This window comes from Dipodomys merriami, unplaced genomic scaffold, assembly GCF_024711535.1.
Source record: "Dipodomys merriami isolate MVZ:Mamm:240054 unplaced genomic scaffold, mDipMer1.0.p SCAF_1, whole genome shotgun sequence".
Classification (NCBI taxonomy): Eukaryota; Metazoa; Chordata; class Mammalia; order Rodentia; family Heteromyidae; genus Dipodomys; species Dipodomys merriami.
In genome coordinates this window covers 92,251,469-92,388,207 of record NW_027202270.1, presented here as the reverse complement: position 1 = coordinate 92,388,207, position 136,739 = coordinate 92,251,469, and the positions used below count along the sequence as shown (strand labels likewise).

Here is a 136,739-nt window from a genome sequence, read left to right as displayed (position 1 = left end):
TGGCTGACCTATTTAGGCCTAGACCAGCCTAGCCAGGGAACTCCATGCCACGTGTGTCTCCGTGATCATGTCCTGTGTCCTGTCTCCTGGCTCATCTTCAGTCATCATGGAGTCTCAATTCAGCTCAGAGCTGAATTGGCTTGTTGGTATTGTTCTTGTTATTTCTTTCCTCTTTAGCATGTTTCTTAGCTTGGTTGTGTGTATTTGTGTGCTGCAGGCCTTTGTAACAACTGGCAGCCTGCAGCCTGTTAACTGTATAATAAAGACTCCAGTATTCTATATTTTAAAGTGTGGCTTCTGGAATGATTTACCTTACAATACTGAGCAAAAGAAGTGCCGGGGGGGGGGGGGGGGAGGCCTGGGAAGGTGGCTCAGTGGTAGAGCGCTTGCCTTGCATGCATGAGGCCCTGGGTTCGATTCCTCAGCACCACATAAGCAAAAAGAAAAAAGCCGGAAGTTGCACTGTGGCTCCAGTGGTAGAGGGCTAGCCTTGAGCTGAAGAGCTGAGGGACAGTGCCCAGGCCCAGAGTTCAGGCCCCATGACCAGACCCCCCCCAAAAAAAAAATAAATAAATAAAAAGAAGTGCCCAGACTCCAGAACTGGCAAAAAAAAAAAAAAAAGAAAAAAGAAAGAAAGAAAGAAAGAAAGAAAAAAAGAAAAAGAAGAAAGGAAGGAAGGAAAAAACAGAAAATGAACTATCCAACTTCTGGTTGGAACAGAAAGAAACACTGGGAGAGAGTGAGGGAAAGGGTGACATTGTACAAAAAGAAATGTACTCATTACTTGAGTTAAGTAATTATAACCCCTCTATAATAACAATAGCATTTATAGTACTATAACTATGAGAGAATTTTTGTATAGATGTTCTTTAATCTAAAATAGAATCATAACCCAATAAACCCGTGGTTACACTGAAAATACCATGTCAATTTATTTTTATTTTTTTTTTGCCAGCCCTGGGGCTTGAACTCGGCCTGGGTGCTGTCCTTGAGCCTCTTTGTGCTCAAGGCTAGCATTCTACCACTTGAGCCACAGTGCCATTTTCAGCTTTTTCTGAGTAGTTTATTGGAGATAAGAGTCTCATGGACTTTCCTGACTGAGCTGGCTTCGAACTGCACTCCTTATATATCTCAACCACCTGAGTAGCTAGGATTACAAATGTGAACCACCAGCACCTATCAGTGCTTGAACAAAAGGGCTCTAGGACAGTGTCCAGGCACTGAGTTAAAGCCCCATGCCCAACAAACCAAAAAAAAGTATTTAATTCACTAATCATGATTTATAAGGACATGGAAGATAACTAGTTATTTTTTCTAGGGATCTTGGCTCATTGTTTCTGTCCAGTACCACAAGAAGGTATCATATCAGACATGTCATTAATCAAGGAAAAATCAAAGTTTAAAATATTAGCCAGGCACTGATGATTCATGCTTGTAATCCTAGCTAATCAGGATGCTGAAATCTGAGGATCACTGTTCAAAACTAGACTAGGCAGGAAAGTCTATGAGACTTAGCTCCAGTGAACCACTGTGTCCCAAAGTGGTAGAGCACCAGCCTAGAGTAATAAAGATAAGGGACGTAGTCAGGCCCTAATTCTAGATTCAGTACACACACACACACACACACACACACACACACACACACACACACACACACCTCTCTCACACACACACGCACACCACACACACACAGACACACAAATAGAATGACAGCACATTAAAAGCCACTACAAATTATCAAATATATTCATTTATGTAAATTTAGAATTCTTTCCATGACAATACAAATTCCATAAATGGGCATTTCATTTGTCAGTAGACAAATGAAAAACTGTAAAAACACCTTTGGAAATCATGTCATAGAGCAAGGTCTGGTTTCTTTAATTAATTTAAACAGCAAAAAAAAAAAATCTAACCCAACAGAAAGATGGACAAAGCATATAAAAAGTTCGCTTATACACACACACACACACACACACACACACACACACACACACACAGAAAGGAAATATTACTGTCTCTTCAAATATGAAAGCATTACGAGGTATTGGTTGTTTACACCCCTAATCCTATCTACTGAGGATGCTAAGATCTTGTTTTTGAAGGTAGCCTAGGCAGACAAATCTTATTAACCAGCAAAAAGCTGGAACTGGAGTAGTGGCTCAAGTAGTAGAGTACCAGCACTGAATGGAAAAAGCCAAGCAAAGTGCGAGGCCCAGTGTTCCTGCATCAGTACCAGTTCTAAATGTTAAGGCTGCTTAGTCACAGTGCCTCCATCTTGAGACCCCAGACAAAGATTTTGCTTGACATCAACTCAAACACCAAAAAATTCTCCACCTCACCACTCTCTTAGGCTATCAGACAGTCCAAACTTAGCCCAACCACAAGCAACATCCTCTGCCCTAATCAACCACAAACTACACCCTAAGATATCCTTGGTAGCAACTCTGTCTCTGAGCATACCTTTCCCTAATTTCCATTGCCCATAGGCAAGCCAGCCCCTGTCCTTCATGCCCCTCCAGCAACCCACTTGCCTTCCCCTTTAAAACCTACTATAAACATCTGTGGACTCTAGCTTTTAGCTTGAGACCCTGTTCTTCAGGCTTTTATCCCAAATTAACCTGTGCTGGCATTGAGCCATCTCTTTGCCTATTTTGAGAGTCTAACCATAGATAGATAGATAGATAGATAGATAGATAGATAGATAGATAGATAGATAGATAGATAGACAGATAGACAGACAGACAGACAGACAGACAGACAGACAGACAGACAGACAGATAGACAGATAGACAGATAGACAGATAGATAGATAGATAGATAGATAGATAGATAGATAGATAGATAGATAGATAGATAGATAGATAGATTTTTTTGACATTGTTATGAAAATTATCTAAATATGGATGGTCTTACAATAGAATTGTACCATTAGAAAAGGTAGAACTTGGTGTTGCTAGCTCATGCCTATACTCAGGAGACTGAGAGCTGAGGATCATGGTTCAAAGCCAGCCCAAGCAAGGAAGTCCATGAGCCTCTTTTCTCCAATTAACCACCAAAAAGCCAGAAGTGGAGGTGGGCTCAAGTGGCAGAGTGCTAGCCTTGACTGAAAAAGCTAAGGGAACAGAGCCCAGGCCCTGAGTTCAAGCTCCAGTACTGGCACAAGAAAAAAAAGAGTAGAATTAGGCATTTTTCTTTGCCCTAACATGGAACTATATCCAAGACATAGAAATGTGAACTTGATAAAGCCAAGAGCACAATTGTTAGCTGCCTGTGCCAATGACTCAGCACCCAACCAACTCACTAGCAACACTGTGGTGTCACTGAGAAGCTGAAACTTCAGGGCCCTTCTTTTTTTTCTTTTTTTTCTTTTTCTTTGTTGGTCGTGGGGCCTGAACTCTGGGCCTAGGCACTGTCCCTCAGCTCTTCAGCTCAAGGCTAGCCCTCTACCACTTGAGCCACAGCGCCACTTCTGGCTTTTTTCTTTTTGCTTATGTGGTGCTGAGGAATCGAACCCAGGGCCTCATGCATGCAAGGCAAGCGCTCTACCACTGAGCCACCTTCCCACCCCGGGACCCTTCTTTTCACAGGCCCCTGCCACGGCCCTGGGAAAGCTCCAGACATGTGTTCACATTTTGCTTTTGGTTTTTGGTGCATTTTAATGGATTTTTGCCATGACATTTTCATAGATGTATATGATATACTTTGAACATATTCATTCTATTACTGTTTCTGGTATACCATCCCCCTCCTCCCAAATAGTCCTCCTACTTCTTTCATGCCTTTTAAAAATAATCTAGATTCAAGCCGGGCACTGGTGGCTCACTCCTGTAATCCTAGCTACTCAGGAGGCTGAGATCTGAGGATCACGGTTCAAAGCCAGCCCACGCAGGAGAGACCGTGAGACTCCTATCTCCAATAAATCACCAGAAAACCGGAAGTGGTGCTGTAGCTCAAGTGGTAGAGCGCTCGCCTTGAGCTGAAGAGCTGAGGGACAGCGCCCAGACCCAGAGTTCAAGCCCCACGACCAACAAAAAAAAGAAAAAAATCTAGATTCAATTATGAAAATAAATGTGATCTTTAGCTTTCTGATTACAGCTTTTTTTTTTTTGGGTCCGGTCATGGGGCCTGAACTCTGGGCCTGAGTGCTGTCCCTCAGTTCTTCAGCTCAAGGCTAGCGCTCTAACACTTGAGCCACAGCGCCACTTCCGGCTTTTTTCTTTTTGCTTATGTGGTGCTGAGGAATCGAACCCAGGGCCTCAGGCATGCAAGGCAAGCGCTCTACAACTGAGCCACCTTCCCAGCCTCGACAGCTTATTTTGTTTAATACAATAATCTCCAGTTCCATGTTTCCCTAAAACTAATATCATTTTGTTCTTTAGGGCTAAATAATACTCCATTTTGTGCATATACCACATTTTCTTTATCCATTCATCTTTTATGGACACCAGGCTGATTCTATGACTTGGCTATTACAAATAGTACTGTAATGACGAATGTGCAGGTATCTCTAGTGTATACTGACTCAACGCTTCTTCAGGTACACACTCAAGAGTGTTATCCTATAGTAGTTCTATGTTTTTCATTTTTAAATTGATATTGATAAAGGTAATATACAGAGGGGTTACAGTTATATAAGCCAGGTAAAGAGTACACTTCTTCTTGGACCATGTCATCCCTTCCCTTGCTCTCTCCCCGTTTTTCCCTCCTGATAGTTCTATTTTTAGTGGTGTTTTTTCCGCTTTGTATGTATGCATTTATTTTTGTGCTGGTCCTGCTTGAACTCCCTTAGCATTTTCTCTTAAGACTTACCCTCTACTACTTGAGCCACACCTCCACTTCCATGAACTTTTCTGCTCCAGCTGGCTTTGAACAGTGACTTCAGATCTCAGCCTCCTGGGTAGCGAAGGTTACAGGCATGCTGCTGGAACACAGCTTTATTTTTAGTTTTCTTAAGGTACCTATGTACTGGTTTCCACAGTGATTGCATTAATTTACATTCTCTTTTGTAATGTATAGTGTTCTTACCCCTGTCCCCTCCTCCATCCTTACTAACATTTGTCATTTATTTTTTGATGATGTCCATTCTAGCTGGGATAAGACAGAATTTCAGTTTTAGCTTTGATTTACATTTCCCTGATGGCTAACAACGTTGAATTTTTTTTCATGTATTTATTGTGATCTTGTGTTTTGTAAAATGTGTCAAAAATATTTCAGCCAGAATTTTTGTGGTACTTGGCCATGGTGCCTCCATCTTTAGGGCCTTGACAAGTATTTGTTTGACATTTGCTACAGGTATCAAAATGCCTGACTTTACTCCCTATTTTGAATGTGTCCCATTTAACATAACCCCTTACCCAACCAAGTGTGGTATCCAGTGCTCCAACTGCAAGCTACATCCTTAGTTATTCCCATAGCAATCCTGCTTCAGACCAGACTCCAACCCATTTCCTTCCACATGTGGATACATACCTCTTCCCCCTCCATGCCTTCCCAGTGACCCACTTGCCCTGCCCTATAAAACCCTACAGGAGATGGGTGCTGGTGGCTCACGCCCATAATCCTAGCTACTCAGGAGGCTGATATCTGAGGATTGGGATTCAAAGCCAGCTCAGGCAGAAAAGTCCAAGAGACTCTTATCTCCAACAAACCACCAGGAAAAAAAAAAAAACAAACAAACCGGAAGTGGCACTGTGGCTCAAGTTGTAGAGCACTTGTTTTGAACTGAAGAGCTCAAGACCCATGACCAACTGAAAAAAGAAGAAGAAGAAAAAACCCTACAGGTAAGCCAGGCTTAAAAGTGGGAGCATATGCCCCACTACTGGCACAAAAAAAGCAAAAACAAAATACAAAACCTCTGCAGGTTCTAAGTGGTTGTTGATTCTAGCTTTTGGCTGGAAATCACCTCTACAGGTATTTCTTCCAAATAAATCTTTACTGAGAGGAAACCCCATCTTTGCCTATTTCCTGAGGATTTTTGCTTTGTTTTGTCCTTTGTTTGGGGGTGTTTTTTTGGAGGGGGGGGCAGTACTAGAGCTTGAACTCAAGGACTTATGCTCTCCCTTGGTTTTTCCCTCAAAGCTGGTGTTCAACCACTTGAGTCATACCTCCAGTTCTGGCTTTTTACTAGTTAATGTAAGGAGAAAATGCTGAACTCTGAGCAAATTTTTTTTTTTACTATCATTGATGCAAATGATAATCTCTTATAGAAACATCCTCAAGAATGCACCCAGAAATAATGTGTTAAAGCTATCTGAGCATCTAGTTGACACATAAAATCAACCACCCAAAATCCTCACCAAGCCATGTATCAGTAGCTCATACCTGCAATCCTACCTAGTCAAGGAGGCTGAAATCTGAGGATCAAGGTTTAAAGCCAGCCAAGGCAGGAAACTCCCTAAGACTCTCATCTCCAGTTAACCACAAGAAAACCAGAAGTGGCTCAAATGGTAGAGTGTTAGTCTTGAAGAAAAGGAGCTCAGGGACAGCACCCAGACCTGGAGTTCAAGCCCCAGGATCAGAAAAATAAATCACAAAAAGAAAGTTTGTTCATGAATCAGCGGTGCAAATCGAATAGCAAAATGGAATTTGGGGTAGCTAATAAACAATCAAATGAAATTTTTGGAGATAGTATGATACATTGTGGGAGAAAAAAAAAGGTCACCTTGACCAAATGCAACCTCAATACTAGATCCTTAATGAAGTATCTACTAGAGTCTTAATGAAGATGTGGAGTGAAATGTATCCAGAGCCACTCCAAATAGGGAAACCCCCCAAATCAAGCAAGAAAATGAAATGTACCTCCTCTATCTTGACAAACCTTAAATATAGGGTTGGAGTCAAGTCTCAAATGGTAGAGCACTTGCCTAGTAAGCAAAAAGCCCATAGTACAGCCAAAAAGGAAAGAGAGAGAAGGAAGGAGGAAAGGAAAGAAGCAAGGAAGGAAGAGAAAGAGGGAGGAAAAAAGGGAAAGAAAAGGAAAGAAAGAAGAGAAAGAGAAGGAAGGAAGGAAAGAAAAAAGAAAGAAAACATTGTGTGTTGTATTCATCACTTGCGTTAGAAGTAGTAAGATGTTTCAATACCTGGTTGAATCTAAGTAGTGTGGCTTTATCCATATCTAGGGGATAAAGAGTAGCCTGGCACCAGCATGGTATATGGTCTTGACCTTTCTCTTCTCCCCTACCCCTTGTCCCCAAAGAAGACAATGTACAGAAAAGACTTCTTTCTGAATCTGAGTAATACCCTTAACAATTCTGAAGAGCCTATAGTTCTAACTACTCAAGAGGCTGAGATCTAAGGATCACAGTTTGAATCCAACCTGTACAGGAAAGTCAGTAAGACTTTATTTCCATGAAACTTATTTCCAATTAACCACCAAAAAAGCCAGTAGAGCTGTGATTCCAATGGTAGAGTTCTAACCTTAAGCAAAAAAGCTAAGGGACAAAGCCCAGGCAGGCCCTGAGTTCAAGCCCCAGTATGGCATGCATGTGTCACACACACACACACACACACACACACACACACACACACACACACACACACACACACACATACACACACACACGCATTCCACAGAAGTCCAATCCATATTCCCCTTCCCTGTCTGCCATCAGTGCTGGCTGATGGGACTTGGCCATCTTGTATTATATATAGCAATTCTTTGAGGAAAATAAACAATATCAAATAAGAGCTGAATCCTCGGATCTTTGCTTGGTAGTATTAAGTCTGTTCTCTGGACTGCCAGGCTGCCTTGTTGGAAGGCTCCCCGGTGTTTACTTTTTTTTTTTTTTTTTTTTTTTTGTCGGTCGTGGGGCTTGAACTCTGGGCCTGAGCGCTGTCCCTCAGCTCTTCAGCTCAAGGCGAGCGCTCTACCACTTGAGCTACAGCACCACTTCCGGTTTTCTGGTGGTTTATTGGAGATAGGAGTCTCACGGTCTCTCCTGCCCGGGCTGGCTTTGAACCGCGATCCTCAGATCTCAGCCTCCTGAGTAGCTAGGATTACAGGCGTGAGCCACCAGCGCCCGGCTCTCCCCGGTGTTTACTTTTATTCCAGTTTCTCTCATTTGATAAGGTTTTGGCTGCAAAGATCACTCTGTCTTGACCATACCTGGCTCTAACACACTCAGTGCCTCAGTTTCCTTGTCTGAGAGGATCAACTTGACAGTTTCTTTGGGAGATGATTGAATAAGATGAGCTGTGGATGAAAAGGGCTTGTTGAGGTATCTGGGTGAGGTGAGCTCTCTCTCTCTCTCTCTCTCTCTCTCTCTCTCTCTCTCTCTCTCTCTCTCTCTCTCGCTCGCTCGCTCCAAGGTCTCACTATATAGCCCAGACCAGCCTGAGAATGAGGAGCCTCTTGCCTGCACTAAATGCTGAGATTATAGATGGACCACCACACCCAGCTGATACTAGTCTTAGTTTTTTGTATCACAAAACTTGTAAAATCTTTTTCTTTTTTAGGTCTGAGACTGAGATTCAAACTCAGTACCTGCCACTTTCGCTCACTGGTTAGCATTCTCTCAACTGAGCCAGGCCTCCAACCCCATGTAAAACACTTCTCTACTGCACATCACAATGTCGTCTTTATGACTCACTGCACAAGGAAGTACAAAGAGTCAGAAACATTGTCTCTTGCTCCTCAGTCTATTAAAGGAGAAAGAGAATTCTCCTAAAAAATAGTTAATATTGGGGCTGGGGGTTTAGCCCAGAGGAAGGGCGCCTACCAGGCACGTGCAAGGCCCTGGGTTTGGTCCTCAGCCCTGGAAGAGAAAAAAAAAGAAAAAAAATAGTTAATATTAACCGGGCATCGTGGTGGCTCACACCTGTATCCTAGCTACTCAGGAAGCTGAGATCTGAGGACTGCGATTCAAAGCCAGCCCAGGCAGGAAAGTCTGTGAGACTCTTTTTTTTTTTTAATTGTGAAAATACTGCACAGAGGGGTTACAATTACATGGGCAAGATAATGAGTACATTTCTTATCAAGCATTGTAGCCTCCTCCTTTGTTTCCCCTTCCCATCCCTTCTCATCCTCCCCGCCCCCTAGACCAGGAGACTCTTATCTTCAGTAAACCACCAGGAAACCAGAAGTGGCGCTGTGGCTCAAGTGGTAGAGTGCTGGCCTTGAGCTGAAGAGCTGAGGGACAGCACCCAGGCCCAGAGTTCAAGCACCATGACCGACAAAAAAAAAGAAAAAAGAAAAAAAAGTTAATGTTAGCTGGGCACTGGTGGCTCATGCCTGTAAACCTAGCTAATCAGGAAGCTGAGATCTGAGGATCGTGGTTCAAAGCCAGTCTGGGCAGGAAAGCCCATGATACTCTTATCTCCAATTAACCACCAAAAAGAGGGGGGGATTCATGCTGTAAATCTGTGATTATGAAGGACTAAATGAGGGCTGGGCAGGTGGCTCAGTGGTAGACTGTTTGTCTTGCATGCATGAGGCCCTGGGTTCAATTCCTCAGCACCACATAAGCAGAAAAAGCCGGAAGTGGTGCTGTGGCTCAAGTGGTAGAGCGCTAGCCTTGAGCTGAAGAGCTGAGGGACAGCGCCAGAATTCAGGCCCCACGACCAGCAAAAAAAAAAAAAAAAAAAAAGGACTAAACGACTAGTGACTCTGAGGGAAAGAAAAACAATGTGTGGGGGCTGGGAATGTGGATTAGTGGTAGAGTGTTTGCCTAACATGCATGAAGCCCTGGGTTCAATTCCTCAGTACCACATAAACAGAAAAGACCAAAAGTAGCATTGTGGCTCAAGTGGTAGAGGACTAGCCTTGAGCACAGACAGGCTCAGGGACAGAGCCCAGGCCCTGAGTTCAAGCCCTAGGACTGGCCAAAAAAGAAAAGAAAAGAAAAACAATCTGTGACAGGTGGTTTGAGAAAACACAGAGCAGTATGTGGGGTGGGACAATTTTTTCTCTAACCTTTCTCAGATGCTCCTTTCCCTTCGTCCTGCCTCCTTACACCTCCTCCACCTTGTCACTGCTGCCGCCTGGTGTTAGTCACCTGCCTAGCACCTCTGAGTGATACCCTCTAGGGCAAAGAGCAACACCCACTCAGGGGCATCACCATGACTGAAGGCAAAGCTGAGCCAGACCCTACTGGGAAGGAAGGAGTGTCTCTTCTCCATATTTATCAGCCTGAATAAGTTACTGCCTGGCCACAGGGAAGGAAAGCAAGAAAAAGGAATTACTATCAGGTGGAAACAATGTCCAAGGTAGAAAGCCTGTGACTTTTATGACTCACTGCACAAGGAAGTACAGCCAGAAACATTGTCTCTGCTCCTTAGTCCAATATATTCAAGACCACATGTCCCTCAGCCCTGAGCTTGTGTGCCACATGTACAGGGATATATCCTGAAAAACTACAGGTCAGAGGTTCTAGAATGAATTGTCCTCCCCCTACCATAGCTTCTTCAGGACCAGCTTTTGACCCTGAAGAAGCTATATGTCTTATCATCGAAGAAGATACATATTTTCCATATAACAGGAGCTAAAACCTCAATATGTGTGCATGGTGTGTGTGTGTGTGTGTGTGTGTGTGTGTGTGTGTGTGTGTGTGTGTGTGTGTGTGTGTGTGTGTGTGTGTGTGTGTACTGGGGCTTGAACTCGTGGCCAGAACACTCTCCTTTAACTTTTTTTTTTTTTTTGCCATCATGAGGCCTGAACTCTGGGCCTGGGTGCTGTCCCTCAGCTCTTCAGCTCAAGGCTAGCGCTCTACCACTTGAGCCACAGTACCACTTCTGGCTTTTTCTGCTTATGTGGACTGAGGAATCGAACCTAGGGCTTCATGCATGCAAGACAAGCACTCTACCACTGAGCCACCTTCCTAGCCCCTTCTTTAACTTTTTTGCTCAAGGCTGGTACTCTACCATTTGAGCTACATTTCAACGTTTGGCTTTTTGCTAGTTAATTGGAGCTAAGAATCGTTCAAAATGTACCTGCCAGGACTGGCTTCAAACCTTGATTCTCAGATTTCAGCCTTCTGAGTCACCAGTGTCTGGAAGGGCTTCAACTACATTAAGGATCCCTCAAGAATCCCTATCTTCTTTTATGGTTGCTATGCTTCCATAGTAAGTAAACACCTCCAAGAGAAAATAAACCCAAAATTATCCAAACGTATCAGGGAATGGGAGACACGTACTTGTAATCCCACCTACTTTGCAATCCCAGCTACTCTGGAAACAGAGGCAGGAAGATGGCAAATTTGAGACCAGCCTGGTAAAAAATACCAAGATCTTATCCAAAAGCAAAGTAAAGTATTAGGGATGGAGTTCAGTGCTAGAGCATTGTTTGCCTAGCATGTTCAAGGCCCCAGGTTTGATCAACAACATAAACAATCAAACAAGCAAATAGGGGTTGGGGACATAGCTCAAGTGCTAGGCAAGTACAAAGCCCTGGATTCAATTCCTAGTGTCATAAAAAGAAGAGGAAAAGGATGAGGAAGAGGGGGAGAAAAATAGGAAAAAATAACGTCCTAATCTTCCCTCATTTGAAGTCACTTTTCCCACCCATAAAGTTAAAGGACAATGCTCTCCCCTTCACTATTTGAATCCCAGGATAGGCATTTTTATTTGACTTGCGTCTTGTCATACACAACTGAGAGCAGAATGACTGACATAACTTTGCAAGAAACTCAATGTTGTGAATTGAAGTGAGTCCCAAAAGATTTATGTTTAAGAACAAATCTCCAGTACCTGTGAGTGTGAGCTCATTTAGAAACAGGGTCTTTGTAGATGTATTGCTATTATGATGAGGTCATGCTGGGTTAGAACAGCCCTAAATCCAATGACTGGGGTCTTTGTAACAGAAATTTGGATACAGAGGAGACATATGGGAAAGGTGACAACAGAGGCAAAGATTGGAATGAGGCTTTTTTATTTTTTAGGACTAGGGTTTAAACTCAGGGCCTTGTGCTAGGCAGGAGCTCTACTACCTTAGTTATGCTCACAGCCCTTTTTGCTTTTCTGGTTTTTGAAATGGGTAAAATAAGGTCTTTCATTAATGCTCAGGTCACCCTGAGCCATAATTCTATATATGCTTCCCATGTACCTGGGATGGGGAGCACATGCCATTATACTAGTTTGTTTTTTAGGTGGAGGTTGTTTGTTTGCTTTTTGTTTCTTGTTTTGTATGTGTGTGGATTGAAATAGGGTCTCATGATTTTTTTGGGCCTGGACTGGCCTTAAACCTTTATCATCACTCCTGATTTCCACCTCTCTAGTAGCCACTGTACTCAGATTAAGGTGGTTTGATTTTTTTTTTTTGTTTTTAGATACTTCTTATAACTTAAGTGCTGGTGGGGTACACCTGTAATCCTAGCTAATCAGGAATTTGAGATCTGAGGATTATGGTTTGATGCCAGCCAGGGCAGAAAAGACTGTGAGATTCTTATCTGTAGTTAACCAGTAAAAAGAAAGAAGTAGAGTTGTAGCTCAAGTGATAGAACACTAGCCCTGAGTGAAAAAGCTAAGAGACAGTGCCCAGGCTCAGAGTTCAAGCTCCACTACCAGGAGAAAGAGTGGGGAGAGGAAGGAAAGAAGGGAGAGAGGGATGAGGAGGGAGGGAAGAGGGAGAATTAGGGAGGGAGAAAAAGAAATGTATAGCATATAATAGTTGTAAAAGAGGGTTTTCAGAATATTCTATACATGCATACAGCATGTATGTTCTAGCAGCGAACCTTTTTATGTGAGGGGCGGGGCAGGGTGGAGGGTCCTGGGGCTTGAACTCAGGGCCTGGGTGCCATTGCTGAGCTTCTTTTGCTGAAAGCTAGCAGTCTAGCACTTGAACCACAGCTGCTGCTCCTCCTCCTCCTCCTCTTCTTCTTCTTCCTCCTCCTCCTGCTTGTTCTTCTCCTTCTCCTTCTCCTTCTCCTCCTTCTCCTCCTTCTCCTTCTCCTCCTTCCCTTCCTTTCTTCCTTCCCTTCCCTTCCTTCCTTCCTGCCTTCCTTCCTTCCTGGTTAATTGGAGATAACAGTCTCTTGTACTTTGTTGCCAAGACTGGTTTCTAACTACAATCCTCAGATCTCAGCCTCCTGAATAAGCTAGGATTACAAGCATGAGCCACCAGCACCCAGCTAGCAATGCTTTAAAAAACCAAAGAACACCAAAAATTGCCATCAGCATAGAATAAATCAAATTTTCTTTTAAAGTCTCCAGAGGAAACACATCCATACAAAAGAAATGGATACTTTCAGAAAGGACAAAAAGAGATAACTTAAAGGAACACAGAAGTAGAGAGCCAAGCCAGGTGCCAGTGGCTCACACCCATAATTCTAGCTACTTGGGAGGCTAAGATCTGATGATGGGATTCCAAGCCAATCCAGGCAGAAAAGTCTTATCTCCAATTAACCACCAAAAAAACAGAAAAAAATATGTGGCTCAAGTTGTAGAACACCAGCCTTGAGCAAAAAAAGCTATGGGTCAATACCCAGACCGTGAGTTCAAGCCCCAGTATAGGCACAAAAAAATAATAAAAGGAAAGAAAAAAAGCATCCACGGTTAGGAGTATAGATTTGTTACTCGGGCCATTAGTAGAGTTGGAAGGAGCAGCTCTCTCCTTATTTATCTTAAACAAGAACTTTGGAAATCTAATTAGGTGTGAATGCATCCAAGCAGCCTCTACCACAGTGAGTCAGGATCCTGGCAGGGCTAGAAGCCAGGAGCTAAGGTTGGCAAGCTGACAGTTTTGTGGCTGGGAAGCACTCCTCTTTTGTGTGTGTGTGTACATGGCTTCCACGAATGCTTTAAACTCAAGATACCAACATTAGGAGTATCTATTCATTTGAGAGAAAACTTGTCCTATCCTGCCAAACCGACCACCTCAAAGAGATGTGTCCAACCATCTAATCTAGCCATATATCATCATTACACACCGCAGCAGGAGACAGATTTCCTCTGAAATCTCAAAGCCTCTAGTACTGACCTGATATTACACAGAGTTCTGGAAGTACTTGATATAAAAATCATGTTTACTTGATCCATGGCTTTATCCCCCATGCCAATCACAGAATTTGGTACAGAGCAAGAGCTCAGTAAATATTACAGACTAGGCAGTGAGTGTTCCATTAGGTCTGGTGATGGGCTAAAGGTCACTGGGGTAGTTGACAGCTCTCAACTTCTGCCCAGGACTTTGCTATTCTCTATTCCCTATTTTAGTTCATATAGCTGAGGTAAGCATTAGATAGTGCCCAGACTTTCCTTGCCTTCACTACTAAAAACCTCTTCTTTGCAATTTCCAGTGGAACCTTTGCATAGATTTCATAACCTTTGTGTGGGGCGTGTGTGTGTGTGTGTGTCTGTGTGTCTGTGTTTGTGTGTGTCTGTGTGTCTGTGTCTGTGTGTGGAGAGTTTTTTTTTTTTTTGAGAACATACTGTACAGAGGGGTTACAATTACATGGGTAGGATAATGCATACATTTCTTACCAAGCATTGCAGCCTCCTCCTTTGTTTACCCTTCACCTCCCTTCCCAGCCTCCCCCCTCCCCCCCACCCAATCATACCCCCCCTCCCCCACACACACCGACATTGTAAAGCTGGTTTTGACATGACATTTTGTACTTCTCATTGTTGCAACAGGTCCACCTGAATCCTTAAACGACTTGTTTGTCCCCATCTCCTCCACATGTTATACTGACAGCAAATATAGTGAAAGCGGGGGTTACACTGTGGGGGAGGGACATACAAAGCAACAAAGAAATAATCTTATAAATGCGTTAGAAACACATGCATGAAAGAAACGAAAACATTAAAATACATATTTAAGGGTTCATTTTCCTAACATCACATTATCTGACCTTTTCCGCTTGACTCATACCTATACTAGATATTGCAAATAAGGGAAACCATGGGACCTATGTTTCTTTGGGCCTGGCTTACTTCACTTAATATAATTTTTTCCAAGCCTTTCCATTTCCTAACAAATGGGGAAATGTCATTCTTTCTGATGGAGGCATAGAATTCCATTGTGTATATATACCACATTTTTTTGATCCATTCATCTACTGAGGGGCATCTGGGTTGGTTCCATATCTTAGCTATGGTAAATAATGCTGCAATAAACATAGTTGTGCTGGTAGCTTTAGAGTGGTCTTTTTTGTAAACATTAGGGTAAAAGCCCAAAAGTGGGATTGCTGGGTCATAGGGGAGTTCTATGTGAAGTCTTTTGAGGAACCTCCATACTGCTTTTGTGTGGAGAGTTTTATCCCTTAGCTTTTTCACTCAAGGCTGGCACTCTAATACTTGAGCCAGAACTCTACTCCTGGCTTGTTTGGTTTTTTTTTAAATGGTTAATGGGAGATTAACTGGATTTGTCTTGGATTCATCTGCCCAGTCTGGCTTTGAACTGAAATTTTTGCATCTTAGCCTCGGGAATAGGTAGGATTACAGGTTTGAGGAACACCAGCACCAAGCAGGTTCTATATTTTAAATCACACACACACACACACACACACCTAGATATATCCTATGACTAATGAATAGTTGAATATTATTATAGTATGTGTGCTGCACACCTTAATCTGGCCATGTAATGTAGCCCACATCAATTTCTCTTCCTTTTGTCTGATTGACATCATATACTTTAACCCCCAGATACAACCCTCTTTCATTATCTCTATTATCTTTAACTAGAATCTTATAAGAGGATAGGCTAGAGGTGTGGTTCAAGTGGTAGAGGTCCTGCTGAGTAAGCATGAGGCCTAGAGTTTAAACTCTAGTCCTGGTTCAAAAAAAAATAGAAATATTTTCAGAGGTTAATTGGAGACTCATCTACTCCACTTAGCCACCAAAAATCAGAAGTAGAGTTATGGCTCTAGTGGTAGAGTGCTAGCCTTGAGCAAAAAAAAGCTCAGGGACAGCACCAAGGCCCTGAGTTCAATCCCCCAGGACAGACAGACAGACAGACAGACAGACACACACACACACACACACACACACACACACACACACACACACCACACACTTATGATGAATAAGTTATAATATAAACATTGTATATGACAGAGGACCTCCACTAGGTCAGCACAGATATGAAATGTGAAGGGAAACAACCCTCAGCCTGACAATTGGCTGACAATTCTAGTCTCAAAATTTCCTGTGCTGTTAGAAAGCTGATGGTGTGGTAAATAAAGGAATGATCAGAATGAACACAGAATGAGCCGACCACATAAACTGCTGAACAGCAAAACAAAGCAAAGTTTCAAGTCTGATGATCCACATTGGAACATATATAGATAGATACATATACATATACATACATACATGAAAAATTAAATCTCCAGTAGAATATAGAGAAACAAGTATTAAACTATATCGAACTGGTTGCAGGAAAGGTACAGTAAAATATCAATAGTTTAGCATAGATTTTACATAGATTTTGTAAAGGATGAAAATTCTTCCTTCATTATATACTTTACAAATATCCTTAGTATGTATTAGGTTTTTTTTATTGTGAAAATACCGTACAGAGGGGTTACAATTACATGGGCAAGGTAATGAATACATTTCTTATCAAGCATTGTTACCTCCTCCGTTGTTTCCCCTTCCCATCCCTTCCCATCTCTCTCTCCTGACCCTCCCCACCACTCTGAGTCAAAGTTGTAAATTTCATTTTCTATGTAACATCTTGTACATCTCATTGTTGCAATGGGTCCACCTATATCCCTATTTAAACAATCAGGTTTTTCCCTTCCCCTCCACAACTTATACCAACATCAAATACAGTGAAAAGAGGGTTAAGTTGTTTTATATTGTAGTAGGAGCATCTATACAATGCTGAAAATTGGAATTACACAAAATTTGCAACATGGCTAGGCACTGGTGGTTCAAGGATGTAATCTTAGCTAGTTAAGAGGCTGAGATCTGAAGATCATAGTTCAAAGCCAACCTGAGTAGGAAAGTTCATTAGATTCTTATCTCCAATTAACCACCAGGGCAAATGGAGTTCCAGTTCAGATTGTATGTAGAGCACTGGCTAAAACAAAAACACCATCCAGGCCCTGAGTTTAAGCCCTGGGATCAACAGAAACAGAAACAAAAACAAAAAATAAAACATGGAGTTAGATATTTCAGAATGAAGCACATTTTAATATACTCTACATTGTTAGAAAGACTAGACTTCTGTGTTAGCTTTAAAACCTACCATAATAAGTGATAATGTCCATTTATTAAACAGAAAGGCTTACTCAGATTTACAAGTTAGAAGGTTTCAGTGTATGTTCAGTTGGTTTTATTGCTTTGGGAGCCTGTGACAAGACAATGCCAAGGTGTCGAGTATGTCAAAGAGAAAATTTTTTGACCTAGAATGATTAAAAGATAAAAGAAGAAAGTAGATGAGAGTCTATGTTCTCATAGGTTTCATGCTAAAGAACTTAATCTCCAGACGAACTATTCAGGTATTCTCCGCAGTCTGGGAGGAAAGTCATTTTCCACAGTCTGTGGAAAGTCATTTTTCTTTAACACATAGGTCTTTCTGGGGCATTCTAAATTCAAATGGCAACATCGTCACCAATGACAATGACTTGTCCAGGGGTCGAAGCAGCTAGATATTTCTATAAATTCTAATCAGATCTCAGCAGACTAAAAATTTTCTGGAATTCCTATTAAAATATTTTCTTGCAGAGGGAGTGGGTCTTTATACTACAAATGTGTATGTCTGTGTATTTGTATGTGTGTGTTTGAATAAACTAATATAACAATGTAGCAGATAAAAGTAAAAAAAAATTGCTGTCCTGAAGAATCCCCTAGGGTGCTCTTTAAAATGAAGACCTGGGCCCCACCCCTCAAGAATAGAACTGAGTGGATCAGGGGTTACCTAGGAGTCTAAGTAGAAAAAAATACAAAACAAATGAAATGCCAAAACCTTTCTGGTGAATCCAAGTAGTCCTCAGACCACACTTTTGAGAAATCATCTTGAATATGGTGTTTTCTGGCTCCAGCTAACGTTCTACCTCCTTGTTTCTCTCCCAACTACAGCCTCAGGAAGTAAATGTCTATAGCTAAATGTCTCTTCTTGAGAAGAAACAATTATACTAGAGTTTCAGAATAACAGTTTTTTAAAAGCTTTTTTTATTATTAAGTAGTTGTACAAAGGAGTAACCATTCAACAAAGCAGCTTATGATACAATGTCTTGATCAATGTCAGTCAGACCTCTCAACATCCTCACCCACCCCTCCCCACCCACCCCTTCCCTCACTGTACTTAAATTTTGTAGGATATATATTGGACTTTTACTGCATTCTCATCCTTCTTTTCATTTGTGTATCATCCCTCCCTTTGACCTCCCCCAACCCTTTCAAGTATCCATTTCCTAGTGTTTGTTTTGTTGAACTATGTTTATTTATTTTATTATTTATTTATGTAATGCTGGTAGTGGGGCTTGAACTCCCAGCCTGGGCACTTTTTCTCTCAAGGTTGTTGTTCTACTATTTGAACCACAGTTTTACTTTCAGCTCTTTAGCTAATTGAAGACAAGTCTCATGGTCTTTCTTCAGACTGGCTTCAAACTTTCATCCTCAGATCTCAGCCTTTTGAGTAACTAGGATTACAAGCTTGAGCCACCTATACCTGACAATGACAGTTTCTAAGCCCCTCCTCCCCACATCAGGATTCTAAGTGAAGTGGTCCGGGTAGACCCTGAAGGCAGATCAAGGAAATACATATGAACTCAGTAGGAGGAAGAATTGCAGAACTGCATGGTAAATGGTCTCCATCTCTACCAGCCTGCAGTGTATGGGCTAACCAGAGAATACCCACCACTCCAAGATAACTAAACTCTCTAGCAGACCACAAGGTCCTTCAGAATCTAGCTCTGCTTTCTCTCTATCCCTCCTTCCAGGCTCCCACTCCCAGAATTTAATCTGCTGTCCTTGGCCTCTTCTCTCCAAGATGGACCTCTCTTAACTCCCCAAACATGCCAGGTTCTGAAGATGTTTTAGCCTTCTGCATTTGCCTCTCCCCTTCAGATCACAGTCTGGCCTGTTTTTCCCTACTCTTAGCCTGATCAATTCCCAGTTATTTTTCTTTTTTTTTTTTTTTGTTGGTCATGGGGCTTGAACTCTGGGCCTGGGCTCTGTCCCTCAGCTCTTCAGCTCAAGGCAAGTGCTCTACCACTTGAGCTTCTGGTTTTCTAGTGGTTTACTGGAGTTAAGAGTCTCACGGAGTTTCCTGCCCAGGCTGGCTTTGAACCGTGATCCTCAGATCTCAGCCTCCTGAGTAGCTAGGATTACAGGCGTGAGCCACCAGCGCCTGGCTGTCCCAGTTATTCTTCAGGTCACTGTTTAGAAGTCAACCCTAAAGTTCCCTCTAACCTCCACAACTGAATGAAGTGCTTGTTTACTCTTCCTTCTCTACCCCATATGGAAATTCCTCCCTAGCTATCCCCCCTAAGATTTGATGATATACTTTCTGTTTGTAAGTACTAAGTTGAGTTCTTGAGTTATAATGAGCTTCTTCCTTGCTGTTGTCCCATGACACTAGGAAGTCCTCCATGACCCACAGGCTGGCACTTAGTGGTTGCTCAATTAGTGTCTGGCAATGAATGAATAGCAATGCCCTGGCAGGAAATGAAACAGTTAGTCTCAGGAGGCAGTGAGTCTCAGTCATGACAACTTTTCCTTCACATGGAGACTAATTCACGCTACAGAGAAAATGGCGGGGGGGGGGGGGGAGGGGAGGAAAGTGGCATGGGTGAGTACTGAAGCTTGAACTCAGGGCCTGAGCATTATCCCCCTATTGTGCCTGGGTTGGCCTCAAATTTTGATCCTCAGATCTCAGCCTCCTAAGTAGCTAGGATTATAGATGTGAGCAAGCAGCAGCTTTCTCACCTCCAGAGATCTTGAAGGTAGAACTGAAGAGTGTGGGATGTGATGCATGACACCATATCTCTTCTGATATAAAGATAATAGGGGCCATGACTGGCTAGGAACTAGAGAGGATCCTTGATAGAGCTGATCACAGTTGTTTGTAGCAGCTTTTGTTCAGGGAGGTAAAGGATATTCAATACAAAGAAGCAACAGGCAGGAGGGAGGAAGGAGACTGAATCTCAGGTGCCTTCAAATCCACAGTCCACTTCTGTGATACTAGCTACTGCACTCCCAGGACTTGCCAGGACTGTCTTCAAAGGTGAAGCAAGTTTCCAAAGTTCTAGCTCTCCAAATATTTTGTGGGTACAACCCTTACCACCAAATTGAGCCAATCAAGCTGGTTGCATTCAATGCTTGTATATACTTCAGGATCCAGGGGAGCAGAGCAGTTAGTTTAGTCTGATTTTTCTCAGCTCTCTGGGACTTGGCCATGTCCAAGGCTCTCTGGCCATTGTTTTCTTGTTTGTTGGTTGGTTGGTTGGGTTTGTTATTTTGTTTTGTTTTTGTGCAGTACTGAGGCTTGAATTCATGGTCTTATATTCTCACTTGTGTGTGTGTGTGTGTGTGTGTGTGTGTGTGTGTGTGTGTGTGTGTGCAAGCACTCACTCATGCCAGTCCTGGGGCTTCAACTCAGGTCATGAGCACTTGCCCCTGCACTTTTTTGCTCAAGGCTAGCACTCTACCACTTGAGTTATAGCTCTATCTCTGGCTTTTTGCTGATTAATTAGAGGTAAGACTGTCATGGATTCTTCTGCCTAAGCTGGCTGGCTTGCCCATGGTGATAGATAGACTGGCAAAAGGCCAGTATGTATATTTCTACAAGATAAGCCAGGAGCTGGTACAGTGCTCTAAACTCCAGGATAGATTGCCTTCAGAGATGCCTAGGAGGTTGCTTGGCTTTCTACAGTCTACATTTCCAAAATGTTTTCATAGTGTTCAAAGACAGAATTCAAAGTGTGACTAGACCACTTTAGCTCCTCAGAGTGTGGGCTTCCTGGGTCAGAGAGACCCAGTATGTACTGGGCAAGTCCAGGAAAGCTGTGCTGCTGTTAGCTGGGTGGATTTAGGAAAACCCTTTCTCCTCTCTGAACCTCAGATTCCTCCTGTAGAAATGAAGGAGTGACTCCAGGTGTGAGTGGCTTGTGCAGGTCATTCTAGCTACTCAGGCATAGAAGATCTGAGGAATGTTTTTCCAAGTGAGCCCAGGAAGGTAAGTTCATGAGACTCTCTCTCTTTTTTCTGGTCAGTTGTGGAATTTGAATTCAGCACCTGGGCACTGTCCCTGAGCTTTTTCGCTCAAGGCTAGTGCTCTACCACTTTGAGCCACAGCACCACTTCTGGTTTTCTGGTGGTTAACTAGAAATGTAAGTATCACAGACTTTCCTGCCTGAGCTGGCTTTGAATCTCAATCCTCAGATGTCAGCCTCCTGAGTAGCTAGGATTACAGGTGTGAGCCACCGGCGCCCGGCCCATGAGACTCATCTCCACCAAAAAGCTGGAGTTGGAGCTATGACATAAATAGTTGAAAACTCTGGCACCTTAAGCAATAAAAGCTAAGGGACAGCTCCCAGGCCCTAAGTTCAAATCTCCTTACTGGTACCAAAACATAAAAGGAGTAACTAGAACAGTGTTTTCTCATCTTCCTATGAATCAGGATCATCTAGATAGGGGCAAGGCAATGAAACTTGAAAAACTAAGGATTCCTATTCTAAAGCTAAAGTACCTGAACCCCCAGGAAGTAGAGAGTGGAGAAGCCTGTTCTCAAGCCCTGGCTCCTAAGCTTCAGTCCCAATCTAGGAGCCTCTAAAGCCTCCCTGGCCTCCCCCAACAAGGAACTCCTTAAAATACAATGCAATAGCCAGGCTCTGGTGGCTCACACCTGTAATCCTGTAATCAGGAGGCTGAGATCTGAGAATCATGGTTCCAAGCCAGCCTAGGCAGGAAAGTCCGTGAGACTCTTATCTCCAATTAACCACCAGAAAACTCCAAGTAGCACTGTGGCTCAAGTGGTAGATCACTCACCTTGAGCTAAAGAGCTAAAGGAGGGGCTGGGAAGTTGGCTCAGTGGTAGAGCTCTTGCCTTGTATGCTTGAGGCCCTGGGTTCGATTCCTCAGCACCACATAAGCAAAGAGAAAAAGGCCGGAAGTGGCGCTGTGGTTCAAGTGGCAGAGCGCTAGCCTTGAGCTGAAGAGCTGAGGGACATTGCCCAAGCCCAGAGTTCAAGCCCCACGACCGGACCCAAAAAAAAAAAAAAAAAAAAAAAAAAAGAGCTAAAGGAAAGTGTCCAGGCCCAGAGTTCAAGCCCCACAACCAAAAAAAAAAAAAAAAAAAAAAGATACAATGCAATGACCCATCCCTTCTCTCTTTCCAACTTCTCAGCTCTCTTGGATGAGGGCTGGAGTAAGCTAAACCACCACTTCTTCTCTCCAAAGAGATCTGGAGCACCTGAAGCACTAGTCAGTGAGCAGTTTATTACCCATCAGTCTGTCCCCAGCATCCCAGCATTGGAACCTGCACACAATCTGGACATCATCTTCACCCCCAGTCAGGTCTGGCACTCAGCTTCAGTCTCTGCCCCATCTCTTCTCCATCTTCCACTTTCTCCCTTCCCTATCCCTTCAAGGCAGCACCAGACAGGCCTAGAGTCTCAAACCTCAGCTGACAGAGGGAGGCAGAAGCTGGGGAAAGAGAAAACAGAGTTGGCCCAAGATTCCGGAGCCAGTGTGCCAGGAAGGAGGGCACGAGGCAGGGTTGAGGCCAGGGCTACGGTGGCCAGATGTGGTTCACGCAGGAGGCTCTTCTCCAGAAGGAGCAGGAAAACCACTCAGGTCTCGGCCAATGATCTCGCTCACTGCAAATAAAGGGCAGTTGAGAGACTGGGCTAAGGGTAGGTCCTTTCATTTTCTAGAGACCCCAATCTATTCCAGGAAGTCCTCAGTCTAGGACACCTCTGGGCTCCTCTTCCACTAGGCCTCAGTTTTTCCCCTAACTCAGTTTTCCATCGGTGTGGGCTCCTATGCTACCACCCCAGCTGGTTTCTGGTGGCTTGGCAATATCAGAGAAGTGAGTGACAGCAGAGTCAGATGTAGAAAGGGAGAAAACAGGAAGGTCCTGACCACAGTGACCATGTGGAGGGGAAAGGTAAGACAAGGGAAAATAAACCTCTCTGGGATCTCAGCAAACCCTACCCCTCTACAAGGTGTAGTTCTTGACTCTACAAACTCAGGACACTAGATGCATTGACACTGAAAGTACTTCTAGCTCTGAGATTTAGTGGTTTGGGGCATAGGGCAGAGCTGGGAAAGGCACTCCATGAGCTCTTCCAAATTAACTTACTGGCTTCAGGTGGCCACACACACCAAGAACTTGTTCCTGGGCCCCTATAACTGGCTTGAGGACTAAGGATGCCCAATCTGAGAAGTTAAGCTCCACCACCAGCAAACAGGCTGAGCAAGCTCACACCCACTCACACAGGCCCCCAGTCCCACACCCACCTTCCTCCAGCGTGATACCCTGGATAGGGACACTGTCTCGGAAGCTGCTGCTGCTGCTGTAGCCACCTCTGGATTTCTCCCGCTCTGGAGCCTCCTCTCCAGGGCCATAGCCTGGCCCAACCTCATTGTACCCCTCAGCAGGTAGAGGATGAACACTACTTTGGGGAGGGAAGGGGACTTCAATTGGTGGGGAAGAAGGTAGTGGCGGTCGGAAGGGGGCTGGAGGAGGGAATGGGAGCCCCATGGGAAAAGAGGAGCCCCGTCCTCCATATAAATCATTAGGGAAGGGGCGGGGAAGGAAGGAGATGGGAGGTGGGCGGCCACGGCCTCCCGTCTCAGGGAACATCCGCAGGCCTGGTCTGTAAGATGGTGGGGGTCCTGTTTGGGGATACAGAGGGGGTGTGCCATAGCCGAAGCCATCTGACAGGTAAGGAGTCTCATAAGCAGGGTCTTCATGGGGATAGGAGGGGTACGGGGGCCTCGGTGGTGAGAAGTCCATATCAGAGCCAAATTGGGGGCCAGGTGCTGAAGGGAAACCCGGAAGAGTTGAGACTGGTAGGGGCTCTTCCTTGAAGATCACTAGGAAGTAGGAGAACAGCACAATGGTTAGAATCTAGCAACACCCCATAACTCTATACACATACATCTCCAACCATCAACATCCCTCATCTCTCACAATGGGCTCCCATATCCTTTCACCCCATAATGGGCTGTCATAAAGCGCACCAGGCAGAAACTTGAAACTCTGGGTAGGACTGCGCTTCCTCCGCCCATTGGAAACATAAAAGTAGACCTGGACTGGTCGGGATACCCGTTTGTTGCTGTACTCAGGGACAGTCAGAGTCAGAGTCACCTGGGGAAGAACAGAGGGTAAGACAAGAAGTCCTCAGGGATCAGAAGCTGGAAGTCCAACCTTTCCAAAGACCCAAAACTTACCTTCTTCTTTGTTTTTTTTTTTTTTTCATTTGCTAAAGAGCAAAGTTTATTCCCTAAAGATGAACCTTGCCTCCAGAGCAGCCAGACCCTTCTAAGAAAGAGGAATCTACTCCCATAGGCAAGGAGATTTGTTTGTGAATCTTCTGACATCCCACCCTTTACCCGCTTTCCTATGCATGGGCTCCTCAGTGACATTGGTACCTCGTTGCTCTGCAGTCGGTTCACTGTGGCCTCCTCCTCCCATTGCAGCTTTCCATCTATACAGAGGGAAGAGAGAGTTCCAGCCCTGTCTCCTGCCCTGGTCCCTGGCTACTTTTCCCTCCTCCTAGAGTCAGCATCAGATTTTTTTTAAGGGGGGCAGTCAGTCATGGGGCTTGAACTCTGGGCCTGGGCCCTGTCCCCCAGCAATTCAGCTCAAGGCTAGTGCTCTACCACTTAAGCCACAGAGCCACTTCTGGTTTTCTGATGGTTTATTGGAGATAAGAGTCTCACGGACTTTTCCTGCCTGGGCTGCCTTTGAACCTCGATCCTCAGATCTCAGCCTCCTGAGTAACTAGGATTACAGGCGTGAGCCACCAGTGCCCAGCCAGCATCAGATTGTAAAAGTCCTTGGCAGGTCTGGCACAGAGTCTACTGTGTGTTTACCCAATCATATGGAAGAGGTAGGTTGGTTTGTTTGTTTATTGTGCTAGTGCTGGAGCTCAAACTCAGGATCTGGGAGCTTTTCCTTAGCTATTTCACTTAGGGCTGACATTCTACCACATGAGCTACAGCTCCATTTCTGGCTTTTTGGTGGTTCATTGGAGACAAGAGTTTCACTGACATTTCTGCTATCTTGGTTTTGAATAGTGATCCTCAGATCTCATTCATACTACAAAGTAGCTGGAATTACAGCGTGAGCCACCCTGGCCCAGTAAGGAAGTCTAATGACTTGGAACCTCTGGAGATGTGCAGACAGGGTGCCAGGGTGCTGCCAAATGTGGGTCTAAGGACTGGGGCTCTGGTGAGAGGACTGAGGGAGGAAAAAGGCCATAGTTGGGCTACCTGGGATCCTCAAGTCCTTCTTTCCTTAACCTCTATAACTCTATCTTAGGAACCTCGCAAGATCCCTCTCTCTTTCTCCCCCCCTCCCCAGACTGAGGACCGAACTCAGGGCCTTGCGCTTGGCAGGCAGGTGCTCTTCCGCAGAGCTAAACCCCCAGCCCCCCCGCCCCCCGCAGGATGTCATAATCATACCTGTGCTGCTTATGTCCCACAACCGAGGAAAGGTCCAGGCAAAGCTGCCAGGATGGGAATCACCCCCTTCTTCATATACTTCATTTATCAACATGGGGGTGAGTTCTCTCAAAACCAACTCCTCCTTAATAAACAAGTTGTATATTTCTTACAATTCTTCTGCATGGTCAGTGTTCAAGATAAGGAAACTCCTTACCCATGTAATTGTAACCCCTCTGTACACTATTTTTATAATATGGGCCTGGGAAGGTGGCTCAGTGGTAGAGTGCTTGCCTCACATGCATGAGGCCCTGGGTTTGATTCCTCAGCACTACACAGGCAGAAAAAAACCAGACATGGCTCTGTGGCTCAAGTAGTAGAGCATTAGCCTTGAGCTGAAGAGCTGAGGGACAGCGCCCAGGCCCAGAGTTCAGGCCCCATGACCGACAAAAAAAAAAAAAAACATATAAAAAAGATAAGGAAACTGAGGCTCAACTGAACAGTTCAGTGGCCTGCAAGTTCCAAGCTGTCTCTGCCTGTCCTCCTCTCCCTAGGGCCTACTCACCAGGTCCTCTCTCAATGAACACCACCTTGGAGTCTGGCAGGAAGTTGGAGCCGGTCAGCACCAGTTCTTCCCCTCCTCTCACAGAGCAGGCACTAGGGCTGTAAGTCTCCACCTGAGGCAGCTCCTGGGCTGAGCGCTGGGCTGCAGAGCAGGGCAAGAAAGAGGCCTGGCTGAGCTGGGTATGAAGGGGACAACCTCCTCTGCCCCCTGCCCTCCTCAGGATAACTGCCATAGCCCCAGGGGAGACCTCTGGAGAAGCATACACACAGCGAGCCCAGAGTATACCTGAGATCCCTCACACCACTCTCTCTTCTGTGTATGCGTGCCCGTACTAGGGCTTGAATTCCGGCCTGGGCACTGTCTCTTAAGCTTTTTGATCAAGACTGGTCCTCTGCCACTTGAGCCACAGCTCTATTTCTGGCATTTTGGTGGTTCATTGGAGATAAGCGTCTCTTGGATATTCCTGCCCAGGCTGACTTTTTTGTATGTTTGTTTTTTGTTTTTTTCTTTCTTTCTTTCTTTTTTCCAGAGCTGAGGACCAAACTCAGGGCCTTGCTCTCGCCAGGCAGGTGTTCTTGCACTGAGCTAAACCTCCAGCCCCTCCAGGCTGGCTTTAAACAGCAATCCTCAGATCTCAGCCTCCTGAGTTGCTAGGAGCCACTGGCAACCTGCACAGGACTACTCTTGAAGCATGAATAAACAAGGCAGCCCAGAAAGTTACCCAAACAAGTACACAGGCCACCCCTGTGCAGCTATGACACACAGTCACTCTGGGCTAGCCCAGGGACAAAGTCTGAGGTAGATATCACCCTTACCACTCCCACATCCATGGTAGAAACAAGGGCTGAGTCCTCTCTGGGCGTACTCAGGATAGACAGGGCATGAGAGGGATACTATGTAAAGGAAACGGGTAACAGAGAAACAGACAAGGGAGTTGCAAGCGATAGAAAGATGGTCAGAGCCTCTTTGCTCACAGCACTCGATGGGCACGGATGCAGCCTGCACAGAAACGACCTTCCCGCCGCCCTGAGGCACATGTACTCGGAACACCAGCCGCACTCGTGTGTTCTTACGCCCGATGTCTGTCTCACCCTTCCGCAGCTCAATGTCTGAATTCCGAAGCTTCAGGATTCCAGCACAGTCAATGCTGAGGGTATAAAAGGGTGGACAAGCTTCTCTAGGGGAAGCCAGAACAGTAATGCATCCCTAAAGAGGGACGTTCATGCCCTCTATCCAAAGCCCTGAGACCATCTAAGGGCACCAAAGAAGACTATTTTCTAATCCAGAGATAGTCTCTCCAAAGTGCTCCTCAACCATAAAAAGGCCTTTCCAGGATGGCAAGAAGGCTAGAAATTGGTTCTTGGTGATCATGTCCAGTTCTTCTGGGAAGAGAAAGAAGTAGGCCTCATTGGTCCTAAATCCTACGTATTGAGGGAATGTTGAACAGAGACTTACTTGGCAGCCATGTTGTTCTCAGGGAGCAAGGTCATCTCCAACACTTTGGTACCACTGACTACAGCTTCATAGCTGGCTGTGGCCACCATCTTGCCTGTGATACGATGTACTTGATAGAAGGCATGAGGCCTCAGGTTCCTTTCATCTGCAGTGCCGATGAACATCTGTAGAGTCAGTGGCTTCTCACTATAACCTAGGAGCTGGCAGAGAGAGACAGAGACCACCTAATTGAAAGCTTCACTGTCTTATCCTTTATTCACACCTGGATTTTTGGTCCATCAGGAGGTAGGAATGGTAAAAAATAAAAGATATCCTAGAAGGGATGGGGAGGAGTAAGGGAACTGGGTACCAGTTGTGGAGAAAATGTGGCCTGGAATTCAAAGTGTTGTTCTTGGAATAAAGCCTAAATAGGCTGGGCAAAAGAGGAAGAGCTTCCAAGAGACTAAACTAGCCCAACTCAATATAGAGAAAAACCTAACTCCCAATGACCTTTGATCTCAGCTAAACCCTTCCCCCATATCTGGCAGGCTACCATTTCCAAAGTAGACTGGAGGCTGCTGTCCCATGGGATGAGTTGAGAGGGGGTGGAAGGACAAAAGAGTAAAAAGTATATCCGGGTCCTTGAAGTGCATCCCCCCCCTGCCCCCACGGGCCCCAGCTCCAGTCCCTCCCCTCCCCAAGGCTGCCTGCAGGGTCAGAGCTGAGAAGGAGTGTGGGAAAGGGCAGTGCCATGGGTCTGTACAGTGAGAGTCCATCTGCAGGGATCTGGGATGGAAGAGGAGAATGAACATCTGGCCTGCCTTCCATCCCTTACCTTGACCACGGGGTGACCACCAGGAGCAGCTTTGACAGCCCCTCGGCTGCCTTCTGTCTCATAATGGGCCCTGTGGTGGGCTCTAGGCTGCACTTCAATCCTCAGCTCCAGCTGCTCATACTGACTAGGCAGAGGCCAGTCCAGTGGGGGGAGGGCAGAGGTCCTGGGAAGGAGAGAACCAAAATGATCAGCCACAGCTCAGATCCCAGTCAAGACCACATTGAATATATGAGGGAAAGAGGAGGGTGCAGGGTGGGAGGAAAGAATAAAACCACAGCAAATCCCCAAAACCCTATGTGTGGGGGATATAGGGGACAGGACTCCTTAGAGATAGGATGGAGGATGACAACAGCCCTGAGATTCCCTGCTTCCCTAAGCACAAGGTTTGGGGTTTGCATAGGGATGCTTCACTTGAGTACAGAAGAACCCAAAGCCCCTTAGGTCTGAATGAACGTAAGTCAGGACCTCAGATATGAACTCTTTTGTTTTACAAATAAAGAAATGGGTCCAGCAGCCACTGACAGAAGCTAAAACAAGACACTTTCTGCCCCCCAGACAGTTCTTTTTCTACTAGCTAGGGATAGAGAGGTAGAGTTCTAGGAGTTAAGGGGTTTTAAATGAGGTGATCTTTCCGAATTATGCTCCTAGATTCCCTCTGCCTGGGATCTTAACTGATAATTATCCCTCACATATTTGGCATTGTCTAGAAACATTTTTGGTTGTCACACTAGTGTAAAGGATCCTACAGCATATACAGGATCCCCTAATAGTAGAGGCCAGGGGGGCTGTTAAACCATCCTACAATGTCCAGCTTAGTCCCCCATAATGAATTATTTAGCTCTACAGATCTGTACTGCTCAAGTTGAGAAGCTACAAACTCTAGAGGATACAATAGTTAGGTTTCTTCCTTCTAGAAATTTTTCTGGATGTGGCCAACCAGCCCAGTCTGACATCTCAAGATTTAGAAATATTAAAATGGGGGGCTGGGCCGGGCACTGGTGGCTCATGCCTGTAATCTTACCTACTCAGGAGGCTGAGATGTGAGGATCGCGGTTCAAAGCCAGCCAGGGCAGGAGAGACCGTGAGACTCTTATCTCCAATAAACCACCAGAAAACTGGAAGTGGCGCTGTAGCTCAAGTGGTAGAGCGCTGGCCTTGAGCTGAAGAGCTGAGGGACAGCGCCCAGGCCCAGAGTCAAGCCCCACAACCGACCAAAAAAAAAAATGGGGGGCTGGGAAGGTGGCTCAGTGGTACAGTGCTTGCCTTGCATGCATGAGGCCCTGGGTTCGATTCCTCAGCACCACATAAGCAAAAAAAGCCGGAAGTGGTGCTATGGCTCAAGTGGTAGAGTGCTAGCCTTGAGCTGAAGAGCTGAGGGACAGCACCCAGGCCCAGAGTTCAGGCCCCACAACCGGGAAAAAAAAAAAAAGAAGAAGAAATACTAAAATGGGCAGAATAAGGCTGGGAATATAGCTTAGTGGTAGAGTGAATGCCTTGCATGCATGAAGCACTGAGTTCCATTCCTCAGTACCACATAAACAGAAAAAGCTGGAAGTGGAGCTGTGGCTCAAGTGGTAGAGTGTTAGCCCTGAGCAAAAGAAGCTCAGGGACAGTACCCAGGCCCTGAGTTCAAGCCCCAAGATGGCAAAAAATAAAATAGAAGGGGTAGAAATGCAGGTTTAAATATAAATTTGTGTGTGCGTGTGTGTGGTACTGGGGCTTTGAGGGCCTGGGCTTTGTCCCTGCGTTCTTCAGCTCAAGGCTGGCCCTCTACCACTTGAGCCACAGCACCACTTCCAGTTTTCTGGTGGTTAATTGGAGTTAAGAGTAGCTAGGATTACAGGTGTAAGCCCCCAGCACCTGGCTTCACTTCCAGCTTTTAAGCTGATAACTGGTTTTGAGTCTCATGGACTTTTCCTCAGGCTGGCTTTGAACAGCAATCCTCAGATCTCAGCCTCCAGAGTTGCTAGGATTCCAGATGTTAACTGCCAGTGCCTAGCTAATGAGTTCTTTGACTTGAAAATATATGCTACGTTATTCAAATCAACAAGTATGATCTCAAACCACTAGGTTAAGTCCTAGAAAGTAAAGGGGGAAAATTTCATGTAACAGAATGTAGGGTTAGCATCCGTCTAAAGGATCAGATCCGAAGGCTGAAATTCAGCCCAAATTCTGCACCTACCAACCAACCAACCTACCAAACCTGCCAGTGTGAGGAAACCTAGAAGAATTCTGACGTTACCTAAACTGTAGCTGTTGCTCTTCAAATTGCCAGTCTAGAAACGCACCCCCTCTTTTTTTCCCCTCAATGTCCTTAAAATCAGGTAGATGGCAGGGGCACTGTGGTTGCACATGCTTTTTTGAAGCATGGAACTCACCCTTTGACCCTCCCACTCCCTCGGTGGGATGGTTGGCAAGAGAGGGAATGCAACCCTCACCTAAAGATGGGGCTGTGTCCCCCAATCCGAGCCTTGGACCAAGCCAGGGGAGAAGGCACCGCCAGGTAGTCCATGCCGGCCACTTCCTTCCGGGGACCCCCAGGAGGAGCCCCCGTCTCCTCGGCTCCTGAGGGCAGCTTCCCATTGCATGGGGCAGGCTCCTCGGACCGAGGCAGGGCCACTGCTTGCTCGCTGGAAGTCCGCCGGGTCTTCTGGGGGATGCTCTCAGCCGGTGGGGCTCCCACGTAATCAAAGGGGCCAGGGGAGACAGGGTCCCGGGCCAGAGGCAACGGCGGTGGTGGTGGTGGCTCTGATCCCTCTTCCCCCAGGCTGCCACGCCGGGACAGGGCTGGGGAGGCCGAAGATGGGGTTCCGGAGCTGGAATAGCGCCGCTTGCCACAGGGAGAGGCTGGCCGCGGAGAGGCTGGGGTGGGCCCAGGAGCGCTGAGGAGTAGCCAGCTCTCCTCTGGCCCCCGACCTCCGGGGCTGGGGCCGTACAGGCTCCAGGGATCCTCTGGGGTCCATGGCCTGGGGGAAGCCCGGGGGGAGGGCAGCGGGGAGCCCAGGCCGAAGCGGGAGGCCGCCTCGTTCAGCTCAGACTCCACCTCATCACAGGCGGCGTACAGAGCCGCCTCGTCGGAGGCGTCGGAGAAGAGACTCCACGAGGACAGGCTGCTGCTGCCCGGGCTCGGGCTGAAGAAGGCTCCTCCGCCCTGGCCACCTGCCTCTCGGTAGCCCCCAAAGCCTTCTACTGGGGGGTAGTCTCTAGGCGAGCCGTCCCCCCAGGCGTCAGCGTTGTCCTCCAGCGGGGCCGGAGGGTCAGGCGTGGGAGAGATGGAGGTGATTCGGATGCTGGGACACTCAAGGACTCGGCCGCCCCCAGCGCCCCCAGCACTCTCTCCGGGTCCCCCCAGCCTCACCGACCGGGCAGGCTGGCTCTCCCAGGTGCCCGGCGAGGGCGCGGGGCGGGGCGGTGGAGAGTGCATGCCAGGCCGAGGCGGGGGAGGTCGAGGGATGCCAATAGGGGTAGCACCGTAGGGAGGGGGCTCCCCCAGGGCCAGACGGCAGCATGGCGGGGCATCCTCGGAGTCCAGTTCTGTCGAAAAGGGAAGGAGGAAAGAGAGACCCGGTGAGAGGTATAGGTTCTCCCCAAGTTCTGCCAGATGCAGCTAGAAGGGGTCTCTGAGAAGCCCTTCAAACAGACAGACACACATACACACACATACGCGCGCGCGCGCGCACGCACAGCCAAGTTGGACGGCAGAGGATGGAAAAGAGAGGAGTTGGCGTGCCCAGCCTTTCTCGGCGGGCAGACCCTCACACTCTGAGCCCCTGGCCCAGAGACCCAGGGTACAGAAGAGGCGGGTCCCTAGATGAGGGAGGTGGGTAGGAAGGGCTGGAGCCAGGCCTGCAGGCGTGTTTGGCGAGGCTCTGGGCTGGGCTGGGGGCGACTCACACACATGAACCCAATTAGTAGCGGTTCTCAAACCCCCAAATGGAGCTGGCAGGAACCCCGGTCACCATCGCAACCGTGGCGGGGTGGGGTGCCAGGGAAGGGGGAAGGGGAAGGAGGCATGGCTGTGGTGACGAGGGGAATTGGCTCCTCCCTCGCTCCCCCAATCTGGGGGCGGAGGTGCAGCCAAGGGGGGTGATGCGTGCAGGGCCCAGCGTGGGAGGGGGGCAGCGGGCAGCACGGATTCCGTGCGAGAGGCAGCCGCCGCCCCCGGCTCGATCCCCGCCATCTGCCTCTCATTGTGGCCAGACGGGGGAGGGGGAGGGGCGCCCCAGCGCGGCCTGTGAGCACCCCCCAGCACCGGGAGTCCCGTCGGCTAGACCAGGACTCCATCCGCCAGGGAGCCGTTCCAGAGTCAAACTACCCCCCTCCCCTGGCGGCACCCCGGCTCTTGGGGCCACGGTTCCCACCCCCAACACACACCCCACCGCCCATCCCAGTGATAGGCGGCCGTGCCGGAGGCGGCGCGCGGCCAACGGCACCCCCACCCCCACCCGAGTCACGACCTAAAAAGGAAAAAGCGGTGCCACGGCCCCCGCCTCACTTCTGTAGACTAGCTCCTGCCCCGACACCCCTCAACGTCTGCTCCCCCCACCCCTCTTCCCCTGACGAGCTGTCCTGAATTCTCTAGACTCTGCATCCCCACTGACCACCGGACCCCTTCCCAGTCCCGCACTAACCTTCCCCAGACCCCCCGGCGCCCAGTGGGGGGGCCTCCTTTTCCTCCCCGAACACCAGCTTAAATTCCAGCTCCTCATCCTCGCAGCTCGCTGCCCCCATGGATCCGGCCAGACCCCCAGGTCGCGCCCTGGGTGGGAGGGGGGCGCTCAGGAGGCTGCTGTGTCTTCACGCACACGGCTCCCTCCCTCCCCTTTTCTCAGAGCCCCCTCCTCCGTCGCTGCCGCCTCCTTCCGGATGCCCCTCGTTATTATAGAAACTTTTCCAAACTTTTTCCCCCTAAACTTCTTCAAAGCGGGCCCCCCCCAGCTACCCCCTGATTGGCTACCCAGGATGCTCCGGCCCCTCCTCCGGGGATGAGATGGGAAAACCACGCGCCCCCAGTCCTCCCCCACCCTCCCGCCCTCAATCCTCTCTCCAGTTCCTCCTCCCTCTCAAAAAAAAAAAACTGAATTGAAAAATGGTCCCTTCCAGCGTGCTCCGACCCCACGGAGGCCTACGGGCCCGCAGTGGTGACACGCTTCCCACCGGGAGCCCAGCCCCCCACCTCCCTCAATCTCGGTCGGGGGGCTTTGGGTCCTGGCGCCTTAAAGAGGCCATAGTCTGGGCACTCCGTGTAGAAGGTCCTCGGAAAACCTAAGGCTTTTGTCGCCAGCATCTGGCAAGGAAGGACCACCTCTCCACCCCCTTTTTCTCCAAGCCTGCAGCCAGACGGGCTCTGGGGGTACAGAGGCTCTAGGCTGCTGAGGGCACGCTGCCAGAAGACCCTTCTGGAAGCCTTTGCCCTCTCCAGTCAGCAGCTCCACACACCATCCCTCCGCATCCCCAGAAGATGAAGCACTTTTAGCAGGCCTAAGAGCCTCTCGCAATGGTCAGTGACTTGTCAGGAGAGTCCAGCAGGCTTTGGGAACCATTCAAAGGCCCACAACCCGGATACGTGAAGATCCAGGCCGGGATTTGTCGATACCCTTGTCCCAGCCACCCAGAGAGGCCATTAATTAGCCTCCCAGAGAAGTCGGCTCCCTCCTCCTCCTCCCTGGAACTGTAGTTTGGAACGAATCTCGGGTCCGCTGGCCTCTGGCTCTGTTTCTCCGAAAACTCCTGGCCAGGTTGAGTGGGGGGGTGGGGGCCTGGGCCTCCAAACCTGGTGGGCCCTAGAACTAGACACCTGTCACCTGGGCAGGGAGGGAAAGACCCGGACTGGAGTTTCCAGGAAGACCAGGCCGGGGGGGGGGGGGTGCGAGGGGGGCGTTCCGGTTGTGTGAGAGGGCGTGGCGTGAGAATTCGGTGTCTCCAGACTGTCGATGATAATGATGATGATGATGATGATGATGATGATGATGATGATGATGATGGGGGGGGGGCGAGGCTACCATTCTCCTCCCTCCACGCTTGCACCCCCAAGCTTTAGACTTCTCTAGGAGGCCGCACCAAGCTTGAGTTTCCAAATCCTGGTAGTCTGGGGCCGCCCCCCCCCCCACAGACACACACACACAGACACACACACACCTCCCAGCACCCACAGCCCCGCACCAGAAGGGTTAATCGGCCGCCCTCGGGTCAGACGTTTACAAACACTCGGGAGCAGGGCGGGGACCGCGCCCGGTGCTCTAATGAGAAACAGGCTGTGAGGGGCAGAGGGAAGGGGGGGGGAGGCTGGCCCCGGCCCGTGCTCCTCCGCGACTGAGGCGGCTCCCCTCCTTCTCGTTCGTCCTGCCCCAGGCCCGCCCAGGGGACAACCCCCCCCCCAGCCCCCGGGGACCCCAATGACGCGCAGAGCAGCGGCCCTCGCGGGAGGGGGGACGGGGAGAGGGGGAAGGCGGGCCTGCGGCTCGGGAAGAACGTTCCGCACCCGTCTGGATGGATTTTTTTTTTCCCCTCCTAGGTTGGTCTCAGGTTACATTTCCCTTCCAGCTTCATCTCGGAAATAAAGGAGAGACCTCGAGACCGTCTACCAGCCCGCCCCTCCGAAAGGGGCTCGAGAAGGGCAGTGGAGAGCGCTCCGGAAACTCAGACCCAGCCCCGCTCCCCCCCTCCCCGTCCCCCCCCCGCCGCCCCCCCCCCCCGCCGCCCCCCCCCCGCCCAGCTCAGGCGGACGCGCGCATTCCTTTCAAATGTCATATTCCCTTTGATCCTGGGCAGCGTTGCTTCAGTGTGGGGTTCGGCTTCTGCCCAGTACCCCCACCCCCGTCCCGCCCCCTCCCCTTTGTTTTCCTGAAGAGCCCCCCCGCCCCCCCCCAGCATCTGGAAGGCCCTGAGGGCTGGCGTCGGCCCTTCTTCACCAGCCGACTCTGGCTTCTCCTCCTGGTGACTCAATTTCCACTCTGCGGTGTTGGGGCGGGCGGAGGGGGAGAGTTGTTTAGCCCAAGTGTGGTACGACAGAGTCCAGAGACAGCGCGGAACTGGGGCGGGGGGCGTGCAATCACTCCAGCCGGTCTGGGCTTCTGCGCAGGGTGGAACGTACGACTCCGGACAGGTCTGTCCCTGCGCCGGAGCCCGGGGAGAGCCGGTCGTTGGGGGACCCGGTTGCCCAGCATGCTGCCCCCTAGTGACCACGCGGGTCCAGCCACCGTTCCTTCCCAGTTCCCGGTCCCTCCCGCGCCCACCCTCCCGGTCCTAGCTCTGCTGCCCCCCCTAGCGCACACCTGGCCTTGTGGCATGCTTGCCTTCCGGTCTGTATTTTTACCGAAATGATTCAACAGTCTTGGGAATGAATCCAATTGCTAATTACACAAGATGCATTCTCTTTACACATAATCACACAAAAATTTGTGGTTGACAAATTGTTGTTTTGGTTTGGTTTGATTTTTGTTTTTTTGTGGGTTGGTTTTTTTTTTTTGACGGTTGTGGGGCTTGAACTCTGGTCCTGGACACTGTCCCTGAGCTCTTCAGCTCAAGGCTAGCTCTCTACCACTTGAGCCACAGCACCACTTCCAGTTTTCTGGTGGTTTATTGAAGAGTCTCACAGACTTTCCCACCCGGGCTGGCTTTGAACCGTAATCCTCAGATCTGAGCCTCCTGAGTAGCTAGGATTACAGGCCACCAGTGCCCAGCCAGTTAAACGCTTATGTATTTATTAACGTATGTACACACAGGTTTTGTGTGTGTGTGTGTGTGTGTGTGTGTGTGTGTGTGTGTGTGCCAGTACTGGGCCTTGAACACAGGACCTAGCCACTGTCCCTTAGCTTATTTGCTTAAGACTGATGTTTTCCATTTCAGCGACACACAAAAGTCAGTCAGGCTTTTTGGTGGCTAGTTGGAGATAAGAGGCTCGTGGACTTTCCTGTCCCCATTGGCTTTGAACCTCAACCTTAAGATCTCAGCCTCCTGAGTAGCTAGATTACAGGCATGAGCCACTGGCACCATTCACATACATTCCTGACAGCCCCTCTTCTTCCAGTCAATAAATGGCAATGTGGCATTTTTTTCCCCACCTCTGTAATCCTAGCACTCAGGAGGCTGAGGCAGGAGGATGGAGCTGACTTGGTCTACACAGAAAAATCCTGTCTCCGGGATGGGAATGTGGCTCAGTGGTAGAGCACTTGTCTTGCATGCATGAGGCCCTGGGTTCGATTCCTCAGAGCCAAAGTGGCTCTGTGGCTCAAGTGGTAATGCGCTAGCCTTCAGCTGAAGAGCTGAGGGACAGTGCCCAGGCCCAGAGTTCAAACCCCACGACTGACAAAAAAAAAAAAAGAAAGAAAAATCCGGTCTCAAAAATAAAGCTTCATGCAAGTAACTCACATATGTCATGTCAGCTACATGGTGTTCCAAGCCAGCCTAGTTCCAAGGCAGCCTGGGCAGAACAAGTTCTGGAAGCTGCATCTCAATGAAAGATGCTGTTCATGCTGGTATTCACTCATCATCCCAGCTACTGAGCAAAGGGGGAAAAAATGGAAGTATCAGGGTTCAGGAATGCTGGGACAGGAAGCAAGACTCTTCCAGAAATAACCAGTGCAAAAGAAAACAATGGAGAGGTGCCTCCATAGTAGAGTGCATGTCAACTGTCATGCCCTGAGTTCAAATCCCAGTATTTTCTACAATAAATAAATAAATAAATCGCTTGAGACTTTGTGTAATGTAAGTACCTGTGCATCTGGAATTGTTAATCAAAGTGCCTACCTTTTCCATTGATTAAAAAACAAAGTTCGCTCAGTAATGTTTAGTTCTAGCACCCAAGCCTCCTGAGACCTTGCCTTTATTAACTCACCATATTACATTTTCACCAGGAGTATGTCTTAGGCTGGCTTTCCTAAAAAGCTAAGCCTATGACAAGGGTAAGATGCAATTTGGTCTGTGAAAAAGTTTGGTGATTTTTGTTTTGTTTGTTGTTGTTTGGGGTTTATTGTTTTGTTTTTCTTTGCTTTGTTTTGTGGTAGCTAGAACTCTACCACTTGAGCCTCACTTCTACTTCTGGCTTTTTGGTGATTAATTGAATATAAGAATCTCATGAACTTTTCTTCCTAGTCTGGCTTCAACCTGTGATTCTCAGATCTCAGTCTCCTAAATAGCTAGGATTACAGGAATAAGGCATTAGCCCCTGGCTCCTAATCTTTTTTTGATTTACCATTTCAGTAACATTATGTAACATCACTGGCATACCTTACATGTTTGACCATAGAGGATATCACTTTTAAAGTTCTTCTCTATAACAAACTTACCAATCAAGCTTGAGGTCTTCAATTCAAACTCCAGTATTGCCAAAAGAAAGCCAGATATAATCCTAGCTACTCAGGAGGCCATGATCTGAAAATAGTACGGAGCTAGCCCAAGTACACAAATTAGAGACTCTATCTCCATCAAAAAGCTGAAACTAGACATGTGACTCAAGTGGAAGAATGCCATCCATGGTAAAAATGCCAAGGGAAAGTTTGAGGCCCCAATATTGGCACAAAATTAGAGAAGAAATATAATGGTGATATCCATTCAAGAAATGAAGAATGTAAAACCTTCCTCTTACTAAATTTATATGTATAATAATGCCAAAAGCATATATGTATAAATAAATGCATATATATAAGAATACATATACATCTATATACATGCATATAAATAAATATACAGTGTATATAAACATAAGTAGATATGGTTAAATAGATCGACTGCTGTAATTATATTAATATACTTTTTAGGTTTTTAAAATACAATATTATTTTTTTCTTTTTTTGATGATTGTCTTTTTTTTGGGGGGGGGTCCAGTTGTGGGGCCTGAACTCTGGGCCTGGGCACTGTCCCTCAGCTCTTCAGCTCAAGGCTAGCACTCTACCACTTGAGCCACAGTGCCACTTCCAGCTTTTATTTTCTGCTTATGTGGTGCTGAGGAATCGAACCCAGGGCCTCAGACATGCAAGGCAAGCGCTCTACCACTGAGCCACCTTCCCAGCCCTACAATATTATTTTTAAGGTCTTGTAAAGAGGGGTTACCATTTCATAAGTTAGGTAGTGAGTACAGTTCTTTTTTTTGGACAATGTCATCCCTTCCTTCCCTTATACTTTTTAGTTAAAAAAAAACTACCTCTCATATTGCCTACCACAAAGATGAATAATAGTATTACAATATCTTCATGTCTTAACCTTCTTTGAAATTTGCCAGTACCAGTATTGATTTTCACATATGTATCTTTAGTAGACAATATAGATACATTGTTCTATCTCACTTCTAGTTAATAAAAGAAAATTGTGTGTGTGTGTGTGTGTGTGTGTGTGTGTGAACTTAGGGCCTTGTGCTCTCACTTAGTTTTTTCACTCATAGCTGACATACTGCCACTTAAGCCATAGCTCCATTCTGGCTTTCTGCTGGTTAAGTTGAGCTAAACATCTTTTAGATTTGTCCACCTGGGCTGGATTTGAACCTCAATCCTCCGATTTCAGATTTCAGCTTCCTGAATAGCAAAAATTACAGGCATGAGACACCAGGGCCAAACTGATAAAAGAAATCTTAAAGTTAATTATTGATATATTATTTACATTACCTCTATACAAGGTAAATCCTACCTATGCTTCTAAATCCTACCTATGCTTCTAAATCTTACCTATGCCAATTGTCTCACTGAGTCCTCATTTCCTCTTTTTTTTTTTTAAATAAATGCATTGGGGGCGGGGAAGGTAGTTCATTGGTAGAGTGCTTGCCTTGCATGCATGAGGCCGTGGGTTCAATTCCTCAGCACCACATAAGCAAAAAGAAAAAAGCTGGAAGTGGCTCTGTGGCTCAAGTGGTAGAGCGCTAGCCTTGAGCTGAAGAGCTGAGGGACAGCGCCCAGGCCCAGAGTTCAGGCCCCACGACCGGACCCAAAAATAAATAAATAAATAAAATAAAATAAATGCATTTTCCTTGTTATTATAAAGGTGATATACAGAGAGATTACAGTTATACAAGTCAGATAAAGAATATATTTCTTTTGAACAATGTCACCCCTTCCCTCACTCTCTCCCAGTTTTTCCCTCCCATCCTACCCACAAGTTGTATAGTTCATTTTTTTTTTACCAGTCCTGGGACTTGAACTCAGGACCTGGGCACTGACCCTGAGCTTCTTTTGTTCAAGGCTAGCACTCTACCACTTGAACCACAACACCACTTCAGGCTTTTTCTGTTTATGTGGTACTGAGGAATCGAACCCAGGGATTCATGCATGCTAGGCAAGCTCTCTACCACTAAGCCACATTCCCAGTCCCTGTATAGTTCATTTTTAACATAGTGTCTAGTGAGTACCACTGCTTCATTTGTTCACTCTTTGTCCCACAATTTCTGTGCCCTCCTCCCCAAAACAGAAAAATGAACAAACAAGGCAAAAGGTAAAGAAAACAAAAACAGTAACAAAGAAAAACTCTTATTTTTATATCCTGGAGTTCATTTTGATAAATATTATTTTATATGATCTGATGCACATAGGTATTATGCCTTTGTTGTGTTCCTCTCCTAAGAATATCATCTTTTGGTCTCACTGCTTAGAGACCTGTATAATTTATCATGTCCCAGTGTATTTTTTTAAACCATTCAGTATGCTTGCTTGTAGATTTATAGGCACATTCCAACTAGCACAAATGAAAGAAACCATGCAACCTATGTTTCTTTGGGTCTGGCTTACTTCACTTAATATAATTTTTTCCAAGTTCTTTCCATTTCTTTATGAATGGTACAATATCATTCTTTCTGATGGATGAGTAGAATTCCATTGTGCATATACACAACATTTTCTTGATCCATTCATCCACGGAGAGGCATCTGAGTTGATTCCATATCTTAGCTATGGTAAACAATACTGCAATGAGCATGGTTGTGTTGGAGGCTTTAGAATGACCATGTTGTGTTCTATTGGATAAATGCCCAGTAGTGGAACTGCTGGCTCATAGGGAAGCTCTATGTTTAGTCTTTTGAGGAACCTATACTGTTTTCCAGAGCCTCACTTCCTCTTGTAACCCTCTGATATGTCTCTATTTCCACTTCTTCCCAGCCTCAAGTTATCCCAAGAGAGAGAGAGAGAGAGAGAGAGAGAGAGAGAGAGAGAGAGAGAGAGAGAGAGAGAGAGAGAGAGAGAGAGAGAGAGAGAGAGAGAGAGAGAGAGAGAAAGCTAGTGCTAGTGGATCACAACTGTAGTCCTAGCTACTCAGAAGGTGAAATCTAAGGATCAGATTTCAAAGCCAGCTTGGGCAAAAATGTCCATGACTTATCTTCAATAAACCACTAAAATATAAAACACTAAAAAAAATACCAGAAGTGGAAGTATAGGTCAAACTTTGAGCAAAAATGCCAAATGAGAGCATGAAGCCCTGAATTCAAGCTAAATACTAACACAAAAGAAAAAAAAATATCTTCTGATTTTTCTTGCACTTAATTTATTATCCCCTCTCTTTCTCTCCCTTAATTAACAACCTTAAGAACAGCCCTGCATCTGCTTTCTCAGATCTACCCACTCACTCACTCACAATAATATGTACAGCTTCTTTCTCAAAGACGTTGTCTTTACTACAAACCCTGCAGACTGTGGAAGTCCATATCCACTTTTCATCTTTAGCAGATGTCCCTTCCACACATTTCTGAGTCCAGTCACAGCTGGAGTAGACAATTCTGTGTGAGCTCAGACTCCCTTGTACAGCTGGCTTACTATCTCAAGTCTGCCCCTTGACCTACACATTTTGTCCCAGGTCTTTATCTCTCAGATTTATCAGAAGAACAGAACCAGGGGCTGGGAAGGTAGCTCAGTGGTAGAGCGCTTGCCTTGCTTGCATGAAGCCCTGGATTCAATTCCTCAGCACCACATAAGCAAAAAGAAAAAAGCCGGAAGTAGCGCTGTGGCTCAAGTGGTAGAGCACTAGTCTTGAGCTGAGGGACAGCGCCCAGGCCCAGAGTTCAGGCCTCATGACCGGACCCTCCCCCCCCCAAAAAAAGAACAGAACCAATAAAGTATACAAGCCAACCACTGGTGGTTAATGCCTATAATCTTAGCTAGTCTAAAGGCTGAGAACTGAGGATTGTGGTTCAAAGCTAGCCCTGGAAGAAAAAATCCATGAGATGCCAACAAGCCCACCAGAAAACCAGAAATGAAGTTGTGGCTCAAAGTGATACAGTACTGACCTTGAGTGAAAAAACTCAAAGACAGCTGGGCACTGGTGGCTCACACCTGTAATCCTAGCTACTCAGGAGGCTGAGATCTGAGGATCATGATTCAAAGCCAGCCTGGGCAGGAAAGTCCGTGCGTCAGCTCTTATTTCCAATTAACCAACAGAAAACTAGAAGTGGTGCTGTGGCTCAAGTGCTCATCTTGAGCTGAAGACAACAGGGACAGTGCCCAAGCCCAGAGTTCAAGCCCCACGACCAACATCCTCTCCCCCAATAAAAAAAGGTGTATACCAAGAGATTTGCACAAAGCAATAGGTTTACAGGATTAGGGATGGTGGCAAGCACAGAATCTATAGAGTGTTTTGGCTGGTGGGCTCAAAACCCAAGAGAGCAAAAGGTACAGATGAAACCCAAAGTCTGGCAGGTAGAGAATTTCCTCTTGCAAGAAGAAAGCTATTTTTTTTCTCTTTCATTCACACCTTCAATTGATCATGTGAGGCCCACCTACATTATGGAGGATAGCTGCTTTATTTTTTTAATATATCTATTTTTTATTGTAAAGATAATGTGCAGGGGTTACAGTTACATGAGCAAGGTAATGAGTCCATTTCCTATAGAACATTGTTACCCCCTCCTTTGTTTTTCCCCCTACCATCCCTTTGCTCCCCACCGCCTCAATTCCTCCCCTTCCCTTTTCCCCCCTCCCCACAAAGTTGTAACATTCATTTTCAACATAGTCTCGTCCATCTCATTGTTACAATGGGTCATTTTATATCCTTATTCCAGCTGTTTGTTATTTCCCAATCTGCTTTATTTAAAGCCCATCTATTTAACTCTTAATCTTATCCCAAATACCTTTAAGTTCATATGTAAAATTAACCACTACCAATATCTTTCTCCTACACTAAGGGAGCTTGCTTACCTCCTCACTTACTCTGACGCATATGCAGCTAGGAAGTGCAAGGGAAGTTAATGCCCTCAACCATTAAGTGTATATATGGAAGCCCACCTCTTGTGTGGACAGAGGGAGTCTGAATTACCCACATCAACAACCTCAGTGAAACACTCTTCTATCAGCTTTTCCTCCTCCTGTTCTCTGTTCCTTTATTTTGTTGATATCAAGGGTTTGAACTCAGGGCCTCAAGCCTGCTCGCTGTTTGTTTGTTCATTGGGCTGGTGCTTTACCACTTGAGCATGTCTCCAGCCTAGCTTTTTGCTGGTTATTTTGGAATGGAGTCTCATCAACTTTTCTGTCCTGACTGACTTTGTCAAACCACAATCCTCTAGGTCCCAGCCCCCTGAGTAGCTAGGGTTATAGGCATGAGCCACAAGTACTAAGTAAATATTTGTAAATACTATTATTATTAATTTTTTGGAAGTAATTTTTTGGCTTGAACTCTACTTTTCATGCTTGTTAGGCATGTGCTCTAACTACTAGCTCATACCTCCAGCTATTCTCAGTTTTGCCTCCTGAGATTCCCTTCCAAAATGCTATCTGTAGCTAAATCCTTGTTCAAGCTCTTCTTTGGAATACAAGTAAGTACTTAGAAACTGCTTTTGCTATAAAGCCCTGAATCCTTCTTTGTGCCTTCAAAAGCAAGATAAAAACATGACATCCCTTGCCCTCATTTTGTCTGTCTTTGTTCTGAGCCATTTCTCTGCAGTTGCATTTTAGCCATCCTGGATTCCAAGGACAAGACTGATGAATAACATCTTCTGACAAGAGTTGAAGCTGCCAGGAAGGCAATAATTACTTTCTTATTGTCAGCAGTGCTCCCTCCCCCCTACGCTAACCAATCCTGAAATGATCAATTGGATCACACTTCTGATCACAGGACTGGGATTGCTTAATAAGTATGCATACCTCTCATCCTCTGCCCCAATGTCTGAACCCTGAAGCTGGGCTGAGATGCTTACTTTGGCTCTTCTTACAGCTTGCTTCTGCCCTATAGTAAATCTCCTTTCTCTGCCTTCATCACTACTTGGCTCTTCATTTGGTTGGTGTATTATTAGAGTGAGTAGCTGTAGAGCCCTTGGAGTTGGGCCTCTGGCTCCAAACCCCCAATTATGTAGACAAAGCCAAATTATTTTTCATATATGAAAGAATTTCTCTCTTATTTTATTTTATTTTTCTTATTTTATTTTTTTTAGGATTTTTTTTTTTTTTTGCGAGGGGAGGGGGGGGTGGTTCCAGTCATGGGCCTGAACTCTGGGCCTGGGCGCTGTCCCTCAGCTCTTCAGCTCAAGGCTAGCGCTCTACCACTTGAGCTATAGAGCCACTCCTGGCTTTTTATTTTTCTGTTTATCTGGTGCTGAGGAATCGAACCCAGGGCCTCATGCATGCAAGGCAAGCGCTCTACCACTGAGCCACCTTCCCAGCCCTAGGATTTTTTTTGTAGGGTGCTAGTCTTGGGGCTTAAACTCAGGGTCTAGATACTCGTCCCTGAGCTTTTGTGCTTGAGGCTAGTTCTCTACCATTTGAGTCACAGCTCCACTTCTGGCTTTTTTGTTGTTGGTGGTGGTGTTAATTGGAAACAAGAGTCTCTTGGACTTTCCTGCCCCAGCTGACTTGAACCACAATCCTCAGATCTCAGCCTCCTGAGTGGCTAGGATTACAGATGTGAGTCACCAATGACTAGCTTCTTTTTTTTAAAAAAAAAAATATGTATTAATTGTACCAAGGGATGAAAAACTCAAGTTTAGATGCTTTCCCGGTGGTAGCTAACTGATTCTCCCTTGGCTATACTACTTTTTCTGTCTTCAATTTCTCCCACTGTTTTCTGTTGTTGTTTTGTTTTTGTTTTGGTCAGTCATGGGGCTTGACCCTCAGCTCTTCAGCTCAAGGCCAGCTCTCTACCACTTGAGCCACAGGGCCACTTCCGGTTTTCTGGAGGTTTATTGGAGATAAGAGTCTCACAAAGGGCTGGGAAGGTGGCTCAGTGGGTTCGATTCCTCAGCACCACATAAGCAAAAAGGAAAAAGCAGGAAGTGGCGCTGTGGCTCAAGTGGTAGAGTGCTAGCCTTGAGCTGAAGAGCTAAGAGACAGCGCCCAGGCCCAGAGTTCAAGGCCCCACGACTGGACCCTCCCCCCCCCAAAAAAAAAGAGTCTCACAAAGTGGATGAACAAGCTTACACTCCCACCAACAATGCAGTAAGGTTCCCTTCTGTCCACATCCCCTCCAGCATCTGTTGTTATTAGAGTGCTTGATTATAGCCTTTCTAACTGGGGTGAGGTGGTATCTCAATGTTGCTTTGATTTGCATTTCTTTTATGGCTAGAGAGGTTGAGCATTTCTTCATGTGTCTATTGGCCATCCTTCTTTCCTTTTCAGAAAAGTTTCTCTTTAAGTCTTTAGCCCACTTATTTATTGGGCTGATATGTCTGAGACAAGCAGAAAAGGTTAGATAAGTTGATGTTAGGTGAAATGAACCCCAAGATAAGTATTCAAATGTTTTTGCTTTCATGCAATTGTTTCTAACATATTTATAAGATGATTTCTTTGTTGCTTTGTGTGTCCCTCCCCACGGTATAACCCCTGCTTTCACTGTATTTGATGTTGGTATAATTTGTGGAGGGGAAGGGCAAAAACAAATTGTTTAAATAGGGATACAGGTGGACCCATTGCAACAATGAGATGTACGAATCGTTATGTCGAAAAATGAACTTTACAACTTTGGGGGGGGGGATGGGAAGGGATGGGAAGGGATGGGAAGGGGAAACAAAGGAGGAGGCTACAATGCTTGATAAGAAGAAATGTACTCATTATCTTGCCCATGTAATTGTAACCCCTCTGAATGGTATTTTCACAATTAAGAGAGAGAGAGAGAGAGAGAGAGAGAGAGAGAGAGAGAGAGAGAGAGAGAGAGAGAGAGAGAGAGAGAGAGAATCTCACAGTCTTTCCAGCCCTGGCTTGCTTAGATCCACAATCCTTGGATCTCAGCCTCCTGAGCGGCTAGGATTACAGGCATGAGCCACCAGAGCTCAGCTGGGGGTTTGTTTTTGTAGTACTAGGGCTAAAAGTTGGGGTCTCCCACTTGCCAGGCTAAGTGCTCTACAAATGAGCTACATCCCCAGCAAATCCCCTCCCATTTTCCCTAAATTCTGAGGCAAGGCTGGTGTTGCTGTGTTACTATTTCATTATCCAGGCTGGCCTCAAATTCATGATCTTCTTGCTCAGCTACCTGAATAGCTGGAATTATAGATATGTACCACTATCCTGGTCCAATGTCATTACTTTTAGTTTAGTTCTCACTATTCCTTTTGCTCTGGTCTAATGTTTTCTTCTGCCTATAGGGACCCCTTGGAAGCCATCAGCACATAGCTGTAATTCAAATGTGTCCACATCCATTAGTTATATCCTCCTCCACAATCTGAAGCTTCTATACTCCATATCTTAGCTCATGCATTACCATTCTCTCAAGTTCCCCAAATAGAAACTTCAACTATTTCTTCTTTCTGGCTTCTTCTCCCTATCCCTCCCCCTTACCTCCTTCTCAAACCTTAGATCATCCTATGAATACCTCAAAACATCTCTAAACCGGTGCTGGGAAGGTGGCTCAGTGGTAGAGCACTTGCCTTGCATGCCTGAGGCCCTGGGTTCGATTCCTCAGCACCACATAAGCAAAAAGAAAAAAGCAGAAGTGGCACTGTGGCTCAAGTGGTAGAGCGCTAGCCTTGAGCTGAAGAGCTGAGGGACAGCACCCAGGCCTAGAGTCCAGGCCCCATGACCGGACCCCCCCAAAAAAAATCTCTAAACCAAGTTTCTCCTCCATCCCCCTAAGCATCAAGTCAGTTTAAATTGTCACCATTCTCACTTGATTTGCTCTCAGTGTGCTCTCTGACTTTCCCTGGTTTCCATCTCTCCATCTAATATATCCTGCAAACAGCCACTGGTGTGGTCTCTTTTGTTTTTTGGCCAGTCCTGGGCCTTGAACTGTACCTGAATTTCCTTTGCTCTATGAGCCACAGCACCCCTTCTGACTTTTTCTGTTTATGTGGTACTGAGGAATCGAACCAGGGCTTCATGCATGCTAGGCAAGCACTCTACCACTAAGCCATATTCCCAGCCATGGAGTGGTCTCTTAAATCACAGATCTGATCATTGAAAGGAATCCTTCATCTGTCCCAGGGAACCACCTGGGGACAAGCAGGCACACAAGATTATCATTAGAGGAGCCGTATTTCCCTGAAGAGGGAGCACATGGCATCCGTCCCTATCCAGATAGCAGGAGGGTCTGGGGGTCAGGAAGTCAGGTAGGTGGGTGCTCAGGTGGGTCTGGGTAAAGGGAGTGGCCAGCTGTAGGGCGGGAACTCCAGGGCAGGAAGGAGCTCAAGTATGGGTGGAGCTGAGGACCAAAGGTGGGCATAATGCTAATAATCATCATGCTACATAACTCTACACCTTTCCACAGTGTTGGGGTTTTTTGTTTTGTTTTGTTTTGGTCGGTCCTGGGGCTTGAACTCTGGGCCTGTGCACTATGCCTCAACTCTTCAGCTCAAGGCAAGCGCTCTACCACTTGAGTCACAGTGCCACTTCTGGTTTTCTGATGGTTTATTGGAGATAAGAGTCTCACAGACTTTCCTGCCCCAGCTGGCTTTGAACTGCAATCCTCAGATCTCAGCCTCCTGAGTAGCTAGGATAACAGGAGTGAGCCACTGGTGTCCGGTTTTCTTTCTTTCTTTCTTTCTTTCTTTCTTTCTTTCTTTCTTTCTTTCTTTCTTTCTTTCTTTCTTTCTTTCTTTCTTTCTTTCTTTCTTTCTTTCTTTCTTTTTTGGGTCCAGTTGTGGGGTCTGAACTCTGGGCCTGGGCACTGTCCCTCAGCTCTTCAGCTCAAGGCTAGCGCTCTACCACTTGAGCCACAGCACCACTTCTGGCTTTTTTCTTTTCGCTTATGTGGTGCTGAGGAATGGAACCCAGGGCCTCAAGCATGCAAGGCAAGTGCTCTACCACTGAGCCACCTTCCCAGCCCCTCCGGTTTTCTTTATTAAAACAAAATCAGACTGGAGGCCTGGCTCAAGTGATAAAGCACCAGCAGTGAGGTGAGCAAGAAAGTCAAGTGAGGATGGGTGCCCCTGACTCATATCTACGGCCCTAGCTACTCAGGATGCTAAGATATGAGGATTACAGTTCAAAGCCAGCCAGGGCAGAAAGGTCTGTGAAATTATTATCTCCAATTAACTAGCAAAAAGCCCCTGAGGTGGAGGTGTGGTTCAAGTGGCAAAGTGCCAGCCTACAGTGGAAAAAAACAAGAGAAAGAGAGAGACCTTAAGTTCAAGGTCTAGTACCAGCATAGAAGAGGAAGAAGGAAGAAGAAAGAAGGAGGAAGAGGAGATGAAGAAGGAGGAGGAGGAAGAAAGGAAGAGAAGGAAGAGGAGAAATAGGAGGAGGAGGAGGAGGAGATAGGGGCTTATATCCAAAACACATAAATGACTCAAAAACTCAACAATAAGGAAACCATGTTTCAAAAAAGTTTCAGTCATAGGACAACAAACAATCCAATACAGTATGGACAATATTTTTAACAGAGACTTTGTTAAGGAGGAGTCAAACTGACCCCATCTTTAATGGCTTCCTTCATCCCTGAGATTTACAATACCGGTTTCCCACAAATACCTCAAGGTTAGGAAATACACTTTGCCCGCCAAAATGTAAACCCCACCTTTTGCCTGCCAAATTCATGCACCAATTCAAACTAAAATGATAGATCAGTTTAAACAGCTACTGTAAGGCAGATTGTAACTCCATTGGTCACTTGCGTGTGACCTGATGTGACTTTACAGTCTTTTGTGTATGTTGCAAACCCATTGGTCACCTGCATGTGGTCAGGCTTGACCGCATGGATTTTGCCTTTAAAACTAACTTGTGGGCTGTTCAGGGTCACAGTTTAAGCTCCTAAGTCTGTGCTGCATCCCTGGTCGGTCAGCTATCCACTTCCCCAATAAATTCATCTTTTTACAAGAGGCTGTCTCTGAGAGATGGACTCTTGCTAACTTACTATTCATGAGGCCTTGCTTTGGATCTGCTAGCAAAGAAAGGAGAGAGAGAGAGAGAGAGAGAGAGAGAGAGAGAGAGAGAGAGAGAGAGAGAGAGAGAGAGAGAGAGAAGGAAGGAAGGAAGGAAGGAAGGGAGGGAGAGAGGAAGGAAAAGGGAAGGAAGTAGGGAAGGATGGAAGGAAGAGAGAGAGAGAGAGAGAGAGAGAGAGAGAGAGAGAGAGGAAAAAGGAAGGAAGGTGTTAGTATAAGGTCTGCCCTAGGCCATGCAGGCCCTGTGCAGATACCTCCCTACCTCTGGGCTTAGTTTCTACTGTTATCTAGTAACTGGCACACCTGGAAGCAGTCACCTCCCCCTTCTGCTAGCTCACATCCGGGGCTGTCCCTTGTCATGCCTGCCTTCTGACTATAGGAGGGTCCCAGACTCTGAGGTCACATCTGGATCCAGTGTGGCCACACCTCATCCTGTCCTGGCCTGGGGGTGGGCCCCCCTTTCAGCCATTCCTCTCCACCAAGCACAGAAGGTGCAGCAGTTTGGTAAATAAACTTCTTTTCCTGCCTGAATACCAGCCCCTCCCACTTCTTCTTCACCTGCCTAAACCCAGTAATTACTTGATTGTCAATCACGTGAGTGTGGGTCAGGCTAAGGCTCCCAGGCTGTGAGTTCACTTCCTCATCCACTGAGGTCATTTCCTGAACCGCCCTGGTCACGCCTCCCTTGGACTGTGAGAGGTTCCTTAGACTGAGATTACTTCCACATCTGCTGTGGTCTCACCTACCGTAGTTCCCTATATATTCCAGCTCAACTTGAGTTCCCTCTCTTTTCCTCCCCCTCTGTCTCTGCTGGCCTCCACCTCACGTGGCAGGCAGTTTGCTCTCTTCCTCACCCCCAAGTGAACTCTTTGCTGCCTCAACGGTGTGGCAGTTTCCTTTCCAGCAAACCTTATAAAGGGAACAAAGAAAGAAGGAAAGAAGAAAAAGAAGGAAGAGGGAAAGAGAAAAAAGGAACAAAGGAAGGGAGAGAGAAAGGAAGGAAGGAAGGAAGAAAGAAAGGAAGGAAGGAAGGAAGGAAAGAAGGAGCCAGGCACTGGTAGCTCATGCCTGTAATCAATCCTAGCTACTCAGGAGACTGAGGATCTGAGGTTCAAAGCAAGCCCAGGCAGGAAAGTCCATGAGACTCTTAGCTCCAGTAAACCACTCAAAAAATGGGAAATGGCTCAAGTGGTAGAGTGCTAGCCTTGAGCTGAAGAGCAGAGGGACAGTGCCCAGGCCCAAAGTTTAAGCCCCACAACTGACCAAAAAAAGAAAGAAAGGAAGACAGAAAGAAGCTGGGAAATAGTGGCTCTGATATGGTGGAGGAAGTAAGGATAGAATACAATATTTGACTTGCATTGTATAACGAATGATTTTAAGATATGAATGTAACTGTGCTTTCTGTGAATAGACTTCCCTGATACCTAACTAGCTATTTTAGCTTCTGTAACTCTGCTTCTGCTGTTTTCTGAACAATGTGTCCAACCCAACTAGCATCACCACCCTTTGTTCTATTCCCCAGCCTCCCATCTGCAAAACCTTGGTGGGAAATTTAAGGTGCAAATTTCTTGTAACAATCATTGGCTAAAACCAACACCCAACCTCCCCCTTAGCCAAAAATGTTTAGAAGCCTGTGTGAACTGGCACTCTGGGCCATTCCCTGGGATCCCTACTTCAGGTACACTTCTGGCATGTTAGTACTTTTTGCTCAGTAAAATCTTTTTTTTTTTTGGGGGGGGGGGGTCCGGTCATGGGGCCTGAACTCTGGGCCTGGGCACTGTCCCTCAGCTCTTCAGCTCAAGGCTAGCGCTCTACCACTTGAGCCACAGTGCCACTTGCAGCTTTTTTCTTTTTGCTTATGTGGTGCGGAGGAATCGAACCCAGGGCCTCATGAATGCAAGGCAAGCGCTCTACCATGAGCCACCTTCCCAGCCCCTCAGTAAAATCTTATACATTTTCACTGTGGACTAAGTGGTCTCACTGCACATCCACCCTAGAACAGCTCACACCTGTAATCATAGCTACTAAGGAAGCTGAGATATGAGAATCACAGTTCAAAGCCAGCCCAGAGAAAGAAAGTCCATTAGACTCTTATCTCCAATTAACCACCATAAAACTGGAAGTGGCACAGTGACTTGAAGTGGTAGAGCTCTAGCCTTAAGCTGAAGATCTGGGGGACCAGATCTTCAGAGTTCAAGAGTTCAGGTCCAGAGTTCAAGCCCCACAACCTACAGAGATGGGGGTGGGGGGAAAGAAAAGGAAAGGAAAGGAAGAGAAAAGAAAAAAAATAAGAAGGAAGAGAAAGAAAAGATAAAAGAGAAGAGAAAGGAAAGAAAAGACCTATAGTTAATATTCAACTGGGCTTGATGTCTTCCAGTGATCCCAGCTAAGAAGGAGACATAACAGTACTGAATCCCTAGGAGAGAAAAAAAAATGCAAGACTCAGCTGGCACCAGGCTCATACCTATAATCTGGCTGAGATCTGAGGACTGTGATTCAAAGCCAGCCCAGGCAGGAAAGTACAAGAGACTCATCTCCAATTAACCACCAGAAAAAAAACGAGTGGCGCTGTGGCTTGAGCAGTAGAGCACTCGCCTTATCACCTTAAGCTGAAGAGTACCGGGAATGTGACTAGACCCAGAGTTCAAACCCCATTACCAACCAAAAAACAAAACAAAACAACCCCCCACTCCACAAGACTATCTGAACCTTAGCTAAAGCAAAACAAACAAAAAACCCCAAAACAACAACAACAACAAAAAACCCAGGATGTGTGGGTAAGGGTGTAGTTCAAGTGGTAGAGCATCTGTCTTGCTAGAGTGCCTGAGTTTAATCACTAGTACTGCAAAGTTAATATTAAAAGGACTTGAGTGTGAGAAATGTCCCTGGGCTGGGAAGGTGGCTCAGTGGTAGAGCGCTCGCCTTGCATGAATGAGACCCTGGGTTTGATTCCTCAGCACCACATAAGCAGGAAAAAAAAAAAAGCCGGAAGTGGTGCTGTAGCTCAAGTGGTAGAGTGCTAGTCTGAGCTGAAGAGCTGAGGGACAGCACCCAGGCTTAGAGTTCAGGCCCCACTACCGGACCAAAAAAAAATGTCCCTGAGCTCTTTTGCTCAAAGCTAGCACTCTACCTGTTTGAGACACAGCTCCATTTTTAGGTTTTGGTGGTTTATTGGAATTAAGAGTTTCACAGGGACTTATTTTTGCCCGGACTGGCTTCAAATCTTTTTTTTTTTTTTTTTTTTTTTTTTTTGGTCGATTGTGGGGCTTGAACTCTGGGCTTGGGCGCTATCCCTCAGCTCTTCAGCTCAGGCTAGCGCTCTACCGCTTGAGCCACAGTGCCACTTCCAGTTTTCTAGTAGTTTATTGGAGATAAGAGTCTTATGGACTTTCCTTGTCCAGGCTGGCTTTGAACCATGATCCTCAGATCTCAGCCTCCTGAGTATCTGGGATTACAGGCGTGAGCCACCGGTGCCCGACTCATGGCTTCAAATCTTGATCCTCAGATCTCAGCCTCCTGAGTAGCTAGGATTATAGGCATGAGACTTTGGTGCCTAGCTGTTCACTATCTTAATTATGATGATTTCATCTATATTATATGCACACACATACACACACACACACACACACACATATATATATGGATACATATGGATATATATAAGGTGATCAAATTGTACACTTTAAATAGATTCAAGCTGAGTGGCTACTTCAATAAATCTTAAATTATTTAATTAAAAAAACAATAATTTTGCCAGGTGCTGGTGGCTCATGGCTGTAATCCTAGCTACTCAGGAGACTGAGATCTGAGGATCATAGATCAAAGCCAGCCCGGGCAAGAAAGACTCTTATCTCCAGTAAACCACCAGAAAACCAGAAGTGGCACTGTGGCTCAAGAGGTAGAGTGCTCATCTTGAGCTGAAGAGCTGAGAGACATCTCCCAGGCCCAGAATTCAAGTCCCATGAATGACAGAAAAAGAAACAGTCATTATTTGAAAGTTCCTTTTCAGGAAGCATTATAGGACCTCACCCAAGCCAGGCTCCATTCACTCAGGCCTCTAATCCTAGTTACTCTGGAAGCTAAGATCTAAGGATAAGGGTTCAAAGTCAGCCCAAGCAGGAAAGTCAGTGTAACTCTTATCTACAATAACTACCAAAAAGCCAGAAGTGGAGCTGGGCTCAATTGGTAGAGTGCCAACCTTGACTGAAAAAGATAAAAAAACAATGCCCAGGCCCTGAGTTCTAAGTGCCAGTACTAGTGTGTGTGTGTGCGCCTGTGCGTGCACATGCATACACACACACACACACACACACACACACACACACACACACACACACAGGACTTCACTCAAAAAGCTGTAAGAGCACAGATGTACATCTAAAACTCACACATTCCAGAGTCTATGTGTGCACTTTGCAAGCTCCTTACCCTCACACTTCCTTCATCTCTAAATCCATACAATGGGGTTGATCAAATTCTGCCTCACAAATTCACACTTATAATTTGAATGAAAGGAATGGGGCAGATGTATATTAGGTCCCATCTTTGAGGTGAGTAAATTACATCTGTGTGCTTTCTTTCTTCCTCCTTTCCTCTTGCCCTGAAAATAGAGACCCTCGTCACAGATATTTAAGGGTGAAACAATGAGCAGGACACAGCAGAGGCTACATCTTGGCTTGTATTCTAATGAAAACTGCCTGAGAGCTACATTGGAGAGACTTGAGGATTGGGGAATATGAAGTGGAGGGGTCCAAGGGATCAGGAGGAAGGAGCAAAACCTATGTGTCCGAGAAGGAGAAAATGCCAGTCAAAAAATGCGTACCTGCCTGGAGCCGGTCGCTCACACCTGTAATCCTAGCTACTCAGGAGGATGAGATCTGAGGATTGTGGCTCAAAGCCAGCCTGGGCAGTAAAGTCCGTGAAACTCTTATCTCCAATAAACTATTAGAACACCAGAAGTGGTGCTGTGGCTTTAGTGATAGAGCACTTGCCTTGAGCAGAAGAGCTGAGGGACAGTGCCCAGGCCCAGAGTTCAAGCCCCATGACCAACAACAACAACAAAAAGTGTACCCTTAACCACTAAACAACACTCAACTTCCTGAAAAAAAAAGTAACACACCGATTTGAGAGGATCTATATGAAGTATCTGGGATGAAAGGAGCAAGAAATTAGATCTTTGACATTAACTAGACATAAATGTGTTAATTGCTAATGCAGGGCTCAATCCTAGCAAAAGCTGTGTGTGTGTGTGTGTGTGTGTGTGTGTGTGTGTGTGTGTGTGTGTGTGTGTGTGTGTGTGTGTGTGTGTGTGTGTGTGTGTGTGTGTGTGTGTGTGTACTGGAGCCACACCTCCACTTTTTTTTCTGGTTAATTGGAAATGAGTCTTTTGGATTTGTCTGTATTGAATGGTGATTTTCAGATCTCAGACTCCTAAGTGGCTAGAATTACAGGTGTATGCCACCAACACCTAAAAATCTAATCCAGATCCTCTGAAGGACACTTCAGAAGGCCAGCCATTGGGCCATGTCCCCTGCGACTGAGGGCTGCCCTCAGAATTAACTCTCTTCCCTTCTCCTCACTATCTGTCAGATGAAGAGTTAAAACAGTTCTGAGGCCTCTTGCATAAGACTGCACAGACAGGGACAGGGGGCCACAACCACAGCTGCAGCTCAAATCAGAGACCCCCTTAAGGCAGTGTAGCACAGGACACCCTAACAGGCTGCCTCAGGTCCAGTATGCCCAGCAGTACAAGCCTCTAAATCCTGACAGCACCATTGTGCCACTCTGGTAAACATCAAGTGCCTTTCACAGTGATGCCCCCCAGCTAAAGGTCTTCCTCCTAAGTGAAGAACGGGGACTGAGTCACTCACCCCCCACAGTGCTTGGTCAGGGAAGGTGGTGAGTCATTAGGCCCTGAGAGGAAAGGGTGGGGCTGAGAAATTATCAGAAGGAAGAGTTAGCCATTTCAGGAGTTAAAACAAGTTTCTTTGCTCTACAAATAAATTGCCAACTCAAAATGTTCCTCACATTGGCTGGGCACTGGCAGCTCACACTTGAAGTCCTCGCTACTCAGAGAGCTGAGATTTGAGGATAGAAGTTCAATGACAGCCAGAGCAGAAAAGTCCATGAGACTATCTCCTGTTAACCAGCAAAAGGCCCTGCTGGGCCAGGCATAGATGGCTCATGCCTGTAATCCTGTCGATTCAGGAGGCTGGTATCTGAGAGCTGAGGTTTGAAGTCAGGCTGAGTAGGAAAGTCTGGGAGACTCATCTCCAATTAACCTGCAAAAAGCCAGAAGTAGAGCTGTTGGTTCAATGGTAGAGTGTTAGCCTTGAGCACAAAAGTTCAGGTATAGCACCCAACCCTGAATTTAAGCCATAGGACTGGCGCCAAAAAAAAAAAAAAGCCATACTGGAAGTATAGCTCAAGTGGTAGAGTGCCAACTTTAAGTGGCAAAAATGTCTTCAAGCCCAGTACTGTTGACATCAAAAAAAGTTCTTCACATTTGAGATACAATAATATTTATTGTAATAATGTTCACAACTTTATTGAGCATGTAATATGTGCTAGTATGAAAGGGGCTGAGAAAACACAGCAATTAAATCTTTGACATTAATTAGACACAGTAAGCAAATAGGGAATGACTCATACTGGCAGAAGTCACATTATGAGTGAGTGTGTGTGTGTGTGTGTGTGTGTGTGTGTGTGTGTGTGTGTGTGTGTGTGTGTGTGTGTGTGTGTGTGTGTGTGTGTGTGTGTGTAGGCCTAGAGGTTTGAATGTTCAAAATCCTTTTAGTCTTTCAAGAATCCAAGGAAGCTCCCCTTCCCAGCTGTCCTTGCCTGGAAGATGCAGACAAGTGACTTAAATTCTGCCAGTGGTATGCTTTGGGAGACAACTCAGTAATGACACACAGGGTTTGATTTTTATTGGCATAGAAGAGCAGAGTGGGGATAGTTGAGCTAGCCCCTGGCTGGCACCTTGTGAAGGTATCTCAGTGTTGCTACACAAACACCAGGACTTTTGACCTGTTTGTGGTCCTTCAGGAAAATATGTCCAGGGCACTGGAGGATACCCCAAAAGAAAAAACTCCAATGGGAGGATGAGAGGACAAAATCCTTTCCACACGCTGTGGCTCAAGTGGTAGAGCGCTAGCCTTGAGCTGAAGAGCTGAGGGACAGCGCCCAGGCCCAGAGTTCAGGCCCTACAACTGAACCCCCCCCCCAAAAAAAAATCCTTTCCACATAGAAAGTTTATCCCATAACTCTTCTCAAACCCTAGGGCTTGTGATTTTTTTTTTTCAAGTTGAACAGAGCCCAGTCCCCAAAAGTGCCACTTTGTTTGCCCCCAGTGACACTTCTCTTGTGAAGGTTTGTTCAGTATTTTCTCAGCAGCTGGGGGCAATAACAAGAGTTCCCACATGAGCTAGAGCAGCTTGTACCTCCAGGAAAGGACATCTACTGCTACTGTAAACGAGTTCATTACCAGCTGCGCATCAGTGGCTCACACCTATAATCCTACCTATTTAGGAGGCTGAGATTTGAGGATCACAGTTCAAAGCCAACCAGGCAGGAAAGTCTGTGAGACCTCCAATAAACCAGCAAAAAGGGGGGGGGGGGAGAAGCTGTGACTCAAGTGGTAAAGTACTAGCCTTGAACCAAACAGTGCCTGATTTCAAGCCATAGAGCCTGCACTCCACTCCACAAAAGAGTCCCTTACCATTCATTCCGTGCGTATACACAGGAAACAACATTAAGACTTTATTTCTTCATCTGTAGTAAGTCCAGCTTTACAGGTATGTGACAGTTTACTGTGAAAGTGCCTTATAGAAAGAGAAGAGGTGACATTGTCCAAAAAGAAATGTATTCGTAAGCAGGTGCCGGTGCCGCCATCACATTTCCCTAGCTATCAAACTTGTACTTAGAGTCGGCTCCAAACTTCTTCCAGTTTGGGGGCACCCTGCACTCAATGCACTGGGTCTGCATGCCTCCCAATTCCCACCCCTCACCTGTGAGTACGCACCCAAGGAAAATAAAAATTGCAGCTAATTTTGATGAGAATGATGTAATGATACTTAGGAGCCAAAGCCCAAACAGTCTACAAAGTTCACAGGGTGAACTTTATCCTAGGCTTCTGATATCCTAACTGGAGCTACCTGTCCCAGAGGATTTTTAAGAGGGTTACTTTACAGGAACTCTAAGAGCTAATTACTTTAATCAAGTGTCAAAGGTAAGCAGCAAAGAGATTTCTGAGTGGGTGTGGCAGCAGGTTAGAAAAGGAAGCTTCAATAGCTCTGGACATTGTCCTAGGGAAAAAGAGGAATTTGGGCTGGGAAGGTGGCTCAGTGGTAGAGTGCTTGCCTTGCATGCATGAGGCCCTGGGTTCGATTCCTCAGCACCACATACGTAGAAAAAGCCAGAAGTGGTGCTGTGGCTCAAGGGGTAGAGAGAGTGCTAGCTTTGAGCTGAAGAGCTGAGGGACAGTGCCCAGGCCCAGAGTTCAGGCCCCATGACCAACAAAAAAGAAGAAGAAGAAGAAAAAAAAGGGGATTCTAAACGGACAGTACTGAACACATCTTATGAATTTTAGAAAAAAAAAACAGATAAGAATATAGAACAAAAAATGAAAAAAATGTAAAGCCTAAGAAAAATCTATAATCCACTTGTAAATCCAGCCAGGAATAACTACTTCAAACATTTTCTACTTGTATGTTCAGATATTTTTCTAGACACACGGACAATATGTTGGTTTTCTCTCAGTGAAATGTAAGGTTTATAAATAGCTAAATGTTTATTAATATAAATCTCCATCTCTTCCCTCTTTTTTTCTTTTTTCTTTTTTTTGGTATGCCGGTCCAGGCACTTGAACTCAAGGCCTAGAAGCTGGTCCTGAGCTTTTTTGCTCAAGGCTAGTGCTCTACCACTTGAACTACTGTTCCACTTCCAGTTTTTTGATGTTTAATTGGAGATAAGAGGCTCACAGACTTTTCTACTGGGCTGGCTTCAAACCCTGATGCTCAGATCTCAGCCTCCTGAGTAGCCAGGATTACAGGCATGAGTCACTCAGCATCTGGAAGTTTCCCCTCTTAATACACAGAATTTTATGTTATCAGACCTTTCACATATGTAAAATATAACATAAAATTTACCAATTTAACAATCTTAAACTAGGCACTAGTGGCTCATGCCTATAATCTTAATAACTCACAGCCTAATATCTGAGGATTGCCAGATTTGGCAGACAAATCTGAGATACTCTTATCTCCAGTTAACTAGTGAAAAAAAAACTAAAAGTGTGTGGCTCGAGTGGTACAACACCAGCTTTGATCACAGAGGTCAAACAAGATTGTGAGGTCATGAGTTCAAGTCCCACTGCTGGCACAAAAAATAAAATAAAAAAATAAGTGTGTAGATCAGTGACAAGTGCATTCACATCATTGCATAACCATCACCATCATCCGTCTGTATTTTATCTTTGCAAATGAAATCTATGTAGCCAATAAACAGTCATTCCCCACTACCTCCTCCTAGCCAATGGAAACCACCAGGGGACTTTCTGTCTCTGTGAATTTGATTATTTTGGGCATCTAATATAAGAGGAATCATCTACTATTTGTTCTAATTTCACTTAGCAAACTATCTTCAAAATTCTTCTATGTTACAGCATGTTTCAGGATTTTATTAATGCTGAGTAGCATTTTTAAAAGATGAAAAATGTTCCTTTGGCCATGCAACAGTATCTCACACCTGGAATCCTAGCTACTCATGAGGCTGAGATCTGAGGACGGAGATTCAAAGCCAGCCCAGGTAGACAAAATCACAAGAGTCATCAGAGTTGTTTATACCCTTAGCTGCTCTAAACATTGCCATACAAATGTCTGTTTGGCCTCCTGTTGCTGTACTTCTAGGCATATGTCCAGAAATGGAATTTCTGGTAGCAGATCCTTCCCTGATCAGAGGACCCCCCTTCCTGTCTTATGTCTAAGCAACTCATATTATGCTCATTAGCTTGGATATTCCACTGGGAAGTGTCATTTTTTTTCTTGCATTTCACATATTCTTTCCAGAATGAGTTTCTTTCTCTTCTTGGTGCACATCTATTTGAATTTTTTTTCTTTAGGGAAGAATCTATTGGAGTAAACTCAGTTTTCATTTATTTGAAAATATCTTCTCCTAACCTTATTCTTGAAAAAAGTTTTTTTTTTTTTTTTTTTTTTTTTTTTTTGTGGGATTTGAACTCTGGGCCTGGGCTCTGTCCCTCAGCTCTTCAGCTCAAGGTGAGCATTCTACCTCTTAAGCCACAGCGCCACTTCCAGTTTTCTAGTGGTTTATTGGAGATCAGAGTCTCATGGACTAGAAAAGCCTGGGCTAGCTTTGAACCATGATCCTCAGATCTCAGCCTCCTGAGTAGCTAGGATTACAGGCATGAGCCACCAGCGCCTGGCTGAAAAAGATAATTTTTCATGTGTGAAATAGTTCTCCAATCATTCCAGTGTGTTTTGATTTGTCCTGTGGCCATTGAGAAGGTGCTATCAGTTTAGTTGCTGCTTCTTTTTTATTGATTTATTTTGTGGGGGGGGAGGGTTAGGCACTGGTATTTGAACTTAAGAGCTGTGTACTTGCTAGATAGGTGCTCCTCCTCTCAGCCACGCCTCCAGCTACTGTTGCTTCCTTTTAGACAATCTATGCTTATTCAAGATTGTTTCCTTGATTGTTTCCTTGTCTTCATTGCTCTGCCATTTCAGTGAGATGTATATAGGTGTGGATTTGTTTATATTTACTCCTCCCAGTACACATTTTGCTTCTGTACTTGTGTCTTCCATCAATTCTCTTTTTGGGGGGGAGGGGATTAAATGTTTATTAGAAACTTCAAATTTTTCAAAATTCTCATCAATTCTTGAAAACTGTCAGTTATATTCTTGTTCAGTATTGTCTTGTTCCCATTTCTTTTCCCTCCTTGTGGAATTCCAATTTTACATAGCTTAGACCTTGTTCATATTGACTTTCTTTCTGTACATGTACACAGTATATTTTGATATTGTTCACTCTATCATTCTTCCCTTTCCATTGCTCAGTGCACTGAATTTTTTTTTGGGGGGGGGGTCCAGTCGTGGGGCCTGAACTCTGGGCCTGGGCGCTGTCCCTCAGCTCTTCAGCTCAAGGCTAGCGCTCTACCATTTGAGCCACAGCACCACTTCCAGCTTTTTTCTTTTTGCTTATGTGGTGCTGAGGAATCGAACCCAGGGCCTCAGGCATGCAAGGCAAGCGCTCTACCACTGAGCCACCTTCCCAGCCCAGTGCACTGAATTTTCTATGTGCTTGTCCTTCTTTTCTGCATGATGGAATCTTTTAGATTCATCTTTTAGTACATAAGCTTTCTGGTTAACCAAGCATTATGAGATTAATTTTATAGTTTTATGCCTCCTTTCTTCTTTCTTCCTTTTTTGCTTTCTTCCTCTTTCTTTCTTCCCAGTACTGATACTGGGGCTTAAACTCAGGGCCTGGGCACTCCTTTAGTGATGCTCTACCACTTGAGCCACAGCTCTACTTCCAGCTTTTTGCTGGTTAATTGGAGATGAGCATATTACAGACTTTGCTGCCCTGTCTGGCTTTGAACTATAATCCTCACATCTTAGCCTGAGTAGTTAGGATTACAGGCATGAGCTACTAGCTCCCAGCTGTTGTTTTCTTGATATTCTATTTTTCCCCCTAAATATCTCTGGGCATGTGTGTGCAGTACCATGGTTTGATTCAGGGCTCTATGTTCTTGCGTAGTTTTCTTACCCACACCTGGTGCTCTACCACTTGAGCCATGCCTCCAACTTTGCCTACTTTTTGTTGGTTAATTGGAGATGGAGTCTCATGAACTTTTCTGCCTAGGCTGGCTTTGAACTTACTGAGCCCTTAACACCCAGCTACGTGAACATTTTTGTAATCTCTTATTCCTTGCTTATTTTCTTTCTTTAAACATTTCATAAGAGGGCCAGATGTCTGTGGCTCGTATCTGTAATTCTAGTTACTGAGGAGGCTTAAACCTGGAAGATCACAGCTCTAAGCCAGTCCAAGCAGAAAAGTCCCAGAGCACCAGCAGTGAGCAAGAAACAGTACCTGAGCCCCTGAGTTCAAACCTCATACCACTGGAGGGGGGCGGGGGAAGCTTCTTTGAGTTATTGCTCTGACGATTCCAAGTTCTGAAGTCCTTAAAAGTTTAAACCTGAGTTCTGGCCATGGCAGAAGGAGGCACAGGGTGGGCTTTCTTCTCCCCCCTCCTGTGCCTTGGAAGCAGGGCAGCTCTCTAGGCCCCTGAGCGACCCCCTTGGCCCAGAGGAGACCTCACCCCGGACAAGGGCAGAGAAGGCCCTAAGGGTCCTGGCGGGAGCGGAGCCCGCACGAGGGCCCGGTGACGGTTGTCTCCGTCCGTTGGTGGGTGCTGGTGGGGGAGGGAACGGTGGGGTGACCCACTGGTACCCACCGGAAGCCCCAAAGACTTGTGTCTAAATGTAAAAGGCGGCTCTCAACTTCCCCCAAACTCCTAAAAGACGACTTTTGGTCCATCTGGACATTGCAGATGAGAAGGGGATGCCCACATATGACCCAGTAGAAGGAGAAAATCCACACCTGTCAGTGCCATTTGTTTATGAAAGCCATGGAAATGTCTTCTGCAAGTGACTGAGTGGGGATGTTACACCGCCCTGGGCGGGACAGTGGGAGCGATGCTTGCCCTGACCGGGCTGGAGGACACGGACCAGAAGACCCATGAGACACGAGTGGCCATGAAGACGTTTGTCCATGACAACCGTCCATCTGTGTGCATCTCATCCCCAGTGCTGTATACACAGTCCACTGTGCTTCGATGTTCTCAAGTGCCTGATGCATTTTTAAAGCTGGAGTAGGAAAATAATACATTTCCTAAATGTTTTTTGTTAAAACCCATATGGAATGTATTTTAGGGGGAATGGTCAACCTCTTGAGTGTTTGTGCCCTGGTTACCAGGAGAAAGAAATGTAAAGTAGGCCACATCAGAATAACATTGTGCCATTTTGTTCTGCTTTACTGTGTACATAGTGTATGTAAAGGACAAAGTATATAACTGACATCTAGAGAATTTGCAGACTAATAAACTTCTTTGTGTTAAAATTCCTAGAAAAGGGGCTGGGAAGGTGGCTCAGTGGTAGAGTGCTTGCTTTGCATGCATGAGGCCCTGGGTTCGATTCCTCAGCACCACATAAGCAGAAAAGACCAGAAGTGGCAGTGTGGCTCAAGTGGTAGAGCGCTAACCTTGAGCTGAAGAGCTGAGGGACAGTACTTATGTGTACCCATGTCAAGTATGATACTGGGTTGGTAGAAATGGGAAGGTTTTTAAGCTATAATCTTCCTTTCAAAGTAGAGTTTTGTGAAGTGTGTGGGGGTGTGTAGCTTATCTGGCACTACTTGTATGTATGGTGGGAAACTTAAGTCCTTGTTGGAAGCATCTAGTCTTTCTAGATATCTAAATATTCATAACCTTGTAAAAGTAGAGGGCTAGTATAGTGCCTTTGAAGTCTTTTTGTAGTTGAATTGTGGAATGAATGGTTAATGTTTTGGAAGCCATGCTGTTTACTGGGTGGCAGCAGGGGTGGGGCTGGGGGATGAAGTGTGAAAAGAGCAGGCACACCTGTTCTACTGGTTCCAGTTGTCTAGACTTTGTTCTATATGCGTATTTTAGTTAATATTGCTAAGTATTCAGGGATAAGTCCTAATGTCAAAAGTAAGTAGAATAATACCTACATAAATGTCCTTTTTTGTTCTTAGAAAAAAACTGTCTTCTTGGAATGATCTTAATATGAAATCCTTATCTTGGAGTTAGTACTTGGAATGATGGAGAGGAAGAAGAGGAGAGTGAGGGAAGGGCTCTTTGCTTGTATCTCCACAGATAGAAGACAGATTTTAGTTAGAATCATAAGTCGATATGTGCATTTTTGGTACCATAGTTGCATTTGTGCTCGAAGTTCACTGTTTTACAACATCTAATCTTTATAGATGTCTGAAGGTGACAGACTATGGTAAAAAGTAGAACTAGTAGAGCAAGAAATGTACTCTTTATCTGACTTATATAACTGTAATCCTTTGTGCATTAGCTTTATAATGACAATAAAATTGAAGTAGAACTAGTGAACTTGCTTACTTGTAAGTATCTGTTATAATCAGCAGAAGATGCATCTCGGATGTAGAATTGTTCCAGCTCTGGGCAATGGAGTCATGACTTATTTAGAGGGTGGAAGCAGAGGGGAGGAAGAGGAAGCTATAGGAAGAGATGTGTGTAGGTGTGCTCAGATTTACACCTTGATTAAATCCACTGATGTATGTGGTTCTGGCTGTACCATAGGGATACGTACACTTAATAGAACCATACTTTCTTGCTAATATTTTAAGAGTATATCACAGACCTACTAATGAGCTTAGAAACTGCTTAGTATATCTTGCTTTGTATCTCATTTTTATTTGAGCATAAAGGAAATGTAACACTGCCAATACATCTGTCTAGAAGGCTATTGCCATTTTTGTCTTCAGTGAAATTTTTATCCCCAAGAAGGATTGCAATATTTTCCCAAACAGATTGAGTTGGTATAGTTTATTCTTGGTTATCAAAATATTCATGTAGATTTGGGATTTTGAATTGGTGAATTCATAACATTTGGAAAAGCCTGACACATATTATATGATCTTAGTTACTTAAAGCAATTAATGACTGTACATGGAGGACCTAGACAGTCATGTCCAACTGAACTGCTTCTGGCTGTGATGACTCCATTATTGCTTCTTACATCTGCAATGCACATGTTAAATAAAGGTTATTTTAAAAAGCTAAACCTATTTGCATTTGTTCCTGCAGAGTCTCTCTCTTGGTATATACCCATATCTACTTAGTAAATTGTGTGTGCTTATATTTGACTGAATTTAACTCAACAGGTTACATTAAGAGTTTGCCTCCAAGGAGGATTTGATTTGCCTCTGTTGGGGCCATTTTTTGCAAGATATATTAATGTGGGTCACTTTATTTGTTCAGTTTATGGCTTAATTTGTCAAAGGGAAAGTATAACTTCTAATTATAGATCTTTGTGAGACCAAGTTTCACATGGAAACTATTTTTATTTTAATATAGGGCAAACAAGTTTCCCCTATAAGCAAACCCATGGACTTTTCCCTATTGACTAGGAATATTGCCACTTCAAAGGTTCCAGCCTCATGAGATGTTATGGTTTGAATATAGTTCATCCTACCAAGCTCATGCTGAGCCTTGATTCTCAATGCAATCATGTTGGGTGACTTTAAGAAATGATTAGGTCTTGAGGATGAATCAGTGTAGGACTGTGGGACTGGATTGGGTTGAACCTGGGGGTTGAACTTGGGTTTTATGCTTGGGCACTGTCCTTGGGCTTTTTTTGCTCAAGGCTGGTGCTCTACCACTTGAGCCACAGCTCCACTAACAGGGTTTTGCTGGTTAATTGGAAAAAAGAGTCTCACAGACTTTCATGCCTGAGCTGGCTTCAAACTATGATCCTCAGATCTCAACATCTTGAGTGAGCCACCAACACCTAGCTTGGAGTTTTTTATTTCAAATGTTTTTTTAATTGATTGATACACAGTCCAGGGCTTGATCTCAGGGCCTTGAACATTTCTTTGACTTTTTCACTCAAGGCCAGTGTTCACCACTAGAGCCATAGCTCTGCTCCCATGGGTTTGTAACTGTGCTGTGTTTTACCTCTGCCTGTGCCTGCATCCTCTACTTTATGTCATTAGTTGAAGGCCTTCATCACGTCAAGCAGATACTTCTGCCCAGCATTGGATTTGCCAGCCTCCAGAAGTGTAAGCCCAAATAAAACAGTTCTTTTTATAAATAACACAGTCTCAGGTATTGTAAAGCAATAAGGCAACTAAGACAAGGGAGCAGGAAATTGCATATTCAGCTCTGCTCTCTTCTTAGCCGCCAAACTTACTCTCTGGTTCTCCTTCCACCCCACGCCCTTTATCCCATGGTCATAGCTCTAGAATTTAGCTACTTGACCTCTCAGTTTACTTTTTGTATTGCTTTATCTCCTTGGTTTTAGGGGGATGCCCTGAGAGGATTCTTCCCTGCCTCCCAGGAGCTCATTAATGCACTTTAAAATATGTTTGCTGTGTTTTACATAGCATTCAAGTGTTCTTCCAGGTGACTTTTTTTGTTTGTTTGTTTTTTTGGTCCAGTCCTGGGGCCTGGACACTGTCCCTCAGCTCTTCAGCTCAAGGCTAGCGCTCTACCACTTGAGCCACAGCACCACTTCCGTTTTTTTTTTTCTTTTTTGCTTATGTGGTGCTGAGGAATCAAACCCATGGCCTCACTCATGCAAGGCAAGCACTCTACCACTGAGCCACCTTCCCAGCCCCCAGGTGACTTTTGAAAACATCAAGTCAATCATAGTACTGGAAGAGGCTACTTTGGGGTTTTTTTGATTTATACTTTTATTATCCTTCAGTACTTGTTTCAAAAATAAAAATGGCAATTATATGGTATATATTTTTCTATAGCCTACTTTTTCACTTAATATAAGATCAATTCCTGTCATGTTAATAAATATAGGTCTATGATACATTGACATCAGTTCTTTATTGATATCAATTAGTTGTACAAGGAGATTTCATTTTAACTATGGTATGTTTTATTTACTTTTAATTTTTTATTGTTATTATAAAGGTGATGTATAGAATGGCTACAGTTCCACAAGTCAGGTCATAAGTACATTTCTTTTTGGACAATGTCACCCCTGCCTTCCCATTCCCACCCACAACTTACATGGTTCATTTTCAACATAACGTCTAGTGAGTACCACTGCTGCATTTATTCACCCTCTATTTCACCATTTCTGTGCCTCCTAACCCTCCTAAAGACAGATAAATGAAAAAACACAATGGAAAGAAACCCCAAAACAATAGCTCCATTTCTTGGAGTTCATTTCAATAAATATTATATGATCAGAGATACATAGGCATGTGGCCTGTGTTCCTCCCCTAAGAGTATACTCCTTTGGTCTCACTGTGTGTATATAATTTGTATAATTTATAATTTGTATAATTTAATTTATAACTTGTATAATTTATCATGTTCCTGTGTATTTTAGATCTATCTTCAACATAGGAGAGAAAACATGACATTTATTTCTCTGAGCTTGGCTTACCTCAATGATTTGTTCTAGGTACATCCATATGGTGTATTTTAATGGCTATATCTTCTTTCTTTGCACAATTTATTTCAACTGCTATTATTACATTTTCATAATGCAATGCAAACAATCTATTTTTTTATTTTCTTATTGTGAAAATACTGTACAGAGGGGTTACAATTACATGGGCAAGATAATGAGTACATTTCTTATCAAGCATTGTAGCCTCCTCCTTTGTTTCCCCTCCCGATCCCTTCCCATCCTCCCCCCTTTCTGGCCCCCCCAGTCCTCCCCCGCCAAACAATCTATTTTTGACCATGTTTTGTCTCTGTTTTCACTGTTACTAAAAATAATGCATGGTTATTCACCAGTGGCTTATACCTATAATTCTAGCTACTGAAGGGGCTGAGATCTGAGGATCATGGTTTAAAGCCAGTCTGGGCAGGAAAGTCTGTGAAACTCCTACCTTTAATTATCTGGAAGTACAGCTGTGGCTCAATTGATAGAGTGCTAGCCTGGAGTCAAAAACTCAAGGACAATGCCTAGGACCTAAGTTCAAGCCCCAGAGCTGGCACACACATACTCATACATCACACGCACACACAGACACACACACACACACACACACACAGACACACACACACACATAAATACAAAGTAATACATCTTCAATGTGAAATTAAAACGCTAAGGAAAGTGAAAAATTTCCATAATTCTCATTATTGTCACTTGAATTATTACTACTAGGTGGATAATGGAAGTGATGAAGCAAGAATTGGAACTATAGCCGGGCGCTGGTGGCTCACACCTGTAAGCCTAGCTATTGAGGAGGCTGAGATCTGAGGATAGCAGTTCAAAGCCAGCCCGGGCAAGGAAAGTCTGTGAGATCTTATCTCCAATAAACCACCAGAAAACCGGAAGTGGCGCTGTGGCTCAAGTGGTAGAGTGCTCGCCTCGAGCTGAAGAGCTGAGGGACAGTGCCCAAGCCAAGAGTTCAAGCCCCATGACTGACAAAAAAAAAAAAAAAAGAATTAGAACTAGAGGGCTGGGAAGGTGGCTCAGTGGTACAGTGCTTGCCTTGCATGCATGAAGCCCTGGGTTCGATTCCTCAGTACCACATAAACAGAAAAAGCCAGAAGTGGTGCTATGCCTCAAGTGGTAGAGTGCTAGCCTTGAGCTGAAGAGCTGAGGGACAGGGCCCAGGCCCAGAGTTCAAGCCCCACAACTAGAATATGCAAGAACTGGAATATGCAAGAAGAAAGACTATACTGGTGGCTTATTCCCTTGACTTGGAGGTAGCCAGGGACCGAGAGCCAGAGTTCTTCTGGGGATGGGCTGAAGATAAGTAGAGATAATCAGGTCAGACTCCAAAAGCCAGGGGACCACCAGGGTCGGGGACATCAGGCTTCAGGAGAGGCCACAACTCCAAAATTAAGAAATCAGCTCTACTTATGTCTGTCAACCCCAACTTCCACCTCACTAAGTTCTTTCTGCTCCTCTTACTATTTTTTAAATTATCTTCAAATAAGCCATGCTCCTATGGCTCATCCTGTAATCCTAACTACTCAGGAGGCTGAAATCTGAGGACTGCAGTTTGAAGTCATCCCGGGTAGGAAAGTCCATGAGACTCATATATCGAATTAACCACCAGAAAACCAGAAGTGGTCCCATAGCTCAAAGTGGTAGCGCATTAGCCTTGAGCAAAAAAGCTCAGTGACAGCACCAAGGCCCTGAGTTCAAGTCCCACAACTGACTATATGTATATATAAAGGTTTAAATTTAACATGGCCATTTATATATACAATGCACCTATCTTTTTTCTTTTCTTTTCTTTTCTTTTTTCTTTTTTTGTCCTTTGTGGGGCTTGAACTCTAAGCCTGGGCGCTGTCCCTGTGCTCTTCAGCTCAAAACAAACACTCTACTACTTAAGCCACAGCACCACATTCAGTTTTCTGGTGGTTAATTGGAGATAACAATCTCATGGACTTCCCTGTCTGGTCTGGCTTTGAACAGTGATCCTCAGATCTCAGCCTCTGGGATTACAGGTATGAGCCACCGGCATCCAGCGTGCACCCATCTTTTTAACAAATCATTTTTATTGTGTTGGAATGTGGCTTAGTGGTAAAGCACTTGTGTAGCAAGTGTAATATCTGTGTTAAATCCCCAGTGGGGAAAAAAAGACAAAAAAAAAAGCTAATCATTTTTATTATCTTTAAATAGTTTTACAAGCCAGTGCCAATGGCTTATGCCTGTCATCCGGGTAGGAAAATACAGGAGACTCTTACCTCTAATAAACTATAGCCAGAAGTGGAATTGTGGCTCAAGTAATAGAGCATAAGCCTTGAACACAAAAGATCAGAGACAGCATCCAAGCCCAGAGTTCAAGCCCCAGGACCCACAAAAAATAATTGTACAAAAGTGTTTCATTTTAATGTGTCAGTTTATGTATGCAATGCATTTTGATCAGTATCACCCCTTCCATCTGCCCCCATCTAAACCATACTACTTGTTTCCCAAAGCTTCCATTTCATGTACACGCATTGAATATTATCAGTGTTATTTGCCCACCATTTCTCTCTCCATTCATCCACCCCTCCCCAGAAGTCCCATCCTCTGAGACATCCTGCTATTCATTTTGTTAAATTGTCAGTTAATTATTCCAGAGAGTAACAGTATGGAAACCCACTCCTACAAATATCATACTTCAGTTTGACTGTGTATATATGGTACTGTATGTATTTTCATATGTTCATATTTGATAGCTAACATCCACATGTGAGAGAAATTTTGCACCCCTTGTTTCTTTTTTTTTATATTTACTCTTTTTTTTGTTTGTTTGTTCTTTCTTTTTTTTAAAAAAAGGTAGTATTTTTTTTAATTTTATTTTATTTTATTTGAGAACATACTGTACAGAGGGGTTACAATTACATTGGCAGGATAATGCATACATTTCTTACCAAGCATTGCAGCCTCCTCCTTTGTTTACCCTTCACCTCCCTTCCCAGCCTCCCCCCTCCCCCCCACCCATTCATACCCCCCTCCCCCCCCCACACCGACATTGTAAAGCTTGCTTTGACATGACATTTTGTAATTCTCCTTGTTGCAACAGGTCCACCTGAATCCTTAAACGACTTGTTTGTCCCCATCTCCTCCACATGTTATACTGACATCAAATAAAGTGAAAGCGGGGGTTATACTGTGGGGGAGGGACATACAAAGCAACAAAGAAATAATCTTATAAATGCGTTAGAAACACATGCATGAAAGAAACGAAAACATTAAAATACATATTTAAGGGTTCGTTTTCCTAACATCACATTATCTGACCTTTTCCGCTTGACTCATACCTATACTAGATATTGCAAATAAGGGAAACCATGGGACCTATGTTTCTTTGGGCCTGGCTTACTTCACTTAATATAATTTTTTCCAAGCCTTTCCATTTCCTAACAAATGGGGAAATGTCATTCTTTCTGATGGAGGCATAGAATTCCATTGTGTATATATACCACATTTTCTTGATCCATTCATCTACTGAGGGGCATCTGGGTTGGTTCCATATCTTAGCTATGGTAAATAATGCTGCAATAAACATAGTTGTGCTGGTAGCTTTAGTGTGGTCTTGTTTGTATACATTTGGGTAAATGCCCAGAAGTGGGATTGCTGGATCATAGGGGAGATCTATGTGAAGTCTTTTGAGGAACCTCCATACTGCTTTCCAAAGTTGCACCCCTTGTTTCTGTGAACCTAACTTCACTCAATATGATTTTTTTTTCCAGGCCCATTTACTTCTCTGAAAATGACAGTCTTTCTGATAGGCAGATATATAATAGATATATAGAGATATATAGAGATATATATGGATACATTGTACACACACACACACACACACACACACACACAACACACACAACACACACAATCCGTTCATCCATTGTAGGGCAATGAGGCTGTTTCCATAACTTTCTGTCCCTCTTTCTTTTAAATTTGTGGGGGCTGGGAAGGTGGCTCAGTGGTAGAGTGCTTGCCTTGCATGCATGAGACCCTGGGTTCAATTCCTCAGCACTACATAAGCAGAAAAAAAAAAGCCAGAAGTGGTGCTGTGGCTCAAGTGGTAGAGCGCTAGCCTTGAGCTTTAGAGCTAAGGGACAGCGCCCAGGCCCAGAGTTCAGGCTCCATGACCAGCAAAAAAAAAAAAAAAAAAAAAACAACTCAATTTTGTTTTGAGTCACCATTCCCCGCCCTTAATGTTTCATAGTGGCTTATCTCTGACTCTTAGGGGCTTGTCTCCATCTGAAGAAACACTGCCATAAAAAGGCCTTCACAGCCAGCGCTGGTTGCTCATGCCTCTAATCCTAGCTACTCAGGAGGCTGAGATCTGAGGATCACCGTTCAGGCCAGGCAGGAAATGTCCGTGAGACTCTTATCTCCAATAAACCACTAGAAAACTGAAAGTATCACTGTGGCTCAAGCAGTACAGCACTGGCCTTGAGTTGAAGAGTGTGGGGACAGTGCCCAAGTGCCCATGGGTTCAAGCCCCATGACCGACCAAAAAAAAAAGGCCTTCACATTCCCTTTTAAGCCAATGTGGTGGTACATACTTATGATCCCAGTACTAGGAAGGTTGCAACAGGAGAATGGTGGTTTTGAGGCCAGCTTGAGCTACATAAGGAAATCTTGTCTCAAGAACCTAAAGCAAGAGCAAGAGGAATAGTTCAAGTGGTATAGCACCTGCCTAGAATACATAAGGCCCTGAGTTCAAACTATAGTACTACAAAAATAAAATAAAATAAATCCCCAAACAAAGCATAATGAACACATCCTTCTAACTCCTTTCTCATGATATAGAGTTTGAGCCCATGGTTTTCTCCTGGGACAAAACTACAAAGGGGGTGATTGCCTCTTTTCTGGTTGCTTTAAGCTTCTGACTATAGGCTTTTCTGAGGATGGCTGCACTCCTTGGCTCCATGGATTCTGTGGGATAGAATCACTTCTCTATAATACATTTACTCCTTATGATGGAGTTCCAGCAGCCGTGCAGGTAAGAGTCTCCACATCATGAAGGAGTCCAAACTCTTCCTTCTTCCCAATGAGTATGGAGCCCATCTGGGGTAAAAGAAGCCTCAACATGTAGGGTAGTTTCAAAGAAGCTGAGGAGAGTGGTGCATACCTGTAGTCCTAGCTACTCACAAGGAAGAGATTGGGAGTATTGAGATTCGAGGCCATCGTAGGTAAAACAAAATTCACAAAATTTCAACTCAAGCTATAAAAGCTAAGCATGGTAGTGTGTGGCAGTCATTCCAGCTATGTGGGAAGCAGAAGGATGGCAGGATGGCAGTCTAGACAGGCTGTGACATAAACCTGAGACTGTATTTGAAAAATATCTAAAGCAAAAAGTCCTTCGGACATGACTCAGGTAGGTAGAGCATCCACCTAGAAAATAAAAGACACAGCCCAGCACTGGTGGCTCATGCCTGTAATCCTAGCTACTCAGGAGGCTGAGATCTGAGGATCTCGGTTCAGGCCAGGCAGGAAAAGTCCGTGAGACTCTTATCTCCAATAAACCACTCAGAAAATTGGAAGTGGGACTGTGGCTCAAGTGGTAGAGTGCTAGCCTTGAGCTGAAGAGCACATGGACAGTGTACAGGCCCAAAGTTCAAGCCCCATGACCAACCAGAGAAAGAAAGAAAGAAAGAAAGAAAGAAAGAAAGAAAGAAAGAAAGAAAGAAAGAAAGAAAGAAAGAAAGAAAGAAAGAAAGAAAGAAAGAAAGAAAGAAAGAAAGAAAGGAAAGAAAGAAAGAAAGAAAGAGAGAAAGAGAGAAAGAAAGAAAGAGAGAAAGAGAGAAAGAGAGAAAGAGAGAGAGAAAGAGAGAGAGCGAGAGAGAGAGAGAGAAAGAAAGAAAGAAAGAAAGAAAGAAAGAAAGAAAGAAAGAAAGAAAGAAAGAAAAGAAAAAGGCACTAAGTTCAAACTCCAGTACTGCAAAAAAAAAAGGGGGGGTGGGGAGGAGGGTGATTTTTTTTTTTTTTTGGGTTCGGTTGTGGGGCCTGGGCGCTGTCAATCAGTTCTTCAGCTCAAGGCTAGCGCTCTACCACTTGAGCCACAGCGCCACTTCTGGCTTTTTTCATTTTGCTTTATGTGGTGCTGAGGAATCGAACCCAGGGCCTCAGGCATGCAAGGCAAGCGCTCTACCACTGAGCCATCTTCCCAGCCCGAGGGTGATTTATTTATTCATTTGATTCAACAAATATTTCCTGGACATGTACCATACAGCCGCTTTTTTTAGGAGACAACAATCTAATAATTCCTAAATTGCTCCCAAATATCATTCCAGGATCCATGGTGTAGATCCTGGAGATTGTGATTGCTCTAGAAACTACAATTAAGTACTGATCCGTTTGTTACCACCAGCAGATTCTAGTCTGTTGGACAGACAGAAAACAGGTGCCAAAGTGAGATTTAGTGAAAGCTGACATACAGCTCATGGGGTTCACTCCCCCCCATAAAGGTCTCAGTGCTTTGGGCTTTCAGTCAGTCCCTACAGCTTCCAGCAGTGCTCAGGCCTTGAGAGACAAAATACAATACTTTTTGTCTACCCTAAATCCTTAAGACTTCCCATGCCGGTGAGTTCTCAAAGATCCTTATCCAGAGGATACATTTGTCAGGAACAGGATTAATCTGAGGATTTTTGTGGAGGAAGTGCTATGGGAGGGAGATGCAGGTAGTTCTGAGCTATGTCTATGTTGATATATAGACAATCTCAGTGATCAGCCACTCTCTGGTTGAGTTTGACCACAACGCCCAAAGAGTGGGTTTTGGCCCTTCCAGCTGCAGGGCCTTCCAATTCCAGTTCATATGACAGACAAGTCCCTACCAATGCCAGGGACTTGCCTCAGCCACAGCAGCTACCCCAGACTGGGCAGACATATAGACAGAGCCATTCAGTGTATTACTGGGTGCTTACACCTTCTCCAGCCACCCGCACCACCAGTAGAATGGTACAGCCTTACTGCCTGTGTGAAAACAGAATAGCTTGAGGGTTCAGAGCCAAGTTCTAAGTTATTTCCACACTTAGAGAAGAGGTATTTAAATCATCAATGCCTCAGTTTCCTCATCTATGCAAAGGTAACTAGGAAGTGGAGGTTTGGCTTAAGTGACAGAGCACCAGTTGTGTGTGCAAAAGCCAAAGGAGAGCCTAAGGCTCTGAGTTCAAGCTCCAATATTAGCAATATATATATTCTTTAACTGGAGGTCGGTCGTTCACTAATGCAATGCCTATAATCCTAGCTACTTAGGAAAGTCTATGGGACTCTTATCTCCAGTTAATCACCAAAAAGCTGGGAGTAGAGCTGAGGCTCAAGTGGTAGAGTGCCAGCCTTGCATGGAAAAAAAAAATCTCAGGGACGGTGCCCAAATGGAGGTTAGGCCCGATATGGACACACACACACACACACACACACACACACACACACACAAGTAAATAAAACAGTACCTCTCTCCTTAGGGTTGATGTGAAACTGAATGAGCAGGTTGATGTGAAATTAGATAACCTGGCCCAGGGCAAGCTTCATGGAAGTGTTACCTGTGATCTCAGGACTGCTGTGAGAGAAAGCGCAGCCCCAGGACCATAAAACTCCTAAGCAACGTCCTTCCCCACCCCGGCCCTACCTCTGGGAGAAGCCAGAGACCAGGGCGGTGACAGCGACTTGAGTGTGTGATTCCTGGCAGGCGACAGTTCCTTCCAGGACACACCCAAGGCCCAGCTGCGCTGGTGGACGCAGTACGCAGGTGTACAGGACACCGTAACCAGCCGAGAAAAGTTCTTCGCCCGTTCGCTCTCGGCCCCGCCCCGGGAGGGTGGGACTGTAGACTCTTCTGCTGGAGTAGGAAGTCAGTCGGTCCTGTCTTTCTGTCACTCAATGTTGGGGGAACGACCCAGAGAGCGGAATCCGTGTGGACCCTCCCCTTATTTCTGCCGAAAGCCTCCAATCGTGCGCTCGACCATCCGGGAGTTTTTGGCACCTGATGTCGTCTTGCGTCCAGTTTGGGTGAGTGCGGCGTTAGACGGGGATTCCAGCGCCCGCTCCGCACCCTGAAAGTGCCGGAGCCTGGGACCGTGGGGGTGGCTGGGGGAAGTAGGACATGGTCCTGATGGCGCCTCACTCACGGGGCTCAGGGGGATGTGGGGCAAGGTCAGCTAGTGGGGGACACTCTGTTCCCAGGGTCAACCTTGCCTCCGATGACTCCCTGGTGTCCTGTGAGAAATTGGAGAACCCGAAGTTTGTTGGCCATGGCGGGTTTGGTGTGGTGTTCCGGGCACAGCATAAGACCTGGGGCCATGATGTTGCGGTCAAGATCGTGGACTCGTGAGCGATCCCTGCCCTGGGCCGCTGGGACTGGCCAAGAAGGCACAGCCACTGTGCTGAGTGGGAAGGGGAGAAGATGGGAGGAGAGGGGAGGGAAGGGGAGGGGACAAGAAGGGAGGGTAGGAGAGGAGAGGGGAGGGCAAGGGAGGAGATCTTCCCAGGACCCAGACTCACTGCAGCTCCTTGTCTGGAGTGTAGGGAGGAGATATCCAAGGAGGTGAAGGCCATGGCCAAGCTTCGTAATGACTACGTGCTGCCCCTGCTGGGGGTCACTGAAGCCCTGCATTGGGAGCACATATCCGGGCCAGCTCTGGTGACTAGATTCATGGAGAACGGCTCCCTCACTGGGCTGCTGCAGCCTGAGTGGTCTCCTGAGCGCCCTCGGCCCTGGCCTCTTTGCTGCCGCCTATTACACGAAGTGGTGCTGGGAATGAGTTATCTGCATGATCTGGAACCAGAACTTCTGCACAGGGATCTCAAACCCTCAAATGTCCTGCTGGACTCGGAGCTTCATGCCAAGGTTAGCACATCTACAGCCCAGGGCAGACCCATCCACCCTTCAGACACAGAGCCTTTGGTGGCTCTGTCTGTTGAAGACCTTCAATTGCCTCCTTAGAGCATGAGACTGCTTAGGCTTCAAATTCCAACCAGGAGTTTCAGCCCAGGCCATATACCACTAGGCCTTCCAGAAAGTGATGGCCTCATACAGCTCTAGCCTGGGACTGCCTTTTAGCAGGCCTCAGTTGCCCACCCAAGGCCTCTCTGACTCTCTCTTTCCTCCTTAAGCTGGACCTGCATGCTCTAGGGGACAGAGAATTTGGGAGGCCTCCTGGCCCCTTCAGCCAGTATCTTCTTTCTTTCCTTTGCAGCTGGCAGATTTTGGACTATCCCGATTTCAGGGAAAGTCACTGTCAGGGGCAGGATCTCTGGAGTCAGGAGGCACCCTAGCCTATTTAGCCCCAGAACTGTTAGCTAATGTAAACCAGAAAGCTTCCAAAGCCAGTGATATATACAGGTAAGATACCTACTCCACCTCCCCGCCCCCCTCCCCAGAGGGAAGAAATCCCTCCCTCCCCCCCCCCCCCAAGCTTCTAAAGTAACTTTAGTTCAAAAGAAATTTTTCTTTTGGTCCATCATGGGGCTTGAACTGAGGGCATTGGTGCTGCCTCTGAGCTTTTTTTACTCAAGGCCAATGCTCTACACTTCGAGCCACAGCTCCACGTCCTCTTCCAGATTTCTACACCTTTTCTGGACTCTTCTAGAGGTTGGTGTGGGGAGAGAAGTTTTTGTAGTGGTTGGCCAGGCCTCCATCTTATGTGTCTTACAGCTTTGGAATCCTCATGTGGGCGGTGCTAGCTGGAAGAGAAGCAGAGTGTAAGACTCTAGCAGAATCTGGGATTCTTAATACTTGGGTGTCCTCTTCCTGAAAGCCCTGAGCCCTCCCTTTCCTGCTTTCCTGTCTTCCCCCCTCACCTCCCCCTTGGATGATACTCCCTGCTCCTCTCTATGGTTGAACCAATATCCTCTCATACCTTGAATGCTTCTTCTTGCCACCCCCACCCAACTTCAGTTGTGTCTGAGTCACTAGTCTGCGATCAAGTCAGTGGACGGCACATCCGACCCCCACTGTCAGAGTTGCCTCCATCCAGCCCTGAGACTCGTGGCCTGGAAGAACTGAAGGAGTTGATGCAGCGCTGCTGGAGCCCTGAGCCCAGTGAGAGGCCCGACTTCCTGGGTGAGCTGGCCATTTCATTGGCAGTGAGGATAGACTTAGGTCTGTCAGTACAGGGCCTTTGCAAGGGAAAGAAGTTCTGCTGGCCTACAGTTTATCCTTCTGTCTTTCAGACTGCCAACCAAAAACCAAAGAAGCCTGCTCCTTCGTTCAGGACAAGATGGATGCCACTGTCCTCATGGTGAGTCGCCCTGGTGAGCATTCAACACCATCCTCCACCTAGAAGCTGTTCAGAGATGATTCACATGGCTCCCATTGTGCTCCCAATGACTCCCCATGGACCATTGTTTGTGTTGCCTGGGCTAGCTTTGAACCATGGATTCTCATGTTAGCCACCTGAGTAGCTAGGATGACAGGTGTGAGCCACTGGCACTCAACACTGGCCATTGTTCTTTATGTCTTAGCCCTCATTCCTCTCCTCCTCACCCGACCCTGAGTTCCCAGACCACAGTGGATAGACCAAGAAACTACTCCCTCAGGTTTCCTCTGGCTTTTTAAAACTCATGCCTTGCAAGTTCCTCCTGTCCCTACAGGTGAAGACATTTCTGTCCAAAGATAGGAACAGCAACTGGAGCTTGTCTGTTCCAGAACTGGACCAGAGAGGACCAGAAATGGATGGCTGGGAGACAAAAACTACTAGAAGCCGGTGCTCTTCAACTGGGTCCACAGTTTCTGAGATGTTAAACAGCCTGACTCTAGATAGAGTTCCCAGCACATATCCTGAAAAAGGCACAAGACTTACTAAGGAGAGTACAGCACAGGAAGAGAAGGGCTGGCATTCTGGGAGAGTAGGAACATCTGCAGATTCAATGGCCAGAACTCCTCAAATACCCAAGACCTTGCATTTTAGAAACCAAATGCCTAGATCCACTCCAGGACCTGGCTGCCAAAGGAATCAGGTGAGGCAAATCTAAAATATATCCCCTCACTAAGAACTTAGGGGATGTTCAATGGGGAACAAGGCTCTAGGACAGGAGGCCTAAGTGTTCTGTGTTGTTTGTAGGGGGCTCAGAGAAATGATGGAAACTGTTCCTCCGAGACCTCAATGCCAGGTACACATTCCCCAACCCATCCTTTCTGCTCAATTTTTATTTATTTATTTAAGCACTTTCTTCCTTAACACCTGTATAAAAATCTATGTGAGGAGAAAGGGCTAGAGATTATCTAACCCAATCTCATTTCATAAGTAAATTGTTACCCAGTGAGAGAGGCAATACAACAAAGCCTGAATTTTTCTTTATGTGTGTGCTAGCACCAGAGCTTGAACTCAGAGCCTGGATGCTGTCCCTTAGCTTTCTCACTCGAAGCTGATACTTTACCACTTGAGCCACAGCTCCACTTCCAGTTCTTCAGTGTTTAATTAGAGATAAGAGTCTCATGGACTTTCTTGATGGGGCTGGCTTCAAACCATGATCCTCAGATCTCAGCCTTCTGAGTATCAAGGACTACAGGTGTGACCACCAGGGCCTAGCACAAGGCCTGGATTTGCTACTAAGTCTTCTAACTTTGTATAGCAGCAAATCTGTGACCTCTTCAGTTCCACTGTTTCAGGCCTTGAAGTCTAGCAGTCTTTCCAGCTGAACTCGAATATTAGTACCTAATCCTATTGAGCTTCTGCTAGACCACTTCTGAAGTAGCAGCCAGAGTGGAAGGCACAGGACACCTGGAAACAGCCTCTGGCAGGCCTACAGACCTCATTCTTGAACTTGCCTAGATTGAGCACAAGGTGTCGCTGCCCATGCCATAGCTAACCTCTTTCCACCACTAAACTTTCCTTCCCGCTCAACATTACTCTTTCTCTTAAAGGGTCTGTGAGCCTCTCCCACTGCATTGGGGTGCAGATTGGAAGCAGCAACATAATGACTGTACCTATGACACCTGCCTTTCCTACGCAGAGCCCAGCACCATCTCCCATGGGTAGGGGTTGGCAGCCCCCCTACAAGTAGGTTCAACAGAAAGCCTGCAAGAACCTATGCCAGAGTGGGGCCACACAGTAATCACAATGGAATAAAAGCAAAAGCTAAGCTGCCAGCAAGAGTCAAAACAGCCAGCGTCACCTTCTCAACATTTGTCTGTGAAGACTGTCAGACTAGTGCCCAAACTTGATGTAATTGAGCCCTCAGGAAACAATAAATGTATTTGAATGCTAGCAGGATGCAGGAGTCATTAGTCAGGGTGGGAGGGATAGGGAGAGGCACAGGAGCTGGGGAGGAGGAGACACTGATTAAACCGGGAAGGGAAAGATACTGGGGGCTGGGGGTAGGCAACTGTCCAGGCACAGGAGGTCAGGGCCCAGCTGGTGACAGGAAGGAATCCCAGACCAGGCTCCCCCGGTGCTCTAATCTCTGGGAGGAGCGCTTCCTGTGGAGCTCACAAATGACCCCACCTCCCCTAAACCCAAACTCACAGGACAGAGAACCCCTTTTCACCCCCACTTCTGACACTGGGCTTTTCTCCATGCAGGCTCACACACAACTTGCTTTCTGGGCTTAGCTGGCGTCCAGGACTACCCAGCAATGTTTTTGATTCACCAGCGCCCTGACCCCGGAAGCTAGAGATAGGCAGAGACTGGACAGTGTAGACGGGGGCCACGGGAGCTGCCAGAGAGCACCAGAATGGTCCAGAACTCCATCCCAGCCCCCATCTGCCAGCAGGACCCGCGCTCTTCCCAGCCTCCTAGCCAGGCCTCACTACTCCAGGGTCGCCCTCGCAGTCTCCCCTCACCCGCACATCCTGCCCCCTCGTTTTGACACATCCCATCCGGCCACCCCACCAGCCCGTGGGGTCTCCCTCGTCCATACTCCCTGTCCTAGAGAGGCCGGAGTGATATGGGCAATGGTTAGGAGACACAATCTGAGCCGGGGAGGAGGCCAGGAGTATCCAGCTCTGGCACGGGAAGGGGCCGGGCCGTCTCGTCGGGGAAGTGGGAGGGGGCCACGGCGCCGAGAGGGAAGCGACTGTCGCCCCGAGGCATTAAGACCGAGACCGTGCGGTGGGGGCGAGCGGGAGGCCACCTCCAGCCCCCAGGCGCCCTGCTGGAGCCGAGGCGGCTCAGCGTGGGAGCGTTGCGCGTGCAGTGAGTTGAGGGCCCCCCAGGGAGCCCTCCTCGGCCACCCCAGGTCTCCCCTTTCCCTCCCCCCCAGGCAAAGAGGCTTTGCGGAGACTCTTTTACCGTCGGGTTTGCGGGAAGTCATGGGGGGAGATGGCCTAGAGGGAGCTGATGGGGAGCAAATCCCTGGAAAGAGACAGGGTGGGAGGCAGAGGTTGGAAGGGCCTCCCGGGCGGGTGGGAAAAGCTGGGGGGGGGCCTAGACGTGACCCGGCCCCCCATCCCTCCCAGGCCTGGGGGCCCCCGGCGGGGGAGAGATCATGGCCCGCCTTTTCAGCCCCCCACCTCCGCCCAGCGAAGACCTCTTCTACGAGACCTACTACAGCCTGAGCCAGCAGTACCCGCTGCTCCTGCTGCTGCTGGCGGTGGTGCTCTGCGCCCTGGTGGCGCTGCTCGCGGTCGCCTCGGCCAGCGGCAGGGTGAGCGAGTCTGGGCGGCCGGCCGGACCCTGCGCGGGGGGGGGGGGGGGGCCGCCGCTCTGCTCGGGGTCGGGGAGGGTCACGGCCTACGGGGCCTATCAGGAGATTGGGATTTGAGGGGTCTCCTTGTGTTTGGGGGGGTGTCTTTTGCGGGAGCCGGATAGAAAGCATTAAACCTTGATAACGGACCCTGGGCAAGCCCCTCCATCCTCTGGGGCCTTGATCTCTGAGTTTGTACAAGAAGGCAGTCCCGTTCCCAAGGCTTGTCAGGGGTCTACTGGCTCTAGAATAAATCCGACACCAGGTTTTCCAGTTTACCCGAGGGGAAATTGTACTCCACCCCACACCCCCCCTCCACCCCTCGGGGAATTCATTTCCTGGAGTGCGGGGCAGTTGTACCCCGACACTCCCAGAAGGCACCTTTCCCTCTCATTTAGATCTACACAAAAACAAAGCATGACATTTTCAGTTTCTCTTTGGAGAAGGAGGGGTCTTCAATTTTTTATCTGCAAATAATCCTGCTCTAGGTTTCCTTTTCACTCCACAATGACAAGATGGTGCGGGGTGGGGGGAGATCTTTGGGTGCGGCCAGCCCTTGCTGGTCCACCCCCAAACGCCGGAAAGAGGTGTGGACCCAGGGCGGTGTCGGCGGTGTGACTCTACTCGGAGCTAGGCAGGTGTTACGATCTCAGGCCTGGGACTAGGGATGTGCGCCCCCTGCCGTTCACACGCTGCCTCGCGCCTCTCCCGAATCTTGGAGTCACCTAAGTATTTTAGTCAGATTTGGAGACTGGGGTTTTTATTTTTATATTTTTATTGTTATTATAAAGATGATTACAGAGCGCTTGCAGTGACATAATTCAGGTAAAGAGTACATTTCTTGGGCTGGAAAGGTGGCTCAGTGGTAGAGTGCTTGTCTCGCATGCATGAGGCCCTGGGTTCTATTCCTCAGCACCACATAAGCAGAAAAGGCCGGAAGTGGCGCTGTGGCTCAAGTGGTAGAGAGTTAGCCTTGAGCTGAAGAGCTGAGGGATAGCGCCCAGGCCCAGAGTTCAGGACCCACAACTGACCAAAAAAAAAAAAAAACAAAAAAACATTTCTTTTTGGACAATGTCATGGATTTGTTGTTGCTGTTGGTTGTTAAGTGTTTTTTTATGATTGAGGATCTTTCTACTTGCCAGAAGCCAGGCAGAGGTTAGAATAATAAGATAACTGAGGCGTGGAAAGATTATGGATTCACAAATAGACAGATGGTGGTAAAGCCAGGTCTTTGGGACACACATTCTAGGCTGCTGTCTCTGCTGCATGCAAGAGGTAATGAGGTTGATAGGAGAATGTCCACTCTACCAATCAAAGATGCAAAATAATCTGCAAGTGTGTGTGTGTGTGTGTGTGTGTGTGTGTGTGTGTGTGTGTGTGTGTGTGTGTGTGTGTGTGTGTGTGTGTGTGTGTATGCTGGTCCTGGGTCTTGAATTCAGGGCCTAAGCATTACTCCTAAGATTGGCTTTCTGGTAGTTAAATGGAGAGAAGAATCTCACAGACTTTTCTTCCCAGGCTGGCTTCAAACTGCCATCCTCAGAATTCAGCCTCCTATGTAGGTAGGATTACAGGCTTGGGCCAGTGGCGCAATGCGATGCACAATTTCTTATGATTCGGCCTGACAGGAAAGATGTTCAGAGGAGCCCAGCGTCCTTTTTGTTCTTGGGTTTGAGACACTGTTGTAGAACTGACCTGAGGCTATCCGCCCCCTTTCCTTGGTCTGGTTCGCTCCTTCTGGCCTTGGGTGAGAGCCCCCAAGCTACCCAGCCCAATCTTGCCCTCCCGCGCCCTTTCCCCACCTGGACAGGAGCTGACCTCAGACCCAGGCTTTCTGGCCACTGTGGTGTGCGCGTTGGGCGGCTTTTCCTTGCTGATGGGCCTGGCCTCCCGTGAGCAGAGACTGCAGCGCTGGACGCGTCCCCTTTCGGGCCTGGTGTGGGCCGCACTGCTGGCTCTGGGCCATGGCTTCCTATTCACCGGGGGCGTGGTGAGCGCCTGGGACCAGGTGAGAGGAATGGCAGGCTGGGGACAGGGGAGTGCCCAGCGCTGCGATCTGTTCCCCTGTGCGGAGAAGTGCGGGTTCTCAGCTTCCCGCGCCCCGCCGGCCCCAGGTGTCCTTCTTCCTCTTCGTCATCTTCACGGTGTACGCCATGCTGCCCTTGAGCATGCGGGACGCTGCCGCCGCAGGCCTCACCTCGTCATTGTCACACCTGCTGGTCCTCGGGCTCTACCTTGGGCCACAGTCGGGCTCCAGGCCTGCGCTGCTACCGCAGGTAAGCACTCAGATAGCACGGGCGGTGTCCAAATCAGGCTAATAAGTGCTAATAAGTCCTCTGAGTGATTGCTGGGCGTTGACCCCCAAGGCAGTGGGACAGTACTGGGCGTTGGATACTAGCAGATCCTTTCCAACCATTGTGCCCCCACCCGGGAGCTGCTAATCGGTGCAGCACCAACCTACCTGTACCAGAAGGGGGCGCTCGGCCCATAGGGAAGGTGGTTCTCCCAGGACAGAAGTTGAAGTGAAGCTACCCTGGAAGTGGGAAGTCTGGGAATCACGACTTGAAGCCAGCCTAGGCACCAAAAATGCAGGAGACTCTTATCTCCAATTAACCACCAAAAATCCAGAGAAAGAGGAGAAGGAGGAGGGAGAGAGGGGGGAGCTGGGAGGGGGAGGAGGGAGGAGGGAGGAGGGAGGAGGAGGAAGGAGGAGAGAAGTTGGTGATGAAACCTTTGCAGAGAATATAAATCAGACTTTGAGTAATTTTACAGAGAATAAAATCAGAACGAGAGTAATTTTGTGCAGTTGGCGTAGATGAGGGTGAGGATGATGTAAGGGTATTCCTGACAGGAAATCTGTGTGCAAAGGTTTCTAGATCTAATAGACTATGTTGATCCAGTAGACAAGAATCTAGAGCAGAAACATGAAGGAGGGATAAGAAATGTCCCTAAGGGGCTGGGAAGGTGGCTCAGTGGTAGAGCGCTTGCCTTGCATGCCTGAGGCCCTGGGTTCGATTCCTCAGCACCACATAAGCAAAAAGAAAAAAGCCAGAAGTGGCACTGTGGCTCAAGTGGTAGAGCGCTAGCCTTGAGCTGAAGAGCTGAGGGACAGTGCCCAGGCCCAGAGTTCAGGCCCCACAACCAGACCCCCACCCAAAAAAAAGAAAGAAAGAAATGTCCCTAAGATACACAGAAGTCCCTAAGATACTCAGAAATGTCCTGAGAGTCGCTGGTCTCTAAAAGTAGGACTTGGCTATCCCCAGCCAGCCAGTTTTGGAGACCATCCTATAGATATTCCCCACCTCGCATTGGTTCTGCTTCCTCTGAAGCCAGTGCTCATCCACAGTTGGCAGCAAACGCTGTGTTGTTCCTGTGTGGGAATGTGGTAGGAGCGTACCACAAGGCCCTGATGGAGCGGGCACTGCGGGCTACGTTCCGGGAGGCACTCAGCTCCCTGCACTCACGCAGGAGGTTGGACACTGAGAAAAAGCACCAGGTCAGCTGGGCTTGGGGGGGGGGGGAGGGAAGGCACGAGGGAGAATGACATGATACTGAGTGAAACCTTTGTATTAGGAGAGTAGACTCCTCCAGGCTCTGTGAGTTTGGGCCAGTTATTTACCCTTCTATAACATTTCTTTCCTCTTGCAAGGCTCAAATCGAAACTTAAGAAAACAGTGTTATGATAGCTGGGTGGGTTGGCTCCTGCCCGTAACCCTAGTTACTTTAGGAGGCTGAGGTCTGAGGATCATGATTTGAAACCAGCACATGAGGAAAATCCATGAGACTTTTTTTTGGGGGGGGGGTCGGTCGTGGGGCTTGAACTCTGGGCTTGGGCGCTGTCCCTCAGCTCTTCAGCTCAAGGTGAGCACTCTACCGCTTGAGACACAGCGCCACTTCCAGTTTTCTAGTGGTTTATTGGAGATAAGAGTCTCACGGACTTTCCTGCCTGGGTTGGCTTTGAAATGTGATCCTCAGATCTCAGCCTCCTGAGTAGCTAGGATTACAGGCGTGAGCCACCAGCGCCCGGCTTCCATGAGACTTTTATCTTCAATTAACTATCAAAAAGCCTGAAGGTTGGCAGTACACTAGCGGTAAGTGAAAAAGCTAAGAGATACCACCGAGACCCTGAGTTCAAGCCCCTGTATGGGCACAAAAAGAAAACAAAAAAAGGTAGAACTTAGCCGGGCGCTGGTGGCTCACACCTGTAATCCTAGCTACTCAGGAGGCTGAGATCTGAGGATCTCGGTTCAAAGCCAGCCCGAGCAGGAGAGACCGTGAGACTCCTATCTGCAATAAACCACCAGAAAACCAGAAGTGGTGTTGTGGCTCAAGTGGTAGAGCACTAGCCTCGAGCTGAAGCGCTGAGGGACAGCGCCCAGGCCCAGAGTTCAAGCCCCACGACTGACATAAAAAAAAAAAAAGGTAGAACTTTATGATACTAAGTTCAGAACTCTAATTCAGACGTTGATACTGCAAAGTTCAATTCCTATGGAGAATCAGCACAGGATGAAGCACTAGAGCCCAGTTATACACACCAGTGGGGCCTTGGGCAGTAGGAGGGCTCCTCAGTGGTTTAGGAGAGATCCTGGCAATAGCCACAATGAGAGAGGGGGTATCTTGATGCTCATAGTAACTTCTTCCAGGAGCACCTTCTCTTGTCCATCCTTCCTGCTTACCTGGCACGAGAGATGAAAGCAGAGATCATGGCAAGACTGCAGGCTGGACAGAGCTCCCGGCCAGAGAACACGAACAATTTCCACAGCCTCTACGTCAAGAGACACCAAGGAGTGAGGTATGAGAATGGAGGGCTAGAGGGCAGAGCGGAGGTGTGGGCTGAGATACTGGCTGCACTGACCCAGTCTGCCCTGCACAGCGTGCTGTATGCGGACATCGTGGGCTTCACACGGCTGGCCAGCGAGTGCTCCCCTAAGGAGCTTGTGCTCATGCTCAACGAGCTCTTTGGCAAGTTCGACCAGATCGCTAAGGTTAGAGACGCCTCCTTCTTCCCCAGAGATCCTCAAACACCCCCATCATGGGGACCCCCCTTCTTAAGGAAGCTCCTGGCTTCTAAGATTCCCAGTCCTATCTCAGAGCCCAAGTGGGCATTCTGATACTTCTGTGACATGTAAAACCCTCTCAAATATTCCCAGTCAGGAAGCTGTTCACCATATACCTCAAACCTGCAGTCATTGGACCACATCTCCACAGATGTTCCAACCACAATGCCTACAGATGTGATCAGAATGCCAGTATGGTGTCTCTAGACACCACATCCCAAATAAAGAGTGATATTCAGGGCTGGGAATGTGGCTTAGTGGTAGAGTGCTTGCCTGGCATGCATGAAGTCCTAGGTTTCATTCCTTGGTACCACATACACAGAAAAAGCCAGAGGTGGTGCTGTAGCTCAAGTGGTAGAGTACTAGCCTTGAGCAAAAGAAGCTTAGGGACAGTGCCCTGAGTTCAAACCCCAGCGCTGGCACAAAAAAAAAGTTATATTCGGCTGTTCTAACTTGGGGAGGTCCTTCCCAGAGAAATCCCTGCCACTTGAACAGACCCCTGGGATGCAACTTCATTTGGGGTCCCTTTTCAGACCTCTTTCTTAGTCCTGAGACTTCTTCCAGGTACTCATATCTACAGAAACACTACACATGCCAAAACTGGGGAGAGCCATATACTTCCTCCCTGACCCCCCACCCCACCAGCCCTCAGCTATCCCTGTAGAGAAAATTGCAAGGGAAATCCAGCCTCATGTCAATTTAGGGGATTCCCAGGATTCAACTTAGATGCCCCCAATCTCAATAAGTTCTTCAGGAATACTCCATTTGCTCCCCACTTTTCCCAATTCCCTCTTACCCCCTCTGGCCTCTAACCAGGTTCCTCTACACACCCACACACATACTCCCAGGAGCATGAATGCATGCGGATCAAGATCCTGGGGGACTGTTACTACTGTGTCTCTGGACTGCCACTCTCACTGCCAGACCACGCCATCAACTGTGTGCGCATGGGGCTGGACATGTGCCGGGCCATCAGGTCAGCTCGGGTGGGCAGGCCAGAAGAATAGACAAGAGTGGAGGCCAGAGGGGATAGGCAGTCGAGTGGAATCCTCTTGGGGCAGGGGGGGGGGATGTGGCACAGGCAGGGATGAGGGCAAGACTCTAGACTTAGCTTGTGCCTCCACCTTGTGCTCAGGAAACTGCGGGCGGCCACTGGTGTGGACATCAACATGCGTGTGGGAGTGCACTCAGGCAGTGTGCTGTGCGGAGTCATCGGGCTGCAGAAGTGGCAGTACGATGTCTGGTCTCACGATGTCACACTGGCCAACCACATGGAAGCGGGCGGTGTACCAGGGTAAGACCTGAGGTCCTAGGCAACCACAGCAAGAGGCCAACCAGGCCTCCCACAATCTGACACCCTTTTCATAGTTCCTTAAAATTAGCCCAACTCCACGCGAGGCTCAGAGAGATTCTGGGGTGCTGAGAAGGAGGCTGGGAAACAAACGTGTGTGTGTGTGTGTGTGTGTGTGTGTGTGTGTGTGTCTGTGTGTCTGTGTCTGTGTGTGTGTGTGCTGGTACTGGGGCTTAAAGTCAGGATCTGGACTCTGTCCCTTAGCTTTTTTCACTTAAGGCTGGTGCTCTACTATTTGAGCCACAACTCTATTTCTGACTTTTTGGTCATCAATTGGAGATAAGAGTCTCACAGACTTTCCTGCCTGAGTTGACTTTGAACATCAGGTCTTAGCCTCCTGAATAGCTAGGATTACAACACCAGCACCCAGCTTATAGGGCGTATGTATGTGTGTGTGTGTGTGTGTGTGTGTGAGAGAGAGAGAGAGAGAGAGAGAGAGACAGAGACAGAGACAGAGACAGACAGAGACAGAGACAGACAGACAGACAGAGACAGAGAGACTTCCAGCTTTTTCTGTTTATATGGTGCTGATGAATTGAACCCAGGGCCTCATGCATGTATGCAAGACAAGCACTCTACCACTGAGCCACCTTCCCAGCCCCTCATAGGGCCTTTTTGAACTCAAACTTCCTGGATCTCACTGCTTCTCCTTCTAGACGAGTGCACATCACAGGGGCTACCCTAGCCCTACTGGCAGGGGCTTATGCTGTGGAAGATGCAACCATGGAACATCGGGATCCATACCTCCGGGAGCTAGGAGAGCCTACATACCTGGTCATTGACCCTCGGGTAAAAGCCAGACTAGAAATTGATTTCCTGGGCTCTAATGTAGAGGAAGGGCAGGGATACGCCTCTAAGGGATGTAGGGAAAAGGGGGAAATGTCCCTGGTCTTTACTGTCAGACTTTATACGCACCAGGCCAAGGAGGAAGATGAAAAAGGCACTGCAGGAGGGTTACTATCCTCTTTGGAGGGCCACAAGATGCGCCCATCACTACTGATGACCCGCTACCTGGAGTCCTGGGGTGCAGCCAAGCCTTTTGCCCATCTGAGCCACGTAGACAGCCCTATATCCACCTCCACCCCACTCCCGGTATGTGTACCTCTACTGTAACCCACCTCCATTGACCTGGGGCTCCACCTCAGCCTCCCTCTGCCTCCCTCATCACGTGCTGATTTATGATATCCCAAGCTCGTAAACTGTCTGGTTGCCGTAATCATTAGTTCCGGTCTCCCCTTCTCCTCCCTTTCAGAGAAAGAGCAAAGAACACTACTCTCTGCACTCACTTGGGAGAAGATGCAACAGCTCCATAAACACCATATCCATTGTTCCCCAACCTCCCCTTCCCTGCATGCTGAAGGAAGCAGACTCCACCACCTTCTGACTCTTGATTCCAACACTGCACACTCATTGCACCAGGAAATGCCTGCTTCACTTTCTTCCTGCAACTGCATGCTCTCTTCTTCGATCCTTTCTAGAATTAAGGGCATTCCTAATTTTAGCATTCATACATGGGGAAAATGAAGTGAAAATCAAAATTACACATGGCCTTGAAGAAGGAAGTTCCATGAGCAGCAGCATGGGGAGGGGTGGGGAGGGCAGGCAGTGGGCTTATGTAGGTCAAGCTAAGAGAAGTCCAGTTGCTGTAAGATCCTACATGTAGCACATTGAGGTAATCAGTGACCCACTCACTAGTGAAGGACCCTGGATCTCTTTCTACTGCCAGAAACTCCTCACACAGGGACCAGGTCATGCTCCTAAAGGTATGAAGCCAGGATTGAGTCACAGTGTCCTGAGCTTCCAGAGTAGCTAGGATTACAGGCATGATCCACCAGCACTGGGCTGGAATATTCAGTCTTTAAGGAAGGTGAGACACAATGTATTAATAGCCACGAAAGCACTGACAAGATAAAAGTTGACCTAGTTAAATTATGAGTACTGTGAGGACACAAAAGGCTTAAAGACCTTGGGAGTCTCTAGCATCAGAGGAAACTTTAGAGAGACAATGGAGCCAACTGTCTCTTTGTGAGTAGGCATCATTCAGTGAAGAAGGAGAGACAAAAATAATTAAACCCAGAAGGAACAGCCAGGCCAAATGCCCGAGCCCAAGCCCACTGCTTATAGACATTTGTAATTCTAGCTACTTGGGAGGCTAAGAGCAGGACTATCATGGTTTCAGGCCAGCTCAAGAACAAAAGTCCACAATATCCTTCTCAAAAGAAGAGGCTGGGTATGGTGGTGCACACCTGTCATCCCACCCACAACAGGAAGCCTGAAAAAAAAATGAATCAAAGTCCAGGTGACTCCTGGGTAGGAAATGAGACTCTACCTCAAAAATAAAGGAGTGGAGACATGGCTCAGCAGGAGAGACTCTGTCTAGCAAGTATGAGGCCCTGAGTTGAAAACCCAATACCATACATGCATACATACATACATACATACATACATACATACATACATACATGACCAAGGCAGTCCATGGTCTGCTCACTGTGGAGATAATATTTACCACCTCCTTCTATGTGTTCTCCCAACAGGAGAAGGCCTTGGCCTCCTTCAGTCCCCAGTGGAGTCTGGACAGGTGAGGAAACTTGAGCATCTGTGGGAGTGTGGCTGGCTGGGTGCATCCTTCCAGGATGGAGGGGGTGGGGGGGGAAGGATTGGTGGGGGGCAGGGAGAGGAGGGTGCTCTGCTTTGCCCAGACAGTTTTGAGGCTCCCCATGGTAACAGGTTTAGCTGTCCTTGTGCAGGAGCCGCACCCCTCGGGGACTAGATGATGAGCTGGACACAGGGGATGCCAAGTTCTTCCAAGTCATCGAACAGCTCAACTCTCAGAAGTATAGAAAGCAAAGAGGGCTGGGAGGGCTGGGAAGGCTGGGAGTCCTGAATCACATTAGTGGAGGGGTGGTGCTCCTCAGAGGGTCTACAAGGAGACCCACCTTATCACCTGCTCCTGCCCCATCCAGTCCTACCCTGCCTGGTCCTCTCCCCTGCTCACACCTCCCACCTCCCACCTCCCACCAGACAGTGGAAGCAGTCGAAGGACTTCAACCTACTGACACTGTATTTCAGAGAGAAGGAGATGGAGAAACAGGTAGGCTAAGGGAACCAACAGCTTTCCCAACTTATTCAGGTCCTTGTTTCTGAGGAGTTAGGCTTTGAATCTTACCTCCCATGCCTAGATTGCTCAGTTTTTGTTTTGTTTTGCTTTTGCTTTTGCTTTTGTTTTGTTTTGTGCCATTTCTGGGGTTTGAACCTAGGGCACTGTACTTGAGCTTTTTTTTCCCCCTCAAGGTTGGCACTCTACCATTTCAGCCACAGCTCTACTTCTGTTTTTTGGTTTTTGGGGTTTCTTTTGCTGGTTAACTGGAGATAAGAGCCTCACAGAGTGTCCTGCCCAAGCTGGTTCTAAACCATAATCCTTTAGATCCCAGCTTCCTGAGTAGCTAGGATTAAATCAGGCATGAGCCACTAGCACCTAGCTGGTTTGCTCAGCTTTTGACCCTAAGGTGACAGTTATGTGCCTCTCTTGAAAAGGGAGGTCTTCCATAGATCTAATTCTCCTGTGGTAGTGGGAGGAGGGAGGAAAACTGCTTGGGGAACGGGGAGGGGTTACCCAGAACTGAACTGGAAGTTAGAGCACTGAGGCTGGAAATCCTAGCCCTTGCCCTGGGACTGACACCCGAAGGCAACTGTCAGCACCAGTGCACTGTCTCCATTCATGCTTGCTCTTCCAGTACCGCTTCTCAGCACTCCCGGCCTTCAAATACTATGCGGCTTCCACCTTCCTGGTTTTCCTCTCCAATTTCATCATCCAAATGCTGGTGACAAACAGGTAAGAGACATGAGACAAGAGAAGTCCTGCCTCTCATACACGGAAGCCTTTACCCTTGCTCCTCCTGACCCATGACACACACTTCTTTTCCTCTTAACTTCAGATACCTCCCCACAGAGGAAACACATGTTCTGGAGAATCAGTGATAATCACAGACCCCATCTTAATATTGCACATCCTGAGGGCTGGGATGTAGCTCTGTGATAGAGAACTTACCTAGTAAGCTCTCTATTAGGCTATGGGTTCATCCTCCAGCATTGAAACACACACACACACACACACACACACACACACACACACACACACACACACACACACACACACACACACACACACACACACACACACATTGTATCTCTTGACCACCTTTTATATCCCTATCTTTTCCAGTGCTACCAATATTTCCATGAAGGAAACTGGGCTCCCATTGAAATGCCCAAATCTGAGTGAATGGGTAAACTTAGAAAGTAAGTTCTCTATCCTGTGCCACTGCTAGAAAGGGTAAGGTCTTGTTTAAAATTCAGCCAGGCCATCATAGTGGCTCATGCCTGTAATTCCAACTACTTGAGAGGTATATAAGCCCAGGAAAAAGTTAGTGACATCTCATCTCGAATGTCAAGTGGAGTAAGGTAGCATGTGTGTCTGTGCTCCCAGACTAGTGGAGGAGGATTTCAGTCAGGTGAGCCCAGACACGAGTGAGACTATCTGAAAAATAACTACAACAAAAAGGTCTGGAGGCAGCATGGTTCAAGTGATAGGATGCCTTCCTAGCAAGCACAAGACCCTGAGTTCAAACTCCAGTACTGAAAACTCAGTCAAGCTAAAGAGCTATGGGCACTAGTGGCTCACGTCTATAATCCTAACTACTCAAGAGACTGAGATCTCCTTCCTTCCTTCCTTCCTTCCTTTCTTTCTTTCTTTCTTTCTTTCTTTCTTTCTTTCTTTCTTTCTTTCTTTTTTTCTTTCTTTCTTTCTTATTAATGTATAAAAAATAAAAAAATAAAAAATTAAAAAAAAGAGACTGAGATCTGAGCATTGAGGTTTGAAGCCAGCCTGAGCAGGAAAGTCTGTGAGACTTTTATCTCCAATTAACCATCAAAACGCCAGAAGTGGGGGCTGGGAATATGGCTTAGTGGGAAGAGTGCTTGCCTGGCATGCATGAAGCCATGGGTTCAATTCCTCAGTACCACATAAACAGAAAAAACTGGAAATGGCACTGTGGTTCAAGCGGTAGAACACTAGCTTGGAGCAAAAGAAGGTCAGAGGCAGTGTCCAGGCCCTGAGTTCAAGCCCCAGGACTGGCCAAAAAAAGACAGAAGTGGAGTTATGGTTCAAATAGTAGAATGCCTACCTAGCAAGTACAAGGCTCTGAGTTGAAACCCCAGTAAACTCAGTCAGGTTAAAGAGCTTTGGCCCAGAGATTGGTCTGACTGAGCTCCAGCCAATATTGTCAACCCCTAACTCCTATTTATTTATTTATTGCCACTCCTGGGCCTTGAACTCATGGCCTGGGCACTATTCTTGGGCTTTTGTTTAACTCAAGGCTAGCACTCTACCACTTGAACCATAGCGCCACTTTCAGCTTTTTTTTTTCTGTTTATGTAGTACTGAGGAATTGAACCCAGGGCTTCATGCATGCTAGGCAAGCACTCTACCAATAAGCCATATTCCCAGCCCCCCTTAACCCCCTTTAATATTGTCCCCATTCTACTGGTTATTCCTGGGCCGCCCAAACACTGCCCTAAACCCTTCAATATTCTCACTGAAACAGGCTGTTTGTCAATCCAGGCTTGCCAGTAGCTAAGCTGGATCCCCAGAACCTCCTCCTCCTCCCACCACCAAACCCCCACCTAGCCTCCCAACAAGATGGCCCATCTGTCACAGCCCAGAGGACCCAGAGCCCATCCAGACACTCTAAGGAATACTTATTGTCTTTCCTTAGGCCCCCAGCTCTGGCCATCACCTATAGCATCACCTTCCTCCTCTTCTTCCTCCTCCTCTTCATCTGCTTCTCAGAGCATCTGACGGTAAGATGGGCTAAGGGGAAGAAATGGCAAAATGAAGCCCCAGCCGTGAACTGGCCTAAAGAAGGAACCTTGGTCTTGTGGCTAAGACATCTGTACTCCCTTCACAGAGATGTGTCCGGAAGGGTCCCAAGGTACTTCACTGGCTGCCTGCACTATCCAGCCTGGTGGCCACACGGCCTGGTCTGCGGGTCGCCTTGGGCACTGCCACCATCTTCCTGGTCTTTGCCATGGCCATTGCTAGCCTGGTAAGGCTATCCCCATCAAAGCATGCTGAACCTACTAGGGACTAAAAGGGGCTCTCTGCATCTAGGAGGACAGTTGGGTTAAGGCCAAGCAATACTGGGAAGGTAAAGAAAATGCTGGAAGTGTAAAGAAAAATGTTACAGTCTCCTACAGTCAGCTACCTGGACATAATCATTGTTAAAACACTTTGATGGATTTTTCCCTTCCTAGCTTCTTCCTGTGTAAGGAGTTATTTATTACTTAGCTTATTTAATTGATTTTCTTTTTACAGAAATTACCACTGTTTTTAGAAGTCTATGCCTGAAAAGCTTGTAGGAATCATACTCTCAGTTACAAAAGAGGACATAAAGTCCTAAGAGGTTAAATGGCTGACAAAGGATCCATACTTATGAAACCCTCCCACAATCCCTCCTCCTACCATGAGAACCAAGGCTGAGACCCCCTCACTGATCAGAAGTAGCAACTGAAGTCATTATTGTACTGGAGAAGCTGCCTGCCCCTCAGCTCATCTCTTTCCACAGTTCTTCTTACCAGCATCATCAGACTGCCCTTTTCTGGCTCCCAATGTGTCCTCTCTGGCATTCAACTTGTCCTGGGAGCTGCCTGGGTCCTTGCCTCTTGTCAGTGTCCCAGTAAGTGTTCCCATACAGCCCCATATCTGTTTCCACACCCTTCCTCCATCCCACCCCCACCTCTTTTTGTTGTTGTCGTTGGTCATGGGGCTTGAACTCTAGGCCTAGAGCTATCCCTGTGTTCTTCAGCTCAAGGTGAGCTCTCTACTGCTTGAACAACAGTGCCACCTCCAGTTTTCTAGTGGTTTATTGGAGATAAGAGTCTTATGGACTTTCCTGCCCAGGCTGGCTTTGAACCATGATCCTCAAATCTCAGCCTTCTAAGTAGCTAGGATTACAGGCGTGAACCACCAGCACCCGACCCCACCCCCCCACCTCTTAAGCTGAAGAACATGCCATCCCACAGATTGAAATAGATATGTCATACTAGTGTCTGTGTGGATGACATCCCCTGTCCCCCAGATAGGCTCTGGGGCCTGGAAGGGACAGAACAGGAATCCTTGGATGTCCTCCTGCCCTGCCTATGGGACATAGCTATTCCTGACCTATCTCACCTGTCTTCACAGTACTCCATGCACTGCTGCGTTCTGGGTTTCCTCTCCTGCTCCCTCTTCCTGCACATGAGCTTTGAACTGAAGCTCCTGCTGCTCCTGCTGTGGCTGGCAGCCTCCTGCTCCATCTTCCTGCACTCTCATGCCTGGCTGTCCGACTGCCTCATTGCCTGCCTTTATCGAGGTCCTTTGGATTCAAGGTGAGCACAAGCCACAAGGCAGAGGTGTTCAGGCCCCTCAGAGATAGGGTGGGGTGGGCTACAGCAGAGCTGAAGCACCCACCAGGCCAAGGAGGAGGGGTTGGGAGTCTATGGGCACTGGGGGAAGGGAAGAGGCCATAAGGAAGAGGTAGAGCAAAGGACAATCCTGACCAATGACCTCCTCAGGCCAGGAGTGCTGAAGGAGCCCAAACTGATGGGAGCTATCTCCTTCTTCATCTTTTTCTTCACCCTCCTTGTTCTGGCTCGGCAGGTAAGTCACCTAGCTCAGCCCTCCAGAATCTCCCTGTGAATGGTGAGCTTGAGGTCCCCATATTGGTGACTTGCCTCTCTCATCTTGGGTTGAGCCCAAGTGTTTTGCCATTGGAAACTTTTCAGGGGGCCTTACTGCTCTCTTCTTGTTTCCTCATCCCCCAAGTTCCTCCAGATCTCCTGGTCTTCCCTTTCTTCCTCCTACCCCCAAATCTGGGAAAGACCACGCTTGAGGAAAATTCTACTGCCAGTTTTATATATTCTCCTTTCAATCAAGTTTCAAGGTAGTCTCTCTGAGGACAGTTGCACTTATCCCTAAAGCAAACTACTGTCAGGCATTATTGCTGTAGTTACTCCTGCGCTGTCTCCCAAGCCCCCCTGTTAACCTTCCCTAGAATGAATATTACTGTCGCCTGGACTTCCTGTGGAAGAAGAAGCTGAGGCAGGAGCGGGAGGAAACAGAGACAATGGAGAACCTTACCCGGCTACTCTTGGAGAATGTGCTCCCTGCACATGTGGCCCCCCAGTTCATAGGCCAGAATCGGCGCAATGAGGTGATTCCTGAATCCTGAGTTCCAGATACCAGAGGGATTAAGTATTGATGAAAGTCTTTGCCCTGGGCCTGTCCACTCTGGATTGCCTACCGTGGACCAAACAGTCACACAAGGCCTTGGCCCTTGGCACAGACCTCCAGTTTCCAAAGATCTTGGTTTTTCTCTTTGAGGAACATGGAACCTCTGCACTTCATGTTCTCACTTAGGAGGAGCATCTTTTCCAACTTATGGCTGCTCCGTCACTTTCAGAAGCTTAGTCAGGTGTTGATGGATATGATGTGGAGGATACAGTCCACCCATCTCTCTAGCCCTGCACTGTCCAATGTGGTAGCCACGAGCCATGTGTGGTAATTCAAATTTACTGTAAATGAATGCAAACTTAAGATTTTAGTTCTTCAGTTGCACCAGCTGCATTTTAAGAGCTCAAGCAGCCATGTATGGCTAGTGTCCACTATGTTGGACAATACAACTATAGAATGTTTCCATAACTGCTGAAATTCCTATTGGATGCTGCTGCTCTAGAGACTCAAAAATTTTGCTATAGTCAGATGACCATCTTTTTTGGGCCACCATTGTCTGGCCCTCTTTGCTATGGAAATTCTGGAGGATGTAAAGAAGACAACTCAGGAGCTATGTCAGTGACCTGTATCTCCACCACCCCCTCTCTGCTCTCAAGATCAGAAGTCGTTCTACTTCCAGTTTCTTCTCCTGTGGAGATTGAATCTTAATCCTGATTGGTTTCTCTCTTTACGCTGGAAGCTAAGAGCCAGAATCTAGGATTAACAAAAACTTCATAGCATCATTTTGCTAACTACCTCAGATCTGATTCCATCCTTTCCCTTTTATTCTTGTTTTTCTTACTGCTATTTATTTTATCTTCCAGATAGTAGCAACATTTGTAAGCTGACTTAACTGACTTAATGTTTTTACCGATAAGATACAAAAATAATTTCCACTGGCACGATCACAATTTTAGGAGTACATCCCTTCACATAGCCTGACCACAAATCTCTGTCTCATGGAATCAGAAAAAAACATCAAATGTTTGACTTCGAAGTCATATCCCTGGTGTAAATTGGCCCTGTCCATCTCTTTCCCTTCTAATCCTTCCTAAATAAAAAAAAAAAAAGCCTGGCATGGTGATCCATACCTATAATTCTAGCATGTGAGGCCAACTTAGTCTACATAGTAAGACCTTGTCTCAACAACAAAACCCAGAATGACTAGGAATGTGGGGGTGGGGCATGCGACACAGGAAGGACATGTCATACACTCCTCACACCAGCCTTCTACTCCACACAGGACCTCTACCATCAGTCCTACGAATGTGTTTGTGTTCTCTTCGCCTCGGTCCCAGACTTTAAGGAATTTTATTCTGAATCCAACATCAACCATGAAGGGCTAGAGTGCCTGCGGCTGCTCAATGAAATAATTGCTGATTTTGATGAGGTAACTTCAAGAATTCCTCAATGTTATGTCCTGAATTCTAGAACTTTCCACCACTGCCCCCTCTCATTTTGCTTTCCTGGCTATGAGACCAAACCTGTCCCCTAACCCCAACACACTGCCTCCTCTAATGTCCAGGCTCTATCCTCTTCAGTGACATTTCCCACTTTCCCACTACCAACTCTCTTCTTCCTGCTACCATCCTCAAACCCACAGCCTGGTCCTTTAGCCTCCAAAGGCCTAAGGCCAGCCTTCTTGGAAAAGGGAAGGAGAGAGCAAGAAGGACTAGAAACACAACCTCTCTCTGTACAGCTGCTCTCCAAACCCAAATTTAGTGGTGTAGAGAAGATCAAAACTATTGGCAGTACTTACATGGCAGCCACAGGATTAAATGCCACCTCTGGACAGGATGCACAACAGGTACAGCAACCTTTCCTTACCTACAAACCCTCCTGTGGGCTCTCACTGCTGGGCCCATAAGTGGACTTATTCCTGCACCCTCATTGGCTCATTCTGGTGGATGGACTATTCTTAGGATGCTGAGCGAAGCTGCAGCCATCTTGGGACCATGGTGGAATTTGCAGTGGCTTTGGGGTCTAAGCTAGATGTCATCAACAAGCACTCATTCAACAACTTTCACCTGCGTGTAGGTGAGCCTACCCCCAACCATTGCTGGGACAATGTAGTATAGTAGTTCCTTCCCCACTCCAATTCTTTATTAATTGCTTCACAACTCATCCTTGGAGCTCCTCTCCAGACTTAATCCCTTGTGTAAGAAATGAAACTGGAGGCTGGGAAGGTGGCCTTGAGCTGAAGAGCTGAGGGACAGCGCCCAGGCCCAGAGTTCAGGCCCCACATCCAACAAAAAAAGAAAAAAAAAAGAAACTGCAGGGGACTATGTTCAAGACCACTTGCCTTTAAGGCGCCTTCTTCTCTCCAATCCTTTACCTTCCTCTTCCCCTCTTTACTTCTCTAAAGTGACTCCTATCAGAGCCCCTCTTTATTATTCCTTATCAGGACTGAATCATGGACCAGTAGTAGCTGGAGTAATTGGGGCCCAGAAGCCACAGTATGACATCTGGGGCAATACCGTGAATGTGGCCAGCCGCATGGAAAGTACAGGAGTCCTTGGCAAGATCCAAGTGAGGGGAAACATATGGGAGGCCTGAGGGAGGGGGATAAAGGATAAGAGCCCCCATGTCCCCTCACACTCCTCCAATTGCAGGTAACTGAGGAGACAGCACAGGCACTACAGTCCCTGGGTTATACATGCTACAGACGAGGCATCATCAAGGTCAAAGGCAAAGGGCAGCTCTGCACCTACTTCCTGAACACAGATTTGACACGAACTGGACCTCCCTCAGCCACCCTAGGCTGAAACTCCATCCTCTTCTAAGATCCTTAATAAAAAAAAACTGATTATAGAATGTCTGCACATAGAGGAGATCGGAAGTTGTGAAGTGCTAGGAATCACCTTCTCCTTACCCTCAATAGAAGAGTGACTTCCTTGACCATCTTCCTAAAATATTGTCAGAACAAAGCTAGGTTATCTATAACAGCAGTAGTCACCCCTAGGAAGTAATGGTTCATCCATCTCACTTTTTAAAAAATTATTTATTTTGGTGCCAATATTGTTTGCTTGTTTGTTTGTTTTGGTGCCAGTACGAGGGCTTGAACTCAAGACCTCAAGTTCTCCCTTGTCTTTTTCTCTCAAGGCTAGTGCTGTACCACTTCAGATAAGAGTTTCACGGCCTTTCCTGTCTACACTGGCTTTGAACATGATCCTCAGATCTCAGCCTCCTGAGTAGCTAGGATGAGCCATTTGAGCCCCACTACTTCTCACCTTTGAGAAACCTTATTTCCTGAGGTTGACCATGGTCAACCTGCACTAGAACGTCTTATGGGGGCTGGCAGATGCAGATGTAGAGAATTCGGGGTAAAGGTGGGTCTCAAGTGAGATGCGGTCTCAACTGAGACCTGGTTGGCAGATGGTGGGAAGGAAGACAATGGAGAAACATCAGCTAAGAAGGTGGAGATTACAGGAAGATGAAGTCAGACTGACAAGGGTACTTAACCACAGACTTCAGGGAAGACACACTATCTTCTGTGAAAGTCCTTTGAGTCACCAATCTAGAGTGACCACATGGGTGGTCTCCCTTGACTGTCTTTTCTAGGAATCTGTGGGACGTGTACTTTCCAAGTGATCAATAGATCACCAACTGCAAAATCACTCGAAAGGATGGGAAAGGGGGAAGGTGTCATCTATCCTGCCCTGGTATCCTTTCCAAAATTGTCACTCATAGGTATCTAAAGGACTTAGCTCTCAGCTGTTCGGCGGGAACCCACCAAGGTGTCCACGGGCACCCCAAAGCCCCATAACACACACCTCACAGGACTGATCCAATTTCAGACTTCGGTTTTAATTGCAAAGCTACCCCAGGAGCAAGGCCTGACCATGCTCTCGCAATGTGCTGACTCGCCCAGCCCTTCCTCTGCTTCGGCTCCACCCTGTCCCCCACATCTCCCCACACTGCAGGTTCTCCTCTGGGTGCAGAATTGGGTCAGGCAAGCGTGGGTCCTTGCCCGGAGGAGGAGAACGCGCATCCTTCCACCTGGTCTAGATCAGTTGGCTTTTCTTCAGGGAGTTGGAGGAAGCCGTGAGGCTCTCGGTGGTGTCCGGCTCTGGAGGGGCAGGGGTGCTCTTCACAGTCTGGGCCAGGGATCCCCCACGGCGAGTGCTGTAGATCTCAGAGCCGGTCCCCTCCAGCAGCTTGGCGACGAAGCCCACCCCAGCGGAGCGCAGCAGGCCGCCGCCTGCGCAAGCATACAGCACCGGGTTCACGCTGCTGCTCAGGAAGGCCAGCGCGATGAGGACATTGCGGGCCAGCGTCAGCCGCATCCCCACCGGCCCGGACCTCGGACCCAGGCCGGCCAGCGCGCGGCCCGCCTCGGCCAGGTTCACCATGTGATAGGGCAGCCAGAAAGCGGCGAAGGCCAAGATGATGAGCACCACCAGACGGCCAGTTCGGCGACTGCGGCGGAAGCGCCGGGCCTGCAGCCTGCGCCCGATGTCGGAGTAACTGGCCACCACCGCCACGAAGGGCAGCAGGAAGCCGGTGAAGGCCTCGAAGAGCAGGTGGAAGGCTCTGTGCCCATCGCTGGGGTACTTGGGAAAGCAAGCCAGACTCTTGTTGTTCAATCCAAAGCTTACTGTGCGGTACCTGAGGACCGGTGTGGCCAGCAAAAAGGACACCAGCCAGATCCCCGCCAGCACCCACCGGACAACCGCCTTGGTGCGCACTTTCTGGGACACAAAGGGACGGGCCACTGCCAGCGAGCGGTCCAGACTCATGGCGGTGATCAGCAGGACGCTGGCATACATGCTGACTCCACAGACGTAGTGGCACAGGAGGCAGCCAGCCAATTTGAACCTCCAGGAGCCGTGGGTCAAGGAATGCAGGAAAAAAGGAGCCGTGAGCAATACAGCCAGGTCAGCCAGCGCTAGGTTCAGCACGAGCAGGGCCGTGACAGAGAGCTTGCGCATCCTTCTCAGAATGCTCCATACCACGAAGCTGTTGCCAGGGAGCCCCACCGCCAGCGCCACTGACAGCAGGACAATAGCCAACAGAGACACGAATCTGACACCTACAGAGAAGGATGCTGCCGAAGATGTAGCGTTTGTGGCCATCTCAGAGACCTGGGAAGTGAGGGTGGATACATGAATGAAAATAGAGAGCCAAAGGTTACCTGGCACCCATGGACACACCATGAATACTATGTCTATGACGAGCACCAGGAGCCTCCAACATATACTGCTGCTTCACTGCCAACTGACCTGTCTTCAGGAGATCTGGTGGAGCAGAAAGACTCATTTCCTAACTGGTCCAGGGGCTCCTTCCTGCCCAAAGACCCAACTGCAAAATATACAGCAGCAACAACAACAGTGACAGCACCCATTTCCAGATCTTTTTAAGTCTCTTTCCCTTAGGACACCATGAAACCAGAACTAACTGGGAGCTTTCATCAACCAGTGCTGCACTCCTTGAATGACTAGCTCAATCCTTGCTTCCTGTCAGGCTTTCTGGTCTTCAACCTAATTAACTTTTCCCAACCAATCACCTAGTTGCTCTCCCTGGAGATTACCAAGGTACACCATGAACTACAAGGATAAAGAGGAGTTCATGGCTAGATGTTGAAGATAAATCTTCTCAACTCCTTTTACATTGGTGGGCTTTCTTTGGAGATTTTTTTTACATCTCTCCTGGCTGCATCTGCCTTCTACACACACACACACACACACACACACACACACACACACACACACATACACGGTCCTAAATACTTACAAATACCAAGGTACTGATTGGAAGCTGATAATTCTCGGGTGAGAGCAAATGTCCTCGATCCCTGGAGGTGTCCCGGTTCCAGGGGCTCTGCCTCAGGTCTGGGTGCTATCAGCTAAATCAGCCAGTGAGGAAGTACCACAGAGCATTGGAGGGGGAAGTCTGTCTTCCTGAAGGTGGGGCTGAAACCCTCACCCCCAAGAGGATAATCTGCATAGCAAGCAACTCAAAAGGTAGGTCTCTTCAGGGGTAGGGCTAAATGATAAAAACCCAGAAAGGGGCAATGAGAGAGGAAAGAGGGGTACAGGGAATGAGTTGGCTGGGGTGTTGTGTCAAGATGCAGGTCCAGACTAGAGAATTGAACAGAGTAATGAATTCTATAATAGTGAGAGAGGGAAACAAGCTCAGACTGAAAGGCTAGAACACTGGCATCCAAAAACATTCTGTATATTTCACTTTAAAATGTTGCTGCACATAATATAGATTTTTAGGTTAATGGAAAATGTAGTTTGAAGCTATGAATAGGTTTTGAGTCTAGGTATGAGTGTGGTATTATCATGATTTAAAGATCGTATGTCAGTAAACTGATGGTTCAGCACCTTATTCTTGGCTTCCGTTCAAGTCATGATCTGGGTTATGAAAAGGGGCCATCTCCTGGCACTTTCCATCCCTTTCTTCATTTAGAAGAGTTAGTTTCAAAGTCAACAGTTCTCATTGTCTCTGGCAGGGGCCACAGTCAAAGTGAATTCCTTGATTTCACAGAATGCCAGTTTCTTCTCCTTCCCATAGCCATTTGTCTTGTGGCAACTGTGTGGTTACTTTGCCAAGGCTGAATTTGAGAAATCAGTGCTCAGCAAGTGCTTGGTACTTACTACTTATTTCCTACATTTCCACAGTCTTAGGTGGTCCAATTCCACCTTTGTCAGAGAAAAGGTAGAGGTAAGCTAAGCTGGGCAGAGCATGAGGAACAGAAGTGAGGGTGTGGAGACAGTGCTGCTTCACAGCAGCTTTGCCACAAGAAGAATCCAGAAACATGGAAAGAGACCATCTGTGACACTGAGAGACCCCTGGCATTCCCATGCTTTCAGTGCTTTCCTACATGCTCTGCATTGAGAAAAGCCTGAGCAGGGTTCACCCAGTACATGTCAGGCAGAGGATATGATGAAAAGAAGGGTGAAACCACAGCAAGAACTGAAGACAACATTGAGGAAGGGCTTTCTGACCACACCGGGTGTGGAATACATAACAGCGGAAGTTAGGGAACCTTGACCTTAGAGCAGTCTTGGGACAGGAAGAAGCCTGTTTGGGCACAGAGCTCCAGGACCAACCAGGGTCCCTGACTGGTTGCCCCTCTTCCTCTCTCCAGCTGCTCCCAATCCCATCTCCTTTGAGGGTGTTTCCCCCCCACCAAGGACTAGGCACCTTAAGCATCCTTCCTGCCTCCTTAGTTCAAGAGCTCATTCTAACCTCACTTTTAGTGTTTCTGGCATTATTCTGAGGACTAGGTTTCCTTCCCTCTCTTGGCCTCTTTCTTGGAGACATGAGCAGTCATTGAAGCAGAGCCTGAGGTAATAGCAAGGTAACTACTTAAGTGAGCAATCTCATTTTCTGGGGGTACTGGATATTTTTAGTGCTAAAACTGAGGACATTCTGGGCTAATTGTACAGATTGGTCATGAGTATGGCCACGGACATCCCCTGAGAAGGACCAGCCATGAGCAGAAAAAGCTAAGGGACAGTACCAAAGCCCTGAATTTAAGCACCAGAGGAAAATGAAGGAAGAGACTGACAGACAGAGACAAAGAGACAGAGAGAGATAGAGACACAGACACAGACAGAGAGACAAGGGGCGGGGGGGGGGAGAGTATGGGGGGAGAAAGTAGATCTAGTAGGGAGAAAAAAGGAAAGATGTCACTTCCTTTGCAATTTCCTTTATTCCAAACATTCCTACCATACCCCATAAAGCCTCATCCCCAACCCTCAAACCCTCTGGCTAAGCAAGCACTGGCTTCTGGACTGCCTCTTAAGTCAAATGTTTTTTCATTGGGGAGGGTCTGATGGCCTGAGAAGTCAGTCTCAGGCTCAACTCCTATGCTATTTGTGTATGCCACTGTGTGTCTCTCCACTGTCCCAACCATAAACTAAGCAGGAACCCAACACATCTACTTTCTCCTTCCAGACCAGTTTCTTCCTCAGGTAGCCTTTATAGACTCCAGAGGGTCTCACTCCTGCTCTCCTTCCAAAGTCCTATATCTTCCCTTGTCTTTGTCACTTTATTTTCAGAGTGGGTCTATGGATATGCCTAGGAGAACCAGGCAACCTGGGTGGAGTGAGGAAAATGCCACTACCCAGCAGTGACCTGGCCCGAACGGGAACTAGGTGGGTTCAGTACAACTCAGGCATGATGAAGCACCAAACAGCACACTTAAGCCATCATCAAATGGCTTAGCAGTCTATTTCACAATGCTATTGGCAACAAATAAGCAATGCTTGCACGTGGATACCTGCCAGCCTGCAAGCACACAAGGTTTTTTTGTTTTGTTTCGTTTTTTAACATAGGCTCTCCTCACCCCCACAATCCCTAGTTTGGTAGAACCTGGGCCTGCCCCAGGTGTATAACAATCCTTCCCAATCCCATCCAAACGGTAATCAGAGAAGAGTCTCAAAGGCTCCACAGTGCTGAGTTCCCGAGGCATAGCAGGTGGTAGGAAAGGGCAGGCCTGGTGGTAGGATTTAGAGTTAAGGATCCCATTCCTGACTGCCCCTCTTCAGGCCGCCCCCAGGGTCTCCATTGCTCCCGCCCTGCCCCATGATTTTCAGCCTAGGAGCAGTTCGGAGCTCCATCGTGCCCTCCCGAGAGCGGCTGCTCCCTCGAGCCTCCCCGGAGCCCTCAAAGAGCCGCGTGAGAAAGCGGGGTCCGGCCCGGGGCAGCAGATCTCCGGCGGTAAAGACGTACAGCACGGGGTTGACGCTGGAGCTGAAGAAAGCCAAAGCGGTGGTTCCGGCCCGCGCCGCCTGGCCTGCGCCGCCAAGCATGGCCAAGGCCCCTTCCGGCGGAGCCAGGGCTGCCACCGCCTGCACCAGATTGACAGCGTGGTAGGGGGCCCAGAGCAGGCCGAAGGCCAGCACGATGGCGCCCACCACCCGCCCCGCCCGCGTGCGCCGCCGCCCGGAGCCCAAGCGCGCGCTCCGCAGCCGCGCCAGGGTGGCGCCGTAGCAGCCGAGCACCAGCCCGAAGGGAAGGACGAAGGCGGTCAGCGTCTCCAGGCCCAGGTGGGCGGCGGCGTGCACCGGCGACGGGTGGCACAGCTGGCACACGCGGTCGCCCCAGAGGTGGCGGTAGACGGCTGCTGGGACCGCGAGCAAGAAAGCGGCCGACCAGACTGCCGAGAGCAGGAGGCGGGCCAGGGCCTGGCTGCGCAGCCGGGGCGCCAGGAAGGGCCGGGTGACCGCCAGGCAGCGCTGCAGGCTGAGCAGGCTGGTGAGCAGCACGCTGGCGTACATGCTGATGGCGCACGCGTAGTACACCGCCTTGCAGCCCGCCAGACCCAGCGGCCAGGCCTGCCCCATCAGAAAAGCCACGAAGACCGGCGTGAGCAGCAGCACGGAGCCGTCGGCCAGCGCCAGGTGCAGTACCAGTGTGGCCGCCAGGGGTCGCCCTCGCGCGGGCCGCCAGCCCGCCAAGCTCCACACCACGAAGCAGTTGCCCGGCAGTCCCAGCAGCGCCGCCAGCAGCAGGAAGGCGGTGCCCGTGACCCTCGAGGCCTTCCAGCTCAGCAGAGTCTCGTTCCCCGGAGGCCGGTAGCAGACGGACATCCTTCTCTCCTCAGCGGGGCTGGAAAGGACTAAACAGGGCAATTCAGGGTGGAGACTGATGCCTTTACCTCCAATGTTAGGTGAGAGCGGACCCATGCACCACTTCCCCTGCAGCATGCTTCCTCCAGGACGCAAGGCCACAACTTAGAACTCCATTCTTTTGAGTCTAGATCCCTTGCTCCCTGAATGTCAGCTGACCTCCTCCACTCCTGACACCTTCCCAGAGCCCAGGGATACCAGCCCACCCAGTCCTCAGACCAAACGGTCACTATCTCCACTTCCACCCCTCTGGCCTGGCTCCACTTTGTTCATCCCCAGCCTTGTACTTCAGGGCAAAGGTGGATAGAGAGACTCCCAGGGCATGGGCAGATCTACTTACCCAGCTGGGAAACAGGCAGAGTTGGGGGCCTAGGGACGCTGAAAGGTTAAGCAGTAGCGTGTGAGGTGCCTGTTCCTGTCACATTTGCAGAGGGTGAGGCAAGAATGCAGAGGGACAAGATGGTACTCATCCTGAACCTTTCCTAAGGCCCCTCCTTCACCCTACTGCTTCCCATCACTAACAGGCCCAGGCATGTGGGAGCCCGCCTCCCTAGGAAACAGGAAACGCTGAAGGGATGCAGATAAGGTGTCCTGGCTGTGGAGGGGAGTGAAGCAGTCTGCTGAAGCCTGACCCTGGGCCTGCTCTCACCCACCCCACTTGCCCATCTCTGACTGCAGTCCTTCCAGCCCACCTTTTATAGTACTTATGTTCTCCACAGAGAAGGTGACAACTCACTTTCCTAGCTGCCGTCTTCAGCCTCTGCTCAGACCCTTTTTCCTACCTCTTAGCCTACCTTCTCCTATCTTTTGCTTTGGACCCTGCTCAAATCCTCTAACCTTTGGGCTCTCATTGGGGTGTCAATGCCAATTTTTCAGTGGAAGGCATGGTGGTAATAGTGTCCCGGGGTAAACAAGATATGCATGAAGGTAAAGGGGCTGATAGCATGGTTAAGAAGTCAAAATGTAACCATGAAGCCAATTACTGAGCTGTGCCCAGATAGGGAGGGAGGGAAGGAGGGAAGGGAGGACACATTGAGAAAAGAAACACTTTCTTCGTGACATCGGGCAGACTGGGAATGCGATTTTATTTTATATTTTTTTTTTATTTTTTGCTGGTTTGTAGAGCTTGAACTCTGGGCCTGGGCACTGTTCTGAGCTCTTCAGCTCAAGGCTAGCACTCTACCACTTGAGCCATAGCACCCACTTCCAGCTTTTTCTGTGTATGTGGTGCTGAGGAATTGACCCCAGGGCCTCATGCATGCAAGGCAAGCACTCTACCACTAAGCCACCTTCCCAGTCCCTGGGAATGAGATTTTAGAGGGGCCTGCAGATCAGTAGGGTAAGGGGAAGGGGAAGGCATCTGCCCAGTCAACAGACAGAACTGGGCTTCCCTAGGAACAAGGACACTGGGAGCATTCAGTTTGATTTCCCGCAGAGTAGAGCCTGAGATAAGGACTCAGGTGGGATAGGCAATCCTTTATTTGGGAGGTCAACTGAGAAAGCAAGAGGGAGGGAGAATAAGTTGGGAAGAGGAAAGCCAGTAAGAGCCTTTGAGAGGCATTAGCAACCTCTAAGAAGTGTATGGAGGGGCTGGGAAGGTGGCTCAATGGTAGAGTGCTTGCCTTGCATGCATGAGACCCTGGGTTCGATTCCTCAGCACCACATAAGCAGAAAAAAAAAGCCAGAGGTGGTGCTGTGGCTCAAGCGATAGAGCACTAGCCTTGAGCTGAAGAGCTGAGGGACAGCACCCAGGCCCGTAGTTCAGGCCCATGACCACCCTCCCCCCCCAAAAAAAGTATATGGAATGTCCAAGACAAAAGAGGCTTGACCCATGGTTTGAAGATTGTTCAAGAGGTACAATGCCACTCTACTTGTCTTTGAACTTGTAAGCATTTGAATTATCCACTGAAGCTCCTAACACACACCTCAAAGCAATGATAGAACAGTTCCCACAAGACAGTGCCTCATAATATCCCCAAATAGGGCCATTTGGGGAGTTTGAAGAAATACTAAATTCCAGAGCAATCCATCTGTTTACAGAGTGGACCTGCAGAGTGGGCTGCGGGTGTCCTCGCCATAGACAGGAAGATGAGATGTACCCATCCTCTACCACAAAGCATCAGAGCAGAGTTTATGTAGCTTTAACAAGTTTGGTTTAGGGTTTGGAGCAACAACCCAAACATCTTTTCCCATGCCTTGCTTAGAAGCAAGTCTGCATGGGAAATGCTGCTGTCTGGGTCACAGAGCAGTCAAGGCACTTTGTTTTTCAGCCAGGACCCAGAAAGCAAGATGGGGAACTGGAGCCTATACAGAGGCTACCAGGGCTGGTATTGGTAGAAAGATGGATCCTGATCAATCCTTCCCACACTGCTTTCACAGTGCTAGCCTCTCATTTCCTCCAAGCTCTACCCAAGCTCCCACCTCTTCCATTGTCTTCTTCACTAAGGCTGCAGCTTATGATTTCCCCAGTAGGTGGCAGCATACACACACTGCAGACCACATGTAAGGCAGCTTCTCTAAAGGTGAGAACCACAAACTTGTCACTGGAAATTTCTAAAGATATTAAAAACTAGAGGTCACAGCCGGGCGCTGGTGGCTCATGCCTGTAATCCTAGCTACTCAGGAGGCTGAGATCTGAGGATTGCGGTTCAAAGCCAGCCCAGGCAGGAGAGACCGTGAGACTCCTATCTCTAATAAACCACCAGAAAACCGGAAGTGGCGCTGTAGCTCAAGTGGTAGAGTGCTCGCCTTGAGCTGAAGAGCTGAGGGACAGCGCCCAGGCCCAGAGTTCAAGCCCCACGACCGACAAAAAAAAAAAAAAAACTAGAGGTCACATCCTGTTTTCTTTACATAGCTCCAATCTACTCTCACCAAACACACTCATGCTTCTGTGGATGTGCTTAGCCATTCTACTTCCAACACCCCTCCAAGCCCCTCCTCCTTCCCTCCCCCTTGGACTCTGTCCTTACTGGCCAGGCATAAGGGGGCCAGAGTCCAGGCTTGAGTCATTTCCTACCTCACCAAGGTCCTAGCTTTGTAACAGAAAAATAACATTTTAGCCCCTGCACAGCAGACAATCACCCGGACTCTGAAGCCGCGGGGAAGCAACTCTCCCACTCCTTCCCTCTACCATGGAGTATCTCTCAGCCTTGAATCCCAATGGCCTACTGAGGTAATTTCTAATCCTTCGCTCTATATATTAATACTAGGGATACCAGCAGGTGGGACAGCAAAACATTCAGCCCCCTAGGAGTCTTACTTCCTATCCTCCTCTCCACTCTACAGGTCTGCCCCAACTCATGAGCCACTACTCCCCACCCCAATTCTATAGCCTCTTTGGCTTATCTGAAAACCTAGGACCTCCAGCCATCCCACCCCTAGCATCACCATACCCCTCACCCCATCTGGACCTTTCCTCCCCAACTACCAGGTCAGTGTCTAACATCAGCTCGGAGTTAGGCCGAAGGGTCTGGACTTCAGCTCCACCACCCCAGCGACCTTTCCGTGTTTGTGACCACAAGCGGACAATCCGGAAAGGCCTGACAGCAGCCACTTATGGGGAATTGCTACATAAGGTGAGTGAGGCAACTTCTTGGGTGACTGTAGTAGAGGCAGACAAAGGACTAGAATAGCGACAGCCTAGAATGATGGTGTAGAAGGGGCTGAGGTCACATAACTTTCAAATATAGGGGACAAGCCCCATGAACCACTGCATTTGGGTAAATTTTTGTGTGTATGGCAATTCTGGGGCTTAAACTCAGGGCTCGGGTGCTGTCCCTGAGCTCCTTTTGCTAAAGTCACACTTCACTCCTGGCTGTTTTAGTTTATTGGAGATATTTCTCACAGACTCTTCTGCCTGGCCTAGCTTCAGTGATCTTCAGATTTCAGCCTCCTGAGTAGCTAGGATTATAGGCAAGAGCCACTGGTGCTTGACAATTTATTTTCTTTGGGAGTAATGAAGCAGTGAGGAAGAGCTGGAAGGATGGAATTCAGAAGTCAATATAGAAAGGTGATTTGTATGAAAATTCAATCCAAATTGGTTTTGCTACTTCCTGCCAAACCTTGGAGCTCTTCAACTTTAACAAAACCTGTTTATCTGTACAATGGAAATGAGATACCTTATAGTGTTATTAAAGGAATAAAAGCAGACATATAAAAATCCTCAGATACCTGGCACATAGTAAGGCATTTAAAAAGTTAGAAACGCTGGAAATAGTTGTGGAGAACTAAGAGTCGAATAGTTGTGGAGAACTAAGAGTAAGAAAAGGTGGTATGATATTGTAGGTGGAAGGATGTTTTTCAAAAGATCTTAGTACAGATTGTTTTTCTGGATGGTATCTAAAGTTGCTCAGTCTGGTCTGAATCCCTGGGCTCAAGCATAGTATCTAGTCTGGCTCCTAGCTAGATTTTTGAATTCCAAACCAGCAGGAGTCTTGGCTTAGAGGGAAAGAAGAGGAGGGGAACATAGAGAACTACCACCTTTCAAAGGGGGAGCACCAGAAAGTTGGGATATCAACCAGTGCCTAGGGGTGACTGATGGATATTGGACAACTAAAAAGAGACCGTGGGTTAATTGCCCTCTCCCTCCTTCTTGCTGTGGTACAGGCACAGGAGACGCTGCTGCTGCATGGAGTGATAACATTGGTGCTGGAGGAGGATGGAACTGCAGTGGAGAGTGAAGACTTCTTCCAGATGCTAGAAGATGACACATGCCTGATGGTGCTGGAGCAGGGGCAGAGCTGGAGTTCCAACAAGGTAAAGCCCAGGCTGGGATAATTACCAAACTTTTCAGTCTATTCCAAGCTTCTCTAGCCTACCACTGATCTTGGAGGCAGAAGAACTGGAAATGCTATGGAGTTGTCAAAGGCACCATGTAGCAGACAGTCTGGGGATATGGGGATCTGACCTAGTATCAAGGGGTTGGTGGGAGCTATCAGTGAATGTGGGTCTACTGCACTGATGGGAGTATCCTACAGAGCAGGGTGCTGACATATGGCCTGGGCCGAGAAAAACCGAAGCACAGCAAGGACATCGCACGCATCACCTTTGACGTATACAAGCAAAGTCCCCGAGACCTCTTTGGCAGCCTGAATGTCAAAGCCACATTCTATGGACTCTACTCCATGAGTTGTGACTTTCAAGGAGTTGGTCCCAAGAAAGTACTCAGGTCAGAGATCAACAAATATACAACTCCATCTTTTACAGCTATCCTTGTAATTCCATCTCCTGCACTCACTTATCAAGCTAGCTCTCCCTTATGCAAACCTCCCAGCCCCTAGCTCCACTGCCTCCTCTGTGTTCTCCTAATTATCTGCTTTTTTGTGTGTGTGTCTGCCTTTCAGAGAGCTCCTTCGTTGGACCTCCTCACTGTTACAAGGCTTGGGCCATATGTTCCTGGGAATTTCCTCCACCATTCGCCACATAGTGGAGGGGGCTGAGCAGTGGCACCGGCAGGGTCGCCTCCATTCTTACTGAGGTGCTGAGCTTCTAGCCTGACTCATTCCATGAGATACATTGAGAAGATTTTGACATCATGCTTTGGGACCTGCAGATAGTGAAAGCTAGATAACTCACTTGATTTTTCCCCACTGTCCTCTGACCCCACTTAACAGAACCTGTCAGCATAGTTCCTTACTCCTCTAGTCTGTACCTTTTTCTGAAGAATGCTGTTTTACACCTATCTCCACCCTCCTGCCTGCTCTGAAAGGCCACAAACCTATCCTCACATATCCCAGTCCTATCCTGACTGTTGCTACCTCTAGATCCATACTAACTCCTAAGATCCCCAAGCAATGATAGCCCTGACATTACCTGAAGATCTCTTATCTTCATATTTTTCTCCTAAAAAAGAAAAACATTTCCAATAAAAACATAAAAATGTTTACCAATGACTTTCTTTAAAAACAGGATTTGGCTATGTGGACCAGGCTGGCTTCAAACTAAATTCTCCTTATGTTAGGATTAGATGTATGGACCACAATACACAATCCAGTAACAGTTTTCTTTTTGTGGAACCTGGGCATGAATTTAGGAGCTTGTGCTTGCTAGGCAGGAGCTCTACTACTAAGCCACACCCCAAGCTTTTTCTGTATTGGCTATTTTTTGAGATAGAGGCTTGCTTTCTACTTGTGTGCCTGCCTGGACTGTGATCCAACTATTTTAAGCTTCTCATCATAGATAGAATGACAGTTTTTGCCATTGAGAAGGAGTGTCATAAACTTCACTACTCAGGTTGACTCTGAGTTGTGATTCTCCCAATCCCAGGCTTCCAAGTAGCTAGGATTATAAGCATGAGCCACCAGTAACCTGCTCAAGTAAGATTTTTGACTCCAACTTTAACCAGGAAGGTATGGAATGGGTACTCCTCCTTTGACTTAATCTTCAATACCCACTCCCAGAACCCAGGGCCTCAGTCTTCAAGTATTGAGTTGAATGCCTTCTTCCGCTTGGCGACTGCACTCTGCTGCTCTTCCCAAGCTGCTCGTCGCTTCAAGAAGGTAGTCAAGGCCACATTTCGAGCAACATGGTGGCCAAAAGGGTCTTTTATTAGCTCTTGGTTCTGCTCTCCTGCAAAGAGAGTCACTCATGTTTAGTGCTATTCATGCTCAGACAGATTCTACTTGGGATGAAGGTCCCTCCATTTCCCCCCAGCTCTGGGGGTGCCACTGAGATAGGTGAAAATGTTACTATCAAAACGAAAGAAGCCAGGGGTGGGGAGCACAAAGGACTGTATAATCAATCAGCAGAGAAGAATATAGGACTGGGAATGTGGCTTAGTAGTAGAGTGCTCGCCTTGCATGCATGAAGCCTTGGGTTTGATTCCTTAGTACTACATAAACAGAAAAAGCCAGAAGTGGTACTGTGGCTCAAGTGGTAGAGTGCTAACATTGAGCCAAAGAAGCTCAGGAACAGTGCCCAGGCTGTGTTCAAGCCCCCAAAATGGCACGCGCACACACACACACACACACACACACACACACACACACACACACACACACACACACACACACACACACACACACACACACACACACACACACACACACACACACACACACACACACACACACACACACACACACACACGAACAGTGCCCAGGCTGTGTTCAAGCCCCCAAAATGGCACGCACACACACACACACACACACACACACACACACACAGAGCAAACTAATAACCCATGACCAAGACCACCCTAGCTACACACACACACACACACACACACACACACACACAGCAAACTAATAACCCATGACCAAGACCACCCTAGCTATCTGGGAAAGTTTGAAAAATACTAAAGAGAGACACTAGTACTCACCCAACTCAGCAGCAATTTCCTTCCGTGCCCCCAAAGCTGCTCCACTCCAAATGGCATCTAGCACACGGCTGCCATGGCGGCTACAGGCCAGAGACACATACTGTCCCTGCATTGAGACAAGCAAAGTCCTTCTCGGGACATGCACAAAAGTGCTTGGGGGGAGGCAGGGAATAAAGTTTCAGAAGAATTTAGAAGGAAAGTCAAAACAGTTTAGGGACCTGTATCCCATTCTCGATTTTGAAGGTATAGTGCTGGGGGAAGTTCATTTTCTTTAAATGTTTGAAGGAAATCAAGCAGAAGTCAGAGGCCTCACCTTTAGAGTCTGTAACACACGGCGACGCTGCTTGCGTGTCACAGAAGGGCTGACCAGGATGGCATCAAGTACATGGGAGCCAGCAGGGCTTTGGGCCAGAGCCACAAGCTGTGGTCCTGTCAAGGCACCTAAACTTCGAAGAACAAGACTAGGGGTGGAGAAGTGCAGCAGATGCTGGAGCAGTAGAGACCCAAGTACAGTTACTTCCCCCAGAACCCTGGCTGAGGCCATTTCCACCTGAAAGAAAATACAGAGATAAGAAATCAAGGATTGGAAGTGTAGCTCTGCTGGGCTTCAGAGCCAACCAAGGGATAAAAGTGTCAGACATCAAGTTTGAGTCCAGTCTCCATTAACAAAAGAAAAAATAAGAATCAAGATGCAGATGGATGAGTGCATCCCCAGGATGAGGTCATCACTTGGATGATTTCAGAAACCTCTTCATTCTTTCTCAAGGTGCTGCCCAAGGCCTGGCCTCCCAATTAGTCTCCTTCCTTCCTCACCTGGTGCTCTGCAGGCACTGCCCCCTCCTCCTCCATTAGTTCATAGTACACCTCATAAGCTGTCAACGTGGCAAAGAGAGGCACACAGGCTACTTGTCGGGATGAGGGCTCTGCACAGTGGAATGCCTAGAAGGAAGATAAACAGTAGCAACTCAACTTTCTAGACAGGAAAAACATTCAGGAAGAATGAGATGGCCTAAAACATTCTACGAGAAAGTAAGCTCCCTGAGAACAGATTCTCATCTTCCTTGTTTTGTACCCCAATTCTATGCATGTATCAGAAGCTGAATAATCATGTACTCATCAAACTTCTCTCTCATTCTGGGAGACAATTTTCATTCCAGGACTAAAATAAAGACTAGAATGAGATGGCTCTTGGGATTCACTTTTCCCTTTATCTGTGAACTTCCTTGGGTCCAGATTTTATAAGTCCTAACTAGTAGAATTAGACTAAGGGTATCAATAGGTTTCACGTAATACTCACTTACCTCCAACAACCGCTGCAAGACCTGGGCTTGGTGAGCCCCAACTCTGCGGCAGGCCCCTACCAGGGCAACAACTACACCTGGATGACCCTGGGCTAACACAGCTTCCAGGGCAGGGCTCAGTTCTTCAAACACACAGGACAACTGAAAGGAAATAGGGGATGAAAAATCTTTGACATGATGGTAATGATAGGCTGTATTAATTTTAAAAAAAAATCTTCCTACTGAAAATAATGAAGCGCTGGATAAAACACAAAAAGCAATGTTAATGTCAGGACTGTTTTGTTAGGTAAGGCCTAGAACAAAAAGGCAGTCATAGGGGCTGGGAAGGTGGCTCAGTGGTAGAGCACTTGTCTTGCATGCCTGAGGCCCTGGGTTCAATTCCTCAGCACCACATAAGCACAAAGAAAAAAGCCGGAAGTGGCACTGTGGCTCAAGTGGTAGAGCGCTAGCCTTGAGCTGAAGAGCTGAGGGACAGCGCCCAGGCCCAGAGTTCAGGCCCCACGACCGGACCCCCAAAAAAGGCAGTCATAGAAGTGCCACCTCACATAGGTAAAGGACATTTTTATTTTTTTTGTCAATTGTGGGGCTTGAACTCTGGGTCTGGGCATTGTCCCTGAGCTCTTCAGCTCTACCACTTCAGCCATAGCATCACTTCTGGTTTTCTGGTGGTTTATTGGAGATCAGAGTCTCACGGACTTTCCTTGCCTGGACTCACTTTGAACTTCAATCCTCAGATCTCAGCCTCCTGAGTAGCTAGGGTTACAAACCCAGCAGCCAGCTGGGAAAGGACTTTTTTTATTTACTTGTTTTTATACCAGTCCTGAGATTTGAATTCAGGGCCTGGGGGCTGTCCTTTAGCTTTTTTGCTCAAGATTGGTACTCTACAACTTGAGCCACAGCTCTACTTCTAGCTTTTTTGGGTGATTAACTAAAGATAAGAGTCTTGAAAACTTTCCTGCACAGGCTGGCTTCAAGCTGCAAATCTGTTGAGATTAACTAGGATTACAGGTATGAGCTACTGGCACCCAGAAGAGTAGCCTCTCTGTAGATGTGAGGGAAAACTAAATAAGAGAGGACTGGAATTAAACTGCCCTTCTACTCCAAATCCAAACCCATGAAACCCACAGGAAAGCCACCACAGTGCTAAGCAGCAAAGGTAAAGAGAACCTATGACATTAGCCAAGTGCTCATATGGCCATGTAACTAAGTGCCCACAGTCTGGAGAGGCCATACAAGTTTGAGCTTCAAATGTGAATTAAGCTCATCTCCTAAGTGGACAAAGTGGCATACAACCCTTAATCCTAGCATTCGGAAGAAAGAGGCAGAAAGATCATGAGTTTGAGGCCAGCCAGCCTAGGTTACATAGTTAGGGACTATCTAAAAAAAAAGAAAAAAGAAAAAATCGGGTGCTGATAGCACCCCCTGCTTCCTAGTTTCTTTTCTTTGGAGAGTAATGTGTTCACTCTATCCTAATGGCAAGCCCAAGATTAGAAAAATGGAGGGTCCTACATCCCAAGTAGAATCTGATCATATGAGCATGGGTGGCACTAAATATGAGTGGTTCCCACTACAGAGGAGCAGAACAGGAGCCTGGAATGCTAGATACTCAAGAGGCTGAGACATGAGGATTGCTGTTCAAAATCAGCCCAGGCAGGCAACATGAGAATCTTAAATCCAATTAACCATCAAAAGGCTAGAAGTAGTAATGTCACTTAAGTGGTAGAGCACAAGCCTTGAGCAAAAAATCTAAGCAAGAGTACAAGGCCCTGAGTTCAAGCCTCAGTACTGGGACCACCATCCCCCAATATTTTTTTTTAATTAAAAGCTGGAGACATGGTTAAAGTAGTAGAGGGTTGCCTAGTAAGCACGAGACCCTGAATTTAAACCCCAGTACCTTCAAAATAAATAAATAAATAAAGCTACATATAAGTTTCATTGGCCAAAGCATGACAACACATATCTCTAATTCAGGAGACTGTTTTAGGAGGATCATGGTGTGATGCCAGTTTAGCCAATAAATTAGCAAGGTCCCATTCACAATAAATAAGCAGGGCATGGTGGTTCATAACTGTGATCCCAACTATTCAGAAGGCAGAGGTAAGAAGTTTGTGGTCCAAGGCCACCACAAAGCAAAGTAAGCACCAGACACTTACCTGGACATTGTGGTGGCTCATACCAGTAATCCTACACAGGAGGCTAAGATCTGAGGATCATAGTTCAAAGCCAGCCCAGGCAGGAAAGTCTATGAGACTCTTATCTCCAATAAACTACTCAGAAAAAGCTAGAAGTGGTAGAGCACTAGCCTTGAGCACAGACAGGCTCAGGGACAGAGCCCAAGCCCTGAGTTCAAGCTCCAGGACTGGCAAATAAATAAATAAAGCACTAGACCCTATCTGAAAACTACTAAAGCAAAACAAAACAAAACAAACAAACAAAAATGCTAGGAACATGGCTCAAACGATGAGTGCCTACCTATCAAGCATGTTCAAACCCAGTACCACCAAAAAAAGCCAGGCTATTACCGGTAGTCACATCTCTGGCAGGAGGGCATTTTTATCTTATGCTCTGGGAAAACTTCAGGTACAACTTTATAAGGCAAGGGCAATGAGCAACACACTGTTAGACATACATAGGCACATACTAAGTAAGACCCAATGAACAGAAGAGTAGAAAGAGACTCCACCAGACTTCTAACTCACCAGCTCAGGAGAAGTGACTGCATCCAATAAGCGTTGCAAAGGGAAGTTAGCAATGGGATGTGCAGCCAAGGTCAGCAGCTGACCCTGGAAGTGATCTTGAAAGAGACTCTGGAGCTTTGGGGGCTCTAACACCAACAGCACCTGTTCTAGGAGTCTGGAGCTTGTCTGATCCTGAAGAAACATCAGTAGAGGACTGAAAAGTAAAAAAGGAAATCAAGAAGTTTTAACTCTACTTCATATAAAACAGTTACACCCTATACCTGACTCATTTTACACAGCTAGTCAATCCCAAAGTTAAGCCATACCTTCTGTCTGCTGAGGAACTGCGAGTACCCAGATAGCCAATCACAGCACTGCAGAGATGGGCACAAAACTGGGGCAGTTTGCGGTGTAAGACATGTAAGGCCACTTGAAGGCAGAAGCTAGAGATCTTGTCAGTGATAAACACTGTAGGGAGAAGGCAGAAATAATTTTGTATCTACATGGATACAAAATGTCCACAAAGAATGCTTTGCAAGAACAAACCTCAAGTTTGAAGAAGAGGAATGACCTTAAGGGCCTTGCTTGGCAGCAATCTCCAGCAAAGTATTTCCAAGACCATCTTCTTACTTCCCTCCTTACCAGCAATGTCTTTCAGAAAGCAAGAGCTCAGGTCCTGAAGGCAATTCAAGAAGGTTTCTGGGACTTCAAAATCAGCAGGCTTACATTCCCGAGCTGAGGTCCTGTATGCTTCTGAAAGAAGATCAAGCACATTTGCAGTGATGAGATCACAAACTGCTATCCAGGAAGGAGAACACCACAGGAGGATGAGGGCTCAGCTTGGAGATGCCAAACTCCTATTATCTCAAGATGACTGACCTGAGATAATATTTCTGTTTCAACTTTTCTAAGAAACTTTAACCAGCTCCCCCAGGGTCCACAAAATATAACTCAAACTCCTCAACCAGGTATGTTAAGAGTGGTCCAAAATCAGATGTCATTTAAACATCTCAGGTTGAGTACAATGTTGAACTTCTGTAACCCCTGATAGTCAGGTGTGGGTCAGAGCCAAGCCCAATGAAATTCAAGCCAAACTAAAACAACAGAAAACCATGGGGCTAGGAAGGTGGCCCAGTAGTAGAGTACTTGTCTCTCATGTATGAGGCCCTGGGTTCGATTCCTCAGCACCACAAAAGCAGAAAAAACCAGATGCGGTGCTGCAGCTCAAGTGGTAGGCACTAGCCTTGAGCTGAGGAGCTGAGGGACAGCACCAGGTTGAGTTCAGGCTCTACAACCGACAAAAAAAAAAAAAAAAAGAAAGAAAACCTTGAAATTCTCTCTGAGAAATAAGCTATAGCAAAAAGGGCTTAAGGTATATATAGCTCATGTGTAGAGTACTGTCTAGCAAGAACAAGGCCCTGAGTTCAACCTTACTAACACCAAATAAACTCTAACCTTATTTTCAAGAGTTTCTCAAAATGAAGGTCACACACTAGACTCAAGTGGCTCACACTTGCAATCCTAGCTACTCAAGAGGCCAAGATCTAGAGGTTCTAAGTTCAAGGACAGCCATAGACAGAAAAGTAGACTCCATCTCCAAAATAACTAGCAAAGAACAAGGCTAGAGGCATGGCTCAAGTGGTCAAGCTGCATGTAAGCTAGTAAGCATGAGACTGAGTTCAAACTCCAGTATTGCCCTAAATGAATGCATAAGTAAATAAAGATGATGATGTAGATCAAAGGTTGTGACTATATGATATAATCAAGTTAATGATTTTAATCAGAATTCTTAAACTAGAACAGACTAAAATTTTAAAAAAAAATAAAATAATCAGAGTGGGTTGCACACAGTAAGGGTGTTGCCTCCTGAATTTTGCCTGAGTTCAATATGTGTACATAGACACACACTAAGTCAAGGTTGTGTTTTTTGTTTTCTATTCATGAAGAGTGAGATCACTATCTCAAGGCCTCATACTTAGTAGGCAAGTGGCTATCACTTAAATCATGCCTCCAGCTCTTGAGTCATATTTTAAAATGATTTTTTTTTACTGTGGTTATGGTATTAGAAAAAAAATTACAATTAGGTACTAGTGGCTCATGATTGTAATCTTAGCTTCTCAGGAGGCTAACACCTAAAGGGGCGTGGTTTGAAGCCAGCTTAGGTAGAAAAGTTGACTAGAATTCATCTCCAAAATAATCAGCAAAATACAAGGATGGAGTCAGCTTCCAAGGTTCAAGCATCAGCTTTGTGAGCAAGAAAGCCAAGAGAGAGCAGAGTGTTGAAGCCTGATTTCAGGCAATGAGTTCAAGCCCCAGTCTCAGCACACACAGTCTGTAATGAAGCATCTCCCCTTCTTCCTTCTACTGCTATATTAACAGCTGTCCCCTAAACGCATAGTGTGAGTCTATGCATACACTCATCACTGGTCTAAACTCTGCCATAATTCCTCTGCTAATTCAAGACCAAGCTCCTCCAAGAAGACTTAATCTGCTTATTCTCTTCTTTAGAACTACCAAGTCCTTTCCTACCAAGTCCACTTCCCTTTCTTATAAAATACTTACTAGATGATTGGGAACCTCGGTGCCTGGTTCTCTCAGATTCCAGAAGAGTCCCGCCTAAGACCTGTAGGAGAGTTCTGACCACGAAGCTGCCATGAGTGTCTCCACAGTAGAAAAGAAAATCATCAGATACCTCGGAAGCTAGTCCCAGGACCAACTCCTCCAAGCTTTCCAAGACACCATCCTTTCCCTGCTCCTCTTCCTCCTCCTCCTCTTCCTCCTGCTTGGCGGGCCTCTCCAGCAACCGAGGCAGCTGCAGCAAAGCACTTTGCAACACATGGACCCCGCACCGATGACAGGCCACAATACGCAAGTTGGAGCGCAGAGCCGCCCATATTCGACACAGTGGCTTCAAAGGACTGAATCCCAACAGTTCTTGCAACATCTCACTGCCAGTCCTGTTCGTGGCCAAGGCCAGGGCTTGAGCCTCCACTTCTTTCAAAATATTGTGCACCATCAGCTCTAGAAACGCGAAAAGAAAAGAACTATTTAAAACAGACGGGAAAGAGGACAACTATGTTTCATTGTTGAAATTCGGGACGAAGGGCAAAGACCGAGGAAGAGGGCATGAGACATAAAACTCGAGTCCCCACGCCCCAGGGACCCAAGAACGTCTCCTTCTTGGCGGGTCCTGGATTTTATGCTGTTGGCTGGAACCCCCCCTAACCTCGCTCTTCCCCGGCCTCCGGGGCGTCTTTCAGCGTGGACAGCGCCCGTCGGAAATATCCCAGCGCTTCGGGGCTCAGATGCGGAAGGGCATCCGGAGTCGGCTCTGACTGCCGGTCCGCAGGCGCGCGGGAGTGCCGCCCGCGGCCCGGCGGAGGGCGCCCCGACCCCCGGGCTCCGCGTCCTCGTTTGCTGCCAGCAGGGAAGCGGCGCCCCGATCGGGGAGGAGAGCGTGGTCCCAACCCCATGTGTGCTGTGGAATAAGCGGTTCTCACGCCGCCCAACGCGAGCCGGGTCCTGACGGACTTCCGAAACGCCCGGCGCGCTCCGCGTGACGTCAGGGTTCTGCGACGGCCTTCACCCGCGGCGCGGTGGGTGTGGCCTCCGGGTGGTCCGCCCAGACACGTGGGTTGGACGCCGAGTCCTGGGCCCTGCCCACTAAGTCCCCTCCGGGAATCGCTGTGAACTTCAGTCCGCAGGTAGTGTTTCCTCGCTTCCCCTCTGCGGACACGATCACTCACCTTAGGACTGCACTCTAACCTGGACGGGGGGGTCCCGCCCGTGGCCAGAATAAAGTTCTCCAGTTTCAAGTCTGGTGAGTTGGACAGAGCGAGAACCCCTTTTGAAGAAACCCCAGAAACAGGATGGACTCACTTGTTCTCCTCACTAAAGGCTCAGGAGCCCTCCCCGGCTTGGCCATACTGGGGCCAGGTCAGTGCCCAGAGCTCTGGAGAACTCAGGGCTCTACGAAGATGGCGCCCTAAAGGGCTGCTTCTCCAAATTCCTGCACTTAGTTAGCCCCATACGGAGGGTCGCAGTGCCTCCCGAAGAGCTGCTCGCCGCGCTCTTTTCACTCTGTAGGCCATCCTGGCCGGAGGCTCACATTCAGTTGTGCTCCTCTGATCCTCTCCCCTCCAAGGATCCAACCTCAGCTCCCCCTTCTGTCCCTAGCGGGGACTCCACACACAGTCAGCGTTCCCACCCCCCCCCTCTCTCTCTGTCTTGAACAATTTTAATTTTTAAATTTATTATTCTTATAATAAAGGTTATGTGCAGAGGGGTTACAGTTACATAAGCTAGGCAAAGAGTACATTTCTTCCTGGACAATCACTTTTTCTCTTGCTCTCTCCCAGTTTTTCCCTCCTGTCCCCACCACAAGGTGTATCGTTCATTTTCAACATAGTGTCCAGTGAGTACCATTGCTGCTGCATTTTGTTTGCCCCTCCATTTCTGTGCTTCCCCTCTACTCAAAATGACATATAAGCAAACAAATAGGACAAAACGAAAAGAAAAACCCTCGTTTCCATTTCCCAGAGCTTATTTCAACAAATATTATTTTGTATGATCAGATGCACATAGGCATTGTTCCTCTAAAAGCGTCTCTTTATCTCCACAGGTGTCTTTTACTTGAGTTATGGATGTTCCCATGAAGGGCCAAGTGTGTGTGGTGACTGGTGCCTCCAGGGGTATTGGCCGTGGGATTGCCTTGCAACTCTGCCAAGCAGGTGCTACAGTCTATATTACTGGCCGCCATCTGGAGACACTTAAGGCTACAGCTCAGGAAGTGAGTAACTGACCACCTGAAGAAGTCTTTCTAAATCCCTTACCTGACACAACATGACTTGAAAATTTACTAAGAATAATATAAATAAACCATGAATAAATTTAGATTGGACTGAGATTTGCTAAGTACATTTTATGGGGAAAAAAAACTTTCACTTGAGGGCTTAAAATATACAGCTAATCTTTTGGACCTGTGCCTTCCTCTATTTTAAGCAAGACTTTATTAAATTATACATTCTCCCTTTCTACTGAAGTTCAGTAAAATAAATAAAAACTTGAGTGTCTATGAATTGCTAGGCACTGGGCAAACCACTGTGGTTTCCAAGAATAATAAAATACAGTTTTTGCTCTTAAAAGACAGAGTCCAATAGGACACGACCATTTCAATGTAAATATGATAAGAGGGAAGATATTAACAAAAGGTTCAAGGGGCATGGGATGATAGGGCATCTAGGTGATAGGGAAGTGGACAAGGTACGCCTTGAAGCAAGTCTTGAAAGATAAAAATTAGATAAAGTTAGGCAACTCATTCTAAGTTACGTGAGCAAATAGTGAAAGAGTCGGTCATTGTGAGGTAAGGTAGGGGAAGAGTAGATGGTGAGAGGCCAGAGGAGGAATGAGTCAGAGGCTGCAGGTTAGCTTTGTTGTGGGATGTTTGCTTGGCAATATGCAAGGCTCTAGGTTTAATCTCTAGCACTGGAAACAAAAACAAACATCCTGATAATGAATGTAGCCTTCTCACAGACTTGTGTTTTTATGGATTTTTTGTGGGTTTTGTTGTTGTTGTTGTTGTTGTCTGGTTTTTGTTTTGTTTTGGTGCTAGTACTAGGGCTTGTACTCAAGGTGTGGGCACTGTCCCTTAGCTTTCCCCCCCTCAGGCTGATGCTCTATCACTTAAGCCAGACTCCGTTTCCAATTTTTGCTGGTTAATTGGAGATAAGAGTCTCATAGTCGTAGGGGCTGGGAAGGTGGCTCAGTGGTACAGTTGTTTGCCTTGCAAGGATGAGGCCCTGGGTTCAATTCCTCAGCACCACATAAATAGAAAAAGCTGGAAGTGGCGCTGTGGCTCAAGTGGTAGAGTGCTAGCCTTGAGCTGAAGAACTGAGGGACAGCACCCAGGCCCAGAGTTCAGGCCGCACGACCAACCCTCCACCCCCCCACCAAAAAAAAGACTCTCATAATCATTTCTCCCCAGGCTTACTTCAAACCCCGATCCTCAGACCTCTACCTCATGAGTAACTAGCTGGCCACATTTTTGTTTTAGATAGTTCATACTGACTGGATTATGGAGAACTAACTTAAGGCAAAAAGATTGGCGGTCAAGTGAGCATTTAGGAGGCATCTCAATAATTGAAGCAAGGGGGTAATAGAGTGGTTCAGAGCATGCACCTGGAGAACAGTTCTTAAATAATGTACTCTTCTACCTTGGATGTTGGAGGATGTGGACACATTTGTAGCAGGTGAAGCAGAACAGAAAGTAGGAATGTTTATACCTGATAATTCTGGGGTTTTGTTTTTCTTTATTTCTTTATTTTGTCAGTCGTGGGGCTTGAACTCTGGGCCTGGGCACTGTCCCTGAGTAATTCGGCTCAAGGTGAACGCTCTACTACTTGAACCACAGCTCCATTTCTGGTTTTCTGGTGGTTAATTGGAGATGAGAGTCCCACAGACTTTCCGGCCCTGGCTGGCTTTGAACTGTAATTCTCAAATCTCAACCTCATGAGTAGGTAGGATTACAGGAGTGAGCCACCAGAGCCTGGCTTTTATTTTTATTTTTTAATATGTGCTATTTATTTTATTTGTTGTCGGTCGTGAGGCTTGAACTCACAGTGTGGGTGGTGTCCCTAAGCTCTTGCTCAAGGCTAGCACACTACCACTTTGAGCTGTAGTATCACTTCTGGTTTTTGGAAATAAGAATCCCACAGAGACTTTTCTGCCTGGGCTGGCTTAGAACCGAGATTTTCATTTTTCAGCCTCCTAAGTAGCTAGGATTACAGGCATGAGCCACCAGTGCCTGGCTAATTCTGGGTTTTTAGTAGCCATCAAGAGCATTGGTAAAGTGAGGGGAAGAGGAATGGGACTAGTAAGGGTTCTAGGTGAGTGATAAAGTAGGTAGGAGCTTAAGGATATGACAGTTAGAAAGGACAAAGGACAAGTGTCATTTGTTTCTAGGAGTAGGCTCCATGCATTGTCTTTTACCTTGGCTTTCAGAGCATAGTGCCTTGCACTTGATAGACCTTAGTAAATACCTGTGATTTTGAAACTTGACATCCCAGTCCTCCTTGCTGTGTTCCTGAAACTCCTAAAAAATACACTAGAGGGCAGTATTGCCTTGCTATATTAACTCAGCTTTGCTTTTCCTATCACATTCTCAGTTCCCAAGCCCATTTAGTTAGGAAATTATGTTATATCTCACACTAGTGCACAACTCTGCATTCATGTTCCCTGTTCCTCTCCAGGCACAGTCTCGTGGTGGCCGTTGTGTGCCTGTGGTATGTGATTCAAGCAAGGAAAGTGAAGTCAAAAGCCTTTTTGAACAAGTGGATCAGGAACAGCATGGGCGGCTGGATGTGCTGGTCAACAATGCCTTTGCTGGGGTCCAGGTAACCTTTGAGTTTGATCCAACCCCACATTCCTTCCCTCCCTCTGAGACCCATTTGTTGTCTCCTCCATTAGTCATTCCTTTACACTCTCCTGCCCTCAGATCATCTAATCAGTCACCCTCCCTGTGCCTTCTAGACCATCCTAAACAACAGTAAGTCCTTCTGGGAAGCCCCTGCCACCATTTGGGACGACATAAACAATGCTGGACTCAGGTGAGTATTCCCTGTGACTCTGCAAAACCTGGGCTCCCCCTGCTCAGAGAGCAAAGCCAGAGCCTTATCTTTTTTCCTCAGGCTTTCCTAATCTCTGTCTTTCTTTCTCCTTTCTGTTGATTTATCTACTTATATCTGGAGAAGTACCATATAGGTGAATCTGTACTTGTGAATGTCAACTTTTTTTTTGTTGTTGTTGGTTGTGGGGCTTGAACTCTGGGCCTGCCTGCTGCCCCTGAGCTCTTCAGCTCAAGGCGAGCACTCTACCACTTGAGCCACAGTGCCACTTCCAGCTTTCTGGTAGTTTATTGGACATAAGATTTCACAACTTTCTTGCTCCAGGCTGGCTTTGAACCGTGATCCTCAGATCTCAGCCTCCTGAGTAGCTAGGATTATAGACATGAGCCACCAGCACCTGGCATGTCAACTTTTGATCTATTTCTATTGGTCATTTTTATCTGAGAAAGCCTCTGGCCTTTCCTCTGTCTCAAGACCCAGAAGGGAACTTTCCTGGAAACTCAGCAGTGTCAACAGTCTATAGTCTGTGCTTGTAAAAATGATTGGAGGGGTTGGGTGCTGGTGGCTCATATCTGTAATTCTAGCTACTCTGAGGATTGTGGTTCGAAGCCAGCCTATGTAGGAAAGTTTGTGAGACTCTTATCTCCAATTAAGTACCAAAAAGAAAAAGAAAAGGCTGGAGTGGAGGTGTAGCTCAAGTGGTAAAGAGCTACCCTTGAGCAGAAAAGCTTAGGGATAGTGTCCAAGCACTGAGTTCAAGCCCCTGAACTAGCACAATGATTCCAGGGATGAATTCTTTTGTTTATGTAACAATAACAATATGTCCTCCTTCCATACCTACAGGCAAGTGCGTTTCCAGTGCAGAGTTGGGACATAGAGATCTTTGTGTGTATATGTGTGCCAGTACTAGGGTTTCAGCTCAGGGGCTGAGCACTGTTACTTAACTTTTTCACTCAAGACTGGCAGCTCTACTTGAGCCATAGCTCAAGTAATTGAGCTAATTGGAGATGAGTCTCATGGACTTTCCTCCCTCGGCTGGCTCCTCAGATCTCAGCCTCCTCAGTAGCTAAGATTACAGGCATGAGCTACCCGTGCCCAATGAAACTGTTGGGCTGTTTTGGGGTCACACATACATCTGGCACAGGTGTAAAGTAAACACATTTAGAATTTACCCAGTGTAGTCTGCAGAGTTATACCTTTTGGTTACTATTGGAATGATGTTACTCTCTCCGGTAATTAAATTACAATTGATGTGGGAGGGGGAAAACAAAGGAGGCAACAATGCTTGATAGGAAATGTACTCATTATCTTGCTCATGTAACTATAACTCCTCTATACAGTATTTTTACAATAAAAAACTTAAAAATACATTTGATAGAGGTAATCTGTCTCCTGTGAGATGATCTAGAAATCTAGGACTAAAGCATCTAAGGACACCCACTGGGCCAATTTTGGTACTCTATTGGCACCCCAAGAAAGCAAGATTAGAATGCAGCTGTGAGCCAGGATGCTGATGACTCATGACTATTATCCTAGCTGCTTGGGAGGCTGAAATCCGGAGGATGTCAATTTGAAGTTAGTCCAGGAAGAAAAATTCACAAGATTCTATCATCTCCAAAATAACCAGCAAAAACCATTCTAAAAGGGTGCCTCAAGTGGTAGCTTGCCTCCTGTGCCAGCCAGGCCCAGTGAGCAGGCCAGTGCTCATGGCCTCCAAGGCATGCCTTCTACAACTTCATCTCTTGCTGGTCAGGGCTATACACTTGAACAGGGAGGGGGTCATGGTAGAGAGCCAGACCCTAAGCTCCCCACCTTGATCCATGGTGAATGATTTTTTTTAGCCTTTATAGCAGCTCACTAGCACTTTCTTTTTTTTTTTTTTCTTTTTTTTTTTGCCGGTCATGGGGCCTGAACTCTGGGCCTGGGCGCTGTCCCTCAGCTCTTCAGCTCAAGGCTAGCGCTCTACCACTGGAGCCACAGCGCTACTTCTGGCTTTTTCTGTTTATGTAGTGCTGAGGAATCGAACCCAGGGCCTCATGCTTGCAAGGCAAGCACTCTACCGCTGAGCTACCTTCCCAGCCCCCTCACTAGCACTTTCCCTTCCTTTCCTCCTCTCATATAAATGTATTGCTTTCCTCTGTACCTGGGGCAGGGCTTTCCCCCTTAAAACTATAATGCTGCCAGTTTTCATTCAAAGGTGTTTATCCAATCACCATGCAAAAGAAATTTTTTTCTAGTTAACAACTATATGTATATTACTGAAAAAGATTGTGGGAAAAAAATGTAAAGGTAAGCTGAGAATGTGGCTTAGGGGTAGAGTGCTTGCCTAGCATGCACACAATTCCTTAATACCAAATCCACAGAAAAAGCTGGAAGTAGTGCTGTGGCTCAAGTGGTAGAGTGCCAGCCTTGAGCAAAAGAGGTTCAGGGACAGTGCCCAGGCGCTGAGTTCCAGCCCCAGGACTGGCAAAAAATAAAAAATGTAAAAACTAGTAAAAATATTGCCAGGCATACTGGTGTACATCTGTAGTCCCAGTATTTAGGAAACTCAAAATCGTGTCCTCTTACCTCAGCTTCACAAGAACTGGGATTACTGGTGTATAATACTATGCCCATCTGATTATTCTTTTTTTTTTCATGTTTGTTCTTTCCTGTACTCTGTACTTATACAGAAATATGTGTTAGCATTTGTATGTGTTTGTACATGTGTATGTCTTATTTTTAAGAAACAAGTCTGTCAGTCAAGTTTTGTAATTTCTGTCTTGGTACAATGCTCAGAAAAGCCTTTCCCACATCAAGTTATAAACATATTTGAGCCGGGCACCGGTGACTATGCCTATAATCTTAGCTATTCAGCAGGCTGAGATCTGAGAATGGTGGTTCAAAGCCAACTCAGACAGGAAAGTCTGTGAGACTCTTTTAACTCTTTTAACTACCAAAAAGCCAGAAGTGGAGCTGTGGTCCAAATGGTAGACCACCAGCCTAGAGCAAAAAAGCTAAGAGCCAGTGCCCAGGGCCTGCGTTCAAGCCTCAGTACTGGCATAAAAAGATAATAAACACATGTGATAATGTATTTAGTACTTCTGTGCTTTTATTTTTTGGTTTAAATACTGAATCCTTTTTTAGAATTAATTTTGAATAATAAATGAGGCAGTGGCTCAGTCCTCTTCAACCCAAGTATCTGTTCAGTTGTCCATTTACTGAATGATGCATCTTTCTCCACTGACTTGAAATAAGCCTTCTAATAAATGTTGTTGCATTTATTCCCATGTGCATTTGGATCTAATTATTGACTATTTTATTGACTTACCTATCCACTGTACTTTTTATTTTTATTTTTATTTTTATTTTTTGGGTCCGGTTGTGAGGCCTGAACTCTGGGCCTGGGCGCTGTCCCTCAGCTCTTCAGCTCAAGGCTAGCGCTCTACCACTTGAGCCACAGCGCCACTTCCAGCTTTTTTCTTTTTGCTTATGTGGTGCTGAGGAATCGAACCCAGGGCCTCAGGCATGTAAGGCAAGTGCTCTACCACTGAGCCACCTTCCCAGCCTCTCCACTGCACATTTTAAAGAATCATCCTTAGGCCGGTGGCTCATGCCTGTAATCCTAGCTACTCAGGAGGCTGAGATCTGAGGATCACAGTTCAAAGCTAGCCTGGGCAGGAAAGTCCATGAGACTCATCTCCAATAAACCACTCAGAAAACTGGAAGTGGTGCTGTGGCTCAAGAGGTAGAGTGCTCACCTTGAGCTGAAGAGCTGAGGGACAGCGCCCAGGCCCAGAGTTCAAGCCCCACGACCGACAAAAAAAAAAAAAAAAAAAAAAAAAGAATCATCTTTAATTGTACAAAGGGTGTATATGGATAATCATGAGTAACAGAGGAAGAAAATCCCTTCACCTACAAAACATTTTTTCTTTTTCTGTTCCTTTTGAGATGGTGGGGGGGGGGGGCCAATACTTGAACTCAGGACTTGGGTCCTGTTGCTTTTGGCTTTTTTTTTCTGGTAATTTGAAGATAAAAGTCTCACAGACTTTTTTGTCTGGGCTGGCTTTAAACTACAGTCCTTAGATCTCAATCTCCTGAGTAACTAGGATTACAGGTGTGAGCCATCAGCAACTTGCCATTTTTTTTAATGTTTTCTGGCTCTCCTCTTATGTTAATTGAGCTTTAGATTATATTTTTCATTTCTTCTAAAAGTCTTATGAGCAAATATATTAATTTATATCAAGTAAATATTTTTCATGTTCATTCTTCTGTAAAATTTTGTCTATATTGCCAGGCACCGGTGGCTCATGCCTGTAATCCTAGCTACTCAGGATGCTGAGATCTGAGGATTGCAGTTCAAAGCCAGCCCAGGCAGGAAAAGTCTGTGAGACTCTTTATCTCTAATAAATCACCAGAAAACTGGAAATGGTGCTGGGGCTCAAGTGATAGAATGCTTGCCTTGAGCTGAAGAGTTGAAGACAGCACCTAGGCCCAGAGTTCAAGTCCCACAACTGAAAAAAAAAAACTTGTCTATAGTTCTGTCATAGTTTTAGTTTATTTTTCCATATAGACCTTATTTATTTATTAGGTTTTTTTGGTCCTTAGAATTAATTTATGTGGGTGGACTTTTTTGTTTTTGTTTGTTTTTTTGCTGGTTCTGAGGCTTGAACTCAGGGCCTGGGCACTGTCTCTGAGCCTCTTTGTGCTCAAGGCTAGCACTCTATCACTTGAACCAAAGCACCACTTCTGGCTTTTTCCAAGTAGTTTATTGGACATAAAAGTCTCACAGACAGGGGCTGGGAAGGTGGCTCAGTGGTAAAGTGCTTGCCTTGCATGCATGAGGTCCTAGGTTCGATTCCTCAGCACCACATAAGCAGAAAAAGCTAGAAGTGGGGCTGACTCTCAAGTGGTAGAGTGCTAGCCTTGAGCTAAAGAGCTGAGGGACAGTGCCCTGGCCCAGAGTTCAGGCCCCACAACCGACAAAAAAAAGACCAAAAAAAAAAGTCTTACAGACTTTCATGTGTGGACTGGCTTTGAACCACGATCCTCAGATTGCAGCCTCTGCTGAGCCACTGGCGCTGGCTTTTTTTCTCTTTAATTAATTTTTATATTGTTATTCTAAAGGTGATATACAGAGGGGTTACAGTTATATAAGTCAGGTAAAGACTACATTTCTTTTTGGACAATGTCACACACACACACACACACACACATACACACACCCCAACCCTTGAGCTTTTTTGCTCAAGGTTGGCACTCTACTATCTGAGCCACAGCTCTACTTCTAGCTCTTTATGTTGTTGTTTAGAGATTCAGGGACTTTCCTGCCTGGGCTGGCTTCATACTGCAATTCTCCAATCTCAGCCTCCTGAGTAGCTAGGATAACAGACATGAGCCACTGGTGCCCAGCTCTAATTTATGTTAGTAATTGCAATTATGACAAAACATTTTTCCCCTCACTTCATATAAAGATCATCCTTTCTCATCTGGTTCCCAGCCTGATTCCTCGGGTCTGCAGCTGCCCCTGTGTGGCCTTCTCCTGAAAACTGTAGCCACTGAAGGCCTAAGTAGCTGCTAGGGGCTACAGCATGCAGGTCAGCATTAACAGTTTGTTCCTTCTCCTTCTCCTTCCTTGCCCACCTTCTAGAGGCCACTACTTGTGTTCTGTGTATGGGGCACGGCTGATGGTACCTGCTGGCCGGGGGCTCATTGTGGTCATCTCCTCTCCTGGTGGACTTCAGTATACGTTCAATGTTGCCTATGGTGTGGGCAAAGCTGCGGTAAGGACCAGTGCCAGGGGTTTAGAAGATATAAGACACTGATGCTACTTACAGCTAGAAGGTACAGTCCCTAGTAGCCAGGATGGTGAGGCTAGCTAGGCCCTTACCTCTCCATCTGTCCCAGTCTGAGGGAGGCTTTCTCTGCTTTACCCTCTTCTCCTTCCTTCTACCAGTATAGGCATCAAATTGAGGAAGTGATTAGTATTCCTGCTAGGGCTCCTATTCCTTAAGGCTCCTGAGAAGGGCAGAGGCTAGCTTGGCACTGGTGGCTCACCAGTAAGTAAGCCTAGCTATTCAGGAGGCTGAGATCTGAGGATCTCAGTTCGAAGCGAACCCAGACAGGAAAGTCTATAAAACTCTTATTTCCAATTAACTACCAAAAAAAAAAAAAAAAGCCTGAAGTGGAGCCATGGCTCAAATGGTCAAGTGGTAGAACACTAGCCTTGAACACAAAGATCAAGGACAGCACCCAGGCCCTGAGTCAAGCCCCAGAACCAGCAAAAGAAAAAGAAAAGAAAGGAGGAGAAAGAAAGAGAAAGACAGAAAGGAAGAAAGAGAAAGAAAAAGAAAGAAAGAAAGAAAGAAGAAGGGAGGGAGGGAGGGAGGGAAGGCAGGGCCTTAGAGCATACTTGTTAGATGCAAAGGGACAGAAAAGGAAGGTGACATGCCAGGTGCCCTGGCTCTCATTCTGCCTTCTATCCCTCTACAGTGTGACAGACTGGCTGCTGACTGTGCCCATGAGCTGCAGCACCATGGAGTCAGCTATGTATCTCTGTGGCCAGGGATGGTGCAGACAGAACTGCTGAAAGATTATATGACAAAGTGTGAGAGCCTTGATGATCCTAAGTATAAAAAGGTTGGCAAAGGGGCTGGGAATGTAGTTTAGTGGTAGAGTACCTGCCTAGTATTCATGAAGACCTGGGTTTGATTCCTCAGTACCACATAAACAGAAAATGCCCGAAGTGGCACTGTGGCTCAAGTGGTAGAGTGTCAGCCTTGAGCAGAAGCAGCTCAGGGACAGTGCCCAAGCTCTGAATTCAAGCCCCAGGACTGGCAAAAAAAAAAAGTAACATTCTCACATACCAGGGCTTCTCAGAGCAGACAGAGGACTGAGCATTGTGTTGTGTTATCAGTCTTGTAAGAGAGATGCTACCTCCATTTTACAGGTAGTGAAAATGAACCACAGAGAGATAAGAAACTTGGTCCAGGGCTGGGGATAGAGTATGTGTGCTTAGCATGGATGGTCCCTGGGTTCAATCCCCAGCACAGGGCAGAAAGAAAAGAAAAGAAGTTTGTCTAGATCATATATGTCTGGAGTGGAAAGGCTGTTTAGCACTGAAGCCCAGGCACTTGACCCCTGCTCTGAAGAAGCCTGGAAGATCCAGACCCTCATCAGTGCTGGAATCCTTCCTCTTAGGAATGACAAAAGATACTGGTGCAGGGGCATCATGCTTGCCTGCGTGTTGGGAGTAGCAGCTCTGGTGCCTCCTAAGACACTGGGTCTTACAGGTCCTGCATGTGTCTGTGGCCTCTCTCCTAGAACTGAAGATGAAAGGGAGGAAGATTTGGAGAGTGCTCTGATCCAGGTGCCAGAGGCCCATGCCTATAACTCAAGAGGCTGAGACCTGGGGATGAGCAAAAAAGCTCAGGGATAATGCTCAGGCTGAGAGAGGAAGGGAGGGAGGAAGGGAGGGAAGAAGAAGGGTGAGAAAAAGAGGAAATAAATTAACTCTGTACTTCTCAACCTGTTTTTCAGTACCTACCACGTTTCTCAACAGCAGAATCCACAGAAATGAGTGGCAAATGCGTGGTGGCTTTGGCAACAGGTAAAGAATTTGGAGCAGCCAGAAAGGGTATGAAGGATCTGCAGAGCAGACCGAGTTTTGGTTCAAGTGGTGACTGAGGAATATACCTAGCTTTTCTCTGTCATTTGAAGCTCCATGAATCAGTATTCCTGGTTTGTGGGTTATGAGTCTTAAGCACTGGCTCTGGGAGGTGTAGCCAAAGGCCTTCATAGAAACAAGAGAAACAATGTTCCTGAGTGCTCAGTGATGTTCTTGTCCTGTTCGGCCCAAATCTTGTCCCTCTGCACCACTCCCATGATCACCATCTCTAACCATGTATGTGCCCACAGACCCTAATATCCTGAGCTTGAGTGGGAAAGTGCTGCCATCCTGTGACCTTGCTCGGCGCTATGGCCTTCAGGATGTGGATGGTAAGAGCTGTGGTCCAGCAGCCATCCTTGACTGCCATTCCTTCTGTTCCCTGCTCACTCCTTTTCCTCAATCTATTCTGTCAGGGTTGGGAGTGGTAGGCAGAGGTCTAATTTGTCCTTCTATTGTTCCCAGGACGCCCTGTCCAAGACTATCTTTCTTTGAGCTCTGTTCTCTCACAAGTCACCAACCTGGGATGGTTGGCCTCCTACTTGCCTGGCTTTCTCCGCACACCCAAGTGGATTATTACCCTCTACACCAGCAAGTTCTAACCCTCCCGATCTAACATCACAAACTTGTCTTAGCCTTTCCTAAAAGAGAGTGTCTCTGCTGGGCATCCTTGGTGAATCTGGGAGTCCTTGTAAGTCCTTTGTATCTTGGTTTTCCTTGTCCATACATTTTACCTTTTGTCTCAATATTGAAAAATAAAGACTAATAAAAGTCTAGTTTCCTGATTCAGTATGTTTGTAAGTGCTGATTCTATACTCAGAAAGACATAGATGTATGAATGTTTAAGTTCTCAAAGGACTCTCTGTCCCTAGAATAAGGCCCCTTTCCTCCAGCCCTGATCCTGCTCTACCTGCCTGTTTCCCAGGCTCCAGCTAGAGAGTGGGGTCCCTTCTCAACCAGAGGCTCCCAGTCGCACACCGTTTTCACCCTCCCATTCTACCATCTCTTTGAGATGACTGCTGACTTGTAGCTGGGCTGATCTCTGGGAGGTCCAATCCAACATGGACAGATGCCTTGGTATGTCAATGCTTTCCCAGAATTGGAGAAGGTACTACCCAACTCCAGGTAAGGGATACAGGATCAGCTACTGCCACTGGCATACTCTCATCCTACCTCTTGGGATAATATCCCTGAAATGCTTCTTCACATCGAATTACACAAGCCCTTTAGGGTCATTTTGCCTACTTGATGACAAACTTCACTGTCCTCCAGAGCCAAGGGGCTCCAGAAGACCTAGTAGTTCTTTAAAAGTGACAGGTACCTTTGACACAAGCACAGTGAAGGGGGTATCCAGCACAAAATGAGGTAGGGAAGGTTCCTGGAGGATCTGGACAGACACTAACAATGACAATTACAAGAAGATTCAAGCGGAAAACTGGCTTGATCAGACTTGCACTGAGGTACAGGCAGAGGGAGGAGCAGTGGGCATCAAAGGAACCACAAGAGGCTGGCTCAGATTCAGTGTTGCCCCTGTGACAGCAGTGGGGGTGTGGGTCAGGGAAAGTTTCCAGGAGGCAGTGTTCATAGACTGGGGGCCTAAGCCATCACAAGAATGCTGAAGTTGGGGGGGGGGGGAGCACTGTGGAGGGGGGAGGGAGATGGGAAGGGATGGGAAGGGGAAACAAAGGAGGAGGCAACAATGCTTGATAAGAAATGTACTCATTACCTTGTCCATGTAATTGTAACCCTTCTGTACAGTATTTTCCCAATTAAAAAAAAAAGAAGGCTGCAGTATTCTTGGCATGGGGGATCATGAGGCCAGTAGTAGTACAGAGAAAGAATGTGCTTGAGCAGCCCTGAGAAGCCACCTTGCCTGAGGTTAGCCCCAATGGGACACTGAGGAGCTGGCTGTGAGATAGCCCATTCTAGCTGGAGCAAATCAAGGGGTTTGGCTGATACCTGGACTATTGATCCCCAAAGAAGCTCAGAAAAATATGGAAATGAGATTTTTATGTTTTTCAGAGGTGACAATTACATAGCCTAGAATCCAAAAAGTAGAAATATGCCTAATCTCCAAAGACAGCCAGTGCTACCTTCTCTTCCTCCTCCTCCTCTGCCTCCTCTTCTTTCTTTTTTCTTTTGTTTTTTGTTTTTGTTTTTGTTTTTTGGTGGCAGTACTTCGGCTAAAACTCAGGACCTTTCACACTGTTGGCTTTTTTCCCCCCTAACATCTGGGGTTGTACCACTTGAACTACACACTTCTCTGGCTTTTTGCTGGCTAATTGGATATAAGTCTTACAGATTTGTCTGGCCTGGCTTCAAACCCCAGTCCTCAAATCTCAAATCCTTCTGAGTAGCTAGGATTATACATGTGAGTCCCTAGCACTTGCTACTCTATTCTTGAGTAGCCATAGAGAAAGCCCATTCTTTTTATTTTCCTAGAAAAAAAAACAAAAACAAAAAAACATGGGGCTGGGAATGTAGCTTAGTGGTAGAGTGCTTGCCTAGCATGCATGAAGCCCTGGGTTGAATTCCTCACTACCACATAAACAGAAAAGGCCAGAAGTGGCTCTGTGGCTCAAGTGGTAGAGTGCTACCCTTGAGCAAAAGAAGCCCAGGGACAGTGCCCAGGCTCAGAGTTCAAGCCCTAGGACTGGCAAAAAAAAAAGAAAAGAAAAAGAAAAACACTTACCGAGAAAAGCATTTACTGTAAGTATTATCAATACGAATTTCCAAAGAAACCATATGCTGTTTTAACAGAAATACCAGGTTTACTATGGACAAAGCCAAGAAAACCAACAATGCCAGATACTGAATTTCTAGGGCACTGTCCTTGAACGAGAGACCGTTCATATACAAGCAAACATCTAAATGTATTCAGAGAGAGTTGCCTTTTTCTCTGTCTGAGGAGTTGTGTTTTCCAGTCTCAGAAACTTATTCTAGCCTTGAGTCTACCCTTCTAAGTTAAGCAGTGCTGGGCCCAGAGCCTCATCCTTGCAGGGCTTTCTGCAGCTGATCCCATTACCAGAAATTTGGGTGCCTTGCCAACAGGGAAGACAAGAGACTGTGTGATGGCTTAAGGAGGAAAGACTTTAATGATGATACGTGCTATGAATGCCTGAACAGCCCAGCCCTGGACTTCCCCACAGCAGCCAGCTCACATCATGGCTATGAGATATATTCATACCTACAGTGAAATTCTCCAGATTCACCCTGGTTTTCTGCTTCAGGGTATTCTCACAGATGTGAGTTCTGACCCACTTTCCTACACTAAACAGGAAGATGGTGTGTATAGGGCTTGGCTGAAAGAGCTGATTTTCTTTTGGGGACAAATGCTCAAGAAAGGGAATTGCATCCACTGTTGAAGGTCCCTTGGGACCTATGAGTGGGAAAGGAGGTCTCTAGAAGACAAGGGAAGTGATAAGGTGATACAGGTAGCAGGTTGGGGATTTAGTCACAAGAAAAAAAAAGAGGGTGCATGCAGGTCCCACAGAGTCCAGAGTCTAATGAAGAGCCAAGACAAGGTAGCTGAGGCCAGGGATGCCCTTGTACCTTCTCATTCCTCCCACCCCTGACCTCCTAGGCCTTGACATTGTCTTTGAACTGTCACACAAGACATCTATCCCTTCACTGTTTAGCTTCCATTCCCAGGGAGAAGGCTGGGCACTGGTGGCTCACACCTATAATCTAGCTACTCAGGAGGCTGAGATCTTAGGATCACAGTGCAAAGCCAACCTGAGCAGAAAAGTCTGTGAGGCTCTTATCTCTAATTAACCACCAAAGAGCCAGAAGTGGAACTGTGGTTAAAGTGCTAGCCTTTGGTAAAAAATCTCAAGGACTTCCCAGATCCTGAGCTCAAGCCCCATTTTCTCTCTCCACTCTCCTCTCTCCCTTTCTCCCTTTCTCCCTCTCTCCCTCTCCCCCTCTCTCTCTCTCCCTCTCTCCTTCTCTCCCTCTTCCCCCCCACCCCGGGAGAGTCTCCACTTTGACTTCAGAAAGCCTTTGCCTTGGTCCCTTCCTATCACCTCCAGTCCTAACCCCCTGAGTTAGTCCAGCTCCTCCACAAAGTTCCTCCCTGATCCCTGCTTGCTCCTTCTCAAGGCTCCACCTACCTGCTTCTCCAAACTCCAGGCCCTCACCTGCCTTTCCCTACTGGCCCCTCCACTGGATTCTGTTTGTCTAACCTTCCATCTCCCAGGCAACAGGTGTTTGTAGCAGCCTCTTCAGCTCCCAGCCTTGGGTAGGGAGGGGGGGACATGTACTGACAAGCCTGTAAAAGGTCCAACTCTCAGAGTGTTTCCAGTTATTACCATGAAACAATTAGAAAACCATAGTGGGACTTGGATGAGGGCTCAAAAGGAGCAGGAGTGGTTTTCAATGCCAGGCTTCTACCCAGGCTGAAAGCCCTGTATCTCTCAGGTTTCACTTTACTGAGAGATTACAACATTCTTCTTGCCTTTCTTTGTCAAACTACCTCCTCTTCTTTCTCCTCCTCTCTTTCTTCCACATTCCCCCTTCCCCTTTCCTATCCTCCCCAACTTCTCCCTCCTTTTCCAAGAGTATCAGAGTCCATTTCTGCCCATTTCCCACATGACACTCCCTCACTAGCCCCCGCCATGTTGTATGCCCCTACCCAAAAGTCATCCCTAGAGCCTCAGAGCTAAGGGAGAGGTAAGATTTACCCCAGCTGTGTACATGGATCTTCTGCCATGTGGTATCAAAGATAACTGAAGGGGCTAGGAATGTGGCTTAGTGGTAGAGTGCTTGCCTAGCATGAAGCCCTGGGTTCTATTCCTCACTACCACATAAACAGAAAAAGCTGCAAGGGGCATTGTGTCTCAAGTGGTAGAGTGCTAGCCTTGAACAAAAGAAGCTCAGAGACAACACCCAGGCCCTGAGTTCACTCCCTACAACTGACCAAAAAAATTTCTTTTTGCTTGGCCAGGCACCAGTGGCTCATGCCTATAAACCTAGCTACTCAGGAGGCCGAGATCTTAGGGTCCCAGTTCATAGCCAGCCCAGGCAGGAAAATCTGTGAGGCTCATCTCCAATTAAACACCAGAAAACTGGAAGTGGCACTATGGCTCAAAGTGGTAGAGCCTGAGCCTTAAGCAAAAAGAGCTCAAGAACAGCACCCAGGCCCTGAGTTCAAACCCACGACTGACAGAAAAAAAGAAGAATCAACACGGCCATTTACTAGTTTTAAAGCCATTAAAATTCTGTAACTTCTGACAGTAAAGACTGAGCTGATTCTGATTTGTGCAGAGAAAGCTTGAGCATGAAGTTGGGAAAGGGAAGGATAGAGTAGAGCCTCAGTGGACTGATTAAGTGGGATTAGAACAGCTGTGTTTATCTAAATTGGAATGTCTGCTCTCAGGGACTTGGAGACAGAGATCTTTCTCTTCTTCTTCTCCTCCTCTTCTCCTCCTCCTCCTCCTCCTCCTCCTCCTCCTCCTCCTCCTCCTCCTCCTCCTCCTCCTCCTCCTCCTCCTCTTCTCCTCCTCCTCCTCTTCTCCTCCTCCTCCTCCTCCTCCTCTTCTCCTCCTCCTCCTCTTCTCCTCCTCCTCCTCCTCCTCCTCCTCCTCCTCCTCCTCCTCCTCCTCCTCCTCCTCCTCCTCCTCCTCCTCTTCCTCCTCCTCCTCCTCCTCCTCTGCCTCCTCCTCCTTCTTTTTTTTTGGTTGGGGCTAGGCGCTGTCCTTCAGCTCTTCAGCTCAAGGCTAGCACTCTACCACTTGAGCCACAACACCACTTCTGGTTTTCTAAATGGTTTTTATTGGAGATAAGTGCCTCATGCCCTTTCCTTCCCAGGCTGGCTCTTAGATCTCACCTTCCTGAATAGCTAGGATTACAGGTGTGAGCCACCAGAGCCTGGCTGGTCTTTTCCTTCTTGATGATTACATTTTAAAGGAAGGCACTAGGGCAGGAGATGCCTCTGCTTGCAAGAGATGCATATTTACAGCTGTAAGGTTTTTTGTGTGTTTGTTTGTTTGTTTTAGTAAATGGCCTAGGAAGTAAGGGTCATATCCTCAGGTAATCCCTGAACTACAACACAAAGTAGATTTCCCAGCATCACTGGGCTTTCTCAAGCAACACTTCACAATGGTCTGGGATCACTTTAGGAACATGGCTTTATGTTGCTGGACACCATGTTAGAGCTTGTTTAAATCATTCAGTGCAGGGGTTTGGACAAAGCTGTCTTGTGTCAAGCGGTCATTGTTAGTGTGACACTGCTGTCCACTTCCCACTGCTCCCAGACCCTCAGGATCTCAAGAGGAGGTCAGTTGTGGGGAGTGAAGTTTTCCAGGCTCAGCTTAGAACTAGGTCATTAAACAGGCTTACTTGCAATTGAGTCCCAGGAGTGGAGACATTGGAAGCTATCTGTGCTCTATGAAGCTATCTGTGATTCATGGAGAATCAGGAAAAGACCTTCCTTAGGCCCTTGGAAACAGAAGCCTGCAAAGCAAACTGGGAAGAAGGCAAAGGGAGGCTGTGTGGCAGCTTT

At 46.9% G+C, this 136,739-nt stretch overlaps 8 protein-coding genes and 1 pseudogene across 9 annotated transcripts; 4 read left to right on the top strand and 5 right to left on the bottom strand.

The window, feature by feature from the left end:
• Window positions 1-22,208: 22,208 nt before the first annotated feature.
• On the bottom strand, window positions 22,209-33,300 carry Nfatc4 (nuclear factor of activated T cells 4). The gene is made up of 10 exons (XM_070025981.1): window positions 32,963-33,300; window positions 30,770-31,865; window positions 28,332-28,494; window positions 27,518-27,717; window positions 27,037-27,209; window positions 26,063-26,203; window positions 24,484-24,539; window positions 24,073-24,199; window positions 23,347-23,925; window positions 22,209-22,703 (listed from the first exon to the last, which is right to left on the bottom strand). The coding sequence occupies exons 1-10, from the start codon at window positions 33,060-33,062 to the stop codon at window positions 22,636-22,638; spliced, it is 2,703 nt and encodes a 900-aa protein (XP_069882082.1). The 5' UTR covers window positions 33,063-33,300; the 3' UTR covers window positions 22,209-22,635.
• Window positions 33,301-73,572: 40,272 nt separating this feature from the next.
• Window positions 73,573-77,962, top strand: Ripk3 (receptor interacting serine/threonine kinase 3). The gene is made up of 10 exons (XM_070042740.1): window positions 73,573-73,757; window positions 73,932-74,075; window positions 74,274-74,595; window positions 74,945-75,090; window positions 75,403-75,449; window positions 75,646-75,810; window positions 75,921-75,988; window positions 76,341-76,706; window positions 76,811-76,859; window positions 77,614-77,962. Exons 1-10 carry the CDS (start codon window positions 73,735-73,737, stop codon window positions 77,751-77,753), a joined length of 1,470 nt encoding a protein of 489 aa, XP_069898841.1. The 5' UTR covers window positions 73,573-73,734; the 3' UTR covers window positions 77,754-77,962.
• Window positions 77,963-78,810: 848 nt separating this feature from the next.
• Window positions 78,811-97,721, top strand: Adcy4 (adenylate cyclase 4). The gene is made up of 26 exons (XM_070025915.1): window positions 78,811-78,883; window positions 79,147-79,334; window positions 81,181-81,378; window positions 81,485-81,646; window positions 82,717-82,866; window positions 84,014-84,162; window positions 84,244-84,355; window positions 85,276-85,403; window positions 85,563-85,721; window positions 86,435-86,567; window positions 86,697-86,870; window positions 88,316-88,359; window positions 88,529-88,615; window positions 88,803-88,872; window positions 89,516-89,613; window positions 91,556-91,640; window positions 91,748-91,885; window positions 92,405-92,515; window positions 93,022-93,206; window positions 93,393-93,477; window positions 93,872-94,030; window positions 95,333-95,479; window positions 95,789-95,896; window positions 96,012-96,126; window positions 96,494-96,618; window positions 96,702-97,721. Exons 2-26 carry the CDS (start codon window positions 79,176-79,178, stop codon window positions 96,852-96,854), a joined length of 3,234 nt encoding a protein of 1,077 aa, XP_069882016.1. The 5' UTR covers window positions 78,811-78,883; window positions 79,147-79,175; the 3' UTR covers window positions 96,855-97,721.
• Window positions 97,722-97,767: 46 nt separating this feature from the next.
• Ltb4r (leukotriene B4 receptor) lies at window positions 97,768-101,135 on the bottom strand. Its single transcript, XM_070025941.1, has 2 exons — window positions 99,823-101,135; window positions 97,768-99,173 (listed from the first exon to the last, which is right to left on the bottom strand). Exon 2 carries the CDS (start codon window positions 99,162-99,164, stop codon window positions 98,094-98,096), a length of 1,071 nt encoding a protein of 356 aa, XP_069882042.1. The 5' UTR covers window positions 99,165-99,173; window positions 99,823-101,135; the 3' UTR covers window positions 97,768-98,093.
• Window positions 101,136-101,697: 562 nt separating this feature from the next.
• Ltb4r2 (leukotriene B4 receptor 2) lies at window positions 101,698-103,634 on the bottom strand. Its single transcript, XM_070025953.1, has one exon. The coding sequence runs from the start codon at window positions 103,632-103,634 to the stop codon at window positions 102,558-102,560; it is 1,077 nt and encodes a 358-aa protein (XP_069882054.1). The 3' UTR covers window positions 101,698-102,557.
• On the top strand, window positions 103,625-109,527 carry Cideb (cell death inducing DFFA like effector b). The gene is made up of 6 exons (XM_070025967.1): window positions 103,625-103,714; window positions 106,733-106,845; window positions 107,104-107,248; window positions 108,279-108,428; window positions 108,650-108,840; window positions 109,016-109,527. Exons 2-6 carry the CDS (start codon window positions 106,805-106,807, stop codon window positions 109,146-109,148), a joined length of 660 nt encoding a protein of 219 aa, XP_069882068.1. The 5' UTR covers window positions 103,625-103,714; window positions 106,733-106,804; the 3' UTR covers window positions 109,149-109,527.
• Window positions 109,528-109,530: 3 nt separating this feature from the next.
• Nop9 (NOP9 nucleolar protein) lies at window positions 109,531-118,511 on the bottom strand. The gene is made up of 10 exons (XM_070025928.1): window positions 118,197-118,511; window positions 117,533-117,991; window positions 115,613-115,723; window positions 115,297-115,438; window positions 114,992-115,184; window positions 112,293-112,433; window positions 111,805-111,930; window positions 111,305-111,541; window positions 110,992-111,097; window positions 109,531-110,240 (listed from the first exon to the last, which is right to left on the bottom strand). The coding sequence occupies exons 1-10, from the start codon at window positions 118,441-118,443 to the stop codon at window positions 110,083-110,085; spliced, it is 1,920 nt and encodes a 639-aa protein (XP_069882029.1). The 5' UTR covers window positions 118,444-118,511; the 3' UTR covers window positions 109,531-110,082.
• A 69-nt stretch (window positions 118,512-118,580) lies between these two features.
• Dhrs1 (dehydrogenase/reductase 1) lies at window positions 118,581-131,029 on the top strand. Of its 2 annotated transcripts, none has more exons than XM_070025906.1 (9): window positions 118,581-118,674; window positions 119,592-119,759; window positions 122,218-122,361; window positions 122,498-122,574; window positions 128,222-128,354; window positions 129,064-129,210; window positions 130,111-130,180; window positions 130,489-130,569; window positions 130,703-131,029. In XM_070025906.1, the coding sequence occupies exons 2-9, from the start codon at window positions 119,610-119,612 to the stop codon at window positions 130,837-130,839; spliced, it is 939 nt and encodes a 312-aa protein (XP_069882007.1). In that variant the 5' UTR covers window positions 118,581-118,674; window positions 119,592-119,609; the 3' UTR covers window positions 130,840-131,029. The 2 variants fall into 2 exon arrangements, with proteins under 2 accessions (XP_069882007.1, XP_069881999.1); XM_070025898.1 differs by having other exon boundaries at window positions 118,607-118,790.
• A 1,954-nt stretch (window positions 131,030-132,983) lies between these two features.
• LOC138835146 (small nucleolar RNA SNORA8) lies at window positions 132,984-133,095 on the bottom strand (annotated as a pseudogene).
• Between the last annotated feature and the right edge of the window lie 3,644 nt (window positions 133,096-136,739).

Coding starts and splice junctions, on each gene's coding strand:
- Dhrs1 (XM_070025906.1), top strand. CDS start 119,610: ATGGATGTTCCCATGAAGGGCCAAGTGTGTGTGGTGACTGGTGCCTCC. Junction 130,181..130,488: donor CGTGGTGGCTTTGGCAACAG/GTAAAGAATTTG, acceptor ATGTGCCCACAG/ACCCTAATATCCTGAGCTTG. Junction 130,570..130,702: donor TGGCCTTCAGGATGTGGATG/GTAAGAGCTGTG, acceptor TATTGTTCCCAG/GACGCCCTGTCCAAGACTAT.
- Ripk3 (XM_070042740.1), top strand. CDS start 73,735: ATGTCGTCTTGCGTCCAGTTTGG. Junction 74,596..74,944: donor ACTCGGAGCTTCATGCCAAG/GTTAGCACATCT, acceptor TTTCCTTTGCAG/CTGGCAGATTTTGGACTATC. Junction 75,811..75,920: donor TGAGAGGCCCGACTTCCTGG/GTGAGCTGGCCA, acceptor TCTGTCTTTCAG/ACTGCCAACCAAAAACCAAA.
- Nop9 (XM_070025928.1), bottom strand. CDS start 118,443: ATGGGGTTGGGACCACGCTCTCCTCCCCGATCGGGGCGCCGCTTCCCT. Junction 112,434..114,991: donor CAGTCACTTCTCCTGAGCTG/GTGAGTTAGAAG, acceptor ATTTCCTTTCAG/TTGTCCTGTGTGTTTGAAGA. Junction 110,241..110,991: donor GGAAATTGCTGCTGAGTTGG/GTGAGTACTAGT, acceptor CTCTCTTTGCAG/GAGAGCAGAACCAAGAGCTA.
- Nfatc4 (XM_070025981.1), bottom strand. CDS start 33,062: ATGGGGGCAGCGAGCTGCGAGGATGAGGAGCTGGAATTTAAGCTGGTG. Junction 24,540..26,062: donor GTTCATTGAGAGAGGACCTG/GTGAGTAGGCCC, acceptor CCCTCTGTATAG/ATGGAAAGCTGCAATGGGAG. Junction 22,704..23,346: donor GGGTATCACGCTGGAGGAAG/GTGGGTGTGGGA, acceptor CTTTATTTGCAG/TGAGCGAGATCATTGGCCGA.
- Ltb4r (XM_070025941.1), bottom strand. CDS start 99,164: ATGGCCACAAACGCTACATCTTCGGCAGCATCCTTCTCTGTAGGTGTC.
- Ltb4r2 (XM_070025953.1), bottom strand. CDS start 103,634: ATGTCCGTCTGCTACCGGCCTCCGGGGAACGAGACTCTGCTGAGCTGG.
- Cideb (XM_070025967.1), top strand. CDS start 106,805: ATGGAGTATCTCTCAGCCTTGAATCCCAATGGCCTACTGAG. Junction 106,846..107,103: donor AATCCCAATGGCCTACTGAG/GTAATTTCTAAT, acceptor CCCAACTACCAG/GTCAGTGTCTAACATCAGCT. Junction 108,841..109,015: donor GGTCCCAAGAAAGTACTCAG/GTCAGAGATCAA, acceptor TCTGCCTTTCAG/AGAGCTCCTTCGTTGGACCT.
- Adcy4 (XM_070025915.1), top strand. CDS start 79,176: ATGGCCCGCCTTTTCAGCCCCCCACCTCCGCCCAGCGAAGACCTCTTC. Junction 91,886..92,404: donor CCATGGCCATTGCTAGCCTG/GTAAGGCTATCC, acceptor CTCTTTCCACAG/TTCTTCTTACCAGCATCATC. Junction 92,516..93,021: donor TGCCTCTTGTCAGTGTCCCA/GTAAGTGTTCCC, acceptor CTGTCTTCACAG/TACTCCATGCACTGCTGCGT.